Source organism: Mixophyes fleayi, chromosome 1 (assembly GCF_038048845.1).
Source record: "Mixophyes fleayi isolate aMixFle1 chromosome 1, aMixFle1.hap1, whole genome shotgun sequence".
Classification (NCBI taxonomy): Eukaryota; Metazoa; Chordata; class Amphibia; order Anura; family Limnodynastidae; genus Mixophyes; species Mixophyes fleayi.
The window spans coordinates 240,136,235-240,280,413 of NC_134402.1; the positions used below are offsets into that span (position 1 = coordinate 240,136,235).

Here is a 144,179-nt window from a genome sequence, read left to right on the forward strand (position 1 = left end):
ATGGGCCTTCAAATGCTGCCTTTGGCTGCAAGGATGTCCAACTGTTACCGGCCCCACAAAGTCTATTCAGGTGTCCAAAAACTAACTTGTGTCAGGATATAGCTCACTGCAGGGCCCTTTGAAGCTGCTACAGGTGACACTGCTATCTTCTAACATGGGGATGTGCAGAGTCACCGAATACACACACAACAGACTTTCTGACTTCACATTTTACACTTTAGTAGCTCAACTTATCAATGGATTCCGTTGATATACCCGATTTACACTGCGGTTATGATTTAGGCCTTATTTCAAACAATTTTGTGATGGACTAACCCTTATAAATAACTGTAAGTTCTCTATGTTCACAACAAATGCTAATGTTTAGTTGAAACCATCAGGATGAATGGTATTGAGTTGGTACATCCAGTACACTTCCTGTTTAGTTTTTTTTATACCTATCGCCCCCTCTATCTGTGATTTTAACATGCTGTACCCCAACCACAGATAAACAAGTGGGGTCTCCATTATGTATCTCAGCATAATGTCTAAAGATACTATGACGCTGGAATTTATTGAGGATATTTCTCCTATGCTTGGTAATCCTTCTTTTTAGAGGTCTGGTGGTTCTACCAATATATTGGATGGAGCAACTGCATTGTAAGAGATAAATAACGAAATCTGTGTTGCAGTTAATAATTCCTATTGATTTAAACATCTTCTTGTTACTTCTTGTCTTTAGCTCTATGTTTAAGGTGTCTACATTTAATACAATTTAACCTGGCACATTTGAAAGTGCCACAAATAGGTGTAGAGAGCAAATTCAACATTGGTTCTTTAAAAATAGAATCAGTATTTTTTACAGAGTGTTTAAGGAGGCTTAGAGCTAGAATATTTTTTAAATTGTTACACTTCTTCAAAACACCCTGGGTTTTCTGGAAGTAAAGTTTGTAGAACCAGATCCTGTTTAAGTATAGGATCATTTCTATAAATAATCCTTCTAATCTGATGTAAAGCATTATTAAATTTGGCAATAAAAAGTAAATCTGTAGATTGTACATTAGTACGGTGAACATCACTTTTAGTTACAGTTATGGCCCTATTGATGATACCTAAAAGTGAAGACTTATCCATACCTCTCACTTCATCATCAGCCCTCATCAAAATTTCATTGGGTAACCTCTATTTTTGCACTGGTCAGTCATCTCTTTAGCTTGATTATCAAACTTATCCGGCATGGAACAATTACGTTTCAAGCGCATGAGTTGAGCCTTAGGTATGTTTCGCTTCCATGCCCTATAGTGGGCACTGTCATAATGCAAAAAGTAGTTAGTGTCAACCTTTTTCCTATAAGTCACAGTTTCAATCCTGGTGTCCCTGAGCATAGAGTCAAATCAAGGAAATCTATGGAGACCCTGTTGTACGTGTGTATAAATTTTAAATTACACGTGTTGTCATTCAGACAGGTGACAAAATCACCCACTGACCGTTCATTCCCTTTCCAAATGAAAAATAAATAGTCTATATAATGGCCATAGAGAACCAGGTTCGCCTCGAGTCCGCCACACCAGATGCGCTGATCCTCAAATGCACCCATTTAAGGGTTGGCGAAACACTGGGCAATTCTGGTCCCCAAGGCTGTTCCCATCACCTCCAGATAGTGAGTGTCTTCAAAAAGAAAATGGTTGTGAGTTAAAATAAAAGTGATGGATTCAAAGATAAATTTTTGGTGTACGGGTTAGAATTACCGTAATAACGGTAATACTTTCAACGCTGAGTTACTTTAGAGTAACCCGGACAAATGAATATGCCCCATAGAGTCTCATATATAAGATCTTAAGGAACACATAGTAACATAGTTGATGAGGTTGAAAAAAGACACCAGTCCATCAAGTTCAACCTATTTTGGTTCTCCTGCGATCCTGCACTGATATTTGAAATTAATCCAGTGTAAGCAACCGCCAATCTGTTTCAATTGTGAAAATCCCCCCAGACTCAATATTGCAGTCCTATTTTTACCCTATATCCACTACTATCCTTTATTTTAATTAACGGTCGTATCCCTGGATATACCTTTCCGCTAAAAATTTGTCTAACCCTTTCTTAAACATATCTATTGAATCTGCCATCACAACCTTCCCTGGCAATGAATTCCATATCTTGACTGCCCTTACTGTAAAGAACCCCTTCCTTTGCTGGTTGTGAAATTTCCTCTCCTCTAACCTTAGGGGATGACCACGTGTCCTGTGTATGGTCCTTGGGGTAAAAAGTTCCCATGAAAGCTCTCTGTATTGACCCCTAATGTATTTGTACATAGTAATCATATCTCCCCTTAGACGCCTCTTTTCTAAAGTAAACATGTCTAAACTGGCTAACCTTTCCTCATAACTTAATGACTCCATACCCTTTATCAATTTTGTCGCCCTTCTCTGAACCCTTTCTAGTTCCAAATTATCTTTTTTATAGAGTGGTGCCCAGAACTGTACTGCATATTCAAGATGAGGTCTTACCAACGATTTATATAGTGGCAAAATTACTGTCTTCCCTTGCATCTATGCCCCTTTTTATGCATGCCAATACTTTGTTTGCCCTTGCAGCTGCTGCTTGACATTGAGCACTATTGCTAAGTCTACTGTCTACGAGCACTCCCAAACCCTTTTCCATTATAGATTCTCTTAAATTAATTCCATTTAATTTATAGATTGCGTTCTTGTTTTTGATCCCTGAATGCATAACCTTACATTTATCTGTGTTAAACCTCATATTCCATTTGGCCGCCCAATCCTCCAGTTTATTTAAGTCCCTCTGAAGAGAAGCTACATCTTGCTCTGATTTTATTACCATACAGAGTTTAGTGTCATCTGCAAAAATAGAAACTTTACTCTCTAAACCATCACCAAGGTCATTAATGAATATATTAAAAAGGAGTGGCCCCAGCACGGAACCTTGAGGTACTCCACTAAAGACTTTTGACCAATTAGAAAATGTTCCATTTATCACAAATCTCTGTTCCCAATTCTCTAACTAGTTTTCGATCCAAGTCCAAATTTTGATTCCTAGACCCAGTTCCCTTATTTTGTAAACCAACCTCTTGTGTGGCACTGTATCAAAGGCCTTTGCAAAATCTAAGTAGACCACATTTACTGTCCTGCCCTGGTCTAAGTTCCCACTAACTTCCTCGTAGAAACTAATTCGATTAGTTTGACATGACCTATCCCTCACAAATCCATGTTGATTCCCACTAATAATTTTATTGCGTACCAAGTAATCCTGAATACTGTCCCTTAAAATACCTTCCAGTAGTTTCCCCACTATTGATGTCAGGCTTACAGGTCTATAATTCTCTGGTTGTGATCTCGTCCCCTTTTTAAACAACGGCACCACATCTGCTATTCGCCAATCTCTTGGTACTGAGCCTGATGAGATTGAATCTCTGAAAATTAAGAATAGCGGTCTAGCTATTTCCGAGTTTAACTCCATAAGGACCCTTGGGTGTATGCCATCTGGAACTGGAGCTTTATTTATCTTAATATTCTTCAGTCGCCTTTGGACTTCTTCCTCTGACAACCAAGTATTAATTAATGGCATGGTTTCATTTCCATTTTTATGTATAACTCCTACCATTTGTTCCTCTCTGGTAAATACTTAAGAAAAGAAAGTGTTTAATAGCTCTGCTTTTTCCTTAGTATCATTTATCAATTCACCCATCTCACTTCTTAGGGGTCCTATATTATCTTTTTTTAATCCTTTTGCCATTTATATACCGTATATACTCGAGTATAAGTCGACCCGAATATAAGCCGAGGCACCTAATTTCACTACAAAAAACTGGGAAAACTTATTGACTCGAGTATAAGCCGAGGGTGGGAAATGCAGCAGCTACTGGTAAATTTCTTTAATAAAAAAAACTTGTCTGCTGATCCACCTCCACTGTGTTTGCAGGAGAGACTGACACTAACATCAAATAACACTAACACTTTTTAAGACACTGTGGTACACTATTCAGAAGAGCATACAACTCCAAAACTTCAGGACAAGTCAGGCAGAGTAAACAAATACTTAGAATACCAATTTATAGGAAATAAAACTGTACCCTTTATGATCTGCACTTGTACAGAAATGTTCTAGAGCTCCATACAAGGCTGCTTATAAACAAAGGACTTCAGTACTAGTGAACAAAATGCAGATGCTGCTTAAAAATTCATACCAAAGATGCTGGCTGACATGAAGAAGCCATGTGGGGAAGCGTATGTGCCTTATGTCGCAGGTCCCCATGAAAACATGTTGCTATTATCAGCGGTTTAAGGATGTCCAGGAAATAGGTAGATGTAGCTATACATTTCATTATCTACTCAGCGTTTTCAAATGTGAGCAGGAATTAGTTCGAGTTATACAAACTGCATGAGAGAGAGAGAGAGAGAGAGAGAGATCTTTTACTAACCTCTGCAGTGGAACGCATGTGCGTTCCACAGACAGGAAGTTCGGCACTTGCATTGCAAGTGCCGAGCTTCCTGTCTGTGAAACGCACATGCGTTCCACTGCGGCACTAACGGCAAGCACCAAACTCTTCTCCGTTAATATTTTCCTTCACTTTCTCTTCAGCCCTTAAGCGGGCTGAAGCTATGGAGGCAGGCACCACCCTCCTTACGGCCCTGCATTGTGGGCTTAAAGCATCACTCGAGTATAAGCCGAGGGGGGGCTTTTTCAGCACAAAAATTGTGCTGAAAAACTCGGCTTATACTCGAGTATATACGGTACTTAAAAAAACTTTTTGGGGTTTGTCTTACTTTCTTTTGCAACGTGCCTTTCATTTTCTAATTTAGCCAATCTAATTTTCTTTTTGCATGTTTTATTACATTCCTTGTACCTACGGAAGGACTCCTCTGACCCTTCAGACTTAAACAATTTAAATGCACGCTTCTTCCTTTGCATTTCTTCCCTTACCTTTTTATTTAGCCACATTGGTTTAGACTTAATTCTTTTACATTTATTTCCCATAGGAATGAACTTATACCTGTATGTTTCCAACAACATTTTAAAGACAGCCCACTTTTCTTCCGTATTTTTTCCTTCAAAGGCTTGTCCCAGTCTATGCTCTTTATAGACTCCTTTAGCATATTAAAATTTGCCTTTCTAAAGTTTAAAATCCTAATTGATCCCTTATACCGTTGTTTCTGGAAACTAATTTCAAATGAGAACATATTATGATCACTGTTTCCCAAGTGCTACTTTACTTGAATATTTGATATTACGTCTACATTGTTTGTTATTACTAGGTCCAGTATAGTCCGGTTCCTAGTTGGTTCCTCTACTAATTGGGACATGTAATGGTCTTTTAGCGTGCTCATAGGCTGTAAATAAAAATCCACATAAAAGGCCAAATTGTAAGTGAGGGAACCCAACCCGAAATTAAAGGACGCCCAGGGGTACAGTAAGTATTTTAGGGAGGTGATAGTATATAGGAGTGATAGGAAAGTTATATACATAAATCTCCACATTTCCCCAGAAATTACATCACTCGACAAGGCATCATCAAGTAAAACTTTTACATTTTGCTGATACAAATGACAGGGGTTGTGAAGTAATTTCTTAGACAACTTCCAGGTCCCTATTTTTATATCGGCTTCTTGTTTATAATCTGCTCGGTTTTGTATGACCACCCCACCGCCTTTGTCGGCCTGTTTAATGACAATACAGGTGTTCAATTGCAAATCTTTAAGTGCTTTTCTCTCTTTTAGTGAGATTTGCTTGTTTCTTATCAGACTGTACATAGTGTCTTAAACTTTTCATATGTCAATTTATAGAAACAATCAATACTAGGACCCTTGACCTGGGTTGGGAAAACCTCTGATTTGCATTTGAATCTATTTATTTATTCTGTAGAGTCGCCACTAAAAGGTTTAGAAATATCAAAAAATAGGGACACACAGACTTACATGTAAATTGATATATATCATGTCAGATGCAAAATGGCTGTTGAGTAGTATTATCATTCCAAAGAACATCGTATTGTTTGATTTTATAAACGAACTAAGTCTCAGTAAAGGATGGAACAATGTTCCAATTCTGCAGTGTGTATGCACTCATAACCACCAGTGTAAGCAGATCTCCATAGAGCTTACAGAGTCATTATCTTGTAAAACGTGTATAGTGTGTACACATGAATCGGCATGCTGATCGGGACTTTCAGTCGTTGGTAAAATCGTTAACGATATCGCATCAGGAGAAATTTTCTGTAGTGTGTACCCAGCCTAACTGGAATTGCTGCTTTAAGGGGTCTATTTACTAAAAATCATCTGTCGGCGCAATGCATGAATAAAATCTTGGCCTGACAGCTAAGCAATACTCAGTTGCCTCTGCTATACTGGACCAAAGCAATAAGGGTTAATGTAACATCTTGTCAAGGGATATGTACATGCGTGACGCTGGTAACAAGTTCACGCATGTGCAACGGAACACAAATCCCTGACTTTCAGATCCCCTTGTGGGGAAAATGAGATATAGTTAAAAACTGATGAAAAATATAAAAGATAAACAATTTAAATAAAAATTAAAAAAGCATTAACCTTTGAAAAAAATGGTTTGTTGAATTAAAAATGCTTTATTTAATTCAATAATTCCTGAAATTGCATCAACAGAGCAAGTATTGATTGGTAAATAGGCTTCATCATGCTCTGCGTGGGGAAGCTATCAACAGTGATAACCACTTGACGTATAGGGTGAAGCCTTATTGCCAGTGAAAACACCCAGTATAACCAGCCATAGGGCTTTTCACCTTATGATAAATATGTCCTTAAGTCTGAGGAGAGGCTGCAAAAGAAAAATAATGCATTCTGTTTCTGAAAATAGTACTATTATTGTGTGGTCATTATGATCATGTAGATGTCACTATCAGTATTTTGTTCCATATTCCATGAATGCACAGCAGGGATTGGTTATGCTCATCAGTGACAAGAAAACACTCTAGAAAGCACATCAAAATATATTATATCGTGTTTTTTGTTTAATTTAGGAGGGAATAAATGCATGTTGATAATGGGTTTAAATATCTTAATTTCAAGGTACATATACAAAACCACCTTATTAATATAAAACAGAATATAGTTTATGTCCAAGGCTCACTTAAGTATTGTGGGTGTAGATCACTACACATACACTGGAAAAACTATTGGATGAAACACATATCTATGATATACATATTCATCTGCATGCCCCAAGCCCTCAGTACACACATTACAGATTATACACTCACCTCTGGTCTCTGCTCATTGCAGCCTCGCTTTCACATCAGATTCTTTGACGTAATCAACGAAGAAAAAAAGTGACGATTTGTTTCTCCGTTTGTATGTCAATAAAGTTTTGCGAAAAAAAAAATCCTGTATAATTTACTCGGATACGTCATACCTTTTCGGCATAATCTATTCGCTCTGATTGTCATGTGACTTAATAATGCTATTGCCATCTCATTCGGATCGTTTTAGTTGATCTTCTGCGCCATTTTGGTACACCCTGACTCTGTTGCTGGGTCCCCCAAATTTTGGCTGTTATCATTAAAGGAAGAAAAGGATGGTGAAAGGCCCAATCGTGTTAAACTATTAGGACAGAGGTAGGTTAAATGGGTGGTGATGCTGAGCTAGTATGAGAGAGGAAACGTGTAAAGAACTAATGTGTTATAGAATTAACATGTTTTTTATCTTCTATATAGCAATGTTGTTACTAAAGTGAATATAGTAATGTGTCCGTATGCGCGATAGATCGGTTGCATGTGTGGTGTTCAATTTGTGTTTGCGAATTTATACTTCCATGTGTCTCTCAATCCATGATACATGCCACCATGCATTAGCAGGGAATAATTGGGAACAGGGTAATAAGACCTATACCTTTCTATAATACCATTACTAAATAACCTATCAATCTACATGATTGTAATATAATATGTTTGATTCAATGCTGAATTTTAAGTGGTACTTAATTGGGAAAACAATTAGATTTATTGGGTACAGAAACCTGGTGTACAGTTAGATGTGAAGCAAAGATGATGTGACCCATAGCAACCAATCAGACCTAGACTGTAATTTCTTTAGTACAGTTTAGAACAGTGATAGGAAACCTGATACACTTCATGGGCTGCATGCGCGGTGCGCTAACCTTGACAAAGGGCCTTACATTACCCTAAATATCAGTAATATATTAAAACAATAACTTTAATCAAAGGAAAGAGAATACACTATTCATTTTCTATACCAGTCATGTGGCCATGACTGGTATAGAAAATGAAAGTAAATGTCTGGCTGCTATTTGTGACAGGATGGACCTCCTATGCTACCCTGTCCCTGTTTTTTGTTTTTGTTTTTTAACATTCTTGTGTGCAATCCCTAAAATACCTAATTTAGGCATTTATTATTGGTCTACATTATACAGTTTCCCCCAATAAAAGCTTTGCTTGTGAACTAGCCATTACAGATGATGATGTTCCCCACCCAGCCCCAAGTATGAAAATGTTTGTGATGAACAGGGCCACCATCAGAGTGGTACAGGGAGTACAGTAATATGAGGCCCAAACAGATTTATTAGGGAAGTAAGGTATATAGCAGGGTACTCTATCTAGGCGGCCACTGCTCCTGTGATGTGAGAGGTGGGGAGGAGGCGCACTGAAGTAAGCGATGCAGCCATGGGAGGACTGGCAAATTGTAGCCCGGGGGACAAGACTTGACTCGACAGCCTATTAGGAACATTTTAAAGGAAAAAAAATGCAGGTGACCCAGCCCAAGGTTGCCCATTATGGGACCGGCCCAGAGGGCAGGTGCCCCCCAGCCCAGTCTGCCCCTGGATGCGGCAGTGGTCCACCTTGTAACTAGCATGTCAGTCTACACTCCGAAAATGCAGGGGGCGCCACAGCTGCAGCCCCCAATCCCCGGGTGCGCATCTTCCTGATCAATAGGCATCCGGCTCCCAGACAGAGAGACTGCATTTTGCATGCTCGCTGCACAGTCGCTGATGTTTACATAACTAATGACATTACAGTACTGTCAGTAGAGAGGAGGTGAAAGGAGCTAGCAAGAAAAAGAGATACAGAGAGGTAAGTGAACTACTGCAGGGTTGGGTAGAAGATAATTTAAAAATGAGGGTGATGTGAGAGAAGGAAGGAGAAGTCCGTGACTTGTTACATTTGTAGTGGATCCCACAATTTCTGGTGGCAGCCCTGATGAGGAATATAACCATAATAGTGTAGTGAGCACAGGTGTATTCATTACTGACTGACACATTATAATTATACCACCTGTGGATCTGTACAATGTGTCAGCCAGTGATGAATACACCTGTGCTCCAGCAAGGCGATATGGAAAACCTGCACTGTTAGGGGTACTTGAGGACTGAGTTTGGGAGACACTGGTGTAAACTATAAACTAAATATAATTTAGTGCTTGATGGCTAGTTTATTCTTGGAAACAGAATAATAGGTTTCAATCACACAAGACAGGCCAGGAAGATGTCCCAATTAGTAAAGACACAAATCTGCATCTTGTGACCATACCATAGCAACTGTCCTCTGTCCTGATGGCAGTGTCCAGTGAATGCTGCCATTGAAAATGTGTTGTTGTTTTTTGCTATTTACCTCAAACACATTATATGCCATAAGCAAAATTGAATATTCTATTGATAACGCTCATCAATATCTAATTTGCCAGTTATAGTACACTAATTACATTTTCACATTCTCTATCTCTGCATTACCGCTGAAGCTCAGTGACGCAAGACACAAGCTTCACCTTTAAATGGCAAATGCAATAATATTGGTAAAGGAATCTATACCTGCATTTTGTTGCCCACTCTACGCTGCTCAAGTCGATAATATCTGGAGCCTAGGAACATAAATTAAACAATTCAGGTTAAATACTGTTATTATTCTTTTGCCACTATAGTTCCTGTCACCGCTGTCTATATTTTACTTACAGTCTTTGAAAACTACAATAAATAAGTACACTACTCCAAAATGTGAATGAAGGGGCATAATTGATTATGACTTGTGAAACCAGCATTATTTTTATTCTGGTGTTTTTATAGAGGTGTTACACAATAGAAGAGACACATGTATTTTCTATTCTATTTGTAGTATAATCTTTTATTGGCAATTTATACCTTTTTCCTAAAAAAAATAATAATAATAAAAAATCATAAACATATGTCCAGAAAAGAGCGATAAATCTGTATGCTGTTTGCTTTTCGCCTAGAAAGCTATAGATGTCTTCCCCTTGTTTTGACAGGTGCTGTCACATGTTTTATCTTTCACATTTAATGGCAGTTGAATAGACGGACAGACAACATGTTTTGCAAGGTCTGAATTTTTGACCTGCCATGTATTACCTGGCTCATCCAACATAAAAAGATAAAGAAAGCTATGAATGATTTTTGGGCCATAGAAAGGAAGCGATAAGTCTATTACAGGTTAGTATTTTTTTCCCTCCAGGTTTACAAGTGTCTCTTCTTCCAGAGCTCACTATGGTACCCATGTTAATGTTGGCTATATGTAAATAAATACATAGCAAAGCAAATGAGGTTTCATTGTGTGGTTAAAAGAAGTGGTCTATTAGAAAGTGAATTTATATCATGAAATATTACTCCTATTAAAAATATTTGATCCAAAGTAATTGCCTGGAAAATGTTTCAGGTACACCATAATATCATAAAAAGTCATGGGATGGGATGGGATGAAAATCTGTTTTTGATAAAGTCTGACTATACACGTGTGACCAAATTCTCATTTAGAGTTAGAAACAAATCCAACTAAAGGTGCATCAGGAAATACCATGTTGTAATGTAAGGGGTGAAAATGCAATATTTGCATGTAGCACACAACTAGCTTTAATGTTATACAGCGATTTTTTTTTTATTTTTTTTTTTTTTATTATTATTTTTTTATTTTTTTTTTCAATTACATTTTTATTGGGTTTTAATATCACAGACAGGTTATAAATGCACAGCCAACAAATTGGCATGGTATGTTATTGACACTAAGAGAATGACATCCTGGCAGCAGTCCAAAATGTACTCAAAGACCTGTCAAAGAGATACGCCAAACCAAACACATACCTGCTAATAACCAATAGCACACAGACAAAGGGAAAGGAGGGAAGGGGGGACTTATACAGCGATTTTATAGTTGAGCTAAGGCGCATCCCCTCCCAACTCACAATGTGGTTTTGCCATGGTGCATAATTACACCTTCTATGTTTTGTTAGTAAGAGGCAGTGTTTAAAGGTACACTAACCCTCTTCCTGATGAAAAAAAGACATAATCAGTCTTAAAAATGTGCATTTGAACGCTGCATTAACAAATAAAGGGTGGTTCCACTATTTCCTGCTTCTGTCAATGACTAACATACAATACTATGCTTTGCTATAAAAGGAAAATCTAAGGGTTGCACCAAGAAGCAGAAGTAAAGGGCTGTCCGTTTGACCTTAAATTAAAACTTAATTTTACTGCAGAAATTTTGCGAATCCAGTAATTAATTTTAGCAACCTTGCATTTGACCTTGTTATAGTGTTATGTAGCTACCTATACTTGGATATTATGTATTTTTCTTATTTAATATTTACTTGATATTTTTAACTGCCACTGCAGGTTGTTTTATATGGCATCTAACAATGCCCGCATGTGCTGCAACCAACTGCACAAGCAGGCAGACACGTGGATGTGGAAAGTCATTTCACCGGTAAGTGTGACGGAAAAACGTAATGAGCTATGTTCTGGGGCAATCTACTTCCACTGCTTTTTATATCACGCTTGTCAGTTGGGCCTTAAGCCATGTCACCAGTCAAACGTTGTCACAAACCAGTGGAATGGTGCAGCTTCATTGCGTCTGCTGTTTGTGTGAAATGGACTCAGGCTATACTTAATGAAAGTCCATTTGAATTATCACTTGTAGTAACACAAACTTCAGTGAGTATAACCTGATAAAGTTTAAAAATGCCACATCTGGTTAATATTTTTTCATAAATTGTTTCATTGTCCCTCATCTGGCCACCCTTTTATTGTTTACTCCTCTCAAGCTAATTTTGTTTTTGCTTGGTTTTTTTTTCTGACACAGATAGAATCCCTTTTTATTAAACTTGAGTGAATATCCTTTTAAGTAATGGGTGTAGTATGTGGAAATTAACTTCTAACATTTAATTGAACCTAGATGCTCGATCTGTACTTTTGAGACATGGTAAGGTGCAATATTACTGTGTGTGTTTTTTGGTTAAGCCATATGTTAGCCACACATTCCCACCGTTCTGCTGATGTGAGATGCTCTGTTAAACCGATTGGTCGTTTACCACTTCTGCCTTACAGTACTGGGGGTCATGAGTTCAATTCCTGACCATGGCCTTATCTGTGAGGAGTTTGTATGTTCCTCCCATGTTTGCGAGGGTTTCCTCCCACACTCCAAAAACATTATGGTAGGTTAATTGGCTGCTATCAAAATTGACCCTAGTCTGTCTGTGTGTGAGGGAATTTAGACTGTAAGCCCCAATGGGGCAGGGACTGGTGTGACTGAGTTCTCTCTACAGCGCTGCAGAGTTAATGGCGCTATATAAATAAATGGTAATAATAATTACCACAAGTCCTCTAATATCCATTCTGGTAAACATCTAATTTGAGGAATTTTGTAAAAAGAAAAATGTTTAATTTCCCCAGGCAGTGGTACAATTTAAACATGGGACATATGCTGTCATATATTTGTATATGTGCAATTTATTGTTGAGCTAGGATGTTTTGTTTTAAATATTTAAAGGCACATCCCATGTATTGTAATATGTCTAGTTTATTTGTTGTCCAATATATATGGTATAATGTCTCCCACTGTAAATTACAAGAATATTAGAGGCCACTAAGTGTTCAGTGACCGTATAAAGGCACACAATCACAAGCTAAATGCTTTTATATGGGTGACGTAAGTCCAGTGTGACTTTTAATATCTGTAATAATTTACAGCAGTGTTCTTCCTTATAATCAGGGCCGGATTAAGGGAATGGAGGCACCTGGGCGAAGGGGGCCCCCATTCCCCCATGAGCCCCCCCCCCCCAGGAGGCTTCCCCTGGATGCCTGAGGCCCCTGGGCTGTAGCCCAGTTAGATCTCTGGTTAATCCGGCCCTGCTTGTAATGCACAATTTGCCCTCTTGAACACTTCAGTAAGTTCACTGTTTTATACCAATAATATTAAGAGTATATACATATTAAATTCACTACTGTACTACAAGTATTTTGCCATATCCATGGTAAAACTGTAAAATCCCTTGATGGTTGAGTTGTCCATCACTTCCCAAAATTTAAACCCCTCACTTTGTTCTTTACTTTTCCAAAATCTCCAGTGTGAACTCATTTTTCTGTAATTACTTTATAGAATAAAATGGAGACATTTAACGTAACAGGATAAATCTCTTTCTAGGTTTCCACATGGACGACCAGAAATCCTGAAAAAATGGGTGATGAACATGCGACGTGATACATTTAAACCATCCTCTAAGGCAGTGCTGTGCTCTGACCACTTTGAGGAGTTCTGCTTTGACCGGACTGGTCAGACCATTCGACTGAGGGTGGATGCTGTGCCAACCGTTTTTGCTTTCCCTGGAAAAATGAGGAAGGTCTGTAGTTATTTGTTTTTTTGTGAACCCAAACACGTGGTGTAATTACTCCAGGTTGCATAAATACATTTCAAAGGATAAATGATTGATTTTATAGTTATACAGTTATTACACTTGTCTGTGTTTTATATGCACATTTTTAACATGCTACTTGCATATGTTTTTGTATGCTATTTTTTTTTTAATTTTTTTTTTTAAACAATATTTTTTACTACAAGCATTTTATACATACAAAAGTCATGACATCAATTACATGTTTTACAATGGTGCATAGGAGATAAAAAGGTCAGCTTAAACACCAAGTTAAATCAAACCTTCGTAAAAGACTGATAATTAATGATATAATTGAGTCAAATATTCATTGAGACCAATAATCAACGTGCTCATAAAATAATCCAATAAATAGCATTCCTCAGTGAACTTAATGACCCTCCCACATCCTCCATGGCTGGAGGCAAAGGGCAGGCTTCTATACATGTTCATGATTCCCTGAATATAAGAGCTATAATAAGATAATAGGCGGATCTCTTGCTAGTTCCCTCAGATTATACCAGGAAGTAAATGTCAGACACTTATGAAACTGTTTCCTCATGGTTAATGGTAGGGTATGAATATAACTTTCTCATGTTGAGAAAAGTGTGATACTTTTAAGTTCTCTCAACCTGGCCTCCATTACAGCTTGTGGTGCCACATTTCTCTGTGTGTGGGATTGATTTATTTTACGTTCTAGTAGCACCCATTTTGTCCTTTGCAGGAAAAGTGCAAAATGGGTCCTATAAAAAATATAGCACAAGACCATTAAGTTTAAGCTAGTCCAAAAGTCCTATCTCGGCACACCTGTACAAACCAAAGTGCACCGGAGCTCAGCAGCTGAGTTTGCACTAGACAGCAGCCATTTTGCTTTTTGTACATACCCTCTTTCTTTGTGCTGGCACATCAGCTTCTTTCTCGTGTCCAGACTTCTTTTTGTTTTTACTAATTACAAATTTGCATATTCGGACTACATAATTAATATTATGCAACCAATTGTATTCATTTTTATGCCCCAGTATTTAGACACTTTCTTTCTTTATAGTATTATGCTATGAAATGAGCCTTTAGATGTAGATATTTTCAAATGTTTCGAGAATGACTTAATAATATGACATCTTCTTACTGTTGTCCCAGTTCTAAATTTGGTGCATTTGACTGTGTTAATATATTTTCACAATAGTTCTTTTAAAAAAAAAAATGTAAATATGTACTCAAGTGGTAATATCAGCATCTGAGGTATACATTCCATTATCTAGAGCAAGTTGCTCCAATAGAGTGTGAGATCGCAGCTCCCATTCGCATCTGTCCTAGATTTCCTGTTCAACATGAGTGTAGAGGGGGAACTGGTCTGTTTCTTCCATTTTGCTACTCATCTGGCCTGTGCTTACAATGGCTGTTTACATTTACCTTTTATTTAGCTGCATCTTCTGTGAACATACAATGCCATCTTTACCCTAGTGCCATGTTCAGAAATTTCTTCTTTACTCCAGCAGTTTTTTGCCTAAAATGACTTATTCCTTAAGCCATAACAGAGATCAAAGACGTTCTCTAGCCTTGATAGTAATAGTAACCACTGTGTTATGATGCACTGCTCAGCACTAATTAAATATGTAATGTGTTTATTGCTTGCAGGATAGGAAGTCACAAAACTCTGCTCCAATGTTTGAAGATGTTGATGAGCATTTTTCCTTCTCGCCTCCATCGTTACCAGAACAGGCACCTACTCCGGAGCCAGCTGAAAAACGCGTTACAGTAGAACATGATTATTGTATCACAGACAGTCCAAAGGCTCTAAAAAAGAGGCTCGATGAAGCTTTATGCAGCCTTCACAATGTGAAAAGGAGGCTGAAGATCACCCAGCAAAAGTTCAGGAGGCTAAAATTCAAGGTTCAGTCGCTTGACTTAACTGAAGATCCTGTGTAAAGACAATTCCGTGGATTATTATTTTTTTTTTTAATTCTGAAATTTTTATGTATGCTTTGATACTCCTGCTTCATCTGTATCTATATGCATTTGTTGTAATGAGCTCCTTAGACTGTGTACATACAGAGTTTTATACTTTTAGTAATGCACCCACTTTGTGTTTTGGATGAAATTTCCTGAATGTGTATAAGAAGAATAAGGAATGGTGTACTCTGAAAGTACAGGGTTCCTGCGTTATATCCTTTCCTTTATAACTCCACCATTACTTTGTGCTTTAAAAGATGCCTATTAAATTTTATCACCCTCCTACCCCTCTGCATTGGATTAATTGTAAACAGAGTTCTACGCTGGAAATATATAGAGAGTGCACTGTTTCATCTCGTTTATGTAATTGCTGCTCCAGTGCATGAGTGCAACAGATGATCCTGGGCAATAAAAATCTCTAAGAGTATGATTTAGAGACACAATTTTTTGCAAAATTATTTATAGAATATGTTTAATTTCAGTTCTACAGTAATAAACTATGCATAAATTTGCCAAGTGCAAGATCGCCCATACATTTACACCTGCATCCACAGACAGCAGCTGCTAAAGCATCTTGTCAGGAATTTGTACATGTGGTGATGCCTGAGCCAATATAGGAAACTGTTGAGCAGGATGAAAGACTGAGCAGAGAAGGGGTCAGAAGAGTCTAAACTATTGCTGCCACCTTAGCACTTGTGCACACACGCATTTTCTTGCTGTAGGCTTTGCATATTTCATTGCTGTACGTGTGAATTTTATGGTCAGCTCAGCCTCGAGAACAACGCTTCTCTGTGCTGTGTTCTTTCCCGATAGGATCACTCGGTTTACAATCTTTTTAAAACGCGGCTCGAGCAAATGCTTCTGTGAGGGTTGGAAAATCCTGATTGCCATGGCGACTGAAAATTGCATTTTGACATCTGAAACATTGCAGCACTTGACTCTGTAATCACAAAGCATGAGGCACTGTGCAGTGCCATATTTGCCTACCGATATACAGAGGTATGAGGGGTACATGGACTGGTATGTTATATGGGCATAGGCTGGTGTAATATGTTGGGCTGTATATTAATTAGTCAAATGTAATTACTGTAATTGTCAATTATAATCTGCTGTGTTACTATGTGTGCAATTGGTATACTGTGCAAACCTCTACTCCCAATTTTTTGTTTACTTGTCCAGGACTGGCTTAATGTGAAGACAATTATCCAAAACACAATTTAAAAAATTAAATAAAAAAAAAAGTTAGAATGCCTTTAACTCTAAAGCCATCTGTGATGGTGTCATGGTTATCAACTTTGATTTTTTCCCTCAGTTGTTTTTGACACCCATATTACTGTCCTACAGATGACTAAATTATGTATTATACTGCAGCATATTGGAGTAGTGTATTGCATGTAGAATTTGAAGCAGTGCTTCCCAGCCCTACTCTTAGCAAGAACTTGTTTACAGAATGTCCATGCATTGGAACAGAAATATCAATGAATATTATTTATCTTGCATAGTAATGGGAGCCTAAGGACTAATGGGAAATGTTCCTTGTAAACTTAGAGGGACCCCTAGACTAAGGTCCCTACATAGCAGAATTTTATCATATTTGGTAGATTGACTCCCATGAAATTGGTATTTTATTAGAGACGGTTGACATTTGGAACTAATATCTATATTCGAATATATGACTGAATTTCTTTAATGTTGAAGTCTGGAGCTCTTAGTCTTTAGAATGACATATAAACTATTTTGTGTATGCCACTAGTATAGGAGGAAATATGTGCAGTCCTAGTACATTAGTTACTACATTTTTGTTGCTGAATGTAGCATTATTTCTGTGTGTCCACTAATATAGTTATAGGAAGTGGATAATCTGTAGATAACTGCTGCTGCTGATATACTGCATATTGCCAGTATTACAGTATTTCATATTTGGATGTGGTTTTCACTGTGGGCTTCGTACTAGATGCAGTGTAGGAGATAAATTGAGAAGGGTTTGGTTCTGTTTTGTTTTTTTTTAGCCATATGTGTAATACTCGTAATACATAAATTGTATTAAAGATTATTGTAAAATGTTATCCCTCACAGTGATCCAGTCTCCACTCCGTTATTCAGGGTAAAATCCTCCTGAAATCACTCAGAATATATTGTAACTGATGTTTTCCACACTTCTGACATTACCATAATATTAACTTTTTGTTGGGTGTAATACATCTTATATTTCAGCACCTTGGGGCAAAAAATGCTGTCCCGTCAGATATGTTTGTCTTTAGAACAATGCAGATGTTGGCTAAATGAAACAACATCAAGCTAATTTTTACATTGTTAGTAATGATTTATATATACCCACTGTAGATAATAAAATCCAATAATGACACGTAACAACCTGATGCAAAATCTGTTTACCACCTTCCTGCTCGGAAATGGAACCAGACTATTTATAAATAAGTGCATAATACAGTATATTTCATCCTATTATCCAGCGCAGTGGGGAAACATTTTAGAGTATCACTTTTCTTTGTTACAATGTATAAAAACTTCAGAATGGTATTATATAGCTGTTATTAATTCACCACTGCCAAAGCTTTGTGAAAATTCATCGTTTGTCACGGTATCAATAAACTGCCTTGGGATATGTACATACTGATTTTGTAATGTTATTTTATTACATATTAAAAAAAAAATAAGTAAAAATGCATATAAACTGCATTGTGTGTATGTATTTGCATTAATATGTTCAGTCTGTTTTTACCAACTGCTAGTTATTAAGTTTTCTTAAATGTTTGTCAGGACATTTAATAATCCTACTCAAACAAAGCCAAGAGACACAGCTATGGCACATTCCACATTCTGGACCAGCAATGTGCAACAGGCAACCCTAGAGCTGCATTCATCTATGGCTCACAGCTCCTTACTGCTTTTGATGTCAGATTTGTTTGTGATAACTTGTTACACTTGTTTATCTTGTATTAAAATGACTGCTGACATGTTATTACAGAATACCTGAGTTATATAATAGCAAGAGGACAGAGTGTAATTGTGGGGCACTCTGGGATAACAATTGATAAAAATATAAAATTTTTATTAGGTATGCATTAAAATAAGGACAAATCAGATCATGAGATTATTAAAAAATATGAAAAATGTCAAAAATCAAACAGGACTTGGAAGAGCTATATCATATCGTGGCTGGGGCGGATTATCTCTATTAAGATGAACTTGGTCCCTAAGCTTCTATATCTTTTTCAGACTCTCCTGGTGAGGGTTCCGGACTCGGTGTTCAGAGATTTGCATTCCTCCTTCCTGAAGTTTATATGGCGTGCCAAGCCCCCTAGAGTCTCGGTAGCAGTGCTCAAGAAACCCAGGGCTCGGGGAGGCAGGGGTTTTCCAGACATTAAATTTTATTATTTGGCATCCCATCTGACCCAGGTGGCGGTAACCTATGCCCCTTACCAGTCCATAGCTTGGGTGGATCTGGAGACCCACTATGTTGGGGTCCCCTCTATGGCATCACTCTGGGGCATGGCCAATGTGGATAGACCACCAGCGGCCTCCTCTCTCCAATTCCTTAAATTCTGTTTGTCCCTTTGGGACTCATGCCGGGTCAAATATAAATTGTCCTCCCTTATCTCACCTCTGACTCCTCTCTGGGGCAACCCACACTTCCCTCCTGGCAATTCACAGCAATTTAAACATTGGATAAGGGCGGGAATACGGGTGGTTTCGGACCTGGTGGTCAATCAAACTTGGGCTTCTATGTTGGAACTTCATCGTAGCTTTGAACCGTTTCGTCCCCTTTTTTTTTAAGTACTTCCAGGTCCGACACTTCGCCATGTCCATGCCCCCCCAGGAGACTCTCCGGGCCCCGACCTCTTTTGAGTATATGTGTCTACATTCCCCTCTCACTAAAGGGATGATCTCCCAGATCTATAATTGGCTCATAGACTACACTTTCGATACTCCAGGCCTACATGAGCGGGAATGGGAAAGGGATCTGGGACCTCCTCCGGACGACTCGTGTTGGGAGGGGATCGCCAAGAGCTCGATCTCCACACTAATTAAGGAAACAGCCTACAAAGTGTACTATAGGTGGTACTATACTCCTGATAAGCTGTCTCGAATGTTTCCTACGACCACTCCGAGCTGCTGGCAGGAATGTGGCCAGAGATGTACGATGTTACACATATGGTGGACCTGCCCTCGCATAGTTCCTTTCTGGAACATGGTTCTTACGCTTATAAACTCTGTGGCGGAACAACAGATAACTAAGGACCCCTGGTCATTCCTTCTCTCTCGCCCTATACCTGATGAGAGCGGGCCTTCTAATAAGCTTATCTCCCACATCTTGGCAGCTGCTAAAACTCTAATAGCGAAACATTGGAAGGACCCTAGGGCTCCCTCTATGCAGGAATTACGGTCCTATATAGGACATGTTGCAAGCATGGAGAGTATAACGTGTTACCTTCATGATAAGTCATATAACTTCGATAAGGTGTGGGCCACGTGTTTTTTACTGGAAAGCCGTAGCTGCCTTTCCAGTATGGCTCCCCCTCCTGCGGTGGGAATGTAGCTTTTGGGCCGCCTCCGGACCCCCCAGACTGGATATGGTGTGCTGCTGGTGAGTAATGTTTGTATGCTAGTTTTCTTTTTGGTAGTCAATGTAGCCGTGTGGCGTAGCTTTTCCTAGCAATGTTCCAAATTGGCTAATTTACTTATCAACAATATTGTTAACAGTACTGTGCCTTTCTACCTCCTGTCCCTCCTTCCTCTTTCCCCCTCCCCTCACCCCCATTCCCCATGATATAAAAGTATAAAACATAGAGGAGACATCTTGAATGTTAAGATTTTTTTGTCAAACGTGTTGATTGTGTTTTTCCTGTTGTTTCCTCTTTAAATAAAGAGTTTAAAAAAAAAAAAATTATGAAAAATAAAAATGCAATGAAATAGTGAATTAAAATGCAATAGTTTCTATTGCATAAGCTCTGCTTCCTGAAAAGAAATAAAAAATCATGATGGTATAAATTCCCATAATAAGGTAAGTATATGTAACCTAGTAATAACAATAATATGATACTACTTCTCAAGAGTATTACTAATATCCTTTTTGAAAATAGTGTTGCTACTATGTGATAAATGAAGGATAATTAGATCTATATATGGTTGTCTCCGAAGCAATCAAAAGCAATAGCAATAACCTGATCTGCAGGGGAGTGTGGCAATGTCAGAGCAACGGTAAACCAAAAGCAGCATTATAGCTGTTAGATTTCAAGGCATGAGGTCTGAATATTAGTCCCTTATGTCTATCCCCTGGATCGCAAATATGTGAAGGGTCCCTGCCTAAAGTATGCTAGGGAGCGATCAAAATGGGGGGGGTTCAATAATAACGGGTAACAAGTGGGTAGCAGAACGACACCAACGCACATTTCGCTCACAGGCTTTCCATTTTAAAGCGGCAATGTCGGGTTAGGTGTTTAAACACTTAACCTGTGAGGTCCTGACATTGCCGCTTTAAATTAAAAGTAATAGAGGTCGCAATGATGTGAAAGTCTAGTGACGGACACCTGAATAACTTCACACATTTGGATTTTAAGTGGAGGACTCCTAGGTGTCGGAATTTTCCGCACCATTAAAGCATTTCCAGCCCGTGGCAGCTAGTAAGTAGAGAGAGGGGAAGAAAGTGATTAAGTCAGAAAGCTGGCAAAGGAATGTAAAAGTCAGGATAGGGGTTTAGTCTGAGGTTTGAAGTGGGGATAAGCATTATACAGAGATTAAATAGAGTGTCAGAGAGATAGAGTAGTGAAAGAATAAAGTGCAGAGAAGACACTGATTGGCAGCAGAACTTACCAGATCCACTACAGGAATATAGGCAGTAATGAAAGTCTTGGAAACAACATGCCCCAATTCTCCACTTACCTCAGGTGAATTGGTCATAGTAGGCCTTGAAGACCAGGCTGGCTGGAGAGACACATAAAAAATTGCATCAACTACAGTGTACACCTCATAAACTAAGTGCTTTCCTTGTACATCCTGACAATTGCTTATGCTGATCATACATTCGATTTCCACCTTTAAATCATGGTAATAACTGGTCTTTTTTTGTACTATCTGGAGACACAGGTCACTATCAGCCTGCACTTTCATGCGACCCAATTCTACATGTCAATGTTTAAGAAAATCTGACAGTTCCAGTTCCAGTGCTGTGTGGTTCTATACAAGTCACAGGGGGAATGCTGGATTCTTATGTTTTACAAGTGTAAAATGTAATTGGTCTTGTTTTGGTTACTAAGAAATGCCAATAACAACACTTGCATCCATTGTATTTATTCTGTTGCTACGTGGATGACCGATAAAGTGAACATCACAAAGGCTACATTGTGTAGAATGTAATCTTTCTAAACACATGGCAGGCCCATAATTAATGAAGAAAGGCGGCCAGTGGTGCAACGCTTTAGCAAATGTTCATTATGTATTTACAATTAATAATGTGATTATAATAGTCAGCTATTAACACAATATAGAAGTTTTTGCATAAATAGTGTTCTGATGCATTTATCAAAGGAAAAATGATCTCTGAATATATATAGCTCTTAGCTAGCATTTTTAAGGGCAATCCATGATTTGCTATAAAGCTGCTGTAAATGAATAGCTTTGGTTTAGATATAGTTAAGATATACTAAAATACATTAAGATATACTATATGAATTATAATTTGAAATGGAAAGGATTTGAGTTTTAGTTACAACCAAGATTTATTGACATTAACATTTATTTATATAGCGCCAACATACTCTGTAGCGGTTTATGACAAACACATTAAAAAACAATATTGGGTTGTTGAAGTTTAATAATTGGATGAAAGTGGTAATCAATATTTTCTGTACACTAATATTGGTTGTGATGCGATTAGTGCTCAATTGAATGATTATTTTAGCAAATAACAACATGCAAATAAGTTTAACCTATTTATTTTAGTTAATATAAGATATATGTGGTGAAAAAGCTAATTAATGTTTCCAACATATTAATTACATCGAGTTTGGCCTCATTGTGTTCGCATGAGAACATTTCCAGTATTATTTATGTAGCGTTCGTATGTTGCTAATACTAGTTGTAACTAATATTACTTTTCATATAACAAATAGCAACTCCAGAGAGGTCATAAAAAAAACCTGATTTATACAGGTCCAGGGGTGAAAGTCTAAGGAAGGACACCTGGCTATCTCAAGGAACAATGACCAGAGGAATCAACCAATGACATGCTGAGTTCTTGGGAGGTCATGGCCCATCGACCTATGAAGGTGGACCTTGATTCTGTAACTGTGTATCTTTGTGATGTCACTGCTTTTTACAACTGTACAATGTTTAAATTGCTCACCTCTGACTTTGGAAACCAGAGTGTTCTGATAGAAGCTTGTGTTGGTGCCACAGACGCAAGCGTATGTATGCCAAACTTTGCTTGTAACTCTTTGTGAACAAAACCTCTATAATTTTGGAATCACACCCAGGGCCGCCATCAGGGGGGTACAGGGGGTACTGTTGTACCGGGCCCGGGCTCACCATGGGGCCCGGTACAACAGTGCAACACATACTTACCTGGGGGCCCGCTGTCTTGCAGTCAGCTCTCCGCTACTCTGTCTTCAGCCTGGCTGTCACTGTGACAGCCAGGCACCAGAATGCGATCGCAGGGGTGAAGGAATCATTCCCCTGCGATCATGTGCTCTGGCTGTCACAGGCAGATCACATGATCGCAGGGGGAATGATTCCTGCACCCCTGCGATCGCATTCTGGTGCCTGGTGACAGCCAGGCTGAAGACAGAGTAGCGGAGAGCGGACTGCAAGACAGCGGGACCCCAGGTAAGTATGTGTTGCAGGGGGGCGCTCATCGGGGGGGGGGGGGGGGGGGCCCATACTGGGCCCCATGATTTCTGAAGGTGGCCCTGATCACACCGATCGCATCAGAGAATCTTTATTTTATATGATACTACTGACATAATAGGGTAATAACAGACAGACAAAGCGTTAAGAGGGCCCTGTTCACAAGTTTACTATCTATAGGGAAATACTAGTTTGATACATGAGACACAAAAATTAATATATAGCAAATGTGTGTACACTTGTCACAATATAAAAAATGTTGGTAGATGCAGTAAATGCTGGATTAGTGTACAGCCATCCTTGGGTATTTGATTGATAATAGTGCTGACTCTCCATCAACTGTTTGTCATAAACTTACCTGTCCTCGCTCCAGCGCTGTCTGCTCTCTGCGATCGGAAGCCGCACTTCCGGGTATTGGCGGTCACATGATCGCTTGCTCAGGGCGGGGATTTTGAACTGCTGGTTATTGAAACCTCACTCTGACACTCGAGTGTCAGAGCAACTTGTATGCTTCCTGGTTTCTATTCCTCATGGATCCTTGTGCCATTCTGTTCCTGATCTGATTCCTGTGTACCATTTCTGCCTGTTTGACTTCTCTGATTCCTCTACGTTTGTGTACCCGGCTTGCTGACTACCCACTGCTGTTATCTTGTGCTCCTGACCTGGCTTGTCGAACATTGCTCCTGTCTGCTGTTTTTGTACCTCAGCTGCCTGATTGTGTATTGAACCAAGGAATCCCCTCACGCTGAGACTGCCTGCTGATTCTGTACAGTGCCACCCGTGTGTGTACCAGATCCGGTTGTCTGACTACATGTGACTACCTGTTCACCTCATCCGCTAATGCTACATCCAGAGGCAGACCAGAGGACCGTGACCTGCGAACTCCCGGCAGCTAAGCCCATCCCGCCTTGCTGCGGTTCTTGGTGAACACCAGGGGGTTTGTTAGACTCTGCACCTCTGCTAAGCCAGTGTCAATCGAGATTAACACTTATATCCAACCTAATGCGTTACCCTGTTATAACTGTAATAGTATGGATGAATAAACATATGGCTTTACTGGCTAAAGCTGATGTTATGTTCCTGTACCTGTTTATGGGTGGGGTACGTTACTGCAATGCTTTTAATAACGACACTGAGTATATAGACATATATAATCCGAGCGACCTGGTTGAAATTCTGACTTACATTAATAGAGACACAGAACATCTCCGAAAACACTATATTGCAGACTGCTATAAATTCCGAAGTGTCTGCACACCGGCACTTCCGTTTTACAATACAAAACAGAGAGACATTCATTCTTCTCTGTAGGTCTGTACATTGCAATCAGCCACCTTTTGTCTGAAATCACTGACAACAGTAAACAGTAGCTAGCATACAGCTGCACAACAATTGTAGATACTATATCAAAGATTTAAAGCCCTGTAACTTATTCATTTTTTTAACCTGGTGTGCATAATTTATATGTGAATATTTTACCTTGGTTTAGACACACATGTCAAAGTGGACATTTGAGAAAAATACATTTGTTTAACACAGATCACTATTTTATCACATTAAAGCAGTTTAGTGCTTGGATATTATTTTGGATATTATTTATCCCAATTATTTGGTATAATGTTTTATTTTAGTTATGTTTAACTTAGAGGTTTTTTTAATTTGTATTTTTGTTTGTTTTTTCCCATTTGGATTGTGTATAACATATTGGAATTTTTTTTACATAGATAATTTGTGATAATGCAGTTTTATTAAATCGGTAGGCATCATATGTATCAAATACCAGTGTAGTCAGCACTGTTCAGCTATTTATTAAATATTACGGGCCTGAGTCATTAAGAAAAGTAAGGCCAAAAAAGGAGTCTCTGGGACAAGCCATGTTAAAATACAAGGGATGCAAATTCGTTTATTATTTTGCACATAAGTTAAATACTCTCTGTTTTCTCATCTAGTGCACAAATACTTCATATATTTATTTTTACACTGAAATTTAAAGTTGATCTAGGACATGCCCTACCCCAACTATAAATCTGTCCCTACATTTTAAATTTACCTCCCACTCCAATGCAACATGGTTTTGCCCAGGTGCAAAGTTACTCCTTTTTATGATTTGTTTACCATAATGATTTAGACCCTACATGTTTTTGGAATACTTATATGCTTAGGATATCTAGCAGTCACTCTTAAGTTGCTACTCTCCAAGTCTCTTAATTCTCAGCAAAACAGTGGTCAACCAGTTGACAGAAAATCACGAAAGTTTTGGTTGGGCAACAAAGGGTTAGCACTTTGTGTTTCATACCCCCTTATTACAATGGTGTTGCAATATTGGCATAAATGTGACTTTTTTTTTACTTAAATAGCAAAATCTGAATACCACATTAGGTCTGAGGTCATGACGGTGGATTAGGATCCCAGCTAGTTGGCAGAACAAATTAGTAATGTAACAGACTTTTGTACAATAACCAATTAATCATCTACCAGCACTGAAAAGAGTTCATGGGTGTAAGTGGGACATGGACAATTTTTATTGGCTACAAATTTGGATTTCCTCCCACTTTCACTGTTTACACAAAACCCCAAACTTGCTCAGCTGGCACAAGTGAGAGCCAAAGTCCTCCAGAAATTGTGCTAATATCATCTTGCGTGCGATGTGGACTTCACATCATTTGAAAATTCTGCTCAGGACTTTAGTTGCAGATCTTCACACCTGCTGTAGTTCACAAGCAATGAAGGCTTCGGGAAAACACTTACCAAAAATATTTGTAACCAGAAGGATACCGCCAGATGGTATTAAAATTCTCCAGCAATCTGGAAGGTGAGTGATAATTTCATATTTAATTAATAAATTAGAAATATTGGTTGGTGTGATCCTATTCACCAGCCGTCCTGAACATTTACACCAACCAAGTAATAATGGAAATTGTATTAGCAAAGTGTAACACAGATCACTATTTTATCACATTGAAGCAGTTTTCTGCTTGGAAGAAAAGTTGCAGAGATAGAAATGAGTGTCGGGATACTTTTTTTGACCAGCCAACACAGCACATTTAATTGTCACAGTCTCTGTTATAATGTCAAGCAACATTGCTTCTGTCTAGTTTTGCAAGCAGCCTAGCACAGGAATCATTTGTGGAGGTGCAAATGTTTGCTCTCGCTGATGGGCAATCATGTTCCTCATGAATATCTAACTGCTAACATTTGTGCACCTATGTAAGAAGCAAAAATTAGATTTAATTATGTGCACCCATATTTAAATTAATTACCATGGACGAAACTAGAAGACGTTTCCTACTTTGCATGGCAGCACAGGATTTCATCACACAGAGTTGGCGTTAGCTGCTAATTTCAATGTTGTGTCTTTTCTACGTCATAGATTCACAAGATAAATATGGTGCAATATTCAACACGAGCAAACCTATGTATTTAGACACTAAATAAATTTGAAATAAAAATAAATCCTATGTCCCTTCTTTTAATTGACTGAATCTGATAACCCAGAACAATAACTGGAGACCCAGCTGCATAACAAATACAATATTAACATTTTCAAGTTCTTTCAAGATGTCAGAACATTTACATATATATTTCATATAAAAAAAATTGTATTTTAGTTCAGTGGTACTGCAGAGATATACCAAGCTCACACTGTACTGATATTCATATATACAGAAGTATATTTTACTTTCATTCTAAGGAGTTCTCTACAGCAATTTTAATATTTGAGTTCTGAGTACACATTTTATCTATGTTGTTGGCTGAAGCCAGCGGCACAGTTCTCAGTACAGCACGATTGCGTACTGTGATGATAGCTACCAGTATACTTGGCACAGGTTAATAGATCAGGGCTAACATTGCTTGCTCATTAGCTTTCCTTTCTCTATTACTGTCAGAAAATGGACAGACACTCAGCAAAAAATAGGTATTGTTTCTTCCACCAGCAAAAAAATTTAAGATGAGCAGTCATAAGCGAAGAGTAATGTCGTGGCACTCTCAAGTAGCTAAATATAAAGGGATTTGTTAGCCAAACTTTCCTAACCTGTTGTAGAGCCTGACACAGGTTTATCTAGAGGTCTGAGTTATTTAGGTGAAAGCTATGGTTAATTATTAATTCTTAGTTTACACACTGTCTGTGTTGCTTGGACTGCTTGCAAATTGTGAAACTAAGCAGCATACTCTATATCAGTGTAACTCTTGGACAGGCCTGTTCCAGAAGTTACACTATATATAGAGTGTAGAGTATTAAATGGATTGTCACTAACTGATACAATTCCTCTACTCGGATGTCTCTTGTCTGAGCTGACAGCTAGAACAGTAAGAGGCCTATTTATCAAACATTATTTTGCTTTAAATCCTTCCGGAAACAGTACAAAGTCTGATTACTAAAACCAGGGAATGGAGAAGCTCCGTAAGTATCGATATCACCTCCATCCTCTCCAAAACACAGCATAGGGTGCTCACTCTGTTGTCTGTCCCATACAGTACATAGAAATCTCTGCTTCCTGCTCTTGCTTTGATGTGGGGGAATATATAATACTGGAGAGTGATCACAGCGTCTCTACTTAGTCATACATATATCTCTGAGAAGCAGAAGGACACAGGACCACTCAAGTAGAAGTTACTTGTCATTAAAGTGAGGAGCACTGATAGGATGGGGGTTAGATTTTGTATGGGTCTCCCCTGGTGGCACACCAGTGATAAGATGGCAGAGGATGGCATCAGAGCAGGATTGTTAATACAGCTTTTGCTCCTGTAGCTTCCTATTGATATGGGCAGCCAAACACACCTAAACTGCATGTGTAACACCTGGTTTTGGAGAAACTACATGCAACCCTAGGCAGCACGCATATCAGTGGCTTTTGCAGAGGATGTGCACACAATCTGGGAGAAGTGGCCATAAGAAGCAGCCACACTGGGGCTGGAAAATGCACCAGGACACCTCTTGGTGGCAGGTGCAAGTAAGCATGTTATATATAGTGTAATCCTGTCTAGGTGGATCTTGGTGGAGTACAACCCTCATCATGACGTGTTCGCTAAACATAGCTATAATTTGACATATTTCCCTTAAAATGTTCATCTTGAATATTATCTTCGGAAACCCAGAGACTCTCTGTAGCATTTCCAGAGACACAAAATTCCAATTGGTGAAAAATTACTGATTACAATTTCATTTTCAGGGACACAAAATGACTGTTTATATTACATCATTTCAAGTGCTAAATCCTTTTTTAGACTCAGGTTATTTCTACAGAAAGTTTTCTCTTTTGGATCTGATATGTAAAGGTATATGGATCCACAAGTTAACCCGTGCATGATACTCATGCATTCTAGTCAAATCAAGCTATCTAAGGTGTTAAAAAGGTTCTTGTCATGCATTTGGGCCATAGCCCAGGCCTCCTCAGGGGAAGAGCGTTACTTCCCGACGTAAGCGGCCTTTATTAACGTGGTTTTGTCCACATGTCACCACCTCATCATTTTTCTCCATCACCTCATCCTTCATCTTTATCGCCACATCTATCCAGATGTCTATCCAGACACAGGGATCTCTCTCAGCGGTCCTGAGTATCACACTCCTCTCACTCTGTCACCCCCGGCAACCACCAACCACTCCCCACTGTCACCCCCTGCAACCACCAACCGCTCCCAACTGTCACTTCTCCTTCAAGAAATATATATATATTTTTTTAAAATCTTTATAAACACTTAACAATTAACAAATTAAAAACATCTTAGTATACCAAATTTCAGCCCTTTCTGAGTTTTTTTTTCCACACACACTAAGAATTTAGTAGGTCAGTGTATAACTTCGCCCAGCAGGTGGCACTGCAGCTTGGGTTTTTTTTTTTCACACACAGACACACGCCACTAGGCTTTTATATAGTAGATTTCCACTAGCTCTAAAATATGTCTGTTCTGGAACTCACAGGGACAATTTGGATTCTTCGCAGTCAGCTTGGTTTGACTCCACCCACCACAGAGTCTAATGAGATGAAGGTTTTCGCCAAGGACCCCTGAAAGGAGATTTTGACTTTACTGCTTCACCCACCAGCGTGCAGCTCTCTACCAGGCAAGACTGACAGGGGAAGTTATATAGCCAACAAAGAGAGTTCAGGATATAAATGAATACTGGATATTAGGTTACCAGGATAAGTTGAGAGGCTATCAGCACAGGATATGAGCATCTACTAAATAGCAATGACTACTGCTGACATCCAGTGTCATATCCTGAGAGTATATGATGCTGAATGATAGGACCTGGTGAATAGACACAGATACAGGATACTAGTATTGGCTGAGAAGCATATGATACTGGATACCAGGTCATGAAGGATAGATACAGGATACAAAGGAGCCAAATAGTCCAGCAGCTTTACAGCTACAGGAGTTGAAGATCTGGCCCCATCTAAAGAGCCCAGGTGCCTTAAATAGTTTGGGGAATAAGAGGGCGTGTCAGCCAATTAGCCAATATCTGAATATAGAAAATTAAAAAAGACAAGTCTGTGCATGCGCAGACCTGAATCCAAGATAGTGACTGCCATTGAAAGATTAGCTCCTGGAGGAGGCCTGCTTTGTGCACAGAACCCCTGTAAGTGAGCTGGAGGGTCCATTACAGTTTTTCTGGTTGGCTTCAATACTCATATGAATGATAATTACTGAGCCAGAAAAATAGATTAACTCACCTGTGCAAGATTAAAGAAAACCCTAAAAACATGAACTGTTGTTAGCTCTTGAGGGTTAAGTTTGAGAACCTGTGACACAGACACATTCGTGTGTGATGTACTAAAGTCATACGTTTTCCATCATGTTGGCGGATATATGTTTGCATTCAAATAGCCAATAAGATTAGGAAAAAGTAAACAAACTGACTATTTACTTTTTCCTGTTTGATAAAAACACAGACATACCTGTGAGAAAACAGACACCTTTAGTAAATCATCCCCAGTAGATTGGATTAAATACATAAAATAGAAACCAGCATAAAAACTCGAGAAATAAGACTGTTGAATAAGGCTGGGTACACAATGCAGAAATTTTCGACCAATGTGTTATCTTTACTGATTGTACCAACAACTGTAAAAAAAAGAAGTCCCAATCAACATGCCAATTCATGCGTACACACGATACATGTTTCAAAAGATTTACCGTCAGATCTGTGCTTTGCAACTGTTATAATATGCACTGCATGATTGGAAGGACATTGTTCCATAGCTAAACGAGATTTTATGTATTGCTGAACAATCAAATGAAACGACGATTGGCGGATGTCTTTCATAGTACAAGTTTACACACTAAGGCGATATCGGGCTGAACGGTTGTTTATCAGGTGGCTGAAAAACCTGTAGTGTTTACCCAGCCTTAGCCTGAAATTAAGAATTGCACCCAATACACAGAAAGAGAAGAAACCTCAATATAATAAGCACTATATATGATTTTCTATTTAGTTTTTTTGTATAATGTAAATGTAGGTGAAGAATAGAAGGCCTAACAATTAATCACAAATGTAAGCTAGTCATTTATGTTAATTGTGGGGACTTAACTGCTTCCTGCAGGTGTGCAGTGGTTTCCTTTTCTGTATTAAATGTTTATACATGTACTGCTGCCAACTTATCTTATGGTATTTGTACTCTTTTTCTACATGTAACCAGACTTACTGGAGTGGTTTTGTGGCCTACCATTATAATTATTTTAAGCCTGTTGAGTAACCCAAACAAAATTTAACTAAGACAGTATTCTGACTCTACCGGTTTACTCAAAAGTGATGTTCCAACGCTATTAAGCAATAATATGTATATGAGTAAATAAATAAAGGACTTAATTTCATTACTGCTCTTTTAACTACGTTATCTTGTAAGTTGTTGCAACACAAATTTAAAGTTGATGACACTAGATATTGAGGATATAAGTGTTAGTAGTTAAATGCAATAATGGGTGATTCAATATTAATAGTGCAATGACAGTTTATATGAAAATTGTCAATCAATACAAATATACAGTACACAAAATAACTTCATATTAATCAACAATGTGCGGTATTCAGAAGTCCAACCCTTATAGATGAATGGCTGATCTTTAAGTCCAAAAGATCCTACATAAGAAAAAACGCTGTGCTACTTCTCAATCGGTGTGCGTTCAACAGTGGAACATCCTTCACTGCTTCCTGTGTCCACTGAAGAGTGTAGGAGTATGTGGGCGTGCCCGACCGGTCTTATCAAAAAATGACTTCCTCAAGGAATAAAAAACGGTTTACTGCCTTAAGCACTCTATCTTTTGTTAGGGTACATGGCAGGTGGATATGTACCCCAAAGAGGACTTGTAATGTAGAATATCATCATCATCATCATTTATATAGCGCCACTAACTCCGCAGCGCTGTACAGAGAACTCATTCACATCAGTCCCTGCCCTATTGGAGCTTACAGTCTAAATTCCCTAATATAGACTCGCACACAGACAGGGAGGGAGACAGACAGAGAGAGAGACTAATGGGAATTTTGATAGCAGCTTATTAACCTACCAGTATGTTTTTGGAGTGTGGGAGGAAACCGGAGCACCCGGAGGAAACCCACGCAAACACAGGGAGAACATACAAACTCCACACAGATAAGGCCAAGGTCGGGAATTGAACTCATGATCCCAGTGCTGTGAGGCAGAAGTGCTAACCACTAGGCCACTGTGTATCTGATTATGGAGTCCCTATAAAACTTGTGCTATGCCCCCAAGTAGTTTTATCTATACACAGTTAAGTTTCATTATTTACCCATGGAATGTTACCTACTTGGCCCAGTATCTGCATTTACTGGTGTTGTACAGCAAGGATCTTAGTATGTTAATCATTAGTACTTAACAGTATATAGAATAGGTGCTTGCATTCCTACATTAAAACATCCTCTAGACAAAAAAGGTTTAGTCCCTCCAAATTGCCACTTGATGCCTTGAAAAAGGTTGTGCTCCCCTGCTTGCTATGTTCAGGTAATGTAAAACTGAACCCTAGCCCAATGTGAGCAATTAACCGTCTGAAGTCATGAAGTTTAAATTTAGCCACCTTATGCATATTAATGTGTGTAACCTTTTAAAGAACCTTGTGGTAATGCAGTCTTGAGCTATCCACACAGAGCTAGGTGTACTTGTCATATCTGAATATTGACTGTGTCCATCCATGTCAGAGAAAGAGGTGAATATCTCCAACTAATATACTAACCAGAATCCATAGTGTAGGCATCAATGTTAAGGACAAGTTCATGGTTGCTACTCTCTACACTTCATCAACTGCCATTGCCTTTGAATGACTCTGAACTCAATGCTGCCTTCAACTGCTCCACCAAGTTCTGTTCTACAATAAAAGAACTTTCTGGTTATATTACAGGAAATGTCATCCCCTCAAAAATGATCTCTGACAATGTAAATATCAACAGAATTAAATAAATATTACAAGTCTTCATTTTGCCACTGCTGGGTTAGCCTTTGATCATTCACCTGCACACAAACTATGCTCCCAGCCCTACACAACCTTCCCAAATTAATTTTCCAGATACAGTATTTTCATTTTCTCCAGCCTCATTAAAAGATCTTCCCCTTCAGTTGGACATTACAAAAAAAACTATTGCTGATACCTTCGACCCATACTTTCAAAAGAATGATTATGATGCTTTGATCATACCTATAACACATATTATGAACTTGCCCCTTTCTCATTGGACACCCCACAAGAGGAAGATATTACTCAGTTGCTTAAATCTGGAGACTGATCTAAACAGCTACAAGTCTATATAACTTCACCCGAAGTGTATGTAAAAAAATGTTAATGCCCAGTTGAAATCCTTCATAAATAACATTAACCTACTAAACTTAATGCAATCTGACTTCATAACTGAGCATAACAGAGCAGCTCTAGCCAAAGTGACAAATGATGAGCAACTTGAGAAGAAGGCATGTGCCTATGCTGTTCTTCTAGACCAGTGTTTCACAACCCTAGTCCTCAAGCACCCCTAACAGTGCATGTTTTCCATATCTTTGCTGGAGCACAGGTGTAAAAATTACTGACTGACACATTTTGAAAGATCCACAGGTGGAACTAATTATATCACTGGTCACCTTGAAAAACCTGCATTGTTAGGAGTACTTGAGGACTAGCGTTGGAAACTAATGTTCCAGACCTAATTAAGGTCTTTGACTTAACACAAGTTTCTCCTCACAGCAGTTACAACTATTGGTTTAGAGCAGAGGCGCTGAAACCTAGTCCTCAAGAGCTACCAACAGGTCACAGGTGAAAGATCTCCCTCAAATCTGTTTCAAATGAGGTGTCCCATAGGGATCCATGCAGAAGTCAGTCTTTTCCATTTCTATCAACAATATAGACTTGGTCAACATCAACAATGGCATGAAAATTCATCCATTCACAGTTAACTTGGTGATCTACATTTACCACACAACTCCTGAGTCGGCATGTTGCAATTTGGAAGTTGTCTTCAACATCCTTCAGTACCAACTCTTCATCAAACAATAGCGAAAGAAATCAGAGAGCGCTAAGCTTAGACAAAATGTAGACATTTAATAAAATATATTAATAAAAAAATTCATAAAACATATTACATTACTCGTGGAGTCAGGTCAATATAAACTTAAGGTGCATCAATATGAATAATAACGATCTAAGATACTATATGAATCTCAGTCCAAAATCTATAATATAAATGTCTAGTGGCGTGTGTTAGTCTGTCTGTGTGTATGTGAAAAAAAAAAAAAAAGCAAGCTGCAGCGCCACCTGCTGGGCAGAGTTATACACTGACCTATATATTTCTTGAAGGAGAAGTGACAGTTGGGAGTGGTTGGTGGTTGCCGGGGGTGACAGTGGGGAGTTTTTAACACCTTAAGTAGCTTGATTTGACTAGAATGCATGAGTATCATGCACGGGTTAACTGACCTACTAAATTCTTAGTGTGTGTGGAAAAAAACCCTCAAGAAGGGCTGAAATTTGGTATACTGACATTATTGACGAGTTGAGGGGTCAAACTCATTTTCGTGAGGTAATTTTACCTCATAAACACACATGTGTACAGTGGCGGATCCAGGGGGGTGCGATCGGGGCAATCGCCCCCCCCTAGCAGGGGTTTGCTGCCGACGGCTGCACAGTATGTGCAGGTCCGTTTGGCAGTTACAGTGTGCTGCCCGGCTGCTCTGATTGTGTTTTAAACACAATCAGAGCAGCCGGGCAGCACACTGTCCCTGCCTGTCACTGCCGAGCGGACCTGCACATACTGTGCAGCCCCCGGCAGCCTCAGAAGTCGGAAAGGTGGCGGGGCCTAAATCGCCCCGCCCTAACATCCCCCCGGGGAACAAACATTTTCTAGATCCGCCCCTGCATGTGTAGCGGCGTGTGTTAGTGTGTGTGTGTGTGTCTGTGGAAAAAACTATTTTCTCAGAAAGGGCTCATCCGAATGACCTGAAATTTGGTATACTGAGATTATTTGACAAAAAAATGCATGAGTATCATGCACGGGTTAACTTGTATAACATATAATAGTCCCAAGACTTCAAGCGCTACCGTCCACTAGTGTAGGATACAGGATGTAAAGTTCTCCTAGGCTGAAGCAACACTTTTACTTTTCTCACAGCTGTGTGTGAATAGACATTCCATTAATTGAAGACATAGCATAGTATGCATAGAAAGGATATTGCAAATTATAAGGATAATACTCATCTGTTTCTTCAGCCAACAATGGAGGGAGAAAATATAGAAAATGAAATCAGTCCCACAATAGATCCACTGGTGTATAACAAGAATCTCCTGGTAGCAAATGAAAAGGTAATCCCGGGGTTTAGAAAGCACCAAACTCCACCAAGTCTACCGCCAATAGCCTGATGTGTTTATCAGCTGTCAAGAAGCTGTTTCATCAGAGGTATGAAAGCTGATTCACTATTTAAAATGAGCAGCCGGGTTCCATGAGTCCCATCTGCCAATGAACGTTTGGTGGGTCATGTGATCCTCGGCATCAATTACATCCAGTCTCCATTCATCATTCTGATAATGAAAGCCCTCATTAAGTACCTAAATCTGCCGTTATAGCAACGGTTATTATAAAAGCATATGCAACACCACATTATAAATGATATTATGACTATGGATCAAGTAAATATTAATCTGTATTCAATAAATTGTTTGAAAAATTTCCTTCTTGAAACAAAGCAGAAAACGTTCTTGACATCCATTATATGACGTTGTATAATTTGAGTCCAATTGATTCATAACAAAAATTCAATGACATCCCATATAAAAATCAGGACCCATAATTGGATAGTTATATAGATTAAAATTAATATCCAACACCTGTAATTTCAGATCCATAGCTTCATATTCACACATAAATACAAAAGAATAATACATAAATAAAAATAAGTAATCTGGCTCTTATATCCTCACAAATAATAATGTAATGTTCTTATCGTGCTCCCTACATATTGGGTACCACATTTGCAATTGATCAAATACAGTCATGGCCAAAAGTTTTGAGAATGACACAAGTATTGGTTTTCACAAACTTTGCTGCTGCATTGTTTTTAGACTTTCTTGTCAGATGTTATGGTATACTGAAGTAAAATTACAAGCATTTCATAAGTGTCAAAGGCTTTTATTGACAATTACAAAAAGTTTATGCAATGGACCCAAAATGTCGATGTTTTGATTCCCGAGCCACTTAGCTATCACTTTTGCCTTATGTCAACGTGCTCCATCATGCTGGAAAAGACATTGTTCGTCACCAAACTGTTCTTGGATGGTTGGGAGAAGTTGCTCTTGGAGGATATTTTGGTACCATTCTTTATTCATGGCTGTGTTTTTAGGCAAAATTGTGAGTGAGCCCACTCCCTTGGCTGAGAAGCAACCCCACACATGTATGGTCTCATGATGCTTTACTGTTGGCATGACACAGGACTGATGGTGGCACTCACCTTTCCTTCTCCAGACAAGCATTTTTCCAGATGCGCCAAACAATCTGAACGGGGATTCATCAGAGAAAATGACTTTACCCCAGTCCACAGCATCCCTGTACCTTTTGCAGAATATCAGTCTGTCCCTGATGTTTTTCCTGGAGATGAGTGGCATCTTTGCTGGCCTTCTAAAGTCTTCGCCTGACTGTTGTGCAGATGCACTCACACCTGCTTGCTGCCATTCCTGAGCAAGCGCTGCACTGGTGGTGCCCCGATCCCGCAGCTGAATCAACTTTAGGAGACGGACCCGTCACTTGCTGGACGTTCTTGGGCGCTCTTCTTCACATCTATTAAACCCCTTGCCTTGAAGTTCTTGATGATCCAATAAATGGTTGATTTAGGTGCAATCCTACTAGCAGTAATATCCTTGCCTGTGAAGCCCTTTTTCTGCAAATCAATGATGACTGCACGGGTTTCCTTGCAGAAAACATGGTTAACACAGGAAGAACAATGATTTCAAGCACCACTCTCCTTTTAAAGCTTCCAGTCTGTTATTTAACTCAATCAGCATCACAGAGTAATCTCCAGCCTTGTCCTCGTTAACACTCTCACCTGTGTTAACAAGAGAATCGCTGACCTGGTGTCAGCTGGTCCTTTTGTGGCAGGGCTGAAATGCAGTGAAAATGTTGTTTTGTGATAAAGTTCATTTTCATGGCAAAGAGGGACTTTGAAAATAATTGCAATTCATTTGATCACTCTTCATGACCATCATAAAAACTGAGGCAGCAGACTTTGTGAAAAATAATATTTGTGTCATTCTCAAAACTTTTGGCCAGGACTGTAGATAACAAAAAACGATTGGCAATCTAAAACCTTCTCAATAAGGAACCTTTCCCCTGATGTAAATGAGAAAAAATTCACACACTTATGATCCGCGAATCCACACGTAACGTAAAAGTTATTGGGCATGACGCACAACCATTTTTTCATACCCAGTTCTAAAGGTGTCATTACCTTATCCTCACCCTTAAAAAAGCAGGTGGGGTACGGAATAATGATGGTGATTATTCCGACTAGACTTACCCTGACGTCTTCACACCGAACGACTCCTTCTGACCAGGCTTCAGGACGACTGATTTGACAACCGACTGCAAGGTATCGCGACGAATAAAGAAGCCGGCGAGACTTGATGACGTCGCTGTTATCGGTGCTGTTAAGGGGGTAATATAAGTATGCGGTGATGGACAATGTACAACGCTTTGCATAGTACATTGTCCATGCCCTAACTACAGAGGCCAAGAGACAGTCTAAGTTTCTTTCCCTAATTGACTATGCTGACTTTATATACAGCTAATGTATTTCATTTTGGTAAATTGAACATACCTAACCACAGAGTTCTGTATTTCCCTCTCTCCCCTGCCACTGCTATTTATATGTGGACATATGTTGGACACTACACACAAAAAATTCAGCTTTGTGGGCATACAGAGCAATCACTGGCAAACTCCTCACAGCATATTGATGATTGTCTGTCTCCCAATATGCATGGAACCTATTCCCACTGATTCACCAGAAAATCCCAAAGTGCTAAAGTGGTTGGGAGAGCTGACATACCGTTACCCTGTCTTTCCAACTAGTTGCCCAGCTCTCCTGACACATACCCTCCTCCCCTTATGATGTGTGTTGTTATACATTTTAATAACTAGTTACACCATTGTTATACATATCCTACTGACTGGCTTTTACCTGAACAGAATTTTATTATCTATTACAGGTTTACCTTTACTATTGTACTCTTGCTTCTACTGTCAATATGTCCATAAATAAATGTGTTGTTACTTGACTTAATGCAGATATACCTAGTAAATGAGCTTGTTTAATGATGTTCACCTGGATAAATTAATTATTTGATTGAATAATAATGTTCTTGTATCTTTCTTTACATATAATTCCCTTCAACCAAAACCCTTTTCTATTTTGTTGTATCTTTAAACAAATAGTATTAAGCCTGATAAAAGCTTGATAAAATGGCAATGGTAAAAATGAGCATATTGCATTTGCTTAGTTCTGTCTAATTTTGGCCATGGCAAAATTTGGCAAACCTACCACTAAGTAACATCTTGGTTGTTTCTCCCATACCAGTTGTGATATTGAGCACTGGGATTCTGATGATCCTGTACCACGTTCTGAACTTCTCAAGAAGGTTGTTGGAATTGAGGGCTTATACTGTCTATTAACAGAGAAGATTGACAAGGAGGTGTTAGATGCAGCAGGTAGGTTTGTTTCTTTTTTTGGGGTGGGGTTTGTGCATTTTTCTTTTCACCAGCCCACAAATATGTAAAAGGAGGATGGTGAAAAAAAACTGAGTCAACCAGTTTATACTAGTTTGTAAAATGAGTGCATCATTTTAAATGGATCCTCAACTTCAAGCATCTGTAGTCATATATAGGGCGGGTTCTTCTCTTTAAGTATATTATTGAGCAATATAGAATGAGCAGAGTATTTTGAATTTAAACTAGCTGATAAATATACTTTAGTGTTATTTTGTATATTACTTGGGAGTAGAAGATAGGGTTGCAAGGAGAGGGCCCCCCCCCTAAATGGTAGGTTGTGCCATGTTTTAAGAAAACATATACAGGTTAATGATCCCTGCTTGAAGTGAACACCAATGGCCTAATGATATTGTCGAAGTCGTATAATTGGATGAACGAAAAGTATATTGGTTAATATTATTTTATCGTGTGATTGCACTCAGCATGCCACGCTACACGGGGCATGGCGCTATCACGCGGTAAAATACGCACGCACACACTCGCACTACAACATTTGGTTATTTATATATTTCATATTTATTAAAGGTTCCAATCCACATTCAGTTATTAGTACAATGTATTAGATTGTATATTTATTTATATATAATACTGTAGTAAAGGTTTTTATTGTTCAGGTGTTTTGAAAGATAAAGAGTTTGGTCTCATATTAAAGCTTATTTCACCAGCATTAACCCGGTGTGGACGGAATAGCGATCGCATCTAGCGATCGCAAGATACAAGCAATATGAGATTAATGCTCTTAAATACTTTTGTGTGGGTCAGTTTGAACTGGTCATTCAGAGTCAAATCATGAGAACAATAGGGTGGGGGATGTTCCCCTCACCCTTTGTAAGGATCAAATGAACTGACCTATAACTTGCAAGGAACTGGAATGCCATCAAGCCTGGACCAATGAAGACCTCACTAAGAGTTGTAATCTGTACAGTATATACAAGCATGTTGGCTTTTGTTAGCTCTCTTGGAAGCTGGAAATGTGACGGCTAGGCTGCATTCATTGAACCTGAGTAAAACCTATAAGGAAGATGTAATGTATTCGGTTTTTTATACTTTCCTGTTTTAATGTAACATCTTTAATAGGTATCATGCATCGGCTATATTGTACTGTATTGTACTTATTTATTGAACTGCTAAACAAATTGCTTTTGCTAAATAAATTGCTTGTGCTTCGGAAACACAATACAATCGCTTGGGCAATGCTTAATTGAAACGATAAAATTACTTTAATAACATAATTGTTTCAGCTTTTTAATTGAATTGAGATAACACAACATGGCCCTTTTGGACACTAAATAATCATTATTCTAGGGAAACTTTTGAATTGAAACTGCTTTATATTCTTCATCCCAAATCAATGAGTATCATTAAATTTGCTATATATGCATACGGTTTTTTTTGCACTGACATTCCCTCTGTCCTATTTCCTTTTTCCCCTTTTTTTCCCCTGGTGTATATTAAAGATGCTCAGGCTAGGTTCCCCGAGAACTGAACACACCCGAACTTAGCAGATCCCAGTACTGAGCCGATCCGGCATGGTACTTTTGCTCACCCTCGAAATTGAAAACGAGGCAAAACGTCATTGTTACGTCATCGAATCTCGGATATCGCGAGTTTTGGATTATATAAGTACCACCCTCCACGGCGATCCAGCGCCATTTCACAAAGGGACACAGAAGGGGTAGCAGAGTTCTTGGCAGTCTCTAGTGCAGTTGTGCAGCTTCATAGGTAGAAAAGAAAGAGGAGGTGTAGCAGTGTTCTTCAAAGTCTCCAGTGACATCCAGGAGAGATCCATTACTCCACTGCTAATTGTCATTGTTGAAATAGAAATAATAGGGCTGGCAGGCTTGGTCTTCTAAATCTGCAGCCACATTGTACTGTGTTATATAGGTAACATACAAAGAGGAGAGCTCCATTGCTCCATTGCTAAATGTCATTGCTGAAATACAAATAATAGGGCTGGCAGTGTTCTAAATCTGCAGTCACATTGTACTGTGTTATTCAAATGGATTCACAGTAGTACACAGCAGATGCTGGCACCAGTCATGATGATAGTAATCCCTCTACATAATCTGCTAAAGCCTATGTTAAAGTATAGAGTGTTTATATAGTGTTATATAGTGAGGAGAGTCTATCCACGAGTGCTATGTGTATTCGTGACCTGTCTGATAGTGTACCCATAAAGAAGGCCCCTTTCAGCATTTCTGCAGATGTGTGCATGAACAGCCCAAGTGTAGCCAGTGATACACAAATTGAGGATGCCAATTTGGAACTGCAACGGGATGAGGGGGATCTTTGTGTAGCTGAGGAAGGCGCTAATGAGGATGTTGATGTGGATGATGTTTGTGTAAGTCCTGCCCCAGTGGAAACAGTTCTTGAACGTGATAAGAAGAAGGCCATTGTCATGCCTGGGCATAAAACTAAAACATTCACCTCTTATGTGTGGAATTATTTTACCCAAATCCTGACAACAGTTGTCTAGCCATTTGTAGCGTTTATAAAGCCAGAGCAATGTAAGCATTGATGTCTAAATAGGCGTGTATATGTATTGCCTTCCACTTTGCTGCTGTTTCATCAGTATTGCACAAAGTGTTTGTAATCTGCACTTTACATCAAAGGTACTTAACTATATTATAATTTTTTGGGAATTGTGGCTGATTCGAAGCTCAGTGATAAACTTGCTTTTTGCTGTGAATTACAATGGCTCATTTTAGCACATTGTCTGGAACCCTGGATTGGTCTGGGTCTGATAAAAGCATTCACCCCTGGGGTAAGTCAGCGCTCGTCGCCATGTATTCGCTGTAGAATTACCACAGTTATCCAATAAACGGGTGGAGCAATCAAATGAACCATAACTGATTTCATAATCCAAGGACAATTCCATCTTGCACCACTTTTCTTTTCTGCCACTGCTGTGTGGCAATGTTTGCTAGATGTGCTATGAACTGCCGTGTGTTTGTGTCATTGCTCTGTCGCTTAGCATCCAGACAGGTCGCTGCAGTCTTTGTTTGAATGTGTATGAAAATAATATTGTGACCTGTTAGATGGTCAAAATTGACTGCAAATGACTTGGAATTAGTGTTATTGAGGTTAATAATAATGTAGGGGGGAAAAAAGCAAAATGACGTGATTTTAGAAAAAAAAAATATAGGGATTTTAGAAAAAAAATAGGGAACAAAACCAACACACGCAAGGTCGGTTTTGTTAAAACCAAAACACGAAGTTAATCCAGATCTAAAACCAAAACCAGAACACAGGGGTCAGTGAACATCTCTAGTGTATATATATTTTCTTACATTGACTATAGGTGTCCATACTCGACCTATGCAAATGCTCAGTCCAAATCCAGAGTGCCCAGATTTCTGTCCAATTTTGCTATACATTATGTGACCAAATCTGAAAGTTCCTGGGCAAAATAGCTTGTTGCAACCCAGCACTATTAGTGTCGTCAGATGATGACCTTATTCACGATCAGATGTGATTATCATCCAACTGGATTTACCAGCGGGACCATTCAACATCTGACAAATCCCAATCAGATGATGATCAGGATCCCTGTTACGGGGCCCATACATGATGTTATTTGCACCAAGTTAGAAACAGCAGGAGCAAGCATAATGACATGGTGAGAGGAGTAGATGCAGGAAAGGGGAAATGCTTCATCTCTCTTGTCTCTCTACTCCTCTCACACCATCAGTAACCGCACTACAGTGATTGCAGGAAGGAGCGTAGGAGACTTGGGTTAGCCAGTGTTCATTCTCCAATTATTATAGAGTACAGAAAGAAAGTTGTCAGCGCTTATCCTTTAAACTGCATTTCTGTGTGTGTCTAGCAAAATGAAAACATGAGGTATTAGTTCATATTGTGATCAAAAGACTTAAGCCTGCATCCCACATCAAGGGTACCTCATTATATGCAGGTCCTACACTGACCTATATGCTTTAAACACTATTAAAATGCAGTTAAAATCAGATGCACTCACCTCCCAGGTATATGGTGGCTGCTGGCCGCAGCACTGGGGGAATGTGAGAAAGGGCATTTTGGGAGCCAGGAAGGGAGGTGAGAACCTTGACTAATGGGAGGAACAACCTTGCTTTCAATCAAGATCATACTGTGTAAGTGTGGTGGTCGAGTACTGATGGGATTTCCTTCCCTTACCTTGTTCTCCATACACGAGTCAGATTCTTTTTTTTGGTCGGATATCCGGTGGTCAGGAAATAAATACTTCAATGAAAGGGACAAGGTTTGGTCAAATAACTTGGGTTTATTAATAATGCGGTAAAGATAATTTTGGTAATTATAATAATTTTGGTAAGCCACCGCGCCACTGACCCCTTCAACTCAATGGTAATAACAAAATATTCATTTGATCAACATAGAGCACAATAGCATCTAACATATAATATACAACTGGTGAGTATAAGGCACAATTGCGATAACATCTTCAATAACAATAAATCAATTTTAGGTAAATCACTTAACATTAACTTTCAACTAAAACATTTGGTGCACCACATAAGGGCACCTTTTACCTTATAAAAGTATCCTCCATGTATATGTTTACAATGTATACTATTATAGGTTTTAGAATTTTTGTATTTGTATCTGCATAGTAAACTATGATTTATGATTATTTTAATCCAAAAGTTTGTATAAGTGTATGCGTGCCTTTTAAACACAAAATCTATTTTATTTAATAATCCTGCATGTCCTTTTGGCAATTTAAAAGATTGGAAGGTATGTTGGTATGTTTTCTGCAACAAAACAGCTTTTGCTTTTGTATAAGTACAGTTTATTTTCTGTACTAGTAGAAGTATGAAGTATAGTTGAACTTTAAAATGTGATTTATTAGAAAGAAGTCCATAGTTTTATTATACTTAATGCTTCTTTTTCACTAGGCTGCTGGGACAATTGAGTGAAAATGCAATAAAGCAGTTATAGGAAGAGAAGAGAAAATATAACATGAACCATGTATGTTTTGTTTTCTGGCAGTATACACATTTATGAAAATAGGTGGTGTTGCTCATAGCTTCCAATTAGCTGTTTGTTTTACATTTTATGAACTGTACTAAAAATGTTTTGTTACGTGCCAGAAATGTTCTTGAATGTTAGCTTACTAATAATTTAACAAAACTTTTAAAATGTGTATTTAGGATAGTTGAACAAGCCACAAACCATTGTTATATCTTAACAGGTCCGAGCCTGAAAGTAGTCAGCACAATGTCCGTGGGATATGACCATTTATCACTTGAAGAAATGAAAAAACGGTAAGGGGTTAATATCTGATTATTTTAACCCATTCAGTGCTACAGCCATAAGATTACGGTGACAGCTGTCCCACACTATATAAATAAATGCTAATAGGTTATAATAGGTTATGATTCAGGAGACTCCTGAATTCTGGCCATTCTCCCACATCCTGTACATCCTTCCTAGTGTAGTGGGCAGGATGGAAGCCTCCATGATGGGATTCACACTTTTGGTGGAAATGGGGCCAAAATGACAAGATTCCCTTTGCCCTGCTCCCTACGGTCCTCACACTTGACCTCCCCTCCGGGAGTAAAAAGTTGGCAAATATGAGTTAGAAACTGCTGTGACAGCTTGTGGGAGACCACTAATAGTCCTAGAAAGTAATTAGTCCACATTCAATGCAGAGATTTTAAGTGCAAAAGTGCAAGTGTAACACAAATCTAAGGCATAACTGCCCACCCTTGCCATTCCACATGTGTCATAATCAGGAGCGGGCTTGCAGGTTTCAGCCCGGGGGGGGGGCGCACAGGCGGCTGCATCACGTGTCATGTGAGGCGGCCACATCGCGTGTCGTGATGCGGCCGCCAGTTAAATTAAGATATTACTTCATCCATGGGGGGTTCGGGGGACGAACAGCCGTTAGACTAAGTGGCCCGGGGGCCCGCTGCCCCCCTGCCCCCCGGTCCAGCCCGCCCCTGGTCATAATGGTGATAATGTATTCTTTCTGTGTTGAATGCAAAAAAAATGTATAGGTGGGCAGGTCTGCCTTAGTAAAATCCTAAAAACATGATCTGTTGCGGATATTTATGGTACATAGATGCTTTGTATGGATGTGTATTAAACTCTTTACATTTACTCATTCTATGTGCCTATGTGAATGCACAGCTCCTGACTGGCACATTAGTGCTGCAGAGTGTTCACAGAGCTTGCAACAGGAGCTTGGCTTTACACTTCCTGCTATGTGCAGGAAAATAAAGGACATAAGAGCTGAGTTCCATTAGGCTAAAATGCCACTAACCTTAAAGGGAGCCTTGCAGGTGGTAAGAGTAATAAATTGCCTACTTTCCAACATGAATTATTTCAGTCTGAAAACAATGTTTTGCAGTCTTTCCCCACATATTTTCAAAATGTATTATCCTGGGCTCATAGGAGCAATTAGTGTTAAGTTGTTTTTTGTTTTAAACTAAAAATAAGTGTATAATCAGAAGAACGTTATGTGCTGTCTAAAATGTGTCATGTGGGCAGCTATAGCAGTGTATCATTTTTATGAGCTTTGCTAATCTTGCTTATCAGTGGCATCCGAGTTGGATTTACACCTGACGTTTTAACAGAAGCTGTGGCTGAGCTTACAGTGGCGCTGTTGCTGGCAACATCTCGGCGACTTATTGAGGCTGTGGACGAAGCAAGAAGGTAATAGAAGCAAACTTAAGTCTTGTTAGTGTGGCAAAGGGGTCAGATAGAGTATGGAAAAGTGTTATAAATTACATGCTGCAACCTTGGCTTGGTTCTTATTTTCTTTCTGTGTTTGTGTGCATGGACATAGGCAATAAAGTCCATGTGCCGATCCATAAGATGACAGCTAAACAGCTTTACAATTATGTATAGATAATAAAATATGTCAAGTTATAAGCCACCATAAAAATTACATGGAATTCGGGATAAATCTCAAGCCTGGAATTTATAGTTAAGGGTGTGATTTGTCCTTATTTTAATCATATTTGTCATTGGAGCAGCTTATTTAGACAGAAGAACACATTGCAAAACAAAAGTTCAGTCACTGGAGGTCATTTATAAATGCAACATATCTGCTGCTCAATGCAAAGCACATTTAGTTGGCCATGTGCCTTGTTCACCCAAGCTGCAAAGGTTTGCACTGACAGATGGGAAGAGTTAGGTGGAGTCAAATTGTTGTGGTATACCTAATTTTGCAAAGCATTTTTTTCTGGAATTTACTTTGGTTAGTACCATTTTCATTGTGCAAAGCATTTGAATTGTGCACCAGCTCAGGGCCAGATAAAGACCCAATGGGGCCCAAGGCAAGATAATGGTTTGGGCTACCCCACCCAACCCACTTAAATTCAACCATTCCAAAATACCTTTCTCATGGCATCCCCCAGCACCTTACACCATACCACTCTAAGCACTAAAATATAGTCCTCCAGACAACTAGCACTGAGCACACTCATGTCTCGCCACATTATCATAAGCATAGAACTTCCTTTGCCACTGTTATCCAATTCAGACAGTGTAACAGATAGAATAGAAATGAAATCTACTCTATCCTAAAGAGAACTCCTCTCCCACCCCTTAGCCTGCTTTAACAGTTATAGAACTACAAGCCCAAGCATACCAGCCTCAGTTTGCATAATATGGGTTATTCTGACTGCACATTTCTCTGCTATCAAGTGTTATTAAATGATCTACCTACTTCTGATCAAGGGCAAGTCTGTTGATCCTGCACAGCTGGTGGCGGAATGCTAAGTGACAGAGCAATGACACAAACACACGACAGTTCATAGCACATCTAAGAAACATTGCCACACAGCAAGGGCAGAAAAGAAAAGTGGTGCAAGATGGAATTGTCCTTGGATCATGAAATCATTTATGGTTCATTTGATCACTCCACCCGTTCCTTGGATAACTGTGGTAATTCTACAGCTAATACATGGCAACGAGCGCTGACCCCCCCCCCCCACCCATGGTTGCGTGCTTTTATCAGACCCAGACCAATCCAGTGTGCCAGACAATGTGCTAAAAAGAGCCACTGTAATTCACAGCAAAAAGCAAGTTCATCACTGAGCTTTGAATTAGCCCCATTCCCCAAAAAATTATAGTCTAGTTAGGTACCTTTGACGTAAAGTGCAGATTACAAACACTTTGTGCAATACTGATGAAACAGCAGCAAAATGGAAGGTTTGATTAATACATATACACGTCTATTTAGACATCCACGCTTACATTAGATCTGCAAGCAACGTTGTTCTTTGTTAATAAAACTCTTGGTAGGATTAGGTGGAGTTACAGCAGAGGTGTCACTAATTTTGGTTAATTCATTTACAGTAGACAAGACCAGATGTCAAAATGTTGTGCTGAGTGATTTGCATCATCAATGGGTGTCTAAGATTTTTGCAAAGCACACAACAGTATATAGCACATGTAGGTAACATTGGCACACAGCAGTAACTGAAAGGAAAAGTAGTGCAAGATGGAATTTTGCCCTCCCACCCACCCTTATGTTGGATCTTAAAAAGGACATGAAATGCTGCTTCACGTTTCTCCTCGGGATACCGAGCTCCTCCGGGTTAACTTTAATTTCAAATGGCAGAACAGGAAGATCAAATACCTGGGGATTTTCCTCACTTCTCGCTATGACCTCCTCTTTCGTGAGAATTTCCTACCCCTTTTCTCCAAGACGCAATCAGACCTGACCTCCTGGAACCGCCTTATTATTTCGTGGCTGGGCAGGATCATAGCTGTCAAAATGAACATACTCCCCAAATGGCTGTACCTCTTCCAAACCCTTCCGGTAGCTGTCCCTGCCTCTTTCCTTGCCAACATCCAGAAGGCCCTCACCCGCTTTATTTGGAACCATAGACCTCCTAGAGTCTCATCCAATATCTTAAAACGACCAATCCCTGGAGGAGGAAGAGGCCTTCCCGACATCAAATTATACTACTTGGCATCCCACCTTTCGCAAATCGTTGCCTCCTACGCTCCCTCTGGCTCCACTGCATGGCTTGATATAGAATCGGCCCATCTAACCCTGCCCGATCTCTCCTCTCTTTGGGGCATATCTCCCGCCCATCGCCCCCCTGCTGTTAGAGCACTGCCTTCTATCAAATTTGATGCTATGCTCTGGGACTCCAACTCCTTCAAACTAAAACTTTCAACTGCAATATCTCCTTTAACCCCCATCTGGCATAACCCGGTGTTCCCTCCCGGATCTGCCTCTACAACCCACCGTAACTGGTCTCGTGCAGGGCTTAAATTTCCAGTAGATTTTTCCAAACAGGGCCGCTGGCTTTCGCTAGCGGATCTCCAACCACAATCCCCGTCCCAAATCCTCAGCCCCTTTGAATTCTTCCAAATCAATCATTTCTTGCGATCCCTGCCACCAACCTATGTTCTTAGGGACCTTACTCCATTTGAATCTCTTTGTAGAAAACATCCCTTGGACAAGGGCATGATTTCTCAAATATATAGCATTCTTCTCACTTCTGCCCTTCCCTCTCCAAACCCTCATGAAGACGAGTGGGAAAAGGACCTTGGTCCTCCCCGGGATGAAGAGGCTTGGGAGGACATGAGACTGGGGATAGCTAAATGCTCCATATCAACTAAACTCAAGGAAACCTCTTACAAAATGTATTACCGTTAATTTATTACACTCCCACAAGACTCCATAGAATGTTTCCCTCTTCCTCGCCCTGCTGTTGGCGGGACTGTGGCCAAAGGGGTACGATGTTTCATATTTGGTGGTCTTGCCCGATTATCACCACCTTCTGGGACTCAGTCCATAGTTTCCTAAATACCCTTTTTGAAGCTCCTATCCCGAAAGATCCCTGGATATTTCTTTTATGTTACACTCCCCAAGACCTGGACAAATTCTCCAAGAAATTAACTGCCCACATCCTGACAGCAGCCAAATCACTCATAGCCCTTAATTGGAAAAAGACCTCACATCCATCCCTTTTGGCTCTCAAGAAGCAGATTTGGCACGTGGCCGCTATGGAGGAGATTACGTACTACCTCCACGATAGAGGCCACGTCTTCAGTCAAGTCTGGGCTCCATGGCTAGCCGTGGAACACACCTTCCCCCCTCAACGCTCCACGTCCTCCGACCTGACCCATGTGCGATGACCCTAACTCTTCCCGACACATATCTCCCCCTCTGCTATAGGCTCAACACACCCTAGTTATCCTCTAAATACTTACAGTGCTTATCTTTGTGGTCCTACCCCCCTCATCCCTCCCCCACAATCCATTTTGTTCCTACACCCATTTTATATTACTCTTTAAAAATGTAAAAACCGGTCATTTTTGTCTAAAGGTTTCCTAATATGCGATACACCACAATAACTGTTGTGATTTTACTGTGCATGCTTCACAGTGTTATCGTTTTGCTGTCTGTATTTTCTTGATTGACCACTGAAAATAAAAAATTATAAAAAAAAAAAAAAAGGACATGAACACTTTAACAAACCAAGCACATCAGCGACAAGGAGTGCTACTTTTGAGGATGATGTACTTGGTTTGTTTGTGCCCCCACAAAACAAGCTTCATCACCGCTGGAATCCTCCATTACAGAAGTCTCAGTATTTTGATGTAATTGGCAGGACAGGCCTTCCTCGTTGAAATTGAAGTTCATTTTTATGAACATAATCTTTTCCACATTTTGAGGAAGTAGCCTCCTACGGCGATCGCTGACAAGGTTCCCGGCTGTGCTGAAAACTCTTTCTGAGTACACACTGGAGAATGGGCAGCTTAGGCAGTGCAAAGTGAGTTGGTACATGGGTCTCCAAATTCCTCCCAATATGTAAAGGGACTGTCTGATGTGTCTATTTCTATGCTGTTGTGAAAATAATCCTCCACTATCCTTTGGATGTTGATAGTAGGATCAGGTGGAGTTACTGCAGAGGTTTCACGTTTTTTGGTCAATTCTTTTAGACAGGACCAGATGTCAAAATTTGGTGCAGAGTCATCTGCAATATCCCTGGGTCTCTTGGGAAATCTAAGTTTTTTCCTAGCAGCAGTTGACTGAGAAACTGAAAAAGAAGATGCCGTCTTGTCACGTAACACTTGAGCTGATATTTTGCTCACCAGGAGCTCCTGGCATCTCTTCAGATCTGAGTCAGTTGGAAACAAAGAGAAGATATAGCTCTTAAACCTAGGATCAAGCACAGTCGCCAAAATGTAGTGATCCGATTTCAAGATTTTGATACTCTTAGATCCTGGCGAAGCAAATAAAGTACTTGATCTACAAGTCCGACATATTTGGTGTAATTGCTCTGTTTAATCTCCTCCTTCAGTTTCTCAAGCTGCTTTTCCAAAAGTCTAATTAAGGGAATCACTTGACTCAAGCTAGCAGTGTCTGAACTCACTTCACAGGTGACTAATTCGAATGGTTTCAGCACCTTGAACAACACGGAAAGTATTATCCACTGCGTTTGAGTAAAATACATCCCCCTCCTTTCCCAATGTCATGGCTTGTGAAGTAAGCGTGGATGGCTTTTTGCTGTTCCTCCATCCACAGAAGCATGTCACCACCTCTTGCTTCAGTTGGTGGCACGGCAAATTAAATTGCACTTTCAGCTGCTGCAATCTCATACATGCTGTTGCTGAATGCTGGAAATGTCCAGATATTTTACGGACCACAGACAGCATCTCCTGCACGTTCCTGTCATTTTTTAAAAAGCTCTGCACTACCAAGTTTATTTTGTGAGCAAAACAGGGAATGTGATGGAATTCACCGAGCTGTAATGCTCTCACAACATTGGTAGCTTTATCAGAAATGACATATCCTGAGGAGAGTCCAAGCAGGATAAGCCATGTTGCAATGACATCCCTTACTTTTTGTAACAGATTGTCATATGTATGCCTCTTAGTGAAGCCGGTGATACACAGAGTAGCCTGCCTCTGAAAAATGTGACGTACTTGGGTACATGCTGCTGCTGTTCCTGCTGGTGAAGGCGAATCATCAACCCAGTGGGCTTCCACAGTCATATAATCTTTAGCTTGCCCAGTTCCGCTTGTCCACATATCTGTGGTTAAGTGTACAGTGGGTAGAATGGCATTTTGTAGCCCAATAATTACATTTTTACGAACCTTCTAGTAAAATGGTGTCGTGATGGAATTTGGTAACGGGGACACAAGACTTCAAGTAACTGTCTAAAACCAGCTGCAATAATAGTGGATATTGGACACAGATCTAATACTAGCAGTCGCCATGGCATCTGTGATCCACTTTGCAACTGGGTGACAGCTTTCATACTTGCTTCCTCTTGCAAAGGATTGTTTAACAGTCAATTGTTGTAAACTACGAGTATTCTTCTTCTTGGTCTGCTTCTGGGATGAAGATTCACCCCCAGCAGCAGCAGCAGCAGCAGTGGGACTAACGCTCAAGAACTGTTCTGAGGAATCCAGGATAGTGAAGGAGTCATCTAGCCTTAGCAACTTGGATGCAGGACTAACTCCGATCGCTACTGAGGATATTAATGAGGACTGTGTTGTGGGTGTAGATTGCAGGTGCCGGGATCTAGCTGAGAGAAGGGACCTAGCTGATGATGGATTGCTTGTTGTTATTTTTTTAGTATAAGTTTCAAATTTTCCCAACAGCTTACCATGAACTCACTTCAAATGACATAACATGGATGAGGTTCCTAGATGGTTAAGGTCCCTACCTCTACAGACTGTGGCTTTACAAATGCTACAAATAGCTAGACAACTGTTGTCAGGATTTGGGTAAAAATAAATCCACACATAAGAGGTGGATTTTTTGGGTCTTATGGCCAGGCATGACAATGGCCTTCTTCTTATCACGTGCAAGAACTGCTTCCACTGGTGCAGGACTTACACAAACAACATCATCCTCATCAACATCCTCATTAGCGCCCTCATCGGCTACACAAATATCCCCCTCATCCTATTGCAGTTCCAAAGTGGCGTCCTCAATTTGTATATCACTGGCTACACTTGGGTTGTTCATGCACACATCTGCAGAAATGCTGAAAGGGGCCTTCTTTATGGGTACACTATCAGAATGATCAGGATTACAGATAGCACTCGTGGATAGACTCTCCTCAGAGATTTGTGTCGTTTCTGAATCTGAACATACATTTTCCTCTAATGCCTTACTGTTTTCTTCCAGCTCGACTTTTACACGTAAAAGTATTTGGACACCACTATTGGAGTCCGAATGACAAGGTCTTGCTTGGTTATGACTGACCTTACAAGAAGATGCCTCAGTGACAGTTGCATGTGTAGAATAGCATGTTGGCAATTTTATTTTTTCCTGCAGATAACTTTGCCTGGATTACAGATCTTTTTTTCTTGACCAAGGTAAAAGGTGTTTTTTTTACATTTTTGTTTCCCTGACTTAAAAACACTATGAACTTTAACATAGGCTTTAGCAGATGACATAGAGGAATTACTATCATCATGACTGGTCCCAGCAGCTGTTTGGTGCTCATGGTCTTCTGTGTACTGCTGTGAATCCATTTTGATAACACAGTACAATGTGACTGCAGATTTAGAAGACCAAGCCTGCCAGACCTATTATTTCTATCTCAGCAATGACAAATAGCAAAGGAGCTCTCCTGAATGTCACTGGAGACTTTGAAGAACACTGCTACCCCTTTCTACCTATGACACTGCCCAACTGCACTAGAGACTGCCATGAACCGTGCTACGCTTTCTGTCTCCCTCTGTGAAATGGCACTGGATCGCCGTGGAGGGCGGTACATATAAAATCCAAAACTCGCAAGATCCGATGATGTAACAATGACGTTTTGCCTCGTTTTCAATTTCGAGGGCACGCAAAATTAACGAGCCGGTCGGCTCAGTACTCTGATCTGTTAATTTGGGTGTGTTTGGTTCTCGGGGAACCGAGCCTGAGCATCTCTAATAGCCACTGTTAGGGAGACTTAGTTGGATCCTGGAATGTTGGGATGCTGTGGCCTTCTTTGAAGAAAAGATAGCTACTATTCACTTCCTGGAAAGCTGAGCAACAAGTGAACACCCTATGCATGCCTCCTTTCCCCAACCAGCCCTGATATTAAATCAAAAGCATCCACATTTAATAAACAGGCCTCCTTTTCATACACCATCATTAAGTCAAAAGTAACCACGTTTAATTATTATGCCATCCTCCCCTAATGAACCCCAAAATTATATTAATGGCATTCACATTTAATAAATATGCCTCTTATGTGTCAACCAGTCCCAACAATAAATTACTAACAATCACATTTAATAAATAGGTATATATTGCTCCCCAACCAGCCTTGGTATTACATTAATAGCTTTCACATTTAATAAATAGGCTTATTTCTCCCAACTAGCTCCAATTTCAAATTACTATCATTCAAATGTAATAAACAGGCACATTTCCTTCCTACACCTCAGAATTCCGGCCTAGGTGTAATATTAAAAAAAAAAAGTGCTCCTTTTTGCATATTGGCTATATAACACTGTACAATTTGACTGCAGATTTAGACCAAGATTGCCAACCAGGGGCGGGCTGGACCTGGGGGCAGGGGGAAGCGGGCACCCGGGCCGCTCAGTCTTGCGGCTGTTCGGGCCGGCCGCCTCCCCCCGTCCCCCGCCGTGGATGCAAATTTTTGTTATTATATTACAGGTGGCCGCGGCGATAATGACGCGGCTGCATCGCGTGTCATGTGATGCGGCCGCCTGTGCGCCCCCCCGGGCTGATGCTTCCCAGCCCGCGCCTGCTGCCATTCCTATTATTTATATATGTATAAGTATGTGAGTGGTAGGCAGTCCTGCAGGCCCTAGGTAGAAGTCTAGTTCACCTAGCGGGTGATCTGACCCTGGCTCAGAGCAGCTTAGGTATTCTCCTACACCTACACTCTAATAGGACTTTTTTTGCATATCTATGTTATACTTCAATGCATTTTCAGAAACACTCTGAGCAATATAATAAGTAGTTCAACATGCACACGCAATTCCCACATGTTATAAGGACAGCCTCGATTTCCCATCACTCTTATGTAGTAATTAAAGCCATAAATTAAGTTAATTAATATTTTAGGTGAAAAATGGAAATATTTTATTGAAAGTGGTGTTTCTAAATTGGCAGGAGATTAGACTTTGATGTGATGTCTATACTTTTGCAAAGTGCCCTTTTTCCATTTCTCTGCACACCTTGGTATACTTCTAGATTGGGGGATAGGCAGGGTTGGTGTGCACTTTGCAGACAATCCAGGTGAACAGGTGCTAAACTAAGATGTTTTGTGGTTCATATTGGGTGTACTTTATATATTACCTCCTGGTTTGTTTTTTTAGGTCATGCCATTGGGTTGGATGTAACTCGTTGCTCTTATGGGGCTGGCTGATCATAATTCATCCTATCCCCTCTTTTGTTTCTGGGGGAGAGGCCGCATATTATAAGGTGGTGCCTGATAATTGAATCTAGCATTTTTAATTATATTCTAAAAACGTGTGTTTTTGCCGTAACGCAAAACATGAGGCAGATAAAGTAATTTGGTTTGGATTTTTGGATTCGGGAGGAAGAGTTACCTTAGGGGTCCAAATTTTGTGTTGATTCCTTAATAAAAACCCATGATACTTCAAATAAACTGGATAAAGAAACTGCGATTAGTAAAATATTTAATACATTGAAAAATTAATATTTAATCAACTAATTGTCAGACAGTTGAGATATTTGGCAGGAATAGTTGTTTTGACATCCTCTCTTAACTAAAAAAAAATTAAAAAAATCTGAGATGGGTGGTGGACATTTCATGTTTTTTTGGGTGATCTGATGTGGAATGACCCCTCTGTAAATTCATTCACACATATTTTTTGCAAGTGCACAGCTGAAACCCTGCCAATCACTGCTTATTTGACTGTGCTATCAAATTAATTCCAAGCTCTGCTCCTCCTAGAGGCCATGTTTATCATCTTTCTGTACCAGAAACAAAAGCCATGTCTGAGTACATTGAGGAGCATTTAGAGATAGAATTTACCGCAGGACTATTTTTCCTGCTATGTTGGCTACTTTTTCATCAAGAAGAAAGACCATTGTCTAAGACCTTGCATCAATTACACCTGGTGGAATAAGAATACTATAAACAATATTAATAGAAACCTATTACTCTTTCAGACCTCTTTAAATGCATCCAAGGAGCCACAATCTTTTCAATACTCTATCTACATGTGTATAGTCTTATCTGTATTAAGTAGGGAGATGAAAAATCACTTTCAAGACTTGCAAAAGTCATTATGAACCCTGTCATGTAATTTAGGTTATACAATACATTTACTGATCCCGTAATCCGTTGTGCCAGGGGGCTTACTAGAACCCTTGCATGTTATAGATCCCTTTTTCATTCTTGCTGCAACCTCTGTGCACACCTCTATACTTCCTCCTGGGAAAGCCTTAATAGATGTCAGCCTACACCCCAAATTCTTATTCTTGTCTCACAACCTGAAGTTTACATGCCATCCTGGCATTCTGAAAAGCATGGAATTGATTGCTGGAAGTTGCTTAGTTTAAAGAAGGATGAAAAGGATTGTCTTTTCTTGCTTAGTGTGTCCAGAACATGAATCCATGAAATGCTCCCGTTGGCCATCTACCTTTTTCCAATTGCCACTCTTACTGATCCTTCCTGGAACCTTGACCATGGCTTGTAAGATCTAACATCTGGCTACTTGTAGCCCTGGCCTCTGGCCTGCCCCTGATCATGATCATGTCTGTTTCATTCTATACACATAGGCCTGTAGGTGATTTGCCACTAAGTCTATAATTTCTTTGTGGGCTTCTTGGTGTTGTTTGGTTACCCAGGTATACCAGGGTCAGTTGCTAGCAGTGTAGTGAGTCCACAACCCCTGCCGCAGCTTGCAACAGATCGAGTATGAGAAGCCACCAGTAAGAAATTCCATTTGTGCTTGCTCTTTCAGGGACATTTTTAAAATGTAGCAATATATCTTCAGATTATTATATGGTATAAAAATGGTCTTTAGTTAAATAAGAAATAGCACTGCACATCAATATAGGTAGTTCAGTACTTGGTATAAACACACTGACTCCCCTTTTGTCTTGATATTTAACTTAGTGGTGGATGGGGCACATGGAAACCTCTCTGGATGTGCGGGAGCGGACTCAGTGATAGTACTGTTGGAATCCTCGGCTTGGGACGGATAGGTGAGTAAAGAAAATGTGGAAGCAAAATAAGTTGTTCATTAAGTACAAGCACATTAAATATCATAGAACATAGGGCAATACTCCTACCCAACATGACCTGAACAATGTACATCAACGTAATATAAATCTATTACACTCTATCCAGACATAGAACACGTAACACTACACAAACATAACTGTAACAAATTATCAACATTACAATCCTAAAATACAGGCAAGGTACAGAGGAAGTAGACAAAAGCGAAGTCAGGAGACCAGGAGTTAAAACAAGATAACAGGAAACAGACCAATGGGATATCCGAAGCAACGTCCGGGAAAGCTGGTTCGGTACACAGGGATTCAGACAGGAGACTGTATCATATAGAGGAGTGCTGGAGCATAGGGAGACCTAGATACTCTTGCACCCAAATGGTGCCAGAGCCTCCCTGAAATAGAGGCTACTTAGCTGTCATTGGTGGACAGTGGTGCCGGCGTGGCTAACCATCGTCAGGAAACGGAGAAGCGCACCTCATTGTCGTAGCAACATACGTGCATGCGCCCCAGGCCCGGCCGGTGAGAGCGGAAGCGCCCCGTTGCCTAGCAACGGGATGCACAGGAACAACAGAGCGGCGTCCATCCCCGGCAGAAGAGGACAAGTGGGGATGGTGCCTGACAAGTATAAACTGTGAATTGCATGTGCTATTTGGCTGGCATTATTTGATATATGTATATGCTTCTTATCTATAGCATAACAAATGTCCATGGATAGCCTGTTTCAGTTTATTTCTAAGTAGTCATAAATCATTTTTAATCTGCTTTATGTCTAGCATCTTAGCCTGGAAATGTGAATGTATATCTCCATGTTTCTCTTAACAATCAATAAGGATTCACACATAAAGGTAAATACATTATTCTATGCATACAGCTAGAATGTTTACATACAGGGCCTGATTCATGTTTGAACGTCCATTCATTTATATAGCGTGTCTTGTTTGAAATAATTTTGCCTTTGCCCAAAGACATTACGCCAATGAACGCAATTTCATGCAAATCGTGTTCAAACACAATTGAACTTACAACGCTCTATAATTTGAGGGAACAAGGGACGGGAGGGGTGGACCAATGCTGTTGTTTGTTGTAAATTTGCTTGTTTTCAGCCGTAACTTCACCCACTAGAGGTCAGGAGTAAATGCCGACTGATAGTGATGACTGACATGGTTTAGTCTTTGATTTAAATAGTACACATATGTGTGCCAGTAGCTATCGCAGATCAATTATATACAACTAAGATATACTATTAAAACACATTGTGGGCCTGACTCATTAAGGAACGGAAGTCCATCTATGTGGCGTATAATGCATATTTTAGCTCTGTTCATGTGCAAAACCGAGACCTGTACCAAAGTACACAATTCTTGCAGGTAAATCACACTTCTGACTGCCTGTGATTTGAAGGGTGGGAAGGGGTGGACTTACATAGGCAATATACAGTAAGGGCGTTGCTTATATTATTACTGTAAAGCAAAAATGTTTGCAAATATATAATTACGCATGTTATGCATTTTTATTTTATGTTCAAATGAAAGTTTTATTGTACTTAAGCATGTGCGTATACTGCAGTCTGTTCTTGGTGTCTACTTACTGCAAGTACTGCTTAGGCAGAGTCTACTTTCATCCAGATTCCAATCAAAACATCCGGAGAAATGCCATCATTTGAATATAGCTAGAACTGCAGTCAAGTTGCATGAACTTTTTAAATACGCAACTTACAGACATGAATCAGGCCCACAATGTTTAAAGCTTTCACTAATTTGAGCATGATAAACACATTAGTGTTCTGTTACATAAGGTTAATATCACTTCTTTGTTATATACATATGTAATAAATAAAATACAATTGTATAAAGACCTAAAAACTCAGTCTACAGATACAACCGATATAACAAGTTTACCTTATATTAATGTAATTTTATTACTCTATACTAACATATTATACTACGCCTACTAAGCATGTGGCAGGTTCATAGTACAATGCTACTGAATTTTTAATACATCATAAAAATTTATACAGCATACAGGGTAAGGACAGATACTGTGAACAGCAAACAAAGCCAGAAAAGTAGTACTTTGCGAGGGGTAAATCTTCAAAACCTGAGACAAGTGGTGGATTATAATTACCTTGGACCCTAGGTGGTAATAAAGATGTACCACCCCACCAAAGCCTCTTGCTCACCGTGACCTCCCCCTACCACCTCTATTCCCTTGACCAATATTTAGTAGGGCTATGTCTACTCACTTTTATATCTTCAGAGTAAACTCTTAACGACTTTAAAATTTAATTACAATGAATGTCATGTAGTAAGCAAATATTAAGATTATATTTTCACATTCTGCAATATAATGTTTGCTATGAATGTATTGCAAGGTGAAATTGTTAAAATGAAAAGTAAATACATCCAATGTGGTTCCGTATGAAGAAGATTAATGTTAAAAAAAATTATTTGGCTTGTGTTTGTAGACATATCAGAGGCACCATTATTATTACCATAAAACTTGACTTCTATTATTTTATATCTACATGCTCACTGTTACGAGCCGCGGCGGAGCACAGCCGCCGCGACTCTCCTACCTCCGTCCCGGCCATCGCTATGGCGACCGGGACATCACTTCCGCCTATGACCCGGCCGTTGCCGGGGCAACGGAGGGACGCTTCAGCGCTGCGTCCCGGCAATGAGAAGCCGGGCGCATGCGCCCATCAATATTACTAGCCTGCGGGCTAATTAATTTAGGTGCAGGGGGCTGGGTATTATCAGAGCCAAGCTCTGATTGGCTGTCCTCACTATTTAAGGCAATGAGGTCTGCTACCTCATTGCCGGTTATAGCTTCTGTGCTCCAGTCTGCTGACCTGCTAGTTCCTGTTCCTGTAATCTGATACCACTACTGACTCCCCGTGTATGACCCTTGGCTTTGAATTGGACTTCGCTCGTGTTTCCTGTGACCCTGATCTCTGGCCTGTTTACCGGTTCTGCTATTCGCCTGTGACCCCTGACCTCAGCTTGTTTACCGATACTGTTGTCTGCTGCCGGCCCTTGACCTCTGCGTGGACCTGACTCTTCTTGCCTGGGTTCTCCCCAGCCGGTACACACTTCACGACCCTCTGTCAGTCTGCGGCCCAGTCTGTCCCCACCATCAGGGGCTCCAGTGAACACCTGATTGGCGGAGTAGATTCCGGGTTGTGTTGTTCCGGCTGGAGGGGTTCCTAACACTCACAAAGCAATTAAAAAAATTCCTCAGCAGTATTTTCTGTCATCCTAAATAGGAGCATATATGGCTTCATAAAGAGCGTGTTGCAGTTTTGCATCCCAAACTTAGGCGTAAACCCATAGTTGCATGATTGTGGCTTTATGTGTGTATTTTGAGTTGCACATACCTTCATATATATATACACCTTATCTAGATATGGCCGGAGTAAAGATACAACATTAATCATCAAGTTGATGATTACTGGCATAGCCTTATAAAAAATTAATGAACAATTCGGTCTATTTTAATAAATTACATGTCTCCCCACCCCCATCCTTTAAAATAGGTAACCAGCACAAGTGCTATTCAAATACATTAACCCCTTGTTTGCTAAAATTGATTTGCTGGAAGCCATGTTATCTAAAACAAGCCATAGTTTTGGGAGTGGTAATATATGCATTTACTTGCTAAACAACCTCAAAGGTTATTTGTAAAAAGGGATAATGCAAACATAATTTAATTAGCTGTGACGCATGCATTTCCAAGTATCATTAGGCAAACTCAGGAGGTTAACTAGAGCACCAAAATTTTGTGGGCACCTAAAACACTAAATGAGTGGCATTGTTTCACTCATTTAGCATCTTCTTTTTTCCTGAAGCCTCCACACTGAGTGCCGGCTGCCCTAGAGATTTAAATTAAACACATAATTCTTCCTTATTGTCTGAAAATGGGGAATAGGGGATATTTCATTATTTAAACTAACTTGAGAGTGCCTTGTGCAATTCTTACCTATGAAGTTGCCGGCTCCTACTCTTCCGTGTCAGTGATATGTTCGAAGTGTGTCAGTGCTGTAACGTGGCAGTGCCACCCACTTATCCTGATAGAGGAGCAGAAACCAGGCGCTTCAGAGGCCGCCACCTCCTCTTGTTCCACACAAGAGAAGAATCAACTGTTGCAGTAAATAGGGAGGAGCTTAGGGCCCCCAGAGCACTTTTATCGGCCCTGTGCATAGCTCACACCACTAAATTATGTTATCTGACTTTGCTCCTAAATGGTCTGAGGGCTAGTAGTATAAGGTTAGTAGTACATTCATATAAAAAGAAAACAAAAGTACTATAGCACATTTTAACCACTCTTTAAACCGGTCATGAGTAAAGATGCTCCACATATTTTAATTGGTTTGAAAGTTGATTGAATTTCACTGGTTTGAAGGCCGCACAAATGTTCACAGTATAGTCATCCCTAAATCTCAATTTGAATTTGCAGCTTTATAAACCGTTTAAATGTATCAATTTAAGCTTGAACTTGTTCAAGTTGGTTCACACATGGTTAAACCTAAACAACCATCTTGACATTTTTTATTTATTATTTTTTCATTTCTAAAATTCGAGAAATTTAAGCAAATTTTTGTACCGATTCCACAAATCTCTGTGAGATTTGATTTACTGCAAAGTTTGTAGCAAAAATTCTCCCCAAATAACCTCATCGACACATTTTTTTTCTCATCTTATCACTGTCCTCCTTTTTGTATAGTTGTAAAACTTGTCCATTTCATTATAGGTGAAGCCATTATCAACCGTTTAAAACCATTTGGTGTGAAAAATGTCCTATATAATGATATTATACCGAGACATGACCTAGCAGCAAGGATTTCAGCTGAATTTGGTAAGAGGATGCTTACAAAATTATAGAACCGTGTTAGGTTTTATTATCTATTTTTAATACTTGCTAACTGAAGGGACATGAATCAAAAATAATAGTTGATTAGTATGAAAAGGCTCTTTTTTAAACTTAAACATTGCATGCAACCTTGTTTTCCACCGTACTGCAAGCCATTGTACTCTTACCACCAACTTATGCTGTGGAGTAACTACCATTGGTGCGGCAGGTGCAGTACACCGGGGCTCATGGAGATAATGGGGCCCGCTGCATGGCAAATGCAGAGGGTCAGGGGACCCGGTTCTCTCCTCCCCGCCTCCCTGCACTGGGGCCCACAGCTCCCTAGTTCCGCCACTGATAATATGCTTCAATAGGGTCACTGCATTGCCTTCAATAAGCTTAAGCTGCCAACATATGGAGAAATCCCACTCCAGCGGTTTGGTAATTTTCATTCAAATTGCTCATTATTACTTACAATTATTCATTATCGGTGTCATTTAATGCCACGTGGTTGCGGATGGGCAGCTTAAACATATTTTTTCTCTTTTATGTGCCATGCATAGTTTAATGGGTCAGAATAGCACTAACTACTGGGGTCTAAAACTTTGTTCCTTTGTGATGAGAAGAGCATGGGAATTGTGGTGCTATATGCTGAATGAGGGCTGGCTTGTTCCTGTGTACAAATGCAAAACAAGATTTTGCAGTGGAAAATGCGATATTCTAATGAACTTAAAATGGTGGAGACTTTTAGGTGGACATTTCTGGTATAACGTGTGGCAAGCATTTCCCCCCCCCCAAAAAAATGGGATGTTTACATGTTCTCATAAGTGCCATGGCCACTATTTGGCATTACTGCAATGGTGCACCTTTTGCACCATCAAGGCATATTCCATATGGAAATTGTGCATTTATGTACATGTAAAATCAACGTTTGTCATTATGACTAGTCCTATGATAGATCACAAAACTGAACTGTTACACAAAGCGTCTGCATGTATGCATTTCATGCAGTTTGTAAATGATATCATATCAGCAGCCAGTGACTTCCCTCCACCACTGTCTTGCAGTGCCCTTGTTTGAGCTGGCGAAGCAGTCTGATTTCCTTCTAGTCTGCTGTGCATTAACACCTGATACACAGGGCATCTGCAACAAACAACTCTTCTCCAACATGAAATCCAGCGCTGTCTTCATTAATACCAGCAGGTAAGACAACTTAAAAAGAGTAAATTACAAGTCATGGGGAAGGGTGCCAAGTCAAATTCTTGCTTGTGTGTATATATGTGTGTGTGTTTGTGTGTGTGCATCTCACTATTTCTCTCTATCTATCTATATATACATATGTCTATCTCTCTCTCTATATATACATATCTCTATCTCTCTCTATATATACATCTCTCTCTCTCTCTCTCTCTCTCTCTCTCTCTCTCTCTCTCTGGAGAGAGATATATATCTTTATCTCTCTATATGAGTCATATTTTCACAACAACACTTCTGCTTAAAATCAGCAGCTTCTATAACCAAAAAAACACAACCTTTAGCTACCTTTGTGACTATGTCAGTGTAATGTGTGTAGCCCTAATTCTGTCCATTGTCAAAAATGTCAGCCCTGTGGATGAGACAATATCTCAAGTATTGGTCTTTTGTCTGGCATGACTGTGATCCATTCTTTTGCAACCTCATGTCCTGTTACTGAGAAATTAATACTAGTATTTAGACAAATCAGGAAACAGCAATACTATTTTTCATACTGCACCCCTTATGTGGTTGGAAAGATTGAACATAGTCACGCAAAGCTTGTGTCCTGATATTGAGGTTGCCTATAAACCGTAGGGACAGTGTCTAGGTATTTTGTACCTCTATATAAGAAAAGAATGAGATACTGACAGTCAGAAGTGTAAGAATGGAAAATAAGACAGCAAAGAATAATGATAACAAATTTATTTGCTGGAAAGAAGAAAAGGAGATTTACAGCAAGATGACTGCTGGATTGGGCACTATGGGGAATTGGCTCTCAAGTATTTCACTAATCCCCTTGAATCTCAACTAATCTATGACCCACTCCCCTATTCCTTTTAAACCTAACAGTGAGTTACATCACTCATCCAATCCAGTGTCCTAACCATTGTTAACTCATAAGGAACCCGGTATCTCTGATCACAATACTTATACAACCTGTGATGGACTTGTGGTTATAACAGTGAAGTGCAAAATTAACCCTTGTGACGCATACTCTGTATCTCCCATGTGTGTCTTCCTGGAATACATAAAAACACCATTAGAAGCAGAGTATATACAGACTTCATTTTAAATAATAAATCTCAGTCAAATAAGTTATCAGGAGGCACTGCAATTAGAAGAAAGAGTGTTACAATGACCGATTGTTAACTTGTCTTTTAAGGAAAAATTTTGTATTTCTTCTGCAATCCCCATAGTTAATAAAGATATTTCTCTGGTCGTCCTTCTCTAAAGAGGAAAATTTAGTTAGTATCAGAAAACAAACAAATCATTTTCATTTCTTTACTTTCAATCCTTACCATCAACCAAATACAAAAAACAACAACAAAAATAACAGGAAAAAACAACAAAAACCTCAGACTATATCCATTCGTTGACAGCAATTGTTTCTTATGCAAATAATTCCCTAGCAACTGTTCTCTAGTCGTTTCTATTGTTCTAATGCAATAGCCTCATTGCAACCAGGGTCAATTAGCTAAAACCATTTGTCTCTACACAATGGATATCTTTCACCTACTAATTGCAAATACATGGGAATCTTTACTTTTCCTTTTAGGATTTCTGAAATTGAGACATTACAGGGACACAACAAACTTCTTTTACAAATATTAATACATGGCATACTTCTTTTCCCTGGCTGCACTTGAGTTATTATCCACGTAAAGTGGGGAATGTCACTTTACATATTGAGCTTGCCAATGAATGGAATAAATGCCTCTCTCCAGACTGTTTGAAAAACTGGTCTCACTAGATTCAATGACTGCCCTTTTGACTTGCCTATGATGCACTAACTGTACTTCTATTGCAAGGCTTTTTTCTAGATTCAATCACTGGCCCTTCTATTGCAGGGCGTTAACACAGACACATAAACAGAAGCAAACACAAAAAAAATACATATAAGTTACTCGTCTCCCTCTGAACAGTTACACATTTAATACAGAATATCAGCTACATTATGCTTTTTTATAAGTTTTTTTTTTATTTATTCGTTTCATACTTTCCCCGCTTGTGCTCTCTTCGCAAGGCAACTTTCCGCTGCTCATGCGCTATCCTGCCACATGCTCCCTTTCCTGTTGCCACAGTTTTAAACAGTCAGTTTAATTCTCAGTTTTCACAAACATTTTTTTTATCTCTAACCATACTCACTACCTCTTGATCAACATTACCAACACAGAAACTGGGAGAATGAAAATATCAACATTGCAATAATCCCACCTTGCCAGCACGCCTGCTGAGTACTGTAGAAGTGGGAGAACACAATATTGAACTCAAAAATACCTGCCTTTCCAGCGAATTTCCTCGGACTATCCACAATTCACAATCATAGTTGCGTGTGCAACCACGGGGTCCAATCGCACCGCTTTACTACAATTATCACAAAACCTTTGTTTCCTACCTCGTTTATCTTTAAATCCTGTTTTCTCAACAGTAACTGGAATTCCCTCAGATTATCTTTTTATCCTGTTTCTTTCAACAGTAACTTGGATTCTCAAACGGCACTTTCACAATCACACAATGCACATACACCTTTGTTTTCTGCGCAGAAAAATACTTTCCCAAATGGTAATAACTTCTCAGAGGTTTTAACAATTCATTTCACTATAAAATAAAACCGGACTATCTATCAACACAACTGATTAAACATGTGGCAACACAGGGACACACATGCGTATGCTAAGGAAACAAACCATGTTTAAATCGCAAAATGACATGAAAAAAGAAACCGTTTTTTTCTTTCTTGTCCCTAAGTTTTAATCAGCACTACTTGGATTACACAAAATGGATATTCTGTTTGGCAGCACTGGATGATATAAAGGCATAGAACTATTTGTGTTCTCACCTGTAAAAGATGCATTTTCCACCCTTTGTTGAGCAAACCGTAGGTTTTGTGAATCTTCCGATAGCGTGATTTTCCGCTCAAAGCCCCCAAAGGGCCAAAAAAGGCAGTAGGAAACAATATCATGTTATGTTCATTTTATTGCCACCAATAAATATTGTCCAATGCGATTATTGTGGTTCCAAAGCACAGAGATTTAATTGCAAAATATAGCAGGATTTACAGAAAGCCATGCTGGAGCATAACAGAAATAACAATAAACAGGAAAGCATAAACCGAATACATTACATTAAGCCAGCGCTTCCCCTGGGCCCAGGTTCAGATACAGTCATATTGTCTGTTGTCAGGAAAAGAGGAAAGAGACACTGGTCCAGGGAGTTTATATGCAGATTCAGTTAACAAAAAAACACTGATGATGTCACAATTTACCCATATAATACTTAGAGAGGTCTTCATTGGTCCAGCGTTAACGATGTTCCAGTTGTCTGCTGGTCATAGGTCAGTTCATTTGATCTTTTCAAAGAGTGTTGGACAGCTTCCTCCAACTGTTGCCTACATGTCTTCCTGCCAAATAACCAGTTCAAACTGACCCATAAACAAAGCACTTTTGAGTATTAATCTCATATTGCTCATAACTTGCGACCGCTAGATGCGATCGCTACTCTGTCGAAACCGGGTTAATACTGGTGAAATAAACTTTAATATGAGACCAAACTCTACTTTACCTTTTAGAGGACCTGAACCATAAATACCTTTACTATAGTTTTATCTATGTATAAATAATCTCTAATACAATTTACTAATAAAAAAATGTGGATTGGAACCTTAATAAATGTGTATTTACAAGTGTAAGTGTAAATGTGTGTGTTATTAATCCGTGTGATTATGTCATTACACGTGGTGTACTAATCGCAATCGCATGGTAAAACAATATTAATCAATCTATCTTACTTTATCCAATTATTTGACTTTCACAATGACAACTACAGAAATTATAACGGCGACAGAACTAAAGTTATTTAGTTTGCATAGCAAAATTGTGATTGGGCTCTATATGTATAATTACATAGCCATACTCACCACAACGTCTGCTCCATCCCCAGCCTCTATCCAATGGGACAGAGCACTAAATGCATTAGCCCTAGTTTTTTATACAGTCATTGTATCCTCATTATTTACCAAACCATATAACTTCATGGATAAATTTATTATGAAGTCATATTACTATGGTGTATGGGCTATATAACAAAACTTATCAGGAAACATGTACAGCTTAGCGAAGACATGGAACATGGAACAGAGGTGCCATATAGAAATATTCAAATATATGGAAAATGTTATCAGAGTTCAGAAAGGCAGTGTTATTAAATATAGGATTTACAGAGTAAGAGGACACACTGAAATTGGAGAGAAGAACACTGACAAGGAATGGTCTACCAAAAGTTGAGATGGGGACTCCCACAGTAAAAGAATTCAAGAAAACATGGATCAAATCTATTGCTATTGTTAAGATTTAGACATAAAATATAAAAGAGAAATAGAAAAAAAAGTGGATTAGATGGACCTCAAGGTTCCTTTCTGCCATCGAACTCTGTTTCTAGAATTATGTCTTTTCAAATAGAGAGAATCATTATTGGGCATGGCAGAAACTGTTTAAACACACTAAGGGGGGGAATTCAATTGGCCGCGTTATGGGTAAAAGTAATGCGCCCTGCACTTTATTACCGTTATTACGGTAGTTACAACTCCGGCTTTTTGCTCTCATTTCCCTGAGCTACGAGTAGAAAGCTGGGTTAAAACTACCGTAATAACGGTAATTGTTTTAACACTGCGCAAATTGGGGGGGGGAATTCAATTCCAGCCAGAATAATGCCGCACTAAACCTATTACCGTTAATACATAATTTTATCCCTGCTTTCTGCTCACACAGCTCAGGGAGCTGCGAGCAAAAAGCTAGCATTGAAATTACCGTAATATTGGTTATAGTGCGCAGGCCAATTGAATTCCCCCCTATGATGCTGTACCGGGGTTGGAAATGATGCAGCTGCTTAGTCCAGGGACTGCACTGTCAGATCTTGTTTGATTTGGCCACCCACGAGTGTGTCCAACTTGAATGATGTTCAGGTCATGCAACAGAATTGGTTCATGACAGGAAGAGTATGTTTATGACAACGATTGACAGCAAAGGAAATTTTTCAGATGGCGGTAACCCATTTAACATGAATGACCCCTTTACTGCTTGAAGTACAGTGTCTGACATTACAATGAGTAATATATATCTCCACACAGAGGTGCTGTGGTAAATCAGGAGGATCTCTACCAGGCCCTGGTTACTAAACAGATTGCAGCTGCTGGTCTTGATGTCACCGTCCCAGAACCACTTCCTACAGATCATCCCTTTTTCAAACTAAAAAACTGTGGTAAGTTTTGTCAATCAAAAAGAAATGTCATTCAAACTTTCTTTTTTACGGTTTAACTAAAGGTTATTATGTTTTCTATGTGATTTGCGGATACATGTGGTCACCATACATGTCATTTTACAATCATTAATGTCGGGGAGTGGTGAAATTTTCAAACCTCTAAAACAAGATGACCACAAAGCCACATTTTTTTTTTAAGCTGGACATTATTTATTTTTCATGTATTGACAAATGGATAGTACCACTCTTCTTGTTCTGTATGCTGGGGAATGTGACACCATTATATTTAAACTATGAAGATTTTCTACATATTCATTGTCATACTTCCCCACTGTATTACTATTCCCTGTATTTAGGATAGCCACACATAGACAAGCAGTGGGGATTACAGGTGCCAGGAATCCGCTTGTAGACCAGATCTGCTGATTAAACTATGAAGAGAACTATACTGCATTTCCATATCTAATGCTGCATAGGCATTTGCGTCAGCACGTCTTTACAGGCAGTGTGAATTGCAGGCTTTTCCAGACTAGGATGTTTATTTAATGTTGGATACATATACTGTTTGAAGTATTTGAAGAGCATATAAATAAAGAATATATAAATATATTGGTGAAATGTTAAGTAGCAATTGTGTGTTTGCCCTTACCACACCCACTATTTTTCATGATTCCTCCAACACACTGAGTACTGTAATATGGTTACTTTATGACACTACAGTATAGCTGTGCCGACCTTACAATCACATGAAGACACCAATGGTCTAAAGACTACAGAGGCTATTGGGTCTCTTCATAGATCTGCAGCTTGTGAATGGTACATTTAATTCATCATATTATGGTTTAAGGTCAGGGGAGAGAAGTGTCACTAACTCCAAGAGAGAAGAGTGGTGCATCCCAATGATACTGTACAGACTTTCCTGCTCTAAGAATATGAGATCCTGTTTTGCTTTTAGTGCATGTTATTACTTTTCCATTAATGTTGTCAGTGTGATACAAGCCTATCTCTTTTGTTTCCAGTTATTCTTCCTCACATTGCTAGCGCCACAATTGAAACACGTAATGCCATGGCTGCTCTTGCAGCAAATAACCTGTTGGCAGGATTGAAAGGACATCCAATGCCCAAAGAAGTGCCACTGAGCTAGTACAGAGAGGACTGACGGACTCTTCAACCACTGAAGCCAGCAGAAGGGAGCTGTTCATACCGAAATACAGTAATGAGATTAAGTGTCTGTTTTCTATATTGAACAGATATTGTACTATGGTTGGTGTTGGTTGTCCACCCAATGCTCCCTCTAAGCACAGCAATCTGGAAACTAAAGAGTTAAACACTTACAATTATGATTCATCCATTCTATAGGGGACCTTTTGGGAATCTGCTGTTCAGTACAACTCCGCATAATGAATATTTCCTAATAAGTGATTTTTTATTTTTCAATTCTCAATTAATTAGCTTAAAGAGAACCGTTTGTTCTCCCTGATTTCATTATTTAGGCTATTAGTTACATGGAAGCACTTCATTCACTTGGCTATTAAAGGGACAAAATAAAACAAAATATGATATAAATTAATTGACCCCACTTTACTTAGTTAAGCAACCATATACAAGGCTGCTTTAAAGCATAAATTTGTTTCAAGCTGGCCCACCACAATATCAGTAAAACAAATCTACTCAAGCAATAATAGCCCAAAACATTCAACCTCAGGCCATATACAAAAAGGTTTTTTTCTCAGACTAAATCCTGCTTGTGTCATTACACATATGTCAGGATTATGAGAAATGCATATCCACAGTCACAGTTTTCCCGGCAAATCCAGGTTTTTAAGGTCTGAAAAGGGCGTATCTTAGTATTTGGTGGGAGGGTATAGTCAAATATGGAAATTGAGTGGATCAGAGGTTTTGCCCCCTTTTGTCCTGATTTTTTTTTACAGCGTTATGTAGGGAGGAATGCATATGGTCTAGAGCCATGAACATTTAGAACATCGCTAATACTTTGATAAAACTGCTAGAAGATGTAACAGCATCATCACCATTTATTTATATAGCGGCACCAATTCGCATTGCTGAACAGAAAATAATTGTTGTTCACATCAGTCCCTGCCCCATTTGCTTACAGTCTAAATTCCCTAACACACAGACTAGGATTAATTTTGCCCGAAGCTGATTGACTTACCAGTATATTTTTGGAGTGTGGGAGGAAACCCACGCAAACACGGGGAGAACATACAAGCTACATACAGATAAGGGCCTGTTCGAGAATCAAACTCATGCCCCCAGTGCTGTACCAACTGTATATCATTGTGACTTGCATTTCTTACTGTAAATATATATGAACCTGAGTCTCTATTTTTCTTGTGATTAGTTAAAAATATTATCAATTTTTAAGTGACTTGGTTAAACTGGGAGCATGTTGCTTCAGTTAAAGCAAAGGAGAAAGTATGAATTATACTAATGCTAGAAAGGGAGGGGGACATTTCTTAGAAATCATTTTAATGGTGTTTTGTTTAATTTAGCATATCGGACATATGTATAGGAGGCCAAGGGGTCATGCATGCTGAATGTTGGAAACTGATATCAATATTGCCAACTAATGTTAATCTGTCACAGGGTTAATTTAGCAACCACAACATAGCCGTTCATAAAATTACTTGAGAGCTCTCAAGTGTGTTCATATTATTATTAATCATATCAAACCTGACCTTCTTTAATGAGATATTAAAAATAAAAAGTGTATTGTGACAATTACAAACTTGGAGTTTCCATAGTTCTGGTTTTACAACTTGATGCTTTTTGTGAACTTCATTTGATACTTTTTTTCTTAACCTGGAAGTATCTGACAATAAAAAAATTCAGACCTTGCAATTTTGTTGATGAATCATTTTATGATGTATTTTAAAATGTGTGCTTTGTAAACAGTGATAAAATAAACTCTGCAGTTGGATTAATGCAGGTGACCTTGTTTAATCACTTTTAGAGGCATTATAATAGGCTTCAAATATCTATAATTGCCATAAATGTAATATTTCAGATTGCACGGTTACATAGTCAGAAATAGACCCCTCAAGGTGGTTTGTTGCCTTCGCAATTTATACAATCCCCTGTTTACAATCACACAATGATGCTGAAGACAGGCCCGGCGCTCCCATTAGGCAAGGTTAGGGACTTGCCTAGGGCGCCGGGCTCTGGAGGGCGCCACAGAATGGTAAATTACTTTAAAACTGTGCGGTGACCGCTGACCATTCCTGTCACGGCCGCCGCACAGCATTCAGATGCACGGGGAGGGGGGGAAGAGGCTAATGCTCACCACCGCCGCCTCTCTGCTCCGTCTCCTCCCCTTCACTCACTAGTGTCAGTGAGTGGAGGGAAGGAGACGGAGCAGAGAGGCGGCGGTGGTGAGACAAGGTAAGGAAAGACGGGGTGAGGGGGGAGGAGGGAGGAGGGCGCCGATTTTCGCGGGGGGGGGGGGGGCGCCGATTTTGTAAAATGCCTAGGGCGCCATGGACCCTAGCACCGGCCCTGGCTGAAGATTATACACACCGCTGGAGGGGGCCTGGTCACCAACACAGGAGGGGCCTCCACCAACAGCCCCCCCATATAGCGGTCAGTGAGGCAGCAAAAATGAATAGAGTTCACAATTATCACTACAGACTGTATTCCTCATTCAATTAATCCAAACCTTTTGTCAGAGTTCATTTCATTCTAAAATCCTTTAAGACCAGCAGCAGACAGGGCGTAGATCGCCTTAGCTCTGTCTACCGGTCTGTTCTTATTAATACATTTCTTGAACCTTTCCATTATATTGATCAACAGCACATTCTCCATCTTCCCTGTCTGTACAATAAAGTATCTGTGTTGTTGGTGGAATCTCCCTTTTCTTAATGGCAATAATTGCTAGTGTGACAGGGTCATCCTAAACCATCTGTTTGTCAGTATATACTAAGAAAGAAGGCATTGTATATAGTAAAATGTCTCATGATGGAGTAGCTCTTGCTATGAATCCAATACCATGTAGTTTCTGTCAATAGATCATTAAATTGGAATGCTTGTAAGAGCACATGCCAGGGCTAATGTGGACCCAGCCTCATGCAAAGTGTATATTTTTTATATCCTGATAATAACACACCTTATGATGGGTTCAATAAGTAACATAGCTTTTTACTTCAGGACAATCAGTGATAATCAGAAAACTATCTCTAGAATAAAATGGGTTATCTTCAGGAGGCCATCTCTGATTATATAAAAGGTCAGTTCTGTTATGTACCAGAAAAACAATGTATTCGTAAGGCATTGTATGTTATCTACTATAAATTACGAGGATATCAAAAGTAATTTTTAAATTCTGTGACCTATAAAAATGAATGAGACCTTTTTTTAAATTATTTAATACAGATATCAGATCTCCATATCTCTATAATCTACAGTATAGTAAGTATTACATTTAATAGTACAGGTGTACTTACCACATATTTATCATAAAAGGTCATTTCTGCTATTATGCCCCCTTTTTATACACCTCTGCATGTTTAGTTTGCAGATAAAAAGGCGTAACGTAAGTGCAGCACATAACCATGTGCGTGACTGATAAAGAAGTGCATTTGTATGTATGTATGTCTCGCTCCCATCCCCTTGCTCCTCCTCTGTTGGGGTGCACGCTTGCTCCCCCCTTCTGACTCCCTTTGTGCCGGCTGTCTGTTTCCCCTCCCTTCAGGATGTAAGCTTTTATGAGCAGGGCCCTTCTCCCTCCTGTCTCCCTACCTTCTCTTCTGCTCCTACTCCATTACATCTGCTTTGCCTGGAGCCTCTGAAGTTTTGGTACTAGTTGTTTATTGTTCTGTACTGTTATTCCCTGTACTGTCCATTGTTTGTACTGTGTTCGGCGCTACGGAAACCTTGTGGCGCCTTATAAATAAATAATAATAATAATAATAATTTGTATAGAAGAATTGGTTGGTTCTCAGAAATAGCCTTCACAATGAAGATAAACCAGTCCAAATAGAATATAGACAGGCATTATTACTTTGTTATTATTTGTGAAACACATGTTCACCACAATTTCCATTATAAAAAAATAGTGTGATACAGCTCTTTCAATCTTTTCAAAATATCAGTTTAATTTGATTTAAGTCGCAGTTGATGAACACTAGATGGCGCTATCGTCTCATCTTTGTTATGTTATGAAGACAAGGAAACGCAATGCAATTGACCTATAAGGGACTACCTCCTTGGGGTTACAAGAGCTCCTCCTTCTGGCTCTTTGCTAAGCTTCTCTCAGTGTGCAATGAAAGCTGTACAGAAGGTGATGAAGGTGTTTGTGAGTAGAAGGTTACCACCAGATGGACAGAAACTCTTATCTCAAGCCGAAAAGTAAGTTTTCTTTTTATCTTCAGCTAGAGCGTGCATGTTAGTCTATAAAAGCAAGGAAATTGCATTTTTTATATAAATCAGTGTAATTCCACATGTAAAACATGACCAAGTATCTTAGCAATAAGTGTGTGAAAGATATAAATTATAAGTGTAATTTTTTTTTAAGAAATACACACACGTTCAATTTGCTATCATTCTAGTTAATTGGCATTCCTTCTAGCAGACTGGAGCTGTCATTCCTTTTAGTACCTCCTCCTCTAACCAGCTCAGTGCAGTGACTGAGAGCAATGGTTGCATTGGCAGACATGCAGCTTTACAGTTTGCAGTTTAGGATAGTCTGGAGCATATTGAAAGAACTTTGGTGTTCCGATACCCTGCCCCATTCAATTGAAGGATATAATTATAAAGAAAAAAAAATGTTCATAAATGTTTTTTTGTGTATAAAATATCTGGGGCACACATGGGAAACTAAAACTACCTAATTTTCCTTGAGGTAGTGTGAGCCAAAGAAAAATCACTTCTTGTATTTTTAAAAAGGGCAAGAAAAGTCCATCTGGAAGTAGTCTTACCTTTTAGCATGTGTACTTTGTGAGCCTTGATTTATATAGTTCATCTGGCAACCCTGTGTGCTTCCTCAACATAAGCTTGTGGCCTCATATCACCTACTGTCACTACACAGCATGCCTAGACCCACAGGTACGAGTATGAGACAGATGATTGATTTATTACTTAAAAATGACTTATAACAAGGTCTGCACTAGTTTGTATGTGAAGAGTTGACATATGTTGGGCAGAGATGAACATTGTTAATGGCTCTATACTCCCATCAGACAATGTGACGCCCATAGAAGATTGTTTTGTGGGCACCTCCAATATCTGTACAGCTGTATCCACTATCCTAATCATCACCACTTATTTATATAGCGCCACTGATTCCGCAGCGCTGTACAGAGAACTCATTCACATCAGTCCCTGCCCCATTGGAGCTTACAGTCTAAATCCCCAAACATACACACACAGAGATGCATGTCTATGTATGCAATTTATCAGGGGGGGGGGGGGGGGGGGTTATGGGAGCACTTCCAATCATTTTTAAAGTTGGTTACACCTAACGACTACAATGTGCATAAGTGTCCCTTTACAAAATTGTTTATACAGTTGTGAAAAAGAAAGTACACCCAATTCTGTTTTCACATGTAAGGGCATAACTTAACAATAATGTGATCAATCTAATCTCAAGTGACAGATAACATTTAACAGATTTTACTTTATTTATTCAACAAATAATAAAGCAACATGAAGAAGCCATGTGTGAAAAACTAAGTGCATCCTTCCTGCATCCACGTCTGTAAACAGGGTCATATGCGCCAAGTGCTGAGAATCCAGTATTTTTTCTATATATCTAGCCGGTCTTTATAGGGCTATGAGTCTATTTCCAGACCATTTGAAATCCATCATTCTACAGAGGGAAAGATTACTTATAAATGAGGAACAGTTTCCCTAGTGTGGGTGTCTCTACAAAACCAGACAAAGCTCAGACCATATTAAACTGAAGTTTTCTAGGAATAATGTAGTAGGCCCAGGGATTGTTGATTCTTATACTTAAGTGCATACAAGCGGCAATTAAAGTAAGACAGACAAAATCGTAAAAAGTTTTGTATACATGATTGTCAGGAACGAGCTCCCAGCGTCCCTGACTTTAAAGTTGTTTTCTGTTACACACAATTCCAGCACCCAATTGTTCACTCACATATACCACAGGTTATGGATCTGCTGAATCACCCCCCCCCCCAAACAGATCTCTCAAACCCAAACACACCTATGATCTGCCACCACCTATTGAATAAGGGCAATAGGACCCTAATATACAGGCACACACAATGTTCCTTGTTACACACAGGTTAGTAATGCCCACACCAGCTATCAAGGGGTTAACACGTCAAACTCTGTTTCACAAATGTACACGTTGGCGCACACTAGGCTTGTTAGACAAATATATTAACAAGTCACGCGCCGGCATTCAAAGGGTTAACATGGCCACCAATATTCTTCAAAAAAGGCTTATGGATTCGTTAGAGTATCAAGGACAAAACTTATTAAATTTTAGATTTAATATACAAAGGTACACAGGGCATTTGGATATAATAAAAAAGAACATATAATAAATGATATACAAAAAGTAAATGCAATACAGTTATCAAAACAAATTGGATGACATTACAGAGACGAAAACGTACGGACAGCCCTTCAATTAGGTTGAGGCCCAAGAGCTGGCAATAAGTGGTTTCTCTGGAAGGGATTTCAGAGGGGCAGTGTAAATGCTAATGTGGATAAGTAAATATCTCCAGGGTGACTGTTATAGTTTGTCCAAAAGTTTTGACCTTGCATAACTTTTCTCGGACATATCCTAGAGACATAATTATCCCTTCAATAAACCAGTCGTAGCCTCCTGCACAGTTCCATATTAAACATGATAGAATTACATATCATTCCAAAAGATATGTGACTACTGTGAGAATGCATGGCTGTGATCTGCTTAATTTAAGTGAGTTTCTTAACAGATGAGTTTAACCTAATTACCTCCCCATGGGCTGACTGACCAAACATTTTTAAACACTTGTCTGAAGGGAAATCCTAATTAATGTATATCCATGTTTAATTGATCATTTCTAAACTAAATGTGAAAACAAACCATATCTTTTTAAATAGGAGGCATTTTCAATATTTTCCTTTATAGATGATTTATGATCAAATCAAATAAGATTTAATTATAAACTGATCGCAGTATACAACATTTCTGCCCCCCTAACAATGTTTGCAAGTCCTTGATATGCCATCCACTTAACTTACCTCAGTAAGACTTTGGGGTAAATTTATCAAGCTGTGGGTTTGAAAAACTGGATATGTTGCCTATAGCAACCAATCAGATTCTAGCTGTCATTTTGTAGAACGTACTAAATAAATAACTGGAATCTGATTGGTTGCTACAGGCAACATCTCCACTTTTTCAAACCCGCAGCTTAATAAATTTACCCCCTTAACTGTGCCCGTGGGCTAGTTGTAGTCTGTAGAGTTTGCTTAACACACTTGTGAAATATGTGCATATTAAGTCAGATGTAGACTTGATATTTTTGCTTTCTAGCTTGACTGTCCAGCAGTGGGATTCTGATGATCCTGTACCAAGAGAAGAACTGATGAAAGGGGTTACCGGAGCACATGGCTTGCTTTGTCTCTTATCAGAAAGGATAGACCAAGAGGTCCTAGACACCGCTGGTAAGCAACAATTGCGCTGGCTATTATGGCCAATATTTTATTTTTAATCCCTATGCCCTGTACATATTTATATTTCTTTATCATCTATGTTCAGGTTTTTTTTTATTTTTGGGGCAGATTTTGCCCATAGCGAAGAATGTACACAACAGTTGCCATTACAATCTATTAGAATCCATAGATAAAGAACAGTACACTTATGTTATTCTGATTAAATTTACAGGGCCAAACCTCAAGGTCATTAGTACATTGTCAGTGGGTTTTGACCACCTAGCAGTGGATGAAATAAAAAAACGGTACGTATATCTATAACCCCATTATGTTTCATTTCTCTTCATTGAGGTTATTATTTATACCCCCTCTGTGATCACCTTTTCACTTATTTTGTGGCTCATGTAACTGAGGTAAATAGAATTTGTGCTCTGTCTTGTGCAGTAACATCAGAGTGGGCTACACACCGGATGTTCTAACTGAGGCCACAGCAGAGCTGAGCGTAGCGTTACTGTTAGCGACCTGCCGCCGCCTTCCGGAAGCTACACAAGAAGTGAAAAGGTAAGTATCTGATGGCGGAAATCATGGTACAAGTTGCACCTGTCTAGTTTGCATCGGGACAGTCGGGTTTTGGGACATCTTACCTGCTTTTCACAATATCACTCCTCTTTCTGTGATCTTAAAAACAATACACTGTTAAGGTCCAAGTCGGAACTTAGTTACACGCAGAAATTAGATAAAAATCAATATAGGGGAAAGTTTAAATCCAAAAGTAAAAATATGTTGCACCTTTCACTATTCCTGGTGCCTGCAGTTGGTGTAATCTGGAGAAGGTGACAACTGCTGTGTAGGTTTTAACCTTTTTAATAATACCCCGTTTACACTGCTTCAAAAACCTGGGTTATTACCGGGAGGGAGCACCGACAAACAGGGTCGAGGCTGAGTGTGAATGGGTCCCCTGCCAATTTGTCCCGGGTCTTTTGCAGGGTTATTCCTGGATCTGACCCGGGTAGATGCCAGTCTGAATGATGAGACCTGGGTTTTACAACCCAAGTCTCACTGAACACTATTGAAAGTTTAAAAAAAAAAAAAAAAAGAAAATCAACATCACAAGAGGAGCCAATCAAAGCTCCTCTTGTGATGTTGCCAGGGAGACTCGGGCAGACCCGGGATTTTGTCGGGGTTGCAATGTGAACGCAGCATAAGTGAAATATATTTAAGAGTCCAGATTCTTTGCAATTCCGTAGTAGAAAGATTGCCGATTCTACAGAATTTTTTGATTCGTAGTTTAATGTTAATTATTGATTAAAAAATTGTACTGCTGGTAATCCCTTTAATGGAATATATATATATATATATATATATATATATATATATATATATATATATATATATATATATATGCACATTCTCTGCCCCATATACCAGTTGCGGACACGCTATGGCTATCTCTACTTTGTATAAATCTGTGATTATACCTTGGCTTTACATTCTGCTGTGTGATAATCTATGGTACATTACAATACCTTGTGTCTGTATGCTTCTGTCAGTTGCATATTACCCGATTTAGTACATGTCGCTACTACTACTATATACTAAATCAGATATTCTTCACATAAACCTCCTAATCAATAAAGTGCCTTAAAAACATGTTTTTGTGAATTGAAATATTGTAACCTAACCAAGCCATACATCATAAATAGATTTAGGAAACTTTGTTTATTATATATAAATATCTTGCGTATGTTATAGTCTTGCTTTTGTTTTAAAGTGGAGGATGGAAGACATGGGCGCCAATGTGGATGTGTGGTTATGGACTATCCAACAGCACTGTGGGAATCATTGGTTTAGGCAGAATAGGTAAAAACCTCTAAAACTTGTGCTGCATTGATTTTGAGTATCATTTGTCTCTAAAACAGTGTTTCCTCACTCTGGTTTCCAGGTATATTTGGAGGATTTCTTTAATTATATAGGTTGCCATATCTATTTGGCTGGTATTATCCCCTGTTCCCACAGACAGGAATCTTTAAAATATGAGTGTTGGTGGTTCCTGAGGACTAGCGTTGACTAACTCTTCTTTAGAATATGGAATTTAGTGGTTAGTAGTGCTTAATTCAATCTCGATTACCTTCTATAGTTTTAAATAATATATGTAGTTCCTAATTTAATTTATTTTGTATTAATAATAATATTATTAACCCTCACGTTTATCTTTAACTTTTTTTATTTTTTTATTCCAGGTGCTGTAATTTCTTATAAGAAATACTAATTATTAATTTAACAACATAGACTGGATGTTTAGAATAGAGAGGAGCAACACCATGGTAAAATTTAGTACAAATAGTTTATTTTTCATCGATGCTCGGGGACAATACAACCATGGGGTGTAGAAGGCAATGCTGGAGCTGGGCACTTAGGAGTTAAGCTCCCCTCCCCCCTTCTATAGCCCCAAACTGAAGGATACACCAATGCCCTGGTGTTGGAGAGCATTTTACAGGTTTACAGGGCTGCCTACGGCAGCTCAGCATTTGTTTATTTTCCTCTCCCCCCCCCCCCCCCCTCCCGTTGGATCAATATGTTTTGTTTGTCCTCTTCGCAGGAGTGGCCATTGCCCAACGCCTTAAACCTTTTGGTGTGAAAAAGTTCCTGTATACAGGACGTCAGCCCAGGCCTGATCGTGCTGCAGAGGTTAACGCAGAATATGGTACTTCTGCAGAAATTTATGTTCTTCTCCTTATGTGGCCACTAGTCACCATTATTGTAGGCTATATTGAAGAATAACAATATGTTAACTGTCTCTTTTTTTTATTAGTGTCTTGCGAAAAGCTTACAGAGGATTCAGATTTTGTTATTGTGTCTTGCTCTTTAACACCTGAAACTGAAGGGCTTTGCAACAAAAATTTCTTTAACAGAATGAAGGAAACATCAGTTTTCATTAACATAAGTCGGTAAGTCAGTACCTTTAAAGTGTTTGGCTTCACTTTAACTTAAGCACATAAATACACTGCACGCATAACAATTTGTATCATGATTTTATTGGCTGGAGCTTCCATCCTATCAGGTGCTTCATACACTACACTCCTACACAGAGGCGGAACTAACAAGCTGTGGGCCCCAATGCGGGGAGGAGGCCCCTGACCCTCTGCATCTGCCATGCAGAGGACCCCATTATCGCCATGGTTTCCAGTGCACGGCACCTGCCGCACCAATGGTAGTTCCGCCACTGCTTCTACTATGCAAACATTTTTTAATACCCAACCAACTGCATTGAATATTGATGCTCTCCGTGTTTTCTGTGCTACTGGGCCACCGGATCAAGACATTTGGGGGAGAACCCCATTGAATGGCTGTATGGACTAACTCTAATTCATACAGTAAGCTGCTCCATTCTTATGCCAATATTTCTTTTGACAAGTTATCAAAATACATTTGTTTGCAAATTAGAGTAAAGTTGAACACACAGATTTGTTATTAATTTATTACTGTAATTTTATGAGAGAAAGATAGAGACAAAGTTTTTGTAAGCAAAAAACTAATCTGTACCCAGAGTCTACATGAATAACAGAACAGCAGGGCATACAAACCCCAAAACAATTACAGCTGACTATTTGGGCACCCTAAAGGAGATGCTGTGCTTCATCAAATGCGTGAACCTATATAAGATGTATTTTCTTGACAAACCTGACCTCCCTTTCCTATTCTTATTTGAATTCTATTAAATGATCTAGCAATGAGCTTATTTGGGTGGGTTACAGAAGATAATTTCCTCTCGTCAGGGCACAAAATTTATATATGGTAGGTTCTGACATGGCATGAAAACTTGTAAATGTCACACCGTGCCCTTTCAAAATGGGTTAATGTGACTGCTTAAGAACCACTGATCCTAAACAAATTAAAACACTCGGATCTGCCACACCTGATAGCACAATAAATGTCTACTTTAAGACCAGAAACTTTAGATCATATCTACTTTCACATTGTACACTTTTGTCACCGTTTTATTCTAACCAATTTCTCTGCCATGTATTTTCCCAAAATAGAGCCAAACAATAAGCTGTCTTCCTGCGTATGCACAGCCAAACATTTTGAACCACTTATATTATTTTTATAAGATGGTCAACAACAAAACAAACAACTGAAAACTTTACTGATTTTCTCAGTGTAAAATCATAAATGTTATAACAAAAAAAAACAAACAACTATTAAAATGCTGTTGACTTCATGGCTTTTTAACATTTATAATTCTACAAGGCGCTATTTTACACTGGTCTCCATACTTTTTTAACAACTGTGTAAAACATCAAATGTTAGTGACAAAGAATCTGCAATGAAAACACTGCCATAAGTTTATATTTATTCTGTCAGTGGTCTAGTTCAGTGTTGGATATAGAAATCCATTACACAGCTCCATATCCAGCTTATAACACAAAGTCTGTGTATACAACCTTCTGTGCAGCATTATTCACACATCTGAAATATCAGGCAGCATGATACAGTTAGCACATTGCTTGTTGTGACTGTTGTCATTGGTTAATATTGTTGGCTGCTTCCACTTGAATCCACCCAAATTGTGTCCAGTCTGTTCTATTATGTAAAACAACATGAATTCCAGTACCTCCTGAATAACATATGACCTGTAAGTTTTGCAAATGGTGTGAGTAGACCACTGTTTTGATGCCAATGCAGGATGTTCCCTTGTATGGATACAACATGGGTGAACTGACAGTTTGTGATATTTTTCAGGGGCTCTGTGGTAAACCAGGAAGACTTGTACCAGGCTCTGGTCAGTGGGCAGATAGCAGCTGCTGGTTTAGATGTAACTACTCCTGAACCCCTGCCAACATCTCACCTGTTGCTCGGCCTGAAGAACTGTGGTATTACTTTTATAGCTTTTCAAGATGTTGTGTTATTCAAATCTATTTTTTTTTATAAATTTGAACCTATAATACAATAGCATTTTTAGCAGATATCTAGCAGTTTGTATAAATAAAACAATGCCATTGTAGCCCTGTGGTCGATTTAATTAGGAGGATCTCAACCTAGAGTGGTGGTGTTTTAGAGCATTGCCACCTCATATGGGACAGAGTCCCCTAGTGTCCCCTGCCTCACCAGCATAGGTGGTTTAATCTCCTATAAGTGTTTGTACCAAATACCACTTGTATGAGAATGTATAAGCATTTTCTTTGATTCACACGTATTGAGCTTTTTGAAACATTTTCCCTTTCCTCTGGGTCCACCATCTCCCCCTTGTCCTCCCCCACTTAACTTCATGGTGATCTTTAATAGTTTGTTTGAGGCAATCAATAAATTGTAGACATGAGGCCTTTTGATGTTGTTCTGCATAGATGGAGGCTCTCCATCATGGAGGGGAACTTGTGGGCAATATCACAGAATTAGAAAGGTGTCTACGTTGTGTGAAAAGCTAGAATCAATGGAGGAGGATTGTATTATAGCCCTGTTATTCCTTGCAGAAAATTCCACATAATATTCATGTTGAGAAGGGTTTGTTTCTTCAGGGGCCATGAGATAGATAGATCTATCTATGTGTGTCATTCACTGTGATGTTTTATTCATTTTGGATTAAAATGAATGTATTGTCATTAATTGATATGGAGATATACTTTTTTTTTTTTTTTTCTATCTATTCCTTATTCATAATTTTGTGGAGTTAAGGAGCAGTGCCGAGGGCTCTCTTCTCTATGGACGTGGTCAGGTCCTTGAGGACCTATGTACAAAGGACATGCGAACTGTGTAGGACAGAGGACCTCTTGGTCCTCTCTGCCCACAACAGAGGTTGACAGCATCTAACAAACCATTGCTATTTGGATTGTTTTGATATTTCATCAGGCTTACGTTGGGAATGGCACATTATACCAGAACGGTGGGTGCCTCTTGGGTGGCACTGCACAGTCCTCGGCTAAGGAGTTTTGCATGGTGGCATAAGCTCCACATTAGTATAGGGAAGATGATTAGAGTAAGAGTAAGGCTTTTAATGGTGAAGTGATTTTTTACATGATGTTGCATAAAATGTGCACTCTGACTGTGTCCCCCACCACCACCTTCCTCGGCAATGGTGTGGCTTTACTATTTACATACTTGGAAATGATGGGATTGAAGGTACACAGGAAGCCTCAGACTTAGAAGAAGAAGCAGGTTCCCAAACAGTGCAAGTGATGTGAGGCTTGTATCAATCTGCTGTAGGATTGAATGAAACAAAGTTCATATATTAAACTTGTTTAGGTTTAGTTCCACTTCACAAACATGTCTCTTTGCATGGCTGGATGTGTGACCTTGCCTCAAACCTGTCTTCATTGTTTCCTTGCAGTTATTTTGCCTCATATTGGTAGTGCCACCTACAGTACCAGAAACATCATGTCTGTGCTTGCAGTAAATAACCTACTGAGAGGCCTGGCTGGAGAGGAGATGCCAAGTGAGCTTAAGCTCTGAAAACATGAACTGAACACCAAGAATATGTGTATATACTCTACACACAGAAGAAGTAACGACTGGATGAGCAATGATTACAGAACTATCTCGGACATCATTTGTTGTTCTTTTAACTAAGCAATATACCTAAATGCATTGTCTTTTGTTCATGCCTGGAAAAATATTTATAAAGAGTATTTTTAAAAATTGAACTCGTAGTAAACTGTTGATGTGGCTAAAACAGACTGCATTACATGAATGCTTTTAGATACTCAAATCATTAGTTAAAATCAATTTTAGCTTGAAGCAATTATCCATGTAATTTTTTTGATATTGTAACTATATAAATAACGCCAGCGTGCTCTGTAGCTTTATAATTGGCAACAAACACTGTAATAAAAACAAGACTGGGTATTTCCACAAAAATAAAGATGTGAGGGCCTGGCTTACAATCTATAGATAAATAAGAGTTTGCTACAGGAGGTTAAATGTCACAGATTACATATTCATAGCCTGATTTTAACGTGAATATGTGCTCAGTGGAGCTATATGACCAGTCACACAACAATGTTGGTCTGGTGGGCAGTAGGTTGTAAGTTTTGCATGAACTGAGGAAGTGGGTACTAATTGGGTAAAATGTGTTAAGAAGGTAGTTTGGGAATTTGATAAGTTTGCATAAAAGGTGAGATTTCAGGGACCCTTGAAGATTTGCAGATGAGAGGTAAGTTGTGTTGTATGAGGTTGGGAATTCCAGAATGTTTGCAGACAAAATAAGGCATGTGACCAGGAAAAGGAGCAAGAACTGAGTAGATGGATAAATTTGGGATCTATTTTGAGACAAATGAAAGAATACATTGTTGAAGTCGTATAATTGGATGAACGAAAGTATATTGGTTTAATATTGGTTTGCCGTGCAGATTGCGAAGCGTACGCCACGTAACACGTGGCGTGATGCGATCGCACGGTAAAATACGCATGCACACACTAGCATTACAACATTTAGTTATTTATACAATTCATATTGGTTCCGTTACACTGTAATTTATGAGCAGATAGCATTTGGTTTATTATTCGTTTATATAATATGATTATATGTACATTTTAGTGTTATTAAAGGTTTAGGTTATAGGAAAGGTGTCATGCCTGATATCATATTGAAGCCCTAATCTTCAGCAACTGTCCGGTGCAGTCGGCGAAGAGATCGCACATTGCATACTTTAGTTATTGATATTAGGGAATAAACCTTTGTATGATGCTGGCTATGAAAGGAGCAGACCCCCTGGAGAGATGACCCCCTCCTTTGGATTCCTTAGATTGAATCAGCCTATGAACTGTTTACCCTGAAGCCACCCTGTGCCTGGACCTATAGATGCAAACTATGTCATCTCTATTGTTCACAATGAAACACTGACTGTATATATTAGCTGCATCCCCCACCAGGGTCAGTCAACTCTGACCACAGTTATCTAACAGATACACTGTTCCATTGGGACCCATGGAAGCGCAGCGATTGCAGCGGTATGTATGTAACTTTTGGTATTGGCTGTGCTGTACTGTACTTTATCACAATATAATAATGTCTTGAATTGTTGATTATTTACATCTGTTAAAATAAACCACCATGTGCTTTGGAAACACATACAATTGATTGGGCAATGCTTATTTAATATGTTGGTGCGGAACAGGCATACAATATAAGGTCAGGCAGAGCAGCAATAAAAAAACATTGGACAAAGCAAATTAGTCCAGTAGCTGTGTTCGAAATTGTTGGTTTGGCAACAGAAATAGACATGCAAGTTAATTAGATTCTTTTGGATGAAGGCAAGATTAATGGCTTGTTTTTGCCAGATAAGGACAAGGGAATATATAAATTGGGGAGAGAAGTTTAAGCAGAGAGGTAGAAAGTTGGGTGATTACAAGATCAAGGAAGTAGCCATCACGTTGAGTGGAAGAATCGGGCTGGTGGGAGAGACCAAGAGATAAAGTTCGAAAGCATAGTTAGGAAGCAGGAGGATGTGGATCATTAATTAGGATGTTGAAATCAGGTAAGATGATGGTGGGATTCCATTGGAAATTAGGGAGCTGGACTGACAAACGTTTAAAAGATTGTAAAGATATATCACAACCCGTAGGTAGAAGGGTTTGAAAAGCTGATTAGTATGCACTTTATAAGATGTTAAGGTTTGTAAAGGACCAGGTGACAAAAGTTTATCGTCTATCACCGCCTTTTTTTGGCTACTTCCAGGGATGAAGATCTGGGTAAAATGGAATAGATTACAATGGGTTCATGTGAACCTAAATCTAGGCTACATACCAGCACTGGCTTTTGCTGAGGCTGTGTGTACAGCATGGGGGCTGGGATGGATTCATGGGACTGCACGGTTTCCTAATTTTGCCCTGTTGCTGGGAATAACTTAATATGTTACTCTAAGCAAATCAAAATTTTACATGCATTTTGTCAAGAAATATAGGGAATTATTTGGTAGCACCTTTTTACTATTTGGACATTTGAAAGGGAAAAAGGCACAATTCCCCATTATGGGGATAGGGTGGGTTATAGGGTCAGGACCAATCGTCTGCTTCACTTTTTTTTCCATTAGCAAAGCTAATTAATGTTTTTGTAATGTAAGATCTACCTTCATTGAGTACAAAATGGCACCAAAATTAATGAACCATACACTAATGAAAATTGCTAATTAATTTGCCTTGACCTGAACTACGGGAACCTGTGAAATAATGCTAATGAAGGATCTAGGGGAACTGGAAGACATGAAGTACAATATCAAATGAATTGTTTTGATCCAGGCATGGTAATATTTTGGCAGTCAAGATTTGTGCTAGTTCTGCATTATTTACACATTTTCTCCAACAAATAGGGGAAGAGGATGACATCTGTACTCTTAATTTATATTGGGTTATTATGTTATTAGTACAGCCAAAGACTACTGCTGAAAAGTGAGCAACTTTCCTCTGAAACAACTGAAATGCCAACATCATCTCATGGTGTCAGAGCAGAAAACAAACTTATCTCATTGAAGGGTATCCGGGTAATGCCCCAGTATAGTTACCTAAGTCTGAGAATGCCTGTCTCCTCAAACAGTTTTAACAGATCCGGTGTAATTGACTGTACACATACAGAAGTGTTTTGAAGGAGAATATGTAGCTATTTTACTATGTGTAGTGCCATCCCAGATCTTAGAGCACAGGTCATTCTGGGGATGAATAGAGAAACTCCAGGCGCTAAAAACATAAAAATAAACAAAGACAACAAAGTGTAATGTAAAAATATATAAAAACAAATGTAAACCAAAAGCTACTGGCCAGTAAGCTTAAGACAACAATAATATCATTTACGTAATGTATATATATATATATATATAATGTCAAAAACAGCACTCAATGTAGCAATAATATGGCAATAAAGAGTTCAACAAGAGTCCTAAATCTCCTCGCTGATATAAATCCAAAGCGGGGAGATAGTGGGGAGAGAGTCCGCTAGCTGAAGTCTTTCAACAGAGAAACCAAAATAACGGGTAACTCACTCTGGTCGTATAGCGGTGATAAGGCATCCAATGGAGGTCCTCAACCCCTCATAAAAAGAATTCCGGGAAGGTGAGAAGAGTCCACTCTCACAACCTCTCAGAAAATAGATGGAAGAAATGCATGTAACACCGGAGAATCAGTCCCAACCAGCGTGTCTGCGGCTGCAATGAAACTCAGCATCCGGCTCCTATCGATCCCGTGTGGTAGATACCGCTAATAGTGTGTTGGGCAGTGATGAATATTGTTGTTGGCTCTATTTTTAAATCACACTGACACCTAACAATGTATATAAGTGTTTCTTTACCAAATTGTTATAGTTGTGTGAATAAGAAAGGACACACTTATTCAAATCTATGGTTTTTTTACATATGAAATAATTATTCATGTAGTGCTCACCAAAAATGTATCAATCTAATCTCCTGTGACAAACCATAACAGATTTTAAAACAGATTAATTTTGTTATTATATATTTAACAAAAAATAAGACAACATGAAGAAGCCATGTGTGAAAAGTTTATACCCCTTAATTCAGTTGCTTGTACAAGTAATCATTTTCTGTATGAGTTTCAGGGGTATATTTACTAAACTGCGGGTTTCAGAAAGTGGAGTTGCTGAATGGTTGCCGATAGCAACCAATCATATTCTAGCTGTCATTTTGTAGACTGTACTAAATAAATAACTAGAATCTGGTTGGTTGCTACAGGCAACATCTTCACTTATTCAAACCTGCAGTTTAGTAAATATACCCCCAGTCTTTTATCATATTTGAGGAATTTTGATTTGTGCTGTGAGTATATATTTATGCACAGCTCTGTTATTGTCCTGCCACAGAAGCTCAATGGGGTCTTGATGTAGACATTTACTTTTTCAGCTATGTAGTTGCAGATTTGCTGGTGTGCTTGGGATCATCTAAATATTAGAAAACAAAAAGTATTACTATCACAATAGGCGCTCCTTGGGTTGTTAATAGCACCATTTACATGGGTTAATTATTGAATCCACATGTAGGCAAATCACAAAATAATGTAAAATCTAACCTTTATTATGTACCAATAAAATTAATAAAATGCAAAATTTAAACTGGTATAATAAATATAGCGTGTAGGGAATAATCAGACCATGGTGTGTATGTATGCCATTTAATTTGATATGTGGCATATCTCCTTAGTGAATTTTGTTCAATATTCCACATGTATTTATACCACAGTATGTTTAGTACCAATTCTGTGGTATTGCACGATTCTAAGTTATACTACTATACTAAGTTGAGCAGTGACTGTTAATTGCACGCTTCATTCTATGCTAACTTGCTTGGACCTATTGAATAAGCGAAAGATCTCTTTAATGTAGTTAATTGCGTTTCTAACATTCATGTTAACTCTTATGATCTAACCAGTGTGTTATTTTTGTATATCCCATAATATCCCAGAGAAGGATTTGGGTAATAATTAATTCACATAAATCAATATAACTTCCCACTCCCATATACTGTATTTCTTTGACATGTGTGGGTGTATTATTATTGTTACAACTGATTTAAATAGTTCAGTATCACAGTCTCCTCTATTGCACATAAATTCACTTACTAGTGTGTATTTACTTTGTATATGCATCTACTGTCTGTGAGAAAATGACTCCCAATAGTGGAACATTCAGGCCCTTACACTGAAATTTACTGAAGCAGAGTCTGTTGATATAGTTAGGCTGGGTACCCACTACAGTGTTTTGAGTTGATTATCTGGCCAATCATACGATAAACGAGCGCTCGGCCTGATATCGCATTAGTGTGTACACTGCAACAATGAGCGGTTATTGTTCCAAAGCACATCGTATCATTTAATTTGATTTTTGAACTGGACTAAAAATCTCCTTTAACGATGGAATAATGTCGTTACAATTCTACAGTGTGTATGCACTCACGACCGGCAGTGTCCATAGATCTCATAGATCTTTCAGACGATGGTTATGACAGAACAAGAGCACAGATCGGAAGGTAAATTGTATAAAATGTGTTTAGTGTCTACACCTGAATCAGTATGTTAATCGTTAGTAAAATCATTAAGGATATCGCGTCGGGAGAAATTTTGTATAGTGTGTACCCAGCCTAGACTGTATCTAATTACTTGGGATGCAAACTTACAGCTCATTATAATAAACCGATTCCAGTGTGACAGTTTATCATGACCAGCTTCTTCATTTGTACTGGTGATGTGAATCTTTGCCTTTGAACAATGTGTTTGATATTATCTAGCAATTAAGGTAACTGGCTCCTATGATTTGTTTTATATGCAAACCAATTGGTAGCTTTTTTTTATTGCATCACGTAATATTGTAAGATGTGTCTCACAGTGAGTTATCTGGAACAGTGATTAAAAGGTGTTTTAAACTGTGACAGTCTGGAGCTTTGAACTCCTGCTGTCTACTCTCTTTCACCCACTGACTCGTTTATAATAACGGAGTCTAATCGTACGCCTAAGGCTGTTTAATGACTCGATATGCCTTTTACTTCTGGGCCATTTGTACAGGAAGTATTAAACAATTTGGTTTGATTGCCAGTTACAATGATAATGTTATCAAGTTGGTAACATAAATAAATTGTTTGTAAACATAAGTTAATTCTGTACATTAGTGATTTATTGTGCAGCATTTATCTAGCAAACAGCCGTTTTCTTAGACTGTTATTCTAGTCGCACTTCTGACCCCGAAAGCAGGTTATATACACAGTTGTCAGTGAGTATTAATATATTCATTGTTCCATCTCGAGCATAGTTTACTTAAAACCATAAATCCATGATTTGTAAACATATGTCAGTTCTGTGCATTGGTAATTTATTAGTTAGAAATGCAACTAACTACATTAAATAGACCTTTTACTTATTCAATTCCAGTTAGCATAGAAGGAAGAGTGCAGTTTCCAGTCGCTGCTCAATTTAGTATAGCGCAATACCACAGAATTGATTCTAAGCATACTGCTGTATAAATGCACATGGAATAATGAATAAAATTCAGCAAGAAGTTAAATGGCATACATACACGGCATGGTCTGATTATCCCCTAGACGCTCTAATTATTTTACTATTTATATATTTCGCACTTTTCTTTTTATTCATTTTATTAACATGTAATAAAAGTTACATTTTACATTATTTTGTGATTGGCCTACATGTGGATTAAAAAATTAACCCCTGTAAAAGGTGCTAGTAGTAATAACTCAAGGAGTGCCTCTTTGGATAGTAGTAGTTACTAATACATAGGTAATGATACACTACTAAAGCTGGGTACACACTACACTGTTTTCGTCCAATAATTGGCTCAAACAGCCGACATACGACCGCTCGTTCAAAAGTCGGGTCAGTGTGTACAGTTACATGATGGTCTAAAGTCTGCCCAAATGAACGATTATCGCCTCATTTGGTTGGTCGTAACGTTTAATATTTTCGTTCCAATCTCGTTTCCGCTGTGTAGTGTGTATAAACTTCCGACCGATCCACAACAGTGAGTACAAAATTACAGTCATTGCTCACGACAACATGGCTGTAAAAAGTCGCTAACGGGACATCCGCTCTTCCCTTTCTCGTCCTAAACAAGGCTAGTGTGTATGCAGTCCATGGACCGAGTGTCACTCACCGGACCGTGAGTGCCTCTTCCCGGACATTTAGGAACCGTGGCCGTCCACCATCCTGAGGGTCTGCGCATGCGCAGCCCTTTTCTATACTTCAGTGTATACCCCTTTAACTTAATTGGCAGATCAGGCAACCTCCCTATATTAAGCACCTGTGGTCACCACCACGTTGCCTGATCTTGGAGTCTCATTCCTCATGAGTCTCTGAAGGTGTTCCTGTATTACTTGTGTATTCAGTGCTGCTGATTCCTGTGGTTTCCAAACCACTTCTACTACTGTGGTTCCATACCACGTCTACCATCAACTTTATCATCATGACTGTTTGCTGATTCCTATCCGCTGCCTCTGTGCACTACAGTCTTCTACACCACTTCAACGTTATTTTATATCAATGTGACTGTTTGCTCATTGCTATCCGCTGCCTCCGTGCACTCCAGCTTTTACCTCACTCACCTGCTTCTCATCAAGTCTGTTTGCTGATTTCTATCCGCTGCCTCCGTGCACTACAGTCTCCTGCTTGCAACTCGCCTGTGTTCAACATCGTGACTGCCAGCTGGCTACTATCCGCTGCCTCTGTGCACTACAGTCTCCTGCTTGCAACTCGCCTGTGTTCAACATCGTGACTGCCAGCTGACTACTATCCGCTGCCTCTGTGCACTACAGTCTCCTGCTTGCAACTCGCCTGTGTTCAACATCGTGACTGCCAGCTGATTACTATCCGCTGCCCCCGTGCACTACACTCTCATCTCATCTTTGCTGTGACTTCCTCGAGACTGCCGCTTTTCATTACCATCTGCTACACTTCGTGATCTACAGCTCCTGCCCTGCGCTGCACTCCTGTTTCCCATCGCTGTTGGTTCCTGTGGTTGCTACTGGTTACCTCCGTGTGCCGCTGAGTCCTGCCACTGTGGTCAGCGCTATCGTCCATCTCCTGCTGATCCACTCTCCACGCCTTCACGTGTTCCACTGGCCTCTACCCTCCTGTCAGCATTGGATTTGTATCTCTTCTACTACCCTCTGCTGGATCATCTCCATTCTCCTGGGTTTCCTATGAGTCCAGTTCCACGTGTTGCTGACTCCTTTGGATTCGTGTCCCTGTCGGTCTACTCACCTGTGCGCTGCACCTGCTAGACCGCTGCTTCTCCTATCCAGGGACTTCCTATCCAGTCGGCCTCCAGCCGCTCAGGTACCGCTGCAATCCCATCTGACTGCTACTGCTGAACCACGGTATGCATACTTCTCATTGACTGTGCTGTGTATTGCATATCTTGCTGGACTGTGTTTGGTTCTCTCTGGAGTCTGCTATCCGCTGAGTCTATTGCCATCATTGACTGTGTTATCATTGTGCTGGACTACTTCAAGAGACTTTCTAGATTGCAGACCTGATCAGTCATTTACATATATATATACCTATATTGTGCATATTACTGTGGATCGTGTATAAGGTGCCTGTGTATATCCTGTGTTGCAGTCTTCCCCCGTGCACCTCCTCACATATATATGCAGTGGTACAACTTGCTGATGTCAGACCACTGATCCCTGTTTCCGGTATCACCTGTTCCATTATCCTCTCACATAGCAGTGGTACAACTTGCTACCGCAGACCACTGACTACCTGGATACCTCCACTTGGATTCCATTCCTTCACTCAGACAGCGGTACAACTTGCTACCCGCAGACCGCTGACTCTCATCACCTCCTTGTTTCTGTTGGACATTCCTCCTCACTATAACAGTGGTACAACTTGCTATCGCAGACCACTGACTACCTTCACGTGTCCTTGTCCATACAGTTCCTTGTGTATCATTACCTCATTATTACCAGTGTTGCTAGTCATAGACTTTCCTGAGCATCTCATCGGCCATCATTTCATGTTCCGTGATCACCCAGCTACCAGAGTACCCTATTACCATCTACATTGCTCTGGTAAGCCTACCATCTGGTGATCCCTGGGTAAAGACTCCTAGTGCCCGTGACAGTAAGATCAGGCCATGACAGACCCAGATGTGGAACCTACCGCCAAAGAGATGCTGCAACATCTGGTTAGCCGTGTGGAGCAACAGGATGCCCGCCAACAGCTGTTACTTCAGTGTTATCAGTCATTAACCTCCCAAGGAACATCTGGACAGACTGTGACAGCTACTACTGAAGCTCCTGTGCTTTCCTCCGTTTCCCCATTGCCATCCCAGGTGTCTATAGCTTCCACGCTTCACCTGCCTACTCCGTCAAAGTACGATGGAGACCCCAAAACTTGTAGGGGTTTTCTTAACCAATGTTCAGTCCATTTTGAGCTCCAACCTCAAAATTTTTCTACCCATCGTTCCAGAGTGGCCTATCTTATCTCTTTGTTTTCAGGACAAGCCCTGGCTTGGGCCTCCCCTCTGTGGGAGAGGAACGATCCAATATTACAAGATAGTGCCAAATTCATTTCTACATTCCGAAGTGTGTTCGATGAACCAGGTCGTGTGACCTCCGCTGCTTCCAGCATCCTCCGTCTGCGACAAGGATCTCATACTGTAGGCCAGTACGTCATTCAATTTAGGATCTTAGCCTCTGAACTTCAGTGGAACACTGAAGCCCTAGTTGCCGCCTTCTGGCAGGGGCTTTCCGATAAAATTAAAGATGCACTGACTACCCAAGAGCTTCCTTCGTCACTTGAAGATTTGATCTCTCTATGCCATCGTGTTGATATGAGATTTCGTGAAAGAGAGGCTGAGAAAACGACTTCTGCTAAAGCACCTTTTCGCTCTAACCCTCAATTTCGTCCAGTGTCACCCGCTGTGATTCCCATGGAGATTGGACGTTCCAAGTTATCTTCTGAGGAGAGGAAACGAAGAGTCAAGAATAGACTCTGTATCTATTGTGCTGATTCCACTCATGTCCTCAGCTCCTGCCCTAAGAGATCGGGAAATGCCAGGCCCTAACTAGTTCTGGAGAGGTGAAGTTAGGGTCCCTGGAGTCCTCTCCATCGTCTATGAAATCTAAAGTCTGCGCTTTTGATGTGACTATTTCTTTTGCTACCAAGACCTTTGAGTCACAGGCATTGATTGATTCCGGAGCAGCAGGAAATTTTATTTCCAAATCGTTAGTTAATCAATGGTCTCTACCAATGATTACCTTAAAAACTCCCATTACTGTGACGGCTATCGATGGATCACGTCTCATCAACGGTCTCATCACCCAGAGTACGTCTCCAGTAACCCTTCAGATTGGTGCTCTGCATCATGAAGAGATATCGTTTTTAATTCTTCCTGTTACGACAAGTCCGATTGTCCTAGGCCTTCCATGGCTTCAGTGTCACTCTCCCCAGATTGACTGGCGCACCCCTCAAGTCACGTCTTGGGGGCCTGAATGTCACCATCATTGCCTTTCCCAAGTCATTCCTCTCAAGGTACAGCAAGCTTCCATTTCAGCTATTTCACCGGGACTCCCTCCTCAATATGCTTCATTTACCGATGTTTTTGATAAAGCTCAGTCTGAACGTCTTCCTCCTCATCGTTCTTGGGATTGTCCGATTGATCTTCCTGGCAAGACTCCTCCCAGAGGCCGGGTCTATCCACTCTCGTTACCTGAAACTCAAGCTACATCTGAATATATACGGGAGAACCTCCAGCGTGGGTTCATTCGACCTTCCACCTCGCCCGCTGGAGCTGGGTTCTTCTTTGTCAAAAAGAAGGATGGATCATTACGCCCTTGTATAGATTTTCGTGGACTCAATGCCATTACTATCAAGAACCGGTATCCCATTCCGTTGATCACTGAGCTATTTGACCGCATTAAGGGAGCCCGTATTTTTACTAAGTTGGATCTTCGTGGTGCTTACAATTTAATCAGAATCCGTTCCGGTGACGAATGGAAGACGGCGTTTAACACCAGAGACGGGCATTACGAATATCTGGTAATGCCTTTCGGGCTATGTAATGCCCCCGCTGTTTTTCAGGGCTTCATCAATGAGATTTTTCGGGACTTATTATATGTATGTGTCGTCGTCTACCTGGACGACATATTGATTTTTTCACAGGACCTGCCTTCTCACCACCAACATGTGGCAGAAGTCCTCTCCAGGCTACGGAAAAATTCATTGTTCTGTAAATTAGAAAAATGTTCATTCGAATTACCCCAGATTCCATTCTTGGGGTATATTGTTTCCGGAGTTGGTCTGAAGATGGATCCTGACAAAGTAAATGCTGTACTACATTGGCCCCAGCCAACTACTCTTCGTGCCATCCAGCGTTTTTTAGGTTTTGCCAATTACTATAGACGCTTCATTCAAGACTTTTCTTCCATTGCATCTCCTATTGTGGCCCTGACTCGTAAAGGGGCTAATCCTAAGCAATGGTCTACTGAGGCTATTCAAGCCTTTCAAACATTAAAAGAGTCCTTCTCTTCGGCTCCAATCCTTCGTCAGCCTGATGTGACACTCCCTTTTTTCCTAGAAGTAGATGCCTCTAATGTGGGCTTAGGAGCTATTCTCTCCCAACGCTCGGAACAGCAAAAATTCCACCCTTGTGCCTTCTATTCTCGGGGTCTCCTACCCGCAGAGAAAAATTATACCATCGGAGACAAGGAATTACTGGCTATCAAAGCCGCATTAGAGGAATGGAGATACTTGTTGGAGGGAGCTCGCCATCCGGTGACGATCTTCACGGATCATAAGAACTTGTCATATCTCCAGTCTGCCCAATGCTTGAACCCTCGTCAAGCAAGATGGTCTCTTTTCTTTTCCCGTTTTGAATTAATAATTACCTTCAAACCAGCTGCCAAGAACAAAAAAGCTGATGCCTTATCTAGAGCCTTTGCTACGTCCTCTGATATAGAAGAGGTTTCCAACCATACCATTCTAGACCCCAAATGTATCTCACTGGCTGCTTCATCCACCAAAACGCTACCATTTGGGAAGACCCTCGTGCCTCCTACTCTAAGGAGGAAAATCCTTTCGTGGTTCCATGCCTCTCGTTTTTCTGGACACGCCGGTGAACACAAGACTTTTGAGATCCTCTCTCGAAGTTACTGGTGGCCTTCAATGAGGAGAGACGTCAAAGAGTTCATTGCTTCCTGTGAATTATGTTCGCAATTCAAATCCTCCCGCAGAACCCCAGCAGGGTTGCTGCGACCACTACCCATTCCGTCCAAACCATGGACCCATATTAGTATGGATTTCGTTACTGACTTACCACCTAGTAAGAACCATAACACTATTTGGGTCGTAGTGGACAGATTTTCGAAGATGGCTCATTTCATCCCTCTGTCTGGTTTGCCTTCCTCGTCTATCCTGGCTGAACATTTCATTAAAGAGATCTTCCGTATCCATGGATGTCCATCTGAGATTGTGTCTGATAGAGGAGTACAATTCGTGTCCAGATTCTGGCGAGCCCTTTGTAAAACCTTGGGCATACGATTAGCACTCTCATCTTCTTACCATCCACAATCCAATGGACAAACCGAACGTGTCAATCAAGATCTTGAGACTTTTATAAGGATATTTTCATCAGCCAATCAAGACAACTGGGTAGAGTTACTCCCTTGGGCTGAGTTCGCCCATAACAACATGTACCATGAGTCATCATCCAAAACTCCATTCTTTGTGGTCTACGGTCACCATCCGTCTTTTCCGGAATTTCCTGCCCTCCCGCCCACCCAAGTTCCTGCGGTGGAGACTGTTTGTCAGACCTTTAAAAATATCTGGTCTCAGGTTAGAACCTGTTTGAAGAAGACATCTGTCAAATATAAATCTTTCGCTGATAAGAAGAGGCGGGCTATTCCACCACTAAAAATTGGAGATCGTGTCTGGTTATCCACAAAAAATATTCGTTTGAAGGTTCCATCCATGAAATTCGCCCCTCGTTTTATTGGTCCATATAGGATCATTCAAGTTATCAATCCAGTATGTGTGAAACTCCTTCTTCCTAAGAGTCTTCGGATTTCTAATGCCTTCCATGTATCTTTGCTCAAACCTCTTATTATCAACCGTTTTTCAACTCCTCCCTCAGCTCCGCAGCCAGTTCAAGTCCATCAGGAGGAGGATTTTGAGATTACCGAGGTACTAGATGCAAAAATTTCGCGAGGAGTCCTCCACTTCCTCGTTCATTGGAAGGGCTTTGGTCCTGAGGAGCGCTCTTGGATCAAAGCTGAAGATCTTAATGCTCCTGCTCTTTTGAAGAAGTTTTACTCCAAAAATCCGGACAAGCCCGGTTCCAGGCGTTCTGTGCCCACCTTTAAAAGGGGGGGTACTGTCACTCACCGGACCGTGAGTGCCTCTTCCCGGACATTTAGGAACCGTGGCCGTCCACCATCCTGAGGGTCTGCGCATGCGCAGCCCTTTTCTATACTTCAGTGTATACCCCTTTAACTTAATTGGCAGATCAGGCAACCTCCCTATATTAAGCACCTGTGGTCACCACCACGTTGCCTGATCTTGGAGTCTCATTCCTCATGAGTCTCTGAAGGTGTTCCTGTATTACTTGTGTATTCAGTGCTGCTGATTCCTGTGGTTTCCAAACCACTTCTACTACTGTGGTTCCATACCACGTCTACCATCAACTTTATCATCATGACTGTTTGCTGATTCCTATCCGCTGCCTCTGTGCACTACAGTCTTCTACACCACTTCAACGTTATTTTATATCAATGTGACTGTTTGCTCATTGCTATCCGCTGCCTCCGTGCACTCCAGCTTTTACCTCACTCACCTGCTTCTCATCAAGTCTGTTTGCTGATTTCTATCCGCTGCCTCCGTGCACTACAGTCTCCTGCTTGCAACTCGCCTGTGTTCAACATCGTGACTGCCAGCTGGCTACTATCCGCTGCCTCTGTGCACTACAGTCTCCTGCTTGCAACTCGCCTGTGTTCAACATCGTGACTGCCAGCTGACTACTATCCGCTGCCTCTGTGCACTACAGTCTCCTGCTTGCAACTCGCCTGTGTTCAACATCGTGACTGCCAGCTGATTACTATCCGCTGCCCCCGTGCACTACACTCTCATCTCATCTTTGCTGTGACTTCCTCGAGACTGCCGCTTTTCATTACCATCTGCTACACTTCGTGATCTACAGCTCCTGCCCTGCGCTGCACTCCTGTTTCCCATCGCTGTTGGTTCCTGTGGTTGCTACTGGTTACCTCCGTGTGCCGCTGAGTCCTGCCGCTGTGGTCAGCGCTATCGTCCATCTCCTGCTGATCCACTCTCCACGCCTTCACGTGTTCCACTGGCCTCTACCCTCCTGTCAGCATTGGATTTGTATCTCTTCTACTACCCTCTGCTGGATCATCTCCATTCTCCTGGGTTTCCTATGAGTCCAGTTCCACGTGTTGCTGACTCCTTTGGATTCGTGTCCCTGTCGGTCTACTCACCTGTGCGCTGCACCTGCTAGACCGCTGCTTCTCCTATCCAGGGACTTCCTATCCAGTCGGCCTCCAGCCGCTCAGGTACCGCTGCAATCCCATCTGACTGCTACTGCTGAACCACGGTATGCATACTTCTCATTGACTGTGCTGTGTATTGCATATCTTGCTGGACTGTGTTTGGTTCTCTCTGGAGTCTGCTATCCGCTGAGTCTATTGCCATCATTGACTGTGTTATCATTGTGCTGGACTACTTCAAGAGACTTTCTAGATTGCAGACCTGATCAGTCATTTACATATATATATACCTATATTGTGCATATTACTGTGGATCGTGTATAAGGTGCCTGTGTATATCCTGTGTTGCAGTCTTCCCCCGTGCACCTCCTCACATATATATGCAGTGGTACAACTTGCTGATGTCAGACCACTGATCCCTGTTTCCGGTATCACCTGTTCCATTATCCTCTCACATAGCAGTGGTACAACTTGCTACCGCAGACCACTGACTACCTGGATACCTCCACTTGGATTCCATTCCTTCACTCAGACAGCGGTACAACTTGCTACCCGCAGACCGCTGACTCTCATCACCTCCTTGTTTCTGTTGGACATTCCTCCTCACTATAACAGTGGTACAACTTGCTATCGCAGACCACTGACTACCTTCACGTGTCCTTGTCCATACAGTTCCTTGTGTATCATTACCTCATTATTACCAGTGTTGCTAGTCATAGACTTTCCTGAGCATCTCATCGGCCATCATTTCATGTTCCGTGATCACCCAGCTACCAGAGTACCCTATTACCATCTACATTGCTCTGGTAAGCCTACCATCTGGTGATCCCTGGGTAAAGACTCCTAGTGCCCGTGACACCGAGCGATCGGACCATTGGTCGCATGTAAAATCGCTCAGCATAAAAAGTTGGTCGAAATTTCTGTAGTGTGTACCCAGCTTTAGAGAGCATTCAAGTGCACAAAAATAAACAATTAATTTAAGGATCAATCTCTGATCAATACTGTGGTGCGGTGGGTTTCTTCTACTATTATGCTGTGGAACATCATCATGTTGCGTGATCCATTTTTGGCCAGGTTTCAGTTGCCGGACAGATAGTTTTCCTCTAGAATACTCTGGTGTAGAGTCTTGCACCCAATAATTGCAAGGAGTACGGGTCTCTCCCCCCACCATTCCTGACTGGTATTAGGCTCTTGTGGTGGTTAAGACTAAACAATTTCACTTTGGTCTCATCTGTCCAGAGGACAATGTTCCAGACTTATTGCTACATTCAAATGCAACATTGCAAACCTAAGCTGTACTATGACTTTTTATTTATATATTTTTTTAGGGGAGGTGGTTTTTCTTCGTACTGCCCTCCTATGAAAGCCATACTTGTTCCATTTCTGATGGTAGAGCCATGATCTTTAGCATTTACCGTGTTGACAGAGACCTGTGAACTAATTGGTAAGACCAGCAACTGGCATCAATGTTTTCCATTTGTAGATCATCTTTTTCATTGTAAACGATGGACTTTAGTTGGAAGTTGCTTTATAACACTTCCCAGTCTGATCAGCAGCAACAACCGATTCTCTGAGATCGCTGCAGATATCTTTTCCCCTTGACATGGTGTTACCGTAAACCTGAATGGTCCAGACTGAACTGCTGAAGGTTTTGCTTTTATATTGAGGTGGTAGCACTTCCTGATGATCGAATGCTGAAGTGCACTTGATTAGCAGCATTTGGCTCACACTATATTTTTTATTGATAAGGAAGCCGTAAAGATGGACTTTCTTTTCCACACATGGCTTATTTTTTGTTGAATAAATAATCATGTAAAAAAAAAAATTTATGATTTGGTGACTACCAGATGATTTATAATTATGTCCTGATATGTAAACCCATAGATTGGAAACAGGATGTATTTATTTTTCACATGACTGTATACTGAGAATACTTCCTTACATTTTTTTTGTGTTGTTTTGCCCACGTGAGGAACAATTTGTAAATTATACTTTGCTAAAACAGGTTTACATTGTGAACTATGCAATATGTATTTATCATATAGATGACCTAGGCCTATGCCAGTGTCGAATCCGTGGGGGGCGAATCAGCCCCCCCCCCCTCCTCTCCTAGCAGCACAAGCACACCTTTTAAATTGCGGCCAAGATGTTGATCAAAACGGAGGGGTGGGGCCAACGGGGCGGAGTCAATCACAGCCAGCCAATCAGAGTGAAGGAGGGACTTGACTGTGCTAAATTGCCCCCTCCTACAAAATAAAGTCTAGGTCTGCTACTGTTATATGCTAATGGTAGCACTGTTCAGTGGGCTGCATAGAAATGTTTCTACTTTGATTTTAATTGTTACTTTTATTTTTCTGCTGCTCTGTTACAAACAGATACCTATCCTTCTAGTACAAATAATTGAGTAGGGGCGTGTGGGTTGCACAGTAATTTGTTTAGGGGATGTTCACGCGGAATGCTTAGGACAGTGTCAATGTCAAATAAGGCCCTGAATCCTTTAATTCTACACACTGTACAAAAAATTCAAACTACTGAGCTACCTACTTAATTTACTATTGAAGTCATCTGGGCTGAAGTAAATAATGTATGAAAGGGCTGATGCTAAACACTTGTTAATTCAGACCAGGTAACGTAATCATTAGGGCTTAGTCATACAGCTTCTTATTAAGTATTGATTTGCTTGCATCATTTTCTGGATGGAACAAATACACTAGGATGCAGCAGGCACAGGAATCATTGATACCAAAATCTGAAATGCACATTATGTGCCACCAGACACCATTGAAATGCACGACAGACATAACATTGCATACATGATTTCCTCATGCTTTGTCTTTTCCAGTATAAAGAACAATAATCCTTATGCCTACAGCAATTTCAGTGATTTCCTCTCTTCTTCATTCCATGATCCATCCAGAATGTGTTGTGAAAAAAATATATTAAAGCACCATAGAACTGTGACTTATTTTATATTGAAACAATATGGTGTTATGTAGATGAGTCTAAGAACTTTAAATGCCAAATATTCTGTTACAGAATCTGATGATTTAAATGTTTTTATTGCTAAGGTCACATTTCCTAACTTGTGTTTTATGTATGTCTCTATTTTAATGGTGTTTGGATGTGGGAAATCCTGGTCACACCAGAGTATAGTTTACAGCCGATTTAGTTTTCCAAAGAGCAAGGTAGCAGCCAGTATGCTCTTAAGTTGTGAACATACAGATAATTTTAAATGTCTCATGTTGCATAATCTACACACATGATTGTCCCTATCTAGTAGTCTGCTAGGAGAGTTACATAAACACACTTTGACCCTATGTATGTCACTCATCTGCAGTTGCAATATAATGTTTTGTACACAGTCATCATTTAGAGATGTTAATTATATGACTTTTATAGTGATACAAAATCTAGAGGACTTATATTCATGAAACAGGACATGGAGTTATTTCTCAAAACAATGTTGGAACAAAAAAATGTAGTAAACGTTTGATTTATTTGAGACTTCTTAAGCCATGAGTAGAGATGAGCGAAATGATTTGGTCGATTCAGAAATTTACTATGTATTCTCATATGGTCTATATTTGGTGAATAAATAGCACCCTCTGGGGAATTCAGGAACTCGGTCCCATTTACAAAGCAATGGTGACCTGCCATAATCTTGCTGGAACACTGCTGCTTTACCATTATAAGTTGTCCAATGGGCTTCCTCACCTCCACCAGTTATAGACCAGTTATAGACCTCAGAGTCCATAGACCAAGACTGTTTAACATAAATAATACATAAAACCCCCAGCATGCCTGCCTATCCAAATCTGCAATGATCGTGGTGTCCCCCTGTCATAATGAAAACCAGATTGGTTAGCAGAGGGTTGGTAGCTCTGTGAGGGGGCACAAAAATGATGTCTCCCTCCTCAGAGGCTACCAGCCCTAAGCTGAAAAACCCTGGAGCTTTTCCTGACCACACCAATTTTTCACATTAAGCCAGCAACCCAAACCTGGGTTGCGAGGGCTAAGTTAATGTACAAGATTTGGAACCCTGGACTGGAAACTTTGCAACCCATGAGTACTTCGATGACTAGTCTGTGGCTGATTTACACTGGCAGGGGCACCTCATTCTTCTAGTCTCCTTGATGTAGTGGAAACCAGCCCAAGCTGTCTGTCATTAGGGTACTTTTGAAATTTGCTGACAGCTGGGGGCATGAGTGGGGTTGTCTCATTTATCTTCCTTTGCAAATCAAAGTAAATCTGAAGTCATTCTACTAATGGCAATATTGGGAAATTTGTAAATATTTTGAATTTTTAGCCAAATTTAATCCATATTATGGTGCACAGAATTTCAGGGGTTTCATGCACCCCTATTCGAGACTCAAATTCTACTTTCTACTCCAGTTTTCACTTACTCCATTAGCAAAAAAAAACACTCTATATGATGATCAAGATACTTTATCTCCTTGAGAGATACTGCACTGGCAGCTCTTATAAACCCAGCGGGTAAAGCCTTGACTGCAAGGGATGCAGTAAAATTTACATTACCAAGAATTCTAGTCACATGAATAGGAACCTCTTATTTGCATAACGACTACGATCTCCCTAACTTTCTTCTGGCTGTCTCTTTAGAATAAACAGTTCATATTTACTGCATGCATTGCTGGTGTCTCTTGAGTTTATAACCCTGCTCCTATTTTATCAAGCTATAGTGATTCCTTAGGCATAATAATGTATGCCGCTGTGTTATTGAATATTGTGGCAAAAGCCCGCTACTGCAGAAGCACACGCGAACAACTTCTTCCTTTTTATGGTGCTTTATTGTCAGGATGGTAAATGTTTTGATACTGTATACTTGCACAGCAATCATGGAGACCCTAAACACTAGCTATGCATAGTCCAGCTCTCTCTCAGGACCAGCCAGCTCACCCAGCATTGGTCTCCGTGCACAAATGATATAAACAAGCTTTTATACCTGATACTCCTCCCCCAGCCTTAGCTTGATGGACAGGTGACACACCCACCTTCTCTTTAAAAGGAAACGCCCATCACTGGCTCTGTAATTCAAACAGACACACCCTGTCTGTTTGCTGAGAGGAAGGATTTCAAGTCATCTAAGTTGAACCAAATTTAAACTATTGCTTTTCATACATAGGTCTTTACATTCAATCTAGGTGCATTACTGCACAAATGTTTTACTCTACTTCCCTGCTTTCTCTGCATATTGCCAGCTAAATGCCTCCTTTTGTTACATATCCCTCCCCCTAGCATCTCCAAGTAGGGGGACGCGGACTTCACGAGGAGCGCATATTTTCGTGACAACGCATCTGCATTTTTGTGTAGAATCCCGGGTCTATGTTCTACTGAGAACTTGAAAGGTTGCAGTGCCAAGAACCAGCGGGTTACCTTGGCATTTACCTCCCAGTTGTTCTGCATCCATCTTAATGGTGCATGGTCTGTTATTAAGGTGAACTCTCTGCCTAGGAGATAATAGCGCAGAGCTTCTGTAGCCCATTTTATGGCGAGACATTCTTTCTCCACAGTGGCATATTTTTGTTCCCTTGGAAGCAATTTACGGCTTAGGTACAGGACAGGGTTTTCTACTCCATTCTTCTCCTGTGACAGGACTGCACCTAAGCCAACACCAGAAGCATCAGTTTGGAGGAAGAACCTCCGAGTAAAATCCGGTGCTTGTAGAACTGGGGAGGAACAAAGAGCTAACCGAAGATCAGACCAGGCGGTTTCTGCAGAGTCAGACCAGGTTAATCTATCTGGACACCTTTTTTTTAACATGTCCGTTAGTGGAGCAGCTCTAGTGGCGAAGTGGCTTACAAACCGCCTGTAGTAACCTACTAAGCCTAAAAAGGTTCTTAACTGTGACTTTTTCTCTGGTCTTGCCCAATTTTTGACTGCATCCACTTTGTCTAACTGGGGTTTGACATCCCCTCGACCAACAACGTACCCCAAATATTTGGCTTCTCTCATGGCTATGGCACATTTCTCTGGGTTAGCTGTTAACCCTGCTGACCTTAATAAAGCTAAGACCGCCTCAACTTTGGCTAAATGTGATCCCCAGTCTGGGGTATAAATCACTATATCGTCCAGGTAAGCGGCTGCATAAGCTGTGTGAGGTCGTAGCAATTTATTCATGGCCCTTTGGAAGGTGGCAGGTGCCCCATGCAATCCAAAGGGTAAGACTTTATATTGATAGAGACCATCAGGGGTAGAAAATGCAGACTTTGGCTTGGCCGTGGAAGTCAGGGGAACTTGCCAATAACCCTTTGTTAGATCAAGAGTTGTCAAATAATTGCTACCAGAAAGATTTTCCACTAGTTCATCCACACGTGGCATTGGATAGGCATCAAACTGCGACATACTGTTTAGGCACACAAAGTCATTGCAGAACCTAATTGTCCCATTGGGTTTTGGGACAAGCACAATGGGACTATTCCACTCAATAGTGGACTCTTCAATCACATCTAACTGGAGCATCTTCTCGACCTCCTTTCTCCCGTCCACCCGTCTGGCTTCAGTAATACGATACGGCTTCTGCTTTACAATGATTCCTGGCACAGTGACAATGTCGTGTTCGATTAAGGTAGTGCGTCCAGGAATGGAAGAGAAGACATTCCTGTTCCGGCGAATCATTTCTTCAGTCTGTTGTCTCTGCTGAATGGACAAAGCTGGCTCTATGGGCACTTCAAACTTTTCAATGGCAGTACTCACTACCTGAGGAGAGGTTTCCTCATCATGCCAAGGTTTAAGGAGGTTAACATGGTATATTTGCTCCTCCCTTCTCCTACGTAACTGGCGGACTCTGTAATTGACAGGACCGACAGCATCTAGAACTTCATATGGACCCTGCCAATGGGCGAAAAGTTTGCTTTCCTGGGTGGGAACCAGGACTAGGACCTTGTCCCCAGGCTTGAAAGATTGAACAACAGCACTTTTATCATAACTTTTCCTCTGTCGTTCCTGAGCCTATTTTACATGTTGCTGCACAATGGGCCCTATCTTTCCTAGCATCTCATACATTTGGGACACAAATTGTACCAGATTTGGCTCCCTGGGACCTTGCTGCTCCCACCATTCTTTTAACATATCCAAGATACCCCTGGGCTGTCTCCCAAACAATAACTCAAAGGGACTAAACCCTGTTGAAGCTTGAGGTACCTCACGGATGGCAAACATCAAATAGGGAATAAGAGTGTCCCAATCTCTTTTCTCTTGAGCCACTGCTTTCCTGAGCATGTGCTTTAAAGTGCAGTTAAAGCGTTCCACCAAGCCATCTGTTTGTGGATGGTATACAGAGGTGTGAAGCGCCTTAACCCCTAGCAACTGGCACATGTCCTTCATCAGTTTAGATATGAATGGAATACCCTGATCTGTGAGAATTTCTTTCGGTATTCCCAAGCATGTAAACATCAATACAAGTTCTCTAGCTATGGTGCTGGACTTTATGTTTCGTAGGGGAATTGCCTCTGGATACCTGGTTGCATAGTCAAGCACCACTAGTATATATTGGTGCCCACGTGCAGATTTTTCCAGTGGCCCCACAAGGTCCATAGCTATCCGTTCAAAGGGAACTTGTACTATTGGTATTGGAATGAGAGGTGCCCTGTACATGGGTTTGGGACAGGTTCTCTGACAAATGGGACAGGACCGGCAATACTTTTTCACTGCCATGTGTACACCGGGCCAGTAAAACCTAAGCAGAACTCGTTCCTGTGTTTAATCCTCCCCTAGGTGTCCCCCACAGACATGTGTGTGTGCTGCTTTTAACACTAGGGTTACATGGACCTGAGGAACCATTAATTGGTCTACTTTTTCCCCCTGCACATTAGCAACTCTATACAGGAAATTATTTTTAACAATAAAATGTGGTATACCTTCTCCAGGCTGGGCGGCTTTCGCTACCCCATTTACCTCAGTCACACTTTTAAAGGCATGTTCCAATATGGCATCATTAAGTTGGTCTCGAGCAAAGTCCTGCAGAGGAAACAAAATTGGTATTGCGGACCAGTCCGTATCCTCACTGACAGGCGGGGTGGGCTCATCTGCGACATCACCGACCAATGCTAGTTTGGACTGTCCATGTTTCCCCACAGGTGGATGCTTTTGTGGAACTCCTGCTGTGACTCCCAGGATGGCATTCCGGTTTGGCGATTCCCAAAGATCGATGTCCAGATGTTGTGGATCTTTAGGCGGTTCCTTTAAGACCGGGCTTCCGACCGTTGCATCAGTTGCCGGCATGTCTGGCCGGATCCGCTCACCGAGGACATCATTAAACAGTGGGAAGTCTCGCCCCAAAATGAGTGGATATGGGAGTTTAGGTGCTATGGCAGCTACCACCATAACAGTTTTGTCTTTGAGTGTGACTGGTAGTATTGTTCTTTCATACTCCTCTGTCGTGCCATGTACGCAAAGAACCTTCACCTTGGGCAACCGAGAAGTTATGGTTTCGGGTAGGGCAGAGCTGGAAACCAATGAGAGTTCACTCCCCGAGTCAACCAAGGCCAGAACAAGGTTCTGGTTGATTAGCACAGTCACCCGGAACAAACAAGGACTTCCTGATGTGGGACTCATGGTAAAACAGCTTGGAAAAGCAAGCTCAATATGTGCCACGGAAGAGTCCATGGGTTCCGGTAGTTTAGGACACTCTGCCATAAAGTGGCCTAGATCACCACATTCAAAACACTTCAGATTAGACAGCTTTGCACCTGGCCCTCTGTCCGTAGCAGTTTTGCCATTGGGCCCTGTAGCAAGGATTGTCAAACCTGGCTTTTGGCGTGGCAGCGGCTTTGGCACAAATGCAGGTTCTTTAGTCATTTGCTGTAGCGCACAAAACCTTTCTACCACGGTGGCAAGCTCTTCATAAGTTTGTGGGTCTGATTGCAGAACCCACCTTTGCAAATCGCGCTTCAGCCTCCGGATGCAGTGATCTATCGCCAGAACTTCAATAATCCGAGAAGGCGAATTCTCCTCAGGCTGCAGCGATTTCTTTAAAATTTTAGAAAGCTCAGCCACTTGCGCTCTGACCGGTTTTTCTTTAAGACAGCGCCATTGGTGATAGCGCTGGGCTCGGCCTGGCCCGGAAACTCCAATGCGAGCCAATATCTCAGACTTTAGGCACAAGAATTCAGAGGCCCGTTCCTCATCTAGATCCATATATGCTCGCTGAGCTTCACCAGTCAGATATGGCGCCAGCCTCTCAGCCCAATCTTTAGGAGGCCATTTTGCCCTTTTTGCAAGTCTCTCAAAGGACACCAGATATGCTTCTATGTCATCACCTGGCGACATTTTCTGGAGAACAGGACCAAGTGGTTAATTTCTGTCATGTCTCACCTGGCTTAACTCTTTTCTTAAGAGCCTTGTGTTTTCCACCTGTGCCTCGGCAACTCGTAGCATCTGAGCTTGCTGCTGTTGTTGCGCAGCGGCCACATTCACGAGGGTTCTCAGTACTTCCTCCATGTTGACGTCTGCGCGGGTTGGGTAGTGGAAACTTGCTTCCCGGAGTATCCCACTCCTGACACCACTTGTGGCAAAAGCCCGCTACTGCAGAAGCACACGCGAACAACTTCTTCCTTTTTATGGTGCTTTATTGTCAGGATGGTAAATGTTTTGACACCGTATACTTGCACAGCAATCATGGAGACCCTAAACACTAGCTTTACATAGTCCAGCTCTCTTTCAGGACCAGCCAGCTCACCCAGCGTTGGTCTCCGTACACAAATGATATAAACAAGCTTTTATACCTGATACTCCTCCCCCAGCCTTAGCTTGATAGACAGGTGATACACCCACCGTCTCTTTAAAAGGAAACGCCCATCACTGGCTCTGTAATTCAAACAGACACATCCTGTCTGTTTGCTGAGAGGAAGGATTTCAAGTCATGTAAGTTAAACCAAATTTAAACTATTGCTTTTCATACATAGGTCTTTATATTCAATCTAGGTGCATTACTGCATAAATGTTTTACTCTACTTTCCTGCTTTCTCTGCATATTGCCAGCTTTTGTTACAATATTTATAAACTAATAACATAAAACAATCCTTCTTTTTACCTTTTTAACTTGATCAGTGTAGTGAAATTTCCTACCATCCGCTCACACTCACTTTGACTCCGTAAGACATTGACTTATAGTTTTATACTAGGTGGAAATTTAGAAACAAACCATAGGGCAGTCATCATTATGGGATAAGCGATGATTTTATATATATATATATATAGTATATAAGTGAGAATCTCAAGGTAGGGGAGAATTTCGATAGAGGGAGACAATCTTTGTGCGAGACCCTAAATAGGGGAGTATGTGGAAGATAGTCCAGGTTCTTGTTTGAGCGTTCATATGGCAGACAACAAATTGAGATAAATGAGCTGCCAGGTAGTATCAGTATATCTGGGAGACTGAGGCCACCATCTTTAGAAAGTTTGTAGAGAATACGCATGCACACCTTGGATCTCTGCCTTGACCAAACAAACTTGTATAAACACTGTTAAATATTTTTCATGGATGTAGAGGACAGAGGTCTGCAATTTTCTGAGGGTAATAAATGGGACAAATAGAGGTGTCTTGCCCAAAAAAATCGGTTTACAAATCCACTTAGCTGTCAGTTTTCAAGCCAGGAGTATGTCTGCTTTGTTGCCCCACTTGTAGACTTTTTTACGCAACCACTGAAGGGTTCTGTGTGCTCTAGTGGAAAGCAGTTGGTGAGCTGAAAGCCTACAGTTTGCTATAGATCTTGTTTTGGGGAAGCACTGGTGCTGTGCTAAAAGGGGTGGGGTACGGTATCCCGATGCTTGGGACACCGACACTGTCACAAACTAAGTAATTGGAAGGCCTTACCTGCTGGTATTGGCTCTGCTACGCAAGGAGGCGTGGAGTCTAACCACGCCGCAGGTCTTCACCAGGGAACCCCGCAAGTAGTTTTGGGCTTAGCTGCTGAGACGTGTCGGTCGCGGTTCTCCCTGGTAGCCACCAGCGAGATAACTGAACAAACGTAGTGAACAGTCCGAGGTCAAATCCGTGCAGGCAACGAAGTACAGAAGGATGAGGCAGAAGAATCGTCAGGAAGCCGAGGGTAGGAACCAGGAGATCCAAACAGGAACCAGGGAGAATCCGAAGAGTAGTCAAACAGGCAAAGGTCAAATCTGGGGAATGCAGGCAGGAGAGATATGAAGTAACAGGGGAGCCTAGAGACAAGGTATAAGACTAGATACTCTGGCACCCTAGTGATGCCAGAGTCTGGTTTAAATAGAAGCGCCAGTCTTGCCATTGGTGGAGTGGAGGTCGGCGGTCAGCTGATCTGACCGCCGACAGGAACTGCTGCTAAGCGTCTCCGTTGCCTAGCATACGCCCGAACTTCCTGTGGGGCCGGAAGTGACATCCCGTTGCCTAGCAATGGGACGAGCAGAGATTGAGAAGGCATCCATCCCGGCACCAGGTAAGAGTGCGGGACGGCGCCTGACAGACACTGAGTATACCTACAATGAAGCACCAGCATCGCATAGCAGGTCTTTCGGTAATGTCCTCCATTGGTGTCAAGGTAAGTGTACATTTTAATTATGCCGTGAATTAACTCTTTGTGGGGTTTTTTTTTGCAGGTATACTCTATGTCGGTATCCCGATGCTTGGGATACCAAGTAACACCGGCTAAAAGATGCAATTCAAGTTCTCTTATCTGCTACTGCCTAGCCTTTTTCTCAGCGGCTGCCATGTGAAGGACATTTTTTTTATTTCCTATGATGTTTATTGAGACTACTTTACCCCCGCCCCCCCTTGTTTTTTGTTATCAATCCTGGTTGCAGACAGTCAAAAGAAAGTGGAGCCTCGTCTTTATTAACAATGTAAGATTCCGGGGGCGTGGCCTGGACGAGCATGGAGTAGCAAGCACAGTTACGAGCTCTCCATCCCAGATATCCTGTTAATCTCCGTTATAGTGGAATAAAGAAACTTTTGGACCCAAAACTGTGCATCCGAATAGTTGCTGTACATAGTGTACCTGTTTTGATAGTGCTCTTGCCATTTTACCCGAGACTGGGAGAGAAAGAGTTGAGCATATGGGTAGAGGAATACTACAGGCAGTCTGTGGCAGTTGATGACTGCTGGGACATAGCGCCTCTGTAATACCACATACTGGCCTAGGTGAACACAGCCTGTGATATCCATCTGATACAGGTACATTTATATCCTTGTACAAGTGAGGAGTAACTGAATTGGGCTCTGGACTTATTTGATTATCGTTATCAGTGTTGTTGGAGGAGATATACCTTTCTCTGTGAAGATAACTGGCTGCAATGCACTGCTAGCAATACAATCTGAGCTGTACACCTATATGTAATTAAAGCTATACAGGTTACAGGGTTGCATATAAGCTTATAGGATAAATATCATCCCATCTTTCCTTTGAAATTATGGGCAAACATAACCAGTCCACCGCAGCGGGAAAATTGGACCGCTTTGCTCGCTCCTCCACTACAGCCTCTGGTTCAGGAGATGCATCACATCCCGTTACCCCCCCTTTGTCGGCTCCACTGGCGGACCCTGAAGTTACATTACAGCAGGTCCTGCAGGCCATTGGGGCATCTGAAAAGCGTGTTACGGATAAAATAGGAGAGGTGCAGGTGGACCTCTCTCTTCTCCGGCAAGACGTGCAAAAAATCAGGGAGAGAGTGGGTGAAGTGGAGACACGTGTGTCTACATTGGAGGACACTTCTGCACCAGTTGCGGGCCGGTTGGAGAGTCTGGAGTCGCAAGCCTCTCTGTTTAAACAAAAGCTTACGGATATGGAGGGGCGTTTGCGTCGCAGCAACATTCGGTTGGTTGGATTGCCCGAGAAGGCAGAAGGTGTCTCCCCAGAATCCTTCTTGGAAAAGTGGTTAATCCAACTGTTTGGTACAGATTAATTTACAGCCCAATTCGCAGTGGAGCAGGCCCACCGTATTCCAACTCAAGCACCCCCTCCTGGAGCCCCCCCACGCACCTTCATAGCCAAATTGTTGCACTATCGTGACCGAGATACCATTCTACGCTTGGCTAGGCAGAAAGGTTCAGTGGAATACAATGGTCAGCGAGTAGCAATGTATCCTGATTTTGCTCTGGATGTACAAAAGAACAGGGCTCAATTCATTCCGGTGAAGAGAAGATTGAGAGATTTACAGATCCCATATGCCATGATTTTCCCTGCCCGGTTGAGAGTGGTTTCGGAGGGCCGTACATCCTTTTTTGATACTCCCCGAGAGGCTGCAATTTGGTTGGATCGCCTAGCTGCTGCTGGACGCTGATGCTGGATGAGTACTTCTCTCCTGATAGTCCTTTGGACATTGCTGATTTGTCATTGATATTATGCATGGTATTTGCTATACATAATGTAATTTCTCTTCTGTGGTACAAAAAAAAAAAATGTATTTCGCTCAGGTGGGGTCTGTGATTTTCAAACTAATATTGAAAGGTCCACTGTAAAAAAAAATAAAAAAAAATGTAATGGGCTGGAGAGCCCATGGCTTTAAGGACGTTCTTTTCCTCTCTTGTCTCAATTCGCCCCTTTTCCTTCCTTCCTTTTCCTTCCTCTATCTTCTGGTATTTTGCGGGTTGGCTGGTGACCTTTTTTGGTAGTGTGCTGGCTTGCTGAATATCTTAGGGTAATTTTAGTTAGGGTTTAAGGTATACTTAAGTTGGGTGGAGTATACAGGGTGGGGGTATGGGTTTAGTATTAAAGTTATTTAAGTTCTGGGTAGTTTTAATGTTATCGCAAATATATAGACAAGGATTATATGTGCTTATAAGTATGTCAATGTATGCTCTGCAGGGGTGTGGGATGCGGGGTAGTGAGATAAGAGGGACTACTATTATATGTATTCTGGTACATCTGATAAGGAGCTGAAAATTCTCTCCTGGAATGTGCGGGGCCTAAATAATGCTGTGAAACGTTCTCTTGTACTAAGACAAATTAGAAAAAATGATCCTGATATTGTTTGTCTATTGGAGACTCACTTACACGGTGATAGAATACTCCCCCTTAAAAAAGCATGGGTAGGTAGGGCATACCACTCTACGTACACGACTAATTCTCGAGGGGTCTCTATATTGGTACATAAACGTCTCTGCTTCTCCTTGGAAAAAATTCAAGTGGATGCAGGGGGAAGGTTTGTACTGATGAAGGCTGTCATTAATTGGGTTCCGGTGATTCTGTTAGCTGTATATATACCCCCACCGTATAATGGTGAGGTGTTAAGGAAATGTGGAGAATTCATGGCATTGTTCCCAGATGTTCCAGCCATTTGTATAGGGGATTTTAATAATGTGATAAATGGAGAGGTGGACAGATGGCGAGAGAAAAATGCTGTAGTCGGCAACTCTAAGTCGGCTTTTTCTGCTCTGGTTGAGGAAATGGGGTTAGTAGATGTATGGCGTTTGAGGCACTTAGAAGATGTCCAATTCTCCTGCTTTTCTACATCACATAATGCATTTTCAAGAATTGATCTGGCTCTGCTGTCACACTCTCTGGTACCGCTGGTAAGGAGCATGGAATATAGGGCTAGGGGAATTTCTGACCACTCGCCCCTCTACCTATCTATTGATTTTGCAATTGATAGAGGCCAGTCCTTTTGGAAATTAAATCCCTTCTGGCTCTCCTTGATGGGTACAGGAGCGACCTTGGTGACACAGTGGGAAGGCTTCTTTGTAGATAATCTGGTAACAGCAAGGCCACCTATAGTTTGGGACGCTTTTAAGGCTTTCCTAAGGGGGACATTAATTGCTGGCATAGCTGAAATTAAAAAGTCGTCCAGACAAAAAGAACAGATATTAGAGAAAAAGTGTAAATCCTTAGAAGCACAATACATTGCGGACAAAACTGAGGTTGCAAGGAACATGGCAGTTGGCCCAGAGAGAGTGGGTAGAGTATGTATTTGAGAAATCCAAACGTAAATTTCTGTTTTCTAAGCATGTACGATATGCAGAGGACAATAGAAATGGTAGCTTCCTGGCTTATCTGACAAGGGCGGAGAGGGCAGATGCAGCAGTACCGGTTATCTGTGATGACAGTGGGGTTAAGAAGTATCTGATGCCTGATATTGTTGAGGTATTTCATAAATATTACACGAATACATATAAGTCACAGGTCAGATATGACATGGATACGTTTCAGCAGTATTTGAATGGTATCTCCCTTCCTGTCCTCTCCGATGATAGTAGGGAGTTTTTGGACTCACCCTTTACTCTTGAAGAGATTGATATAGCTATTATGTCATTCCCTAATGGTAAAGCCCCTGGAGTAGATGGAATCCCAATTGAATTATATAAAAAACACCGGCCCTTTTTTGTGTCTAGGTTGTTGGATACATTCAGCGAGCTGGGTGAGATTGGCGCTCTTTCCCCTTCAATGGCAGATGCAATAGTGGTGGTGCTGCCTAAGTCAGGGAAAGATTTGTTGTACCCTGAGTCCTACCGCCCGATTTCACTTTTGTCAAATGATGTTAAGATTCTAGCAAAATTAGTGGCTTTGAGGTTAAGTAGAGTGGTGCTGGAATTAATTCATCCGGATCAGACGGGATTTATGCCAGGCAAGTCCACGTCTATCAATCTTAGAAGGCTGTATACTCTCCTGCAGGTGCGGTCACCCTCTTCTGAGAGCGAAGTTGTGGTGTCCTTGGACGCAGCCAAGGCGTTTGACTCGGTGGAGTGGCCATACCTGTGGAAGGTATTGTTCCGATTTGGAGTGGGCCCGGAATTTATAAAATGGGTTAAACTTTTGTATTCACATCCAGTGGCGCGGGTCTGTGTCAATGGGCATCTTTCTCAACAATTTCAATTAGAGCGGGGTACTAGACAGGGATGCCCATTGTCTCCGGCCCTGTTTGCATTAGCAATAGAGCCGCTGGCCTGTAAGATCCGGCATGATAGAGAAATTGTGGGACTTAGATCAGAGCACAGAGAGGATAAGGTGGCATTATATGCAGATGATATGCTGTTGTTCCTTTCAGATCACGACGCTTCCCTAAAACATTTGCTGCGGGTGGTTGATGGATTTGGGGTTTTTTCCGGCCTAAAAATTAATTGGGATAAATCTAGCGTGTTCCCTCTGGGATGGGAGTGTCCCGTGACAATGCCAGAAGGCTTACAGTTAAAATGGGCATCGAAATTCAAATACTTGGGAATATGGATCTCTAATACCCCCGCTGAATATGTAGAACTTAATTTGCGGCCCCAGATCAAATACATTAAAGAAAAAACTCATGTATGGAAGAAGCTCCCACTTTCTGTCTCCGGTAGGATAAATTTAATTAAGATGATGGTGCAGCCAAAGTTTTTATATATACTCCAGCAGTCACCTGTATATATTCCACCCTCCATTTTCCGATGCATTGATAGCTATTTGATTTCATTGGTTTGGGGAGGGGGAAGGGCTAAGGTCAAGCTCAGCTCGCTGTATAGATCCAGATCTTCTGGTGGATTTGCACTTCCTAACTTGAAATTATATTATTTTGCCTCTCAATTGGTCCACCTTAAGGCATGGGTTTCGGACCCCGATTACCATGAGCTACATTGGGTGTTGGTACACCAATTTAATTCTAATCACACTCCCTTACAGTCACTGCTGGCTGGGTGGCTTGATATGCGGGCTCCTCCGCTCCTGATTCAGGCAGTTAAGATTTGGACAATCTGTAATAAAATAATGAAACAAACTGACATTGATCCATATACTCCTATCTGGGGGGGCAAAGAAATTTGAGAAGTTGAATACAGTGAAGAGGGCCAGGGAGTGGTCTCGGTTGGGTGTGGTGTCGGTAGGTCAGCTTTATGATACAAATGTACTTAAATCCTTCGAACAGTTGGTGGGGGAATTCTCAGTACCCAGAACAATGTTTTATTCTTACCTTCAGTTACGACACGCCCTAAACACACAATTTAAAGGGGAGACTTTGGTGTTTGGGGTGGATCCACTGAGGAAACAATTACAGGCCTTGGGTTATAGAGGTCTGATCTCTCGAATGTATTCATGTCTTCTGTATGAATCCACTGCAGATGATTTGGATGGTTTGAGGAATCAGTGGGAAATAGATATTGGCCCTTTATCAGACAAGGAGTGGGAAATGGTTACAGACAGTACTAAAGGTTATACTTCATCATTAAAATTTCAACAAATACAGGTGTTTATCTTACACAGGGCCTACTTTACCCCTATTAGATTGGCAAAATTTCGCCCGGATGCTACCCCTAACTGTCCGAAATGCAATTCGATCAATGCTAACTTTTGGCACCTTCTATGGGAGTGTTCATGTATACAAATCTTCTGGCAAAGGATCAGGAGATGTATTCAGGTTACTGGAATTGAAGTGTCTCTTAGTTCACCGGCCACTTGTCTCTTTGTTCTCTTTTGAAGGGGAAAGTTAATAAACTGACAAAAATGTACATTTCACAGTTATTGATGTTGGCTAAGGTCTGTATAGCGAGGCTGTGGTTGGCCCCGACGAGTCCCACGGTTAAAAATTGGAAGGCACTGGTCAATACCACCATAAGGCACGAGAGATTTGTTTATACTAGCAGACAGGCTCTGAAGGAATTTGAGAATATATGGTACAGATGGTTAGAGTCTCCATTCTATCCTATGTCATCTAGTACAGATGCTCTATCTACTTAAATGTATGGCTACCGCAGTTCTTATAATAAGTATCTGAGTCCATGTAATAAACCCTGCATGTGTAACATACTTATGTATAAGCATTTACGATGTATGATCCTGAATGAATATAGCACATTTATTATTATTATGCTTTAATGTAATCTTGTAAATTCCGTCATTTAATTCCGATATGTATGCGATTGTTTTTCTTTTCTTTTTGTTGTTTAGTATGTTTATATCTTAAAAAATGTCAATAAAAATACTGGATTTAAAAAAAAAAACAATGTAAGATTCCAAATATGTATTCTGCTCAATGATGTTGGCAACATAATTTAAAATCTATACTTTTTTCTTCCCTTTCAGTCTGAGGGTAGTTTTTGGCCTATAGTTGTTCTCATATGAACAGATACATTTTTCCCTTCTCATAAAATTGTAGCATCAGTCAGGGCCGGATTGGGACTACAAATCAGCCCTGGCGTTTAAAGCACACAGACTGACCTCTGTTCCAGATAATAATAATTACAGTACTTTTTGCAAAGATTATTGTATCATAATCAGAGAATCTATGAAAACATGCTGCTGTCAAACAGAAGTATGCTTGAGAAACAGCCCCCTTACGCCTCCTGTGGCTCTCCAGTTTATATGGAACAACAAGTCCCAACATGTCCCACAATAGGCTGACAGGTATACTGAGACGTCTAGTTCCACAGCAGCTGGAAAGCTACTGGGTATTGGGGTTTGTTACTATAGGCCTCTGTGTATCAGCCACTCTATGTTACCTGCCCAACTATGGGCGTCTCCTGGTGTCACTATGGAAACAAAGGCTGCAATACGATGTCCAGTGAGATTCAAATGTATGAAGCGCAACTTGACTCTCTATGGTATCAGACAATTGTATGTACAGGACCACCAAGAGAGATTTGGGGCCCAGGTACAGTGAACTTTTGGGGCACTCATCCATAGATGAGTATGAAACAAACTGTGTCGCTGCTGAGCGGCGGCACCAAAAAGGGTTTGACTACATTGTGTTGGGGACATGGTCAACATGGGGTGTTGATACGTACACTACATTTATCACCCCCCCCCCCCCACACAAGCTGTGTCCTGTCCGTGGACCGGCAGCAGCTATCTGCTCCCTACCCCTAACCAGAGCTGGATTAAGGGATTAAGGCTCGGGTGGCCCCTATTGTATAGCATGGTTATCATTTTAGACAAATAAACAGGCAATACTGTGTGCACTACTGTTGGTTGCACGCAGCTCTGCCTTCACAAGCATTACGTTGTGAAGCGGGACATACCTCCCAACTGTCCTTCCAGTTGGACCAAATCATGACTAAGCGAGACATTTGCCAGAAGTGCCGGATGGCCAGTCCGGCCCTGGCACCAGTTCAGACCAACTTTTTAAATTGTCAGTCCCATCTGTCGAGCCATAAATTTTGCTTGCAAATGTATATTTACTGTAGACAAAGACAGACCTCTCTCCTGCTGGTGCTTTACCCACTTCTCAAGATTGTTTTCTAAGCACTTCATCTAGCACATTTAGATCTCGGCATCTTTTCTATGTCATCTTTCTCTTGTCTCCAGCGTCTAACACATCGTTCATCGATTTCATGTTCACTTGCTGCAGCTCTGTTTCCAATCTCTTCTACTCTTTTTACTACCAATAATTTAAAACTTGCAGTAAAACTCTTATGCCGTTTAGGTGTTATCTTTATGACTTAACAATCATAGAAACGGACCCACCCATTGGTAGGTCAGGTGACTGACTCACTGATTGGTGCTTTCATTTCTATTGCAAACAAGTGAGTCAATAATAACGTAATCTTGCTTCGCCTTGTTGCCCTCACCACTTCCTTGTTTTTCTTCCCATATAAGTTTGTAATCATCGCACCATCATAAATGCTGCAGAGAGGAAAAAATAATTCTTAGACACTTATGCACCACAGCATTTCTACACAAAATTACGGTACTCTCATCGTTACTTTTTCCAGGTAGTATTTTTATTGCAAAAATATCATTTGTAAAATAACATCATTGGAATCTGAATACTTTTGAAATACACTGTAGATTGTGGAAAAAGTACTGTACCGTAAATGTACATGCAGTAAAGATTCCGACTTCTAATTTTAGAAATACCTTGTATCCAAAAGACATACTGTTTCCCTCCCTTAATCAGAATGTCTATTTATTACCGAGGAACCAACCTGACAGTAATTGGCTAGCAGCAAAGTCGTAAGTTCATTTAGGATTGAGATGCGCCTCGAATACAAACTACTTTTGTTTAAATCTTTTTTTTTTTTAACTCAGAATTTTATTGCATAATAAAGCATGAATGACATAGACTTTGGACAACAAACATATTGATTTAAATAAACACAAAGCAGAGTAGATATCCAGCAATGTCACTCACAAAACAGTAAAATATATTGCAATATAACAGAGTGGTAATGGGTAAGGGGCGGGAGGGAAAGGGAATGGGCATTGAAGGAGGTGTAGGGTAGGTAAGGGGGGGGAGATGGTCGACTCATAGGATATACTTAAGAAAAGCATGTTCACCTTCAGAAGGGAGCGCTGTCAGATCTGCATGGAAGTATTTTAAAGAAGTAAGGGGGTCGATGTTATCTGGAGTTGTGTAGGGAGAGTCTATTTGGAGGAAGAGAAAGCTGCGGGGATTTTAGGCATAAAGCCAGGGGGCCCAAATTTGATGAAATTTGTCCTCTTTGTCTCGCAGCAGCGACGTGATTTTTTCCATGTTGGCAATGAACCATATATAAGATCTAAGAGAAGATATACGGGTGTTCGCTTGCTTCCAAAATTTAGCAATCAGACATCTGGCGGCTGCCAGGACATGCGAAGCAAGTTTTGCGGAGTGGGTGTCTAGGTCTTGTATAGGATAACAGAGTAGGAAGGACCATGTGTTCTTCCTAATAGGGCATTGGAGGAGGGAGGAAAGAAGTCTCGAGACCCTGTCCCAGAAGGAGGAGATAATCGGGCATGACCACCAAATATGCACGAAGGTGCCTCGATGACCATAATTTCTCCAGCAATCGGGAGAGGCTGACTGGTACATCTTTGCAAGCCTGTCAGGTGTGAAATATCACCTGTAGTAGACTTTATATGCATTTTCCTTAATTAATGTGGAGATGGAACTAGAAGCCACATTCAGCCTGATGGTCTCCCAGCAGTCCTCTTCCGGGGGAGGGCCCAGATCCCTCTCCCACTCCCTCTCATGTGCGTTCCCGGAGGGTATCAGTTTCCCTAGTAGAAGACTATACAAGGACGAGATCATACCCCTTCGCAGAGGGGAAGAGAGGCAGAGAGATTCAAATTGGGAGGGGGAGTGAGGTGAATTGTCTGACAGGAATGACAGGAGGAAGTGCCGAACCTGCAGGTATTGGTAAAACGGCGGGTGAAAGTCAGGGACTCTGGAGCAGAGGGCGTCATAGGATATGGGCCTTCCTCGCTCGAGAAGGCTCCCCGCAAATCGGAATCCCACCCTAGTCCATAGCCGAGAGAAAGATCGGGACATTCCGGGGGGAAGGTGGGGTTATGCCACAGGGGTATAATGTGCAGAGGGTTAGGAAAGATAGAGAGATGGCCCTTGCAGGTCTCCCAAATCCGAGCCGCAAACTCCAGAGTTGGAAAACGTTTGGTTAGGGCCTTCCGAATATCAGAAGGGACTCCCCAGAGGCCTGACAGGCCGGGTATGGAGAGGTAGGCAGCCTCCAAGTCTGCCCATGCATGAGATGCCGGAGGGGCAAATGAGGAAGCTATTGAGCTAAGCTGGGCTGCCCAGTAGTAGGCCTTGAGATCGGGGAAGCCCCTGCCTCCACAGCCCTTAGGTTTTTTGAGTAGTGCCAATCGAAGCCTGGGAGACCTGCCCCGCCAGACAAATTTAGAAAGGTGTTGCTGCATAGAGTAAATTTCAGTTAGGGGTATTCTCACAGGCAGTGTCTGGAAAAGGTAAAGAAGTTGAGGGAGAACAGTCATTTTAACCGCAATGATCCTGCCCAGCCACAAAATTATTAGGGTTCGCTAGGAGAAGATGTCTGATTTGAGTTTGTGGAAGAGAACTGGATAGTTCTCCTGATATAGGGATTCATATGAGGTGGTTATATATACTCCCAGGTATTTTAATTTTTTCTTCTGCCACCTAAAGTGAAAATGGGAAGTGAGATCACAGCAGTCCTGTGAGGGCACATTAAGGAATAGGGCTTCGGATTTTGTTATATTGATTTTATACCCGGACAGGACGCCATACCTCGAGAGGAGGCAGAACAGGTTGGGCAAAGATATTCTTGGCTGCTGGAGCGTGAGGAGTATATCGTCAGCAAACAGCGAAAGCTTACTCTCCAGAGACCCTGTCTCCACTCCTCTGATATCTGGGGAGGCTCGGATAGTGGCTGCCAGAGGCTCAATGACCAGGGCGAAGATTAAGGGGGAGAGTGAGCATCCTTGGCGGGTGCCATTGCTTATTGGGACGGGATCAGAAGGAGAACCGTTGACCATAACCTTAGCAGAGGGGTGAGAATACAAGGCCTGGACCCCCGACAAGAAATCCCCAGACAGACCGAAATGCTTGAGGGTATGAGTCATGAACTGCCAGGAGATCCTGTCGAAGGCCTTTTCGGCATCCAAGGATAAGATGATGGAGGGAGTTTTCCTAGAGTTAAGTATATGAATGAGGTCAACAGTTCTCCTTGTGTTATTCCTGGCCTGCCTACCAGGGACAAACCCCACCTGATCATAGTGAACTAGCCCGGGGAGTACAGTGTTTAGGCGATTGGCCAGGATCTTAGCGTATAGTTTCAAGTCGTTATTAAGGAGGGATATTGGGCGGTAACTAGCACAATTATGGACTTCTTTGCCCTCCTTGTGGATCAGGGTTATTCGAGCCTCCAGAGATTCTTTAGGCCAGGGTTTGCCCTTTAGATTAGAGTTAAAAAGAGTGGAGAGTTGAGGGGCCAGAAGAGCAGCAAATTTCTTATAGTAGGCCGCCGAAAACCCGTCAGGACCAGGTGCCTTTCCTGTTTTCTGAGCCTTAATAACCTGCACTACCTCCTCCAAGGAGATGGGTTCACTAAGACGATCTGCAGCCTGGGGAGTAAGCTTTGGAAGGCGAGCGTCTTTCAGAAACTTATCTATACGCTCTGCCTGTTCCCGATGGGCCGAGGTGTTGGGGGGTTGAGGGAGGTTGTACAATTTTAAATAGTAATTCTGGAATTCTGAGCGGATTCATTTTGGGTCATAAACCAGAGCTCCGGAGGGATCCCTAATAGCCATAAGATTACGGGCCGAGACTTTGGTCCGCAGCCGAGTGGCCAAGAGCTTGTCCGCCTTATCACCTTTTTCGTAAAAGCGCTGATTCAGCCATTTCAGCTTGTTGGCCACTCGGTGGGAGAGAAGTAGGTTAAGTTCACCCCTCACAGAGGCCATTTATTTGAATAAAGCAGGGTCAGGATTAGATTTATGTTGTTCCTCCAACTGGTGGAGGGCCGTGAAGAGATGCATGGTCTCGGATGCCCTAGCCCTTTTGGCATTTGCTGCCGAAGCCATTAGATGGCCTCTAATGACCGCCTTATGAGCATTCCAGAGAGTAGAGGGTGAGATGTCAGGAGATTCATTTGTTTCCAAGTATTCGGATATTAGGGATTTAATATGAGCTACTGTATTTTTGTTGTGGAGAAGGGACTCGTTGAGTCTCCAGGAGAAAGTGGAGGAACGGGAAACTAGGGAAGAGAGGTCCGCCGAAATTGGGGCATGGTCAGACCATGTAATTGAATGGATAATAGAATTAGTGAGTTTGAGGGTCAGGTCGTGGCTGAGCAGGATCATATCGATTCGGGAATAGGTGTTATGGACTGAGGAGTAGAAAGAATAATCTCGGGCCAAGGGGTCAGAGATTCTCCAAGTATCGTACAGATTGTGCAGTTTCATGAAATCCTGCAAGGCCCTAGAGTTCCTCCTCTCCCTCCCGTCGGAAAGAGCACTTGAGGGAGCAGATCTATCCAAATGGGGGGTAAGGACCGCATTAAAGTCTCCTCCCACTATCAATTCTCCCTTGCGAACCTGAGAGAGTGTAGCTCCCAGGCGTTTAAAGAATTTGTGCTGATCTTGGTTCGGGGCATAGATATTCACTAGCGTGCACGGGAGGTTGTTCAATTTACCGACTAGGATAAGGTATCTACCTTCTTCATCTCTGTGTGAGTCTGCGAGGTCAAAGACAAGATTACGTGAGAAAAGGATTGCCACCCCGCATCTCTTCTTGGCAGAGTCACAAGCATGATAAGAGAGGGGGAATCTTTTGGATTTAAGTTCCGGGTGCAAGTGTTTGATAAAATGGGTCTCCTGTAGGAATACTAGGTCGCCCTTAAGGGCCTGTAAAGAAGCGTAGAGTTTGCCCCTTTTTTGGGGAGAATTAAGACCTTTAACATTGAAAGAAATCAGACTGAGTGTCATGAGAAAGTCAAAGGGGAAGAGTCAGGAGGTGAAAATATGTGTAGTGAGTTGTAATTTTGATTTGCTGAAGGGATAGATACCAAAGACGACCATGGTTGGGGGGACATTGTAGGTGTGGTGGGAGGTTGGGGAAACATTGTAGGTGTGACGGGAAAGTGGGGGTAGGAGGACGGGTGTGGTGCAGGACGCCCGTCCAGGGTGCTGGTGGGACAGAAGGAGCGGTACCCTAGGTACCCGGGGACCAGCTGAGAGCAACCAAGCTCTATGGGGGAAGTGGCTAGGACTTACCAATCGAGAGGTCGAAAGGTAAATGGCTGACGGGGGGGGGGGGAGGTGGGCAGTGGGTCCATGTGTGTGGGTGCGGGGAGGGGGGGGTGACAGACTAGAGTGAATCAGTAAGATGGGGCCACATAATGCAGATACATTAACTATGTAACATTGTCAAACCAGAGGGTACAATGATAGCAGGCGGATGCTTACAAATGCCAATATGTACCAATGTGAACATGTAAAGAAATCCAACAGTTAAACAAAAAACAATTACATAGCAAGTCCAAATAGACCTTAAAATCAGACAAACAGGCCTGTCAGTGGTCATGGAGGAGGTACAGCCTTTCCGAGGGGGGTCCATAGCGGCTTTACGCTGTGGCTCCAAGACGGCCATGGGTATGGAGATCTACCTGTAAGCAGAGAGAGCAAAAACAAAAAAGGGGGCCAAACAGAAACAGCAAACCTAGAGCATATAAACGGTACAGTGAGAAACTAGGCAACATATGAACATTTCGGAGGGTTCGTCTCCGGGTAGGCATAGTTCCTCGGATAGTTTCCAGTAGGGGTGGCCACTATACGATCCGGAATGGTTCTCAATAGCCCTGATCCAGATGGACCTTCCCTGAGTGGGGAGTTTCTCTTCCCTAAAAGACAGTCAGAGAGATAGATTACGAGGTCTTGCGAGGAGTAGAAGATTTCTGTACTGTGGACCATTCGCCTCGCGGAACTCTTTGGGGCCGCGGATTTGTATCCTGGTTGCCCGAGGTAGATGTTTGAGAGGCGCCCGGGGGGGGCTCGGGAGCAAGGCCTATGCGTTGTAGAAGAGCCTGAGCCTCCGGGAGTGTGCGGGCGGAAATCTGTCGCTCCTGATGCCAAAGAAACAGGCGGAAGGGGAAGCCCCAGCGATAACGGACATTGTGGTCTCGTAGAACTTGCGTTACTGGAGCGAGCTCCCGACGTCTGGCCAGAGTGGTCGGGGACAAGTCCTGAAAGATCTGTATGTTGTGACCCTCGAATGTTAGGGTGTGCAATTTTCTGGCTCCGCGCAAGACCATCTCCTTGGTAGTATAGAAGTGAAGCCGTAAAATGACATCTCTAGGCTGGTTCTGGTTGGTCGATCTGGGCTTTAGGGCCCTATGGGCTCTGTCCAATAGTAAGTAGTCCTCCGGGACCTCAGGAGCCAATTGGGAGAAAAGCTTCTTCAGATACTGGTCCAGGTGGGCAGATTCGACCGTTTCCGGAATGCCCTTCAGGCGTAGATTATTCCGCCTAGCCCGATTATCCATATCTTCCTGATGTTCCTGGACAGATGTCACGTCACTACGAAGGCGTACAATATCCTCCTTTATTCCTGTCTGGGAGGACACCACCGTTTCCAGTCTTTGTTCAACTTGGTCAGTGCGAGCACCAATTGAAGCCACCTCCACACGTAGTGAGTGAAGAGCAGTTTGCACCTCTGAATGGACGGAAGACTTCAGCTCTTTCATTTCTTTGATTAGCGATAAAAAGTCCCGTCTGGTTATCGGGGATGTGTCATCCTCATCTGATTCAGATTCAGCAGAGGTGTGAGGGGAATCTGTTCTCTCCCGATGCGGAGTTGAAGTCGATTGCTTTGAGAAATACTGAGGAAGTCCTTTAGAATGAGGTTTCTTACCTCCCTTAGGCATTGTGGAGAAACACAAAGGGCTGGAATTTTAAACAGGAGTGGCGGTATGTCCAGGCAGGTTAGCAGAGTAAATCACAATGGACGGACCCACTTAGGGAGGAGGGCTCACATGGATCTGGAGTTGAAAAGCAGTGTAGAAGAAACTTCCCCCCCCCCCGTCAGCATTTAGGGGGTTAAAGGGTCATTGAACACCCCAGGATGCCCGAGCCAGAATCCAATAATAGGTAGAATATGGAATGGATGAATGAATCAGCGGCCCAGAGCAGCCTTTGCAGGGAAGGACTGAGAATATGGTGTTTATGACAGTGTGATACCTATATGCTTAGAAATCCAGGGATGGCAGTATAAGCAACTGACCACTAGGGGGCAGCAGTCTTTGTGGAGCCTGAAGGTACTGTGTTATACTATAGATGCAGCTAGGGCAATTTACACTTAAAGGGATCAGTATAAGCCCTGCATCTGTCTCCCACAGGACTAGAGAGCAGTTTTGGTGGCTAGATGTTCTCCACTCAGCGCTTGGAGGAGGAGGCAGGCTGGGTGAGCAGATGGGATTTAGCCTATGTGCGTAGTGGCCCTCCCACACTGACCTGTTTCCTATGTGTCCAGGTAAGAGAGGCTGGCCTCCCCAGACCTCTATGGTCCGCAGATCCCCCAGTGACAGCGACAGCTTGGAACCTCTGGACTGGTGATTCAGCGTTGCGCCCGGCGTCAGCTGCCGCAGGGGGATCCTGTGGATGGCCAAGGTATACTCCAGCTGCAGATCCGTGCCGGAAGCCGGGGCCCCCGAAACCGGAAGTGCGGGTGGCGGGGTACAGGCGGCACTACAGGCCGCGGTTCTAGTGCAGGTCACAGGCCACAATCACCAAGAGTGGAGCGCTGGTTTACAGGGCTGCGCCAACCACAAAAGCCCTCTTGTTGGTGGTAGGTCTATCGTGGGAAGATCCGTGCTGAGCCGGCCTACCGGAAGTGCTGCAGGGAAACCGGAAGTAGCGGGGTCCTCCGAGAAAGTTTCAACTTCAGCCCCTGGTCCTCACCGGAAGTAGGCCCCCGGTCCACGCTCAGCTCCCTCTCCGGGTAAATGCCGCCCTGCGATGTAGCCTAGCCGCGTACCAGATGTTTCTTCTGCCGCTCCGGTGTCCGTGACTCTGACCCGCAGGTGAGTATGCCGGCCCCGAGGTGCGCGTCACCGCCAGTCGGGGGATGCTGTCTGCGGCTGCTTCTATGGAGCTCGGTGGGTAGCTGGGTCCCGCATGAATAGGCTCCAGAGATTTGTGTGGAGGGTTGTTTATTTAGCCTCTGGTGTCGGCTAAAGTTGGTGTGGCGGAGCCAGACTGATCCCGGAAGTCGGGGAAGTTTCCTTTATTGCCTCTGGGGCAGTTCAGGTGGAGCTCCAGGTCGTCTGTGCCAACCCAGAAGGGGCAAATGCCAATACAATCACCCAACCTGTGGCTTGGGAGCAGGAGCCGAGGTAAAGCACGACCACCCGATATGGCTGCCAAGCCACGCCCCCCCACACAAACTACTTTTGGAGCCTTTACCTTATTTATTAAAATTGTTCAAATCCTTTATAACGAAGGGAAGTTTTTGGTCCACAGTTACCACATTTTATTAAATAGAAGTTTTCCAAGGAAAATGTATTTGCCCTTATTGACCCTAAGGTCACCAGCTTAACATTTATGTAACCACGGTGTAGAAAATGTAACGGTCTATAGGCATTACTTGCTGATAAACCAAAAGTTTACTGACAGCGGTTTACTTACTAATGTGACTGCTACAACTTCAATTTGTATAATGTTGCAGCTTGTTGTGACTTGACTACCTGATACATCATGGTACTCCATTACGTAATTTATAACAGGCAGGCAGTTGTTTTCCAGCTTGGTGAGGACTACAGTTGTCCTGGGGATTCACATCTGATTGGCCACATCATTCCAGTCCATAAAACATCTGATTTACCTGTCTCTTCTTGTTCTGCAGTATTTTACCTCTATGCACTCCATGCTAGGAAACAGTACTGACCAGCAGCTTTTATTAGGAAACAATATGAACCACAGGGAAGAGCAATTGCCAAAGAAAGGGTTATCCCACAGTGGAAAATAACTCTTATAATCATAAGTTGGATATATAAATCTCATTTCATATGGAGATATGTTTGACACCACCGTTTTCCTGTATCATTTTGATAGAGCCTCACATCACCACTTTGTGCACCTTGTTTGTTTTGCCATCTCAGTCTGTGGCTTGTTGTTGGCTTAGATTCCCTTCCACATATCAAAACTGCAGCCTTGTCTTCACTATCACACAAGATGAGCACATTGCTCTCATGTTGCTAGGAACATTCTGATGATCTGATTAGCTAACAGGTTGTTTTATCCCCACCCACTTCAAAAGACATCCTGGACAGACAGGAGATTAAATACAATAATGTGCTAAGACCAGGGGCGGGCTGGGCCGGGGGGCAGGGGGGCATCGGCCCCACGGGCTGCTCAGAATCACGGCTGTTAGGGCCGCCCGCTCCCCGGAAGTCATCAATGACGCGGCCGCATCACGTGTCATGTGATGCGGCCTCCTGTGCGGCGTGTGCCCCCCGGGCTGACGTCCGTCAGCCCGCGCCTGGCTCAGACCCTAGTCAACGTAGACTTAAAACTAAAGTCGACTTTTTTAATCATTGTAGACATTTATGGAAGAAAATAAACATCAGTACTTATTGGAGAAAAAGCTGATTTACAACAAAATTATTATATTAAGTTTTATTCTGGATCTAACACAAAACGTTTAAACTACCATTTTATGCTGCTGCAGTATTATATATTGCTATTCATATCTGTATTTAAAACAGCTGAAATGGAAGTAAACTGCAGCATAATATATTATGCTCTATTAAAGATAAGCATTTTTACAGGAGTTGCTCACAATCTGAGTATGGCCTGGGACCAGTAATGGCCATACCTGCATGTTACTGCTCTTGATACAAGCTGCATGCTGAAGTTGTGATATCATTATTGCACAATTTTCCCAATCTTTGATCTTAATCTACAATTATATTGCCACTTGTGTTGATCTTACATGGAGCTTACATGATTCTGGTTGCTATGACATCTAGAAAGGCTGCCTACTAAAACTGTTGTGGCCACTAACAGGATTATATGATCCAGTCACACCTGTGAAGCTGTAATCTGCTTTGAAAACGTTTATATCACCTGAAGCCTTAACAACGTGAGATTGTGGACTAATATGATTATAATATGGTTGGTCTGCAACCGAGCATTGGATGTTTGTTCATTTTTGGGACTTTTTATGTTCTAGTGACTGGATTATGTGTATACAATAGTCCTTTGAACGCTCTAGGTGTATTGAATATAATTTTTCTTGATTCCCCACCTCTCAATAAATGGCTATTTACCATTTACACAAAAATGTGTAGATGGTGATGGCAGGTAATACAATTGGATACCAGGGTAAGGGAAAACAGGTGATAGGAGACTAGGAAATTCCATATAAATACATGAGCAGAATATTCCATATTTTTTCCTTTGGAAATTTTCTCCTATACTTATTATTGATAGGTTTGCTGTGTGACTGATATTCACAGGTTTCCTATTTTTAAGGATTTTGCATATAGTCCATTACGTATTTATATTGTTGGAGGCTGTGCAGAACAGTCTATATTTCTTGCTAACTTGGCATTTTAGTGAAAAGGTTGTCAAATACCATCCTACCCATTATTGCTAGACATGTTATGATTTTTACTTAGTTTTGAAAAAATAAAATATTGCAATAGCCTTTTATATTGGATGTGTGCTTGATGCATTTATATCAGATTTCTATATGCTATATTTGCACTATTTGTATGGTGTTCTCCTAACAGCATTCGAAGACATGACAAGAACTATCAACATCTATGGAAGACTTACAGTGCAGGTATTCAGTCTACCTACTCTTCCCACGTTGGAACACATTCTTGTGATTTTCATAATTTAGCCAACTTAAAATATTTCACAAACTGTAAATTGTGTGTACAATTTGAACTGAAGTGTGCATGGGTATTTATCAAATGTGCTGCAGGCAAGTGCCTTCGGGCTTATGTTCACAGGAGATAAAATGATACGTATGTTTAGGTTTTTTGCTCTTGTTCATAGGTGCTGCAGAAAATTAGATGTGTTTTATAGACTGTACTAAGTAATGTTTGTGGGCAGTCATCCTCTGCTTATACATGTCCATAGATTGTGTTTAGCACAGAGAGCAATACCTGATCTGAACTGTGTTACATTCCCTCAGTAGCATTAATGGTTGTGAATACAGGACATTACATTACTGCATTTCTCACAGTGTAAAGAATTTACTACAGGTATATTTTAAATTTTTTGGAAAGCAATTTTAAATTGGGTCTGATTCTAATTTATTCTTATGGGCATCACAGTGGCTAAGTGGTTGGCACTTCTGCCTCATAGTGCTGGGGTCTTGAGTTCAATTCCCGACCATGGTCTTATCTGTGTGGAGTTTGTATGTTCTCCCCGTGTTTGCGTGGGTTTCCTCCCACACTCCAAAAACATACTAGTATGTTAATTGCCTGCTATCAAAATTGTCCATAGTCTCTGTCTGTGTGTGTGTTAAAAGAATTTAGACTGTAAGCTCCAATGGGGCAGGGACTGATGTGAGTGAGTTCTCTGTACAGCGCTGCGGAATCAGTGGCGCTATATAAATAAATGGTGATGATGATGATTCTGCATCTTGATGCCTTACCTCATGGTTAAATTCACCTATGCATTCACACATATGAAGCGACTGACAGAAAATGCTTGAACAGTAGCGGGAATGGCTGGCAGCTCTATTTCTTTTATGTTTAACACTGCCACAAGGTCATTTTTATAAAGCCACTAGTTATTTTGTGTACATATATTCTGTTTTACACAGAGAACAGCAGTGCAACCAAAATGTTAATAAATCTATTCTATGTTACAGAATGTTTCGGGACAAGGGACGTTCAATCACTCGCTCACTAATGAAGATTTAAAGCTGTATCAAATCCAACAAGGAATGCGTGAAGTGTATATACTCCAGTTTTCTCCCAAAGTCCAAAAACATACTGGTAAGTTAATTGACTACTGACACAAATGCTGCCGTGTTTGTGTTAGGGAATATATACTGCAAGCTCCAATGCAGCAGGGACTGTGAATGATAACATATTGGCGCTATATAAATGGTGGTGATATTTTCTGTACAGCGCTGTGTAATAATGGCTGACACAATATAGACAATAAAATAATCTTTAATGACTTCAATTGTTCTGTTTATTTTCTGATTTTTGTATGGATATTGTTTTGTTTTTATAAAACTCAAGAAATATTATATAAGAATAAAAAGCAGTAAAACAAATAGCCCTAAATATGGCTAACTTTATGCAGACATGTCACACCTAGGGGTAAGTTTACTACAGCTTCTTTAAAAAAAAAAAAAAAAAAAAAAGTGGGTGTTGCCCATAGCAACCACATTCTCTGCTAATTGGTTGCTATGGCAATACTTGCAGGTTTCCTTTTTAACTTGAGTAAATCTACCCCCCCCCCCCTTGTGTTGAATATTCAAACTTGTTATAGACTACTGCAGTATTTTGTACTTTTTCTTAATGTCCATCAACATCTTTATCTTATGTCTGTTTGTTCCCTTACAAAACCTCGTAAAAACTGTTGTTTAGGTTTGTTTTGTATACTTGAGTTAAACTGTTCTTCAAATGTCAGGTTACAGCAGTTTTTGCTGTATGTGAATATGTTTTGCCTTTGCTTAAAAAGTTCTCTCTCTCTCTCATATCTATCTATCTATCTCTATATTGATCAACAAATATACAAAATGGAAGTGATCAGATTTGTCTTAACCACTCCAGAAGCATTTAAATATATTCAGGCCGTATCACTAGTTCAATTTCCTCCACTGGCTATATATGCTGCAGGGAAAACACAGTAGGAAATTAAATGTTGGCCATGATTTGTTCCATCATTTTTACAGTGTAACTACACAATTATGTTTAATTATAGAAGATGTAATGTTTAGAGGGATACCATATGTAATTACAAGCTGTTATCTATAAATGGTTTGTGTGTAGTTGTTACAGATGTCAATGACATCTAAGCTAATGTTAACACGTTATAAAAGGTAGGGGCAAAATGTAGAAATCCTCTCTGGCTCATACTAGACACAGGGACGACTCTCCCTCTGCTATAGAATACCCAGTGATGATATCACCAGGGATGCCAGGATGGATAGAAGATAAACCTTGTTTTCCATGTAAAATGTTCTACATTGAATGTTCTGCATTATTGTTTCCAGCCATTACACAGGGAGTAGCTGTTGTCAGTGTAACTACAAGTGCTGTCTGAAAATTAGTGTAATGGTACTGCCTGGTACAATAAGGCACCACACAGCTCGATGTACAGTTATGTTTAGTAGTGCAAAGGGGTTAGGTAGAAATCATTTTCTAAGTGTCCAAAATTTCCAAGGACAATCCTAATTTAAAAATTTGTCCTGAGAAATTATTGCATTTTTCATTGTTTAAAAGCACTATCTGTATATTCATATTCTCTTCGCTTTAGATGTAGATAAAAATTGATGTTGGGAATTTAAAACGCCAATTTTAGCAAAACATAGTGAGGATTAAAGTGCACAAATGTCCGCGTGCAGAGTGATGTGCTTTGCTGCACTTACTCAACAGCACTTTGTCAATGCAACTATTAGAAATAGACCTATGCAGATGTAACTAATTAAAAAGTAAAATAAAACAACCTACAAAGGCTGTTCAACAGTAAACAAGAGCACTGGCAACAGAGATCCTTTATTGGCAAGATTTAAATATTGTTTAATTGAAAAACTTTGTTTTCAATAATTTACTTAAAGGAGGGGACCAATACTTACCAATATGGATAAAAATGCATTAAATGTTTACACAATTGTACAGAAATGCCTGGTAAAATTCAGCATGTTAGTATTCAGAGTTTTCATTTTACAGAAACATACATAAACAAATGAAATACTTGCACCTCAAAACAGAGAGAGGTTAAATATTTAATTGAAGGTATCTTTTTTTCCCAAGACCATATATTTTGTCCACAAATTATTTTCTCATTCATTCACATACAGTTTGATTCTTCCTACTTTAATAAAGTACAAAGAGATGCTGCTACACACGACATGATATCAGTTGGTCTTGGAAAGGTTTATTTTTCACATGGTGGTGATAAAGTTAAAGCAACGTTGTAGGAAGATTGCTGTTTTGCCACCTAAGGCAAGTAGTCTTGGAATGCTTGTATAAGTGGCTGGATTGGCTAAACCGTTTTCCACATTTCAGGCAGGCATATGGTTTTTCACCTGTATGTACTCTGATATGCTTTTTGCAGTCTGTTAAAGTCAGAAATGTCTTGCAGCATATTTTACACGCATATTTGCGGGCACCCTCCACCACTAACACATTATGCTCAGATAAAGCTTTCTTGCACTTTGAAAGAACATCTGCTGATGCCCTTGTCAACTGTGGTGGACCCTGCTGAGATGTGTTCCCATTTTCATATGATGAACTTGCTCCATTCATCATCAGTTGGGAACTGGAGTGATCCTGTAGCTGTGTGCTTCGGACAGATGTTACGATGGGCATTTTGGGGGCAATACGACGATAATTTGGAAAATTAAAAGCTCGGCCTCTTGCATTCCCCATGATAGATCTCGACATAGAGTGAAGCCCTAATCCAGACCTGGAGAATTCCATCCCAAAAGGATCATTCCCACGATAATTGGAGGATTGAACACAGGGCATAGACATTACGTCCTGCATAGGACGAGCAAAATGAGAATCCGGTCCATCACCGAAAGGATTATCCATGTGAGAGATAACATTAGACGAATGACCACTGGGTCCTGACTCAGGGCTCACTAGGTATGATACTTCCCCATCCATTCTACAATCACTGGTTGTATTTGGAATGTTATCATCACTGTTTTGACTTAAGCCAAGGTTGCCATTTCTGTTCTTGTTTAGAAAATTAGAAATGCTAAAAGAGGATTTATGCTCCAAATTGGCAGTCACATCTAATATATGAATATCCCCAACCCTGTCAGTACTAGACTGGGGATCCGAAAAACTACGATCACTACTTTCTGGGCTGAGTTCAATCTTTTCTGCACTTGCAACACCTTCTACTTCAACAGGCTCACTTCCCTCTGCTTGGGAAGTGACATCGCTTACTTCATCCTGAGGTTCAGGAGAGCTCATAGGCTCTGATTTAACGATAACTCTCATGTGGTCTTTTTCATCCATTGTAATGTCATGAGTCTCTGAGGGATACATTGTTTTATCACAAACAGACTCTTGACCGTAACTTGTTTCAACTGGGTTTGTCTGAGACACCATTGAGATAATGTTTTCTCCGCTGTTGTCTGACTGGCTAGGTACTTGTGCATCTTCTTGGTTGTTGTATGACTGGTCAAACATGAGTGTGCTTTCCTCCTGGTGATCTGTGACAGAATCAGATTTCATATTATCTGTCATTTTGAGTGAATCAGGAGAAAAATATTCTTCACGTGAATTGACCATGGACTGTACATTTTCGTTCGTAACATCGGTTATGAGACACTCTTCAATGGATGTCCTCATGCGCTGCCTAGCCCTTTCTTCAGAGGACTGCTTTCTTTTGTGGAGTCGCCTTATTGGAAAGGTGGCCCTTTGCTCCACCATGTTATTTCGGACTGAAGAACTCATTGAATTCTGCTGCTGCTCTTCATTACTCTGATTTGAATTCAAAGCAGAGCTCACTATGCTTAATCCTAGTTGCTGAAGCATAAACGACCTCTGCATTCGTGCATTCTGCTCCTGAGCTCTGTCATTGGGGGAAGACATGGGCAATGTCCTTGTAGTGAGATAATGCTTACATGCTTTCACTACTGAATTCAGGTGGAGGTGGGATGCTGCCAATAACACGTCCATCACGTTGCTCTCTCCAAGCATAAGAGTGGATGTATACATCATATCAATAAGAGCAGCAAAGGCTTCTGCCGTTACCACCTCACTGTCCAGTTGGATCATGTTCATGCTCTGGTCACTCTCTGCCACAGTAAACAAAGCTCGAAAATGAGTACTGCATGCAGCTAACACAGACCGATGAGCTTTAAAATGTCGACTGCCGACTACTATTACACAGTCACAGAGCTGCCCTTGGAGACGCTGGTAGTTTAACTGCTGAAAGGTCTGCTCAAAGTGTCCGGGGAAATCCATGGTCCTGGAGAGAAATGAATGTGCAGTCAGTACACGGTGATGGGTTATATATATATATATATATATATATATATATATATATATATAGATACAGATGTTGATAAAATAGCATAAACATTTAAATAAAGTAACTTGTAATACTAAAATACAAAAAGGGACATTAACGCAAACTCGCAACACATCTAAACAGGCTTGTCACATAAAATAAGCTTTTCTCATTTGTGGCTGGCTAGCGACAATGAATCATAACTATATAGCCTCGGCATACATACAGAGCAGCTTTATTTTTACACTATAAGGCACGCCCCTCCCAATTATAAATCTGTCTGCACATTTTACATTTCCCCCATGCAGTGTAAATTACTATATATTGCACCGTTTAACTGTAACGACTCCTAACTCTAAATAAGGTCCACTGTGCCTGAAGAAATGCTTTGTAACTGTCTACACTGTAAGTAAGGTTTATCTATAGAACAGCTAGGAACACAGTAACAGCTTGTTATAGACTTTAATTATTGGGCACATACAACACAGTGGAGGGAAGCAGGAGCCAGATGATAAGTACTAAGGAATATGTTGGCGCTATACAAATACATTTCCCTGTGGAGCCAAAGGCAGTAATCTGTGTCAGGGCCAGGCTGGCCATATGCATGATGATTATTAATATTTGGTGAAATTATATGTTGGCCATTGTTAGTGATGTATATTACCTGACAACATGCATCTCCACACCCAGATTTGTTTTTGTTTTGCAATAGACATGGCTAACTGCTCCTGATGTAAAACACTATTTCCCAATATGCAGCAGCCTAAAACAGACACTAATTACAATGACTCTAATGGGATATTTGCATAATCTAGAGTTGTTTTCAGTACAATTATATACAAAGTTTACATTATTTACAGTCTTTGTAGAAACAGGGACACAATGGCAACAGATCCTGAATTGATCTACTGCAGAGCTGTCCAGTCTGTGATTTAGAAACTACATTTTGTACAGTTTGCGTACATTGATCTAACAACTTCTTTCTTTAGCCTAAAGCCCAAATCAGGAAATTTCTGGTGTAAGCAATTTAATGGAGGATATTGATCCTGAGGGCTTTACATCACACAACCTAAAATCTCCCTGCACATTCTTCCTCCAATATTTTATCGTCACCCGCCACACATTTACTAATAATAATGCTAACCAACTATTTTATATACACTATTTCTTTTGGTGGTATATTGGGACAATTGTTTTTTTTTGTTTTATTTTAACAAAGGGAAAATACTAGGAAAGAAAAACCCAAATATCTACTAAAGGTTACCTTCATACAATTAGTGCAACTGACTTATTAACTACAATCTTTAGTTGGCTAGTTCTCCTGAGTGTTACGATACCAAATCTGTGGATTTTCAGAAGATTTAACAGTTAAAAGTTATTAAAAAACAATAAAAATCAGTGTAAACTTTTGAGTCATAGAAGACCCCTTTAGGTTTCCCTATTGCCAGCATTAATAATTCCACAGTAAACTTGTACTAATGATCTACTATAAGATCTAGTTTACCTAAATACATAGGAAGTGTATTAGAAGTGAACAAACTAAGGTCTCATCTGCTTCTACATGGTTTCCCTAATTATTTCACAATGAGATGTCACAGTTGTCTCATCTAACGTGGAAGTGTCATGTGATCCAATATTAGATATGCAGCATTTTTTGGGCGACCCAGGAACAGAACAAAATGTTTCTCATCATAAACTTGGATATTGGTGATGTTGCCTTCTTGCATAAATGCTTACAAAGATCTCATCGCATATATGAATGCTCTAAAGTTAATAATTATGAAAGTGCATTTGGTAACAACTAGTTAATGAGTTTACAGTTATCTACATTTTAAAGATCCCGTTTAGCAAAATGTTACAGGTTAATTACAAGCGGCATACAATTGTCTGTGAGAGGAGCACAGATTCCTCAAGTTGATCCTAGCCACTTTGAAGGACTGTCCCAGAGTCTTGTTTATGTAATAGCACAGCTTGAAAGGAACCTACAAGCGCTTTAACTCAAAAGAGCAGTCATTGGTTATGAGCTGTAGGAGGACACAATACCCCATGGCACACACTGTTGGTATGGTGGCCTCTATGATGTGCAGTTTTAAGTCCAGCATTTTTAGTCTACTTCCACCGCAGAGTTGTGGGACCTTGAGGTTATACAAAGGAACATAATAGGGGCTCCTATCGTCAGCCTCAGTTTGTGAAGAAGCACTGCTGGGGGGGGGGGGGCTAGAGTTGAAGTATTTGACTGTCTTCATTACTCATTGACTAAGTACATACAAGTACATATCAATTTTTTTACTTTTTCATTTAAATGTTTCATCTGACATTTAGGGTGAAATAAGCTTACCTTGGACTGCGAGATGTCCTACCGCCAGACCCAGTCACAGCAATAAGCACTGTGTGTGTATATGTAGGTAAGCATATCACCTTCAGCTCACACGCTGCTGACAACTGACTGTTCTATGCCAAGCAGTGACATTTATACCAAGGCTGAGTGACATCACAAAGGCTGTTTATGATGTATTGAAGTCACTGATCAGCATAGCCAGCTGATAAATCTCAACCTGCTTATATTTCACCACTGATGTAAGGATTCACATGTTTTCTTACAGGGAAATATTTAATGTTTTCATAGACTCTAAACTAGATTTCATTTCAGTAGTTTTGTATTTTTCCTATGATCTAGAAGTGAACATGACAAATTTCAACATTCTAGGTCTCTCAGAACTGGATTAAACCATTTCAGACATACATAATTCAGTCTATTTTATACAGAAGTAAGCAATTTATTTATGCAACTACATCCTCAAGAACTTCAGTTTTTGGAGCTTTGTTTTCAATCCATCTTGCTTTTGTTACCCACATCAGAACTTATTTAGTAACATTGTAGAATACAAATGAGTAGTTACCGACAACAACCCGTTAGAGAAATTTCATTTTTCTAGCATAGTACAGAACTTGACAGCCAATATGTGTTTTTGGCTACAGCTCATTTGAGCACACTGCAGCTTGTTATTAAATAATTCCAATTTATTTTTCAAGGGGCTGCAGAATAGGTAGCCTGAAAATGCCAAATGAGTGAAAAGATCAGGAAATATCACCAAGAGAGAGAACTAGCTCATGTGTATGGCTTTTGTATAAATTGCCACAAAAGATATGTGCGCTCACACACAGCGATTCCAAGAGAAGAGAAAAACATAAACCTGAAATTTTATATGTGGAACATGGATTACAGGAGACTAAACCAATTGCAACACACAACTATAGGTGGGAAAAAAACAAACCCCATTAGGACCCTTAAAATGCTATGTGGTGGGTATTAGATGGATTACATCTCCTGAATTAAATTAGTTCTACAATTTTGCAATGGCAATGTCCATTATTGGTCTCAAAACACTATCCATTGATATGGAGAGCAAAGAAAATGGTAAACTAAAAGCTCTGTATTTTTAAATGGTAATTCCAAAACAGGTAAACAGTCTGTTGTAGCTCCCAATGCAAACATTCACAATGTAGCAGTTTGTGGTGAAAATATGTAAAAATTTTAAACAACTCTTCTAACACTAAAATGCAAGCGATATTAACACTGCACATCAAAGTAATATTTTTGTTTTAGTTATCCACTGCTTCAACTTGCAAAGACAGACATGCATATTTTTTTATAAGCTAATAAAGTTTGTCTCCTCTAGCAAGTTCAAATCCAAGTATTTACTCTAGTACAGCAATACACCAAACTCATGATTGCTAATTATTATATACAACACAACTCTCCCTTGGTGATCATTACCATGTTGTCCCTATTTACTGGTTCTGCTTGGTAAGTCATCACCAGGTGCCAACTGTTGTCCCTGATCTGCAGTTACAGTAATCTATGTTGCAGCTAATGTGGCAGTGACCTGCTCGCCCAAGGGCTGCATACATGTAAATGGCCTCTACTCATTCCTGCATGTATGATATTTGTTTTTTGTTTTTTTTGCCTGCACTGGAAAAAAAAATACAAGGATGTGAATTTTTTAAAAGAGGATTTAATATGTTTTAGCCTAAACACATGATTACACGTGATATATATTACAGTATCCTCCGGATATAATCAGATCAGGCTATAATCTGAGTTGAGTTGCTTTGTATTTCGGTATCACCCAAGTCTAGGAGCAAGCAGGCGCAAACTGCAATGTGCACTGTGATGGGGACATGCAGACACAGATGGAGAGGTTAGGAAGCATGCATTAAATACATGCACATATATGAGAGATGTAAACACACCAAGGGGAGGGAGCCGGGGGATGGGGGTGGCGTCGGGTCCCCGGTGAAGGGGACCAATGGGAGCTGTCACTCTAGCACCCAGTAACGTCTCCCCTCACCTGTGTCGCCTGCCTAAGGCCTCAGTCACAGAGCGGCCTCTTTGTGTCTGGCGGCTCCCCCGGGTGCTGGTGCTCTTGGCCTCGGCCTCTTTCTCCAGCTACCGGACGTGACGAGCGGACCTGGGGCGGGTAGAGAGGACAGCAGACAGGGGGCGGGGAGATGGCACAGACACAGCAGCTCCAGACAGGACGGCCACCTCCTCCTCTGCCACTGTCCTCGAACTGACAGCCAGGACAAGAGCAGGGAGCGATACCACGCCCTGATTGGTCACTATTTCCCCCAACTTCTTCGTGATTGGTCACTAGCACTGGCCGCTTGTGGCTGTCGCGAGACATTAAGCGGCGTTCACTGTCTGCTGGTGCTTGCGCGCGCTGAAGTAATGAGCGGCGGCGGAGGACGATGTATACGGAGAAAGGGCAGACATGGTGTCTGGTTGTGTTAGTGTCTCGTAATCACGGTTCACACGTTGCGCAATTTCCTCCCACTCAAAAGTTATGTCTATCAAATGCCCACACTTCTAATCAATGGACTGATTGTGAGAGCCGTCTGACAGGCCACGCCCCCTGTCATTGAGACTAACTCCTGGCGCTGCGGCGCTGCAGCGCTGCTCTATTGATCCGCACACTGCAGACAATCTTCCTTTCAAACACGAGTCATTTATCCTTAATACCTGGATCTCATAATCTTTTCCTTATTATTCATTTGTTATAATATAAGTACATAATCTAATTTAAACCTTTTTTTATTTTAAAATGATACCTTTTAGAAAGTCATTTCATTTTGGGTGGAATAATACAAGTTACCCTTCCTTAAAGTTTACATACTTGCAGGGAGGGCTGGCATACTTTAGCCGGAGGTGGGGGTCCATAAGTAACGACCCATCCTTTAAAGGGTGGTTTTCAGTACAATATATATTAATCCAGCGATACTTTATTAGTATAAATGAAAAATCTTAAATAAAATAAAAAACAAACCTCACTTTATATTGCATTTTATATGTGGAAAAGAGCTAGTTTTTGCTTCGCCCTATATACTAACGGGGTTATTGTTTTAGGGTTAACCTAAGCCAAATAATAGGGGTGGTACTAGGAGGAGGAGCAAAGCACTAGGTGTCAATCTGACACCCTGCCCCAGAACTGGATTAAGGCTCTGGGGGGCCTTGGGCACTTTAAACAGGGGGAGGATCTATGATGTAACATGGTTATCATTTTAGACCAATACACCGGCAATACTGTGTGCACTACTGTTGGGTGCATGCAGTTCTTGCTTCACGAACAGTACAGTGTGAAGCCTACCTACCAACTGTCCTTGTAGTCGGACCAAATCCTGACTAAGCAAGATAGTCACCCAAATTCAGGAGTGTCCCACCAGACTGTCCTGCTCTCTTCTACCTGTCTTGGTCACTGTCACCACTTATAGCTGCTGGTTTCTTTAGCTCATTTGCTGCTTGTCTGGATCCTGGAATGCTGGAGGCCCTATTTGGAGAAAAAATGGGTACATAAAAATTAGAAAACTCCAACCAGCCTCAACATTAAAATAATAATATTCACATTTGCTAAATAGATCCATTTCCTTCAAAACAACATTGACATTAAATTAATAACACATTTAATAAATAGACCTATTTCCCTCCAATCAGCCCCAAGACTGAATTAATAGTATGCCCATTTAATATATAAACCGATTTCCCTCCATCCAAACTAAATAGCATCTATGTTTTATAAATATAACCATTTCCCACAACCTTCCCCGGCATTAAATAATTCATATTCACATTTATTAAATAGCCCTCCTCACCAAACTCAGCCCCATATTCAAATAAAGGCCCAAACCACCCCAGCATTAAATTAAAGGTCCCATCACCTCACCTTAAATTAATAGGCCCCACTATTAAATAGCCTCACCATCACCCCACAAATAAAATAGAACCCATTAAATAACTAATCCTCAGCATTAAATAGCCAACCTCCGACACTATATTATAAGCCCCCCTTCACACATTATGCTGCCTAGTCCCCCCCTCACACATAATGCTGCCATGCTCCCCCCACACATAATGATGCCATGTTTCCCCCTCACACATAGCTCACACGTAGCAAAGTGCCATGCTCCCAGTGTAACACTGACATTGAGGAGCAGCATTCAGCAGCTTCACAAGTGAGAAGCTGCTAGCTGGTTCTTCATGGCAGTAGCCAGTACTCTGTATGGAGTGCTATAGGGGCATTAAAATCACTGGATTAGTGAAATTAAATCAGTGCTATAGGAGCCCCCTAACTATTGACATCCTAGGCAACTGTCCGGGTTTTCCTAATGGTAGTGACGGCCCTGCTGAGAGGTAGCATTTTGTCCACAGTTCAGCATACAGGATGGTGGTAAGTAGTGCATGCAGAACGTTGTGGGACCTGCCAAACCTATACAATTCTGGAACTCAGTAAGTAAACTTATTGAACAAATGCCAGGCCTTATCCCACTAGCCCAAAAGACAACGTGGGATCCCACACAATGCCCCCTTACAAGCCTAGGGCTAGATTTACTAAACTGCGGGTTTGAAAAGTGGAGATGTTCCTATAGCAACCAATCAGATCCTAGCTTTCATTTGTTTAGTGCATTCTACAAAATGACAGCTAGAATCTGATTGGTTGCTATAGGCAACATCTCCACTTTTTCAAGCCCACAGTTTAGTAAATATAACCCCTAAAGTGCATTTAATTCAAGTGGCATCAGACAACTGCAAATAGAATTCTGAGACATGCCGCAGGTGATTTATATGGTTTATATGCAGGTGTTGCTGCATAGTAAGGAAGGTGTCTGTCCATCATAAGACTGCAGCGAAAGTAGGTTTTGTTTTGTTTTTGTTTTTTAAAAAAAAGTACAAATAGCACCCTACAATGATTAGTAAAAATAAATCTGTGGTGAAAGTACCCTTTAACTAGAAAATAAATTAAAAGAAGGAGTAGACCAGTGCATCTCAGTGAACAGAATAATTTTTGGCCTGACACAAACTTGTTACTAAAGCTCAGGTAGTAGTTGTTGTTGATCAAAAATTGCCCGATGGAGTGGACAGAACACAGTAGGAGGGTAGTGAGCAACCAGATAGTGCAGTGTTGCAAACTGAGCATCAGACAGACAGTTGTTAATGCATGAATTTCAGACAGGCCAAGGTCAGGAGTAGAGAAGAAAGCATTTTTTTCTAACAAGCCAGGCAAGTAGAAATATATATGCAGATCTGTTTAACAAGCCAAGCGTCAGGAGTGGAGAAAAACACATAAACCTTTTAACCAGGCCTGTCCAACCTGCGGCCCTCCAGATGTTGTGAAACTACAAGTCCCAGCATGCCCTTCCAGCTATCAACAGGTTGTCTACTGGCAAAGCATGCTGGAGTTTGTAGTTTCACAACACCTGGAGGGCCGCAGGTTGGACAGGCCTGCTTTAAACAATCTGTGTCAAATATAGATAAAAGGACAGGACACAAGGCACACTAGGTCCACCAGGATCTATCACCAGTATTGGAATGAAGCCAGAAAGAGGTTTAAAAAGGAGCACCAATCAGAACTGCATGAGTGTGATAGTAATTGTACAGCTGACGCTGCTAGACTGAGGGCTGAAGAGAGGCTGGTTGTGATTTACCTAACAACCAGCTCAATCCCTGAGGCACCGGCTGTTTGAGCTAAGAGGACGCTAGTGTGGTTGTTAGAGCAGTGGCGAATCCAGGGGGGGCGATTGGGGCAATTGATGTTGGCGGCTGCACACTATGTGCAGGTCCGTTCGGCAGAGACGGGCAGGGAGAGTGTGCTGCCCGGCTGCTCTGATTGTGTTTTAAACACAATCAAAGTGGCCGGGCGGCACACTCTCCCTGCCTGTCTCTGCCGAACTGACCTGCACATAGTGTGCCACCACAGGCAGCCTTAGCTGTCAGGGACTAAATCGCGCCCCCCACCCCTCCCTAAATAGTCCCCGGTAAAATTATTTTCTAGATCTGCCCTGGTGTTAGACAACAGTCTGGAGTGCAGTGGTGGATTTAAGGTTCTTAGCATAACTACTGCAGCTTAGCAAGGAGAACACTGGAAACGGTCTTGACGTGGCGTTGACTATTGCATAACGAACACATGAGGACACATATTGTAAGCAGGTGTCAGGAGGCAATGCCAGTTACGTGATCTGACATGTTACTGTGATTAAAGGTTCCTGGGAACAATAGAGCACAATCCATGATCACTTGACAGGGAAAGGATAAGTATCAATTGGGTATGCAGTTGTGATCAAGGACTCAGGTCAAGCTGTAACCCGCTGCTGCCTGACAGAGAGAGGAAGCTGGCCACTGTTGCTAAGCAACTGGTCCAGCTTGCTAGAGTGATCACCATGTTTCCTAACAAAAGTGAACAAATGTATTATTTTAGCACACACAATATCTATTGTCATTGTATTAAAGCTGTACTACAACCTACAAATTGATTTTAATTCATTGTAACATTAAAACATTGTAGCATTAAACTTAATTTATCAGAGGCCATATGCATGACACAGATATTATTAAAGTTGCACTACAACATAGGTAAAAATGTGCTCCTCCCTCTAGCCGGAACCCCGCAGCCATTCATCCATGATTAGTCCTGCTCACAGAGACCCCCCTCCCCCAACGCTTAAAATTGGTTAGCTTAATGGCTGTATGTAACAGCCCCTGGCACTCCGGCTAGAGGGGGGCATGGCTCCATTGCAGTTAGTTTAGATGACTGCAAATATACATCTGAACTAGTTGCATAGAAATAATTCAGCATTTTTTAATCCTGAGCCCCCTTTTAAAAATAAGTATTTCAAATTGGAAGAAATAACAATATGAAGCATTCTGCTGTGAACTGTGGGTGTGGCCTAACTTTTGTATGCATAACTTTATGCAGTCAGAGAAAATGGAAAAATTGCAATCTCAAAGCGGTATAGTCAAATACAACACAGCCAATAATCCTTCTAGTTATTAAGAGTCTGTGTGTGAAAATATGATTGTGCAGCTTTTCTTACCCATAGTTGAAATATGAAAGGGAACTCTGCCCCATTCGGAATAGGCTAGAGCTATTAGACATTATGGCAGGGGGACCAACACTTTACAGGTTTCCCTGCTATGATGCCCCCAGGTCTGTCATTGCATAGTGCTGGTAATGTGTGTTTTTCAGGGAGGTTCACTCGCTGCTTGACTTTCCATATTTTATGTAACCATCTCTTTCACCCCCCCAGGGGCAAACACAGGATTTTTAAGGGGGGGTTTCCTCCCCCCAAAAAAAAATATAGAGAGAGAGCTGCTCCATTTTGGCGATACTGCTGTACTGTACAGCAGCCGCGGCGCTGTCAAAGAAGCGTCTGCGGCAGTGCTGTATTGTAGTACAATACAGCACCGCGGCGGACGCTTCTGTGACAGCGCCGCGGCTGCTGTACAGTACAGGGCAATGTTAAGTGCCCGTTCGTCTGCGGAGGGGAGGGGTTTTTGGAGAACCAGAAACCTCCCCTGTGTGCGCCCCTGCCCCCCCCCCCCCTCAAAACAGGGTCCCAACATTCCAGGATGCAGACCAGCAGCCGCAGGTAGTGAAAGCTGCAAGAACAGGTAGGAGAGAGCAGCACAGTCTGCCAACTGTCCCAGTTCTGGTGGGGCAGTCCCAATTTTGTGTGACTATCCCACTCAGTCAGGACTTTGTACCGACTGCAATGATAGTTGGGATGTATGTCCTGCCTCACACTGTACTATTAGTTAAGGGCGAGCTGCATGCACTACAGTTAGATGCAAGCAGCTCGAGTAGCCTAGCACTCTCTCACACCCCTTGCATACACTCTGGTGGCCTGACATGGAAACTCCCTCCTTTAGAAATCCTGTATTTGCCCCTAAGCTGTCTTTATGCCTCATTAGTTTTCTTTTTTTAGTTTATATCATACATTAAGTGTATATATGCAATTTAAGTATTCTGCATCATTCTGTCAAGGATCTATTAGCAACTGCTTTGTTCAGGGCTGCCATCAGGTGGTAAGAAAGGTGGTGCAGCCAGAGAGTGGATATCTGCTTTTTAGATTAGCCAACAGAGCATGGAGGTCAACTCTGTATGCTACTCATGAGATTGGTGTCTTTTTTTGTATGCTGGCCCATATATTGGGCTCAGTTTTGTACAGTTGCTAATTGAATGGACTTGGACTTAGAATGGGCTCTGCTTTGTACACTAGATACCTGGATGAGGGGTTGGTTATGCAATAGCACAGATTTTCAGATGTGGAGGGCACCAAGATTTCTGAACACAAATCTGGCTTTATTAATTTCTATTGGATCTGGTTTTCACTTATCTGTTTTTTTGCTAAAATAGGAGAGAGCTTGGGAGTTTTTCATGTCCCATTCATTTTGTTGTCCTCTATGGATACAAGGGATCTCTCTCCGTTCCTCTTCAGGTAAGCAACAAACAGAGGCCACATTATCCCTATAGATTCCTTAGGGGGCCAGTATATGTAGTTGACACAGTGTATCTGGCAAGTGACAGTGGTTATAAATTTATACATTCTGAAACATGGATCATGGAAAGTATTACTTTGATGAATTATATTTCTCTTTAAGGATAATACACTGAAATTGGAGTGTCCCTAAATATGGTCATTTCTAACCAAAGTAATTCAGCCAATCTTTTAGCAAATATTCTATGGGCTTTTAACTGGGCAATAAACAGAAGGGTAGACTGTTCTTCTGTGATACAGGCATCTCGGAATGAACAATCTGAGCCAGATGACATAAAGCAAGCCTCTAAAGCATACGTTAAAATACCTTACATGTTCTGCTTACACACTGTAATTTACTAGAAACCATGTTATTTAAAGCAACTTCAGTTTCTAGGATTGATCATGACCACATTCATTTATAATTTTCCTACTTATTATGATGGCTATAGAGCTAGCAGAGAAATTAGGATCTAGATCCAATGCATCAGTAATAACATAGCAGCAGACAGTTTCACAAGGCAGAATAAGATTCACGGGAACCAAACAAGCAGCTGCTAACCTTTCAGCTAAAGTCTGGCACTCAGGTAATGACTAATAGCAGTTATATTCCACAGACAAAGTCTGGCTGCAGCTACCGTAGCTCACTGTTTATACCTCCTCCATGCATCAAAGTCTGGTGTACATAAGTGGTCAGGTTCACAGCTGAAGTCCAGTTTACAAGTCTCATATTCAAGAAATAAATAAGCGGTAGTCGAGTTCACAGGCAAAGTTCAGTATTAAAGGAAGGAATGATTAATGATAATGTTCACAGCCAGTGTTCAATTCACTGGTATCAGCATAATGATCACACCCATATGGTATAACCCTCATTTTCCTCCTGTCTCCAAGTTTCTCTACATGGTGGTCCAGCATGGGTATCAAACGTATAGCCCACCTTACTGATGTCATCCAGCAAAAATGCCCCTTGCTGGACTTGAGACTTTTTGAATACTTTTAAGTTAGGCACTTTGTCCACTCTCTCCCACATCAAGATGTTTTCGCTCACCTAACTCATTCAAAATACTATGGGGTATATTTAAGAAAGCACGGTAGTACACTATTGTGCACTTACCGTGTAAATTAGGCCAGGATGTGCTCTCCGCAAATTTATTAAAGGTGCATCACAGCAGATATCATTGATATCTGCTGTTTGCACTCCTGATCGTTTTTGCGAGCAGTCACCATTCAACAGAATGGTGACTGCTCCTGCCCGCAATCTAACAAGTCCCGAAAATATTTTTTCCGGGAACTTGT

General features: G+C 40.9%; 5 protein-coding genes across 8 annotated transcripts in view; 3 read left to right on the forward strand and 2 right to left on the reverse strand.

The window, feature by feature from the left end:
• The window catches only part of LOC142152036 (uncharacterized), a 42,050-nt gene extending 34,760 nt beyond the window's left edge, over positions 1–7,290 (reverse strand). The window contains exon 1 of the mRNA XM_075208241.1: positions 7,232–7,290. The gene's annotated coding sequence lies outside the window, so the exon portion shown is untranslated. The remainder of the gene's footprint in view (positions 1–7,231) is intronic.
• A 133-nt stretch (positions 7,291–7,423) lies between these two features.
• Positions 7,424–18,215, forward strand: LOC142152046 (THAP domain-containing protein 2-like). Its single transcript, XM_075208262.1, has 5 exons — positions 7,424–7,585; positions 10,245–10,425; positions 11,602–11,692; positions 13,409–13,604; positions 15,270–18,215. The coding sequence occupies exons 3-5, from the start codon at positions 11,625–11,627 to the stop codon at positions 15,558–15,560; spliced, it is 555 nt and encodes a 184-aa protein (XP_075064363.1). The 5' UTR covers positions 7,424–7,585; positions 10,245–10,425; positions 11,602–11,624; the 3' UTR covers positions 15,561–18,215.
• Positions 18,216–26,048: 7,833 nt separating this feature from the next.
• On the forward strand, positions 26,049–70,057 carry LOC142152057 (glyoxylate reductase/hydroxypyruvate reductase-like). 3 transcript variants are annotated; one of them, XM_075208306.1, is made up of 9 exons: positions 26,057–26,259; positions 38,507–38,637; positions 43,886–43,958; positions 45,235–45,351; positions 55,734–55,822; positions 60,605–60,709; positions 61,771–61,906; positions 67,065–67,195; positions 68,215–70,057. In XM_075208306.1, exons 1-9 carry the CDS (start codon positions 26,093–26,095, stop codon positions 68,337–68,339), a joined length of 1,074 nt encoding a protein of 357 aa, XP_075064407.1. In that variant the 5' UTR covers positions 26,057–26,092; the 3' UTR covers positions 68,340–70,057. The 3 variants fall into 3 exon arrangements, with proteins under 3 accessions (XP_075064391.1, XP_075064407.1, XP_075064399.1); XM_075208290.1 differs by lacking the exon at positions 45,235–45,351 and having other exon boundaries at positions 26,049–26,259; XM_075208298.1 differs by lacking the exon at positions 38,507–38,637 and having other exon boundaries at positions 26,137–26,259.
• A 2,378-nt stretch (positions 70,058–72,435) lies between these two features.
• On the forward strand, positions 72,436–82,638 carry LOC142152052 (glyoxylate reductase/hydroxypyruvate reductase-like). Its single transcript, XM_075208276.1, has 9 exons — positions 72,436–72,559; positions 75,702–75,832; positions 76,053–76,125; positions 76,265–76,381; positions 77,592–77,680; positions 78,420–78,524; positions 78,633–78,768; positions 80,564–80,694; positions 82,146–82,638. Exons 1-9 carry the CDS (start codon positions 72,474–72,476, stop codon positions 82,265–82,267), a joined length of 990 nt encoding a protein of 329 aa, XP_075064377.1. The 5' UTR covers positions 72,436–72,473; the 3' UTR covers positions 82,268–82,638.
• Positions 82,639–128,028: 45,390 nt separating this feature from the next.
• ZBTB5 (zinc finger and BTB domain containing 5) lies at positions 128,029–136,686 on the reverse strand. Of its 2 annotated transcripts, none has more exons than XM_075208318.1 (2): positions 136,427–136,686; positions 128,029–132,032 (listed from the first exon to the last, which is right to left on the reverse strand). In XM_075208318.1, the coding sequence occupies exon 2, from the start codon at positions 132,026–132,028 to the stop codon at positions 130,007–130,009; it is 2,022 nt and encodes a 673-aa protein (XP_075064419.1). In that variant the 5' UTR covers positions 132,029–132,032; positions 136,427–136,686; the 3' UTR covers positions 128,029–130,006. The 2 variants fall into 2 exon arrangements, with proteins under 2 accessions (XP_075064419.1, XP_075064429.1); XM_075208328.1 differs by lacking the exon at positions 136,427–136,686 and adding an exon at positions 134,413–134,528.
• Positions 136,687–144,179: the final 7,493 nt, after the last annotated feature.

Coding starts and splice junctions, on each gene's coding strand:
- LOC142152046 (XM_075208262.1), top strand. CDS start 11,625: ATGCCCGCATGTGCTGCAACCAACTGCACAAGCAGGCAGACACGTGGA. Junction 11,693..13,408: donor TGTGGAAAGTCATTTCACCG/GTAAGTGTGACG, acceptor ATCTCTTTCTAG/GTTTCCACATGGACGACCAG. Junction 13,605..15,269: donor TCCCTGGAAAAATGAGGAAG/GTCTGTAGTTAT, acceptor TATTGCTTGCAG/GATAGGAAGTCACAAAACTC.
- ZBTB5 (XM_075208318.1), bottom strand. CDS start 132,028: ATGGATTTCCCCGGACACTTTGAGCAGACCTTTCAGCAGTTAAACTAC.
- LOC142152052 (XM_075208276.1), top strand. CDS start 72,474: ATGAAAGCTGTACAGAAGGTGATGAAGGTGTTTGTGAGTAGAAGGTTA. Junction 76,126..76,264: donor GTGGATGAAATAAAAAAACG/GTACGTATATCT, acceptor TGTCTTGTGCAG/TAACATCAGAGTGGGCTACA. Junction 78,769..80,563: donor GTTTTCATTAACATAAGTCG/GTAAGTCAGTAC, acceptor GATATTTTTCAG/GGGCTCTGTGGTAAACCAGG.
- LOC142152057 (XM_075208306.1), top strand. CDS start 26,093: ATGTGGACTTCACATCATTTGAAAATTCTGCTCAGGACTTTAGTTGCA. Junction 26,260..38,506: donor ATTCTCCAGCAATCTGGAAG/GTGAGTGATAAT, acceptor CTCCCATACCAG/TTGTGATATTGAGCACTGGG. Junction 55,823..60,604: donor CCTCGGCTTGGGACGGATAG/GTGAGTAAAGAA, acceptor ATTTCATTATAG/GTGAAGCCATTATCAACCGT.